This window comes from Capricornis sumatraensis, chromosome X (genome assembly GCF_032405125.1).
Source record: "Capricornis sumatraensis isolate serow.1 chromosome X, serow.2, whole genome shotgun sequence".
NCBI classification, from domain to species: Eukaryota; Metazoa; Chordata; class Mammalia; order Artiodactyla; family Bovidae; genus Capricornis; species Capricornis sumatraensis.
In genome coordinates this window covers 84,564,474-84,706,287 of record NC_091092.1, presented here as the reverse complement: position 1 = coordinate 84,706,287, position 141,814 = coordinate 84,564,474, and the positions used below count along the sequence as shown (strand labels likewise).

General features: G+C 46.8%; 5 protein-coding genes and 1 pseudogene across 17 annotated transcripts; 2 read left to right on the top strand and 4 right to left on the bottom strand.

Annotated features, from left to right (window-relative positions):
• Window positions 1-28,264: 28,264 nt before the first annotated feature.
• On the top strand, window positions 28,265-28,798 carry LOC138071495 (glutathione peroxidase 7-like; annotated as a pseudogene).
• A 5,748-nt stretch (window positions 28,799-34,546) lies between these two features.
• On the bottom strand, window positions 34,547-49,439 carry USP11 (ubiquitin specific peptidase 11). Of its 2 annotated transcripts, none has more exons than XM_068962248.1 (21): window positions 49,291-49,439; window positions 42,737-42,846; window positions 42,432-42,562; window positions 41,993-42,110; window positions 41,708-41,853; window positions 41,523-41,584; window positions 41,303-41,402; window positions 40,760-40,933; window positions 40,512-40,670; window positions 39,896-40,120; window positions 39,670-39,753; window positions 39,457-39,551; window positions 38,367-38,573; window positions 37,658-37,710; window positions 37,197-37,439; window positions 37,037-37,107; window positions 36,587-36,699; window positions 35,497-35,646; window positions 35,276-35,391; window positions 35,019-35,107; window positions 34,547-34,939 (listed from the first exon to the last, which is right to left on the bottom strand). In XM_068962248.1, exons 1-21 carry the CDS (start codon window positions 49,437-49,439, stop codon window positions 34,802-34,804), a joined length of 2,733 nt encoding a protein of 910 aa, XP_068818349.1. In that variant the 3' UTR covers window positions 34,547-34,801. The 2 variants fall into 2 exon arrangements, with proteins under 2 accessions (XP_068818349.1, XP_068818350.1); XM_068962249.1 differs by lacking the exon at window positions 49,291-49,439 and adding an exon at window positions 48,632-48,714 and having other exon boundaries at window positions 37,182-37,442; window positions 42,432-42,643.
• Window positions 49,440-52,509: 3,070 nt separating this feature from the next.
• CDK16 (cyclin dependent kinase 16) lies at window positions 52,510-63,846 on the bottom strand. 3 transcript variants are annotated; one of them, XM_068962251.1, is made up of 16 exons: window positions 63,806-63,846; window positions 58,319-58,526; window positions 57,578-57,711; window positions 57,350-57,475; window positions 57,208-57,264; window positions 56,995-57,109; window positions 56,239-56,333; window positions 56,079-56,141; window positions 55,702-55,825; window positions 55,380-55,500; window positions 55,173-55,270; window positions 54,983-55,088; window positions 54,859-54,901; window positions 54,623-54,713; window positions 53,764-53,841; window positions 52,510-53,663 (listed from the first exon to the last, which is right to left on the bottom strand). In XM_068962251.1, exons 2-16 carry the CDS (start codon window positions 58,518-58,520, stop codon window positions 53,626-53,628), a joined length of 1,491 nt encoding a protein of 496 aa, XP_068818352.1. In that variant the 5' UTR covers window positions 58,521-58,526; window positions 63,806-63,846; the 3' UTR covers window positions 52,510-53,625. The 3 variants fall into 3 exon arrangements, with proteins under 3 accessions (XP_068818352.1, XP_068818351.1, XP_068818353.1); XM_068962250.1 differs by lacking the exon at window positions 63,806-63,846 and adding an exon at window positions 63,362-63,440; XM_068962252.1 differs by lacking the exons at window positions 58,319-58,526; window positions 63,806-63,846 and adding an exon at window positions 57,814-58,227.
• A 3,471-nt stretch (window positions 63,847-67,317) lies between these two features.
• On the bottom strand, window positions 67,318-89,228 carry UBA1 (ubiquitin like modifier activating enzyme 1). Of its 2 annotated transcripts, none has more exons than XM_068962418.1 (26): window positions 89,153-89,228; window positions 81,293-81,409; window positions 81,105-81,163; window positions 80,836-81,004; window positions 80,613-80,747; window positions 79,570-79,676; window positions 79,218-79,308; window positions 78,978-79,110; window positions 78,388-78,485; window positions 78,133-78,279; window positions 77,825-78,001; window positions 77,594-77,698; window positions 77,426-77,506; window positions 76,917-77,072; window positions 75,115-75,280; window positions 74,763-74,959; window positions 72,449-72,513; window positions 72,010-72,205; window positions 71,212-71,286; window positions 70,903-71,092; window positions 69,673-69,761; window positions 69,292-69,384; window positions 68,972-69,163; window positions 67,954-68,055; window positions 67,751-67,851; window positions 67,318-67,637 (listed from the first exon to the last, which is right to left on the bottom strand). In XM_068962418.1, exons 2-26 carry the CDS (start codon window positions 81,407-81,409, stop codon window positions 67,502-67,504), a joined length of 3,177 nt encoding a protein of 1,058 aa, XP_068818519.1. In that variant the 5' UTR covers window positions 89,153-89,228; the 3' UTR covers window positions 67,318-67,501. The 2 variants fall into 2 exon arrangements, with proteins under 2 accessions (XP_068818519.1, XP_068818518.1); XM_068962417.1 differs by lacking the exon at window positions 89,153-89,228 and adding an exon at window positions 85,927-86,012.
• Window positions 89,229-96,244: 7,016 nt separating this feature from the next.
• Window positions 96,245-122,075, bottom strand: RBM10 (RNA binding motif protein 10). 8 transcript variants are annotated; one of them, XM_068962670.1, is made up of 24 exons: window positions 121,800-122,075; window positions 119,810-119,951; window positions 111,174-111,357; window positions 109,462-109,692; window positions 107,601-107,670; window positions 105,703-105,776; window positions 104,262-104,348; window positions 102,121-102,181; window positions 101,801-101,977; window positions 101,278-101,438; window positions 101,016-101,113; window positions 100,842-100,929; window positions 100,054-100,240; window positions 99,814-99,953; window positions 99,594-99,711; window positions 99,409-99,500; window positions 99,128-99,292; window positions 98,063-98,212; window positions 97,688-97,753; window positions 97,422-97,610; window positions 97,268-97,342; window positions 96,853-96,959; window positions 96,647-96,776; window positions 96,245-96,560 (listed from the first exon to the last, which is right to left on the bottom strand). In XM_068962670.1, exons 1-24 carry the CDS (start codon window positions 121,867-121,869, stop codon window positions 96,435-96,437), a joined length of 2,988 nt encoding a protein of 995 aa, XP_068818771.1. In that variant the 5' UTR covers window positions 121,870-122,075; the 3' UTR covers window positions 96,245-96,434. The 8 variants fall into 8 exon arrangements, with proteins under 8 accessions (XP_068818771.1, XP_068818772.1, XP_068818773.1 ...); XM_068962671.1 differs by having other exon boundaries at window positions 101,281-101,438; XM_068962672.1 differs by having other exon boundaries at window positions 121,831-122,075.
• Window positions 122,076-122,397: 322 nt separating this feature from the next.
• On the top strand, window positions 122,398-124,810 carry NDUFB11 (NADH:ubiquinone oxidoreductase subunit B11). Of its 2 annotated transcripts, none has more exons than XM_068962720.1 (3): window positions 122,398-122,836; window positions 124,316-124,446; window positions 124,601-124,810. In XM_068962720.1, exons 1-3 carry the CDS (start codon window positions 122,630-122,632, stop codon window positions 124,725-124,727), a joined length of 465 nt encoding a protein of 154 aa, XP_068818821.1. In that variant the 5' UTR covers window positions 122,398-122,629; the 3' UTR covers window positions 124,728-124,810. The 2 variants fall into 2 exon arrangements, with proteins under 2 accessions (XP_068818821.1, XP_068818819.1); XM_068962718.1 differs by having other exon boundaries at window positions 124,316-124,476.
• Window positions 124,811-141,814: the final 17,004 nt, after the last annotated feature.

Sequence of the window (141,814 nt, the reverse complement as noted above, 5' to 3'; positions counted from 1 at the left end):
GCTCCTAGACTCCTCAAGGAGGGAGGGCTAAGTTCTTGAGGCATGAGACTACTGTGTTCCCCTCTCCGCTGGCTGAGAATAAAAGCCACCTTTCTATTTCCTCTAAACTCTGTCTCTGTATTTTTCATTCAACCTTGGTGGGCAGAGAACACCAAGATTTTGGCTGCCAACAGGCATGACACTTTAATGACACTGGGTTATTGTAAAAGCAAAAAGTAAAAATCGTGACCTTACCCAAATCACTCTAATTCTGCAGGTTTAGATGGGCTCGGTTTTCCTTACAGGATTTCCTCAGTAATAGGGTTCATTATATTTATAATTATCATAGATTCCTGTACCTAAGGCTGGTTCCAGGAGTAGGGACCCCTCCTTATATTTTGGATTTTATATCATAGTATGAGACATTTTCATGCATTAATTTGTATACATTATATGCATTCACATGCATTTAAAGGATATGACTCTCCTATCCCCTCCTTAACTGAAATTTTCATTTACATGGTTCTGTAAAACACTGGGTTTCTTAGGTGGCGCTCATGGTAAAGAACCTGGCTGTCAGTGTAGGTGACATAAGAGACTTGGGTTCGATTCCTGGGTTGGGAAGATCCCCTGGACAAGGGAATGGCAACCCACTCCAGTATTCTTGCCTGGAGAATCCTGTGGACAGAGGAGCCTGGTGGGCTATAGTCCATGGGGTCGCAAAGAGTCAGACAAAACTGAAGCAACTTAGCAAGCCAGCTAAAACACTATTTGGCTGAAATTATCTTACTCTTAAGATTTTGACTGCTTTGGTCCCAAACATCACTATGAATATCTGATGGTCATTCAAACACAAATAGTATCCTGGCTGACAGCATCAGGGAAGGGCTTTCAACAACCATCTTCCTGGAGCAAGAGAAGAAAGTATTACCGAGTCCAAGCTTGCTTGCCACATGAGAAACCAATGAGAGAAGCCAATGAACCCAAGAGACAAGGGGTTGAGGCAAGGAGGAGACTTTAATCAGGGAGCCAGCTGACTGAGAAAACGGCAGGCTAACGCCTGAAAATAACCACCTTACCGGGGTCTGGATGTCAGGTTCTTTTATAGATCAGAGATGGGGGCAGGTGAGGAAGCAAAGTAAAAATGCCATTAATCTTGCAAACATCTAGAATGGCAAGTCTTGGGCAGGGGATGTGTTAATGTCTTCCTTCCTGCCATCCACACGTGGACAGGGTTCTGAACAAAGGCACTGTAGTTTAACAGTCAGGCCAAGGGGCAGGATTCTCTGAGGCAGGTCATTATGTATGATTATAATCACAGCAACAAAAAGCAAGTCAAAGAAATAGTTCCAACATAGAGTCAAAATTGGCTTCTCTGCAACAGAAGCACATGGGTTCTGTGCTAAGAGTGTTCCAGCTTCTCTGGAACAGCAGTGAGAGCTGAGGCTGTGTAATGCCAGGGCCTACAGCTGGTGGAATGTAGCATTGCCTTTTGCCTCTGAGTTGGACCACAACCCAAATAAGTGCCCACTCTCATCTGCCTCTCACTATTTCCTTTAGTTTTTGAAACATGGTTGACATTGTGTCCCCTATAGTATTATACACCAAGTTTAAACTTAAGTAAGTATTGTTATTGCTTCTTTTTTTTTTTTGCTCTAATTGAAGTATAGTTGATTTACAATGTTGTGTTAATTTCTGCTTATACTGCGAAGTGATTCAGTTAAATATATGTATACATTCCTTTCCATTATGGTTTAATCACAGGATATTAAATATAGTCCCCTGGGCTATACAATAGGACCTTGCTGTTTATTCATTCTGTATATAATAGTTTGCATCTACAGTATTATTTCTTTATATAATTTTTATAACTCCATTGCATGCACAAGGTGCATTTAAAACATTTAAAAAATGTTTTGGAATGCTATATTAATAGCATCTAAGAGCCAAAAGAAAAATGTCTATAGTGAATGCACATCAAGCATATTATCTCTTGAAAGGTCTCCAGTGTTTTATAAGGTTTTTTAATAAGAAACTCTATTAGCTGGGAATGAAAATTTCAATAAAGAAGTATAATTTTCCTTCATGAATCTTGTACTTTTTAAAGGTGATTTCAATTACTGGCCGTTGCAAAGGTTAAGATTCTTAGAGATTATTCTAACAATTTTCAGAAATAGTAAAGCCTAAAAAATTGGCATATTCCCCCCTACTATATAAAAAAATGAAACATCTTTCCTCTTCCTTTTTTTTCCTTTTACCTTTTTTCTTCTTTTATACTTCCAGTTACTCCCTTATCTTTTATCTTTCCTCTACTTTTCAATGTATCCTTATAAGAAAATTTTACTTTATGAAAATATTACCAGCTGCACAAAGGTTTTTTTTTTTAATTCAGTTTAATCTAAAGCCTGAGGGGACACAGAATTTACCCAACATAGAATATGAGAAATAAACAGGTAACCATGTGTTAGAAGAAATGTAGATGTTTGATAGTAATATTGATTTAAATATATCTCTGGAAACAGAAAGCTGTTTTATTTACACTACTCAAGGGTTTACAAAAAGTGACTATGAATGTGCAGCAACTGTACAAAAGACAAATGTCAAAGGACCTTTACATTTTTTTTTATTTTATTTTTTGCAAAACAATGATCTTTACTTTATTGTCATCTCTTCAAGTTTTATCTGTCAGAAAGCCTCCAGATTATGAAACCCAGAAAGAAAAAAAATAATCAACCAAAAGCAGAATCATCAACTTGATAATCCAAACATGCAAACCAAACAGGAGTTACAAGATCATAGCATTCCTCTATGACCTGGTTCCTGTAATTCAGGTAGAGATAGGAACACCGTGCACTATGGAATCTGGGGTGTGCTTTGAAGGTCTAGTTTCTCATGTACAAATCTCTGTGATATTGGGCTACTCAGTTTACCTTGAGAAGCCTTGGTAGTCTCACCTTTTTCTTTCCTTTGTTTTACTTTTTTTTAATTGGAGGTTAATTACAATATTGTAGTGGTTTTTGCCATACATTGACATGAATCAGCCATGGGTGTGTATGTGTTCCCCATCCTGAACCCCTCTCCCTCCTCCCTCCCCATCCCATCCCTCAGAGTCATCCCAGTGCATCAGCCCCGAGCATCCTGTCTCATGCATCGAACCTGGACTGGCGATCTGTTTCACATATGATAATATACATGTTTCAATGTTATTCTCTCAAATCATCCCACCCTCGCCTTCTCCCACAGAGTCCAAAAGACTGTTCTATACATCTGTGTCTCTTTTGCTGTCTCGCATATAGGGTCATTGTTACTATCTTTCTAAATTCCATATATATGCATTAGTATACTGTATTGGTGTTTTTCTTTCTGGCATACTTCACTCTGTATAATCGGCTCCAGTTTCATCCACCTCATTAGAACTGACTCAAATGTATTCTTTTTAATGGCTGAGAGATATTCCATTGTGTATATGTACCACAGCTTTCTTATCCATTTGTCTACTGATGGACATCTAGGTTGCTTCCATGTCCTGGCTATTATAAACAGTGCTGCAATGAACATTGGGGTACATGTGTCTCTTTCAATTCTGGTTTCCTCGGTGTGTATGCCCAGCAGTGGGATTGCTGGGTCATATGGCAGTTCTATTTCCAGTTTTTTAAGGAATCTCCACACTGTTCTCCATAGTGGCTGTACTAGTTTGCATTCCCACCAACAGTGTAAGAGGGTTCCCTTTTCTCCACACCCTGTCCAGCATTTATTGCTTGTAGACTTTTTGATAGCAGCCATTCTGACTGGCGTGAGATGGTACCTCATTGTGGTTTTGATTTGCATTTCTCTGAGAATGAGTGATGTTGAGCATCTTTTCATGTGTTTGTTAGCCATCTGTATGTCTTCTTTGGAGAAATGTGTCTAGTTCTTTGGTCCATTTTTTGATTGGGTTGTTTATTTTTCTGGAATTGAGCTGCAGGAGCTGGTTGTATATTTTTGAGATTAATTCTTTGCCAGTTGCTTCATTTGCTATTATTTTCTCCCATTCTGAAGGCTGTCTTTTCACCTTGCTTACATTTAAATGTATAAAATAATTCTACCCCAAAGCATAAAGACTTTACCTTACACTTATCGTTTTATCATAATACTAAAGTCCTTAGCTTTAATTCTTCTGTTTTCAGTTGCCCGGCGTCTTCCTTGCTGCACAAGGGCTTTCTCTAGTTGCGGTGAGCAGGGGTTACTCTTTGTTGTAACGTGCAGGCTTCTCACTGTGGTGGCTTCTCTTGTTGCAGAGAACAGGCTCTAGGTACATGGGCTTCAGTGGTTCTGGCGCACAGGCTCAGCTTTGGCAGCTCAACGAATCTAGAGTGTGGGCTCAGTAGTTGTGGCTCAAAAGCTTAGATGCTCCACGGCATGTGGAATCTTCCCAGACCAGGGAAAACACCTGTGTTCCCTGCATTGGCAGGCCGATTCTTATCCATTGCACCACCAGGGAAGTCCTAGCTTTTAATTCTTATTTTACCTATTTGCCTCTATGTTTTTATTAGGGGAATTCCAAAGTCATAATAATGAACGGCACATGAATAATAAGAAAACATTCATTTTCTTTTCTTTTTTAAATATTTATTTTCTTGGCCACACTGGGTCTTAGTTGTGGCATGTGGGATCTAGTTCCCTGACAGGGATCGGACCTGGGCCCCCTGCATTGGGAGCATGAAGTGGATTTACAACACTCGTTCCCTCTGGAAGCCAAGTTTAGAAACCTACTATCTTTTACAAAACAGGGAATGGTTGTCAGACTTGTAACTTCTGGTAAAGTTCTGTGATTAAAGAGCCTCCATTACACTGGGCATTGGCCCACCTGCTCCTAATAGATTAACATCATACCTGTGACACTCTTTCTGGTTATCAGTGGTGCCTCATCACAGTTGATGTTTGTTCAAATTGTGTTATATTTTACTTGATGGACATACACCCAAATGGTTCTAATGGATGCTGCTAAAAGTACTGGAATAATAGATGTTTTAACTATGCATAATGGTTCTCTTGATTGCATGGAATGTTTCCAGTGGAGAAATGCCACAACTAAAAGAGTAGCAGTAGAATAAGACACAATCAGGAGCCCACCTGGCTTCCACACCCATATGGTATCACTGAAACAATACAAGATGGGGAAAGGGGAACTGATCATGGTATTAAAACAAAAACCTAATAGAGATGGATGTGCTTTTTAAAAAAATTCAACAGATGTAAGAAAAAAAATTCTATAGTATGCTCATGTACCCAAAGCAAAGCGAGAGGAGAGAAGCAGAAGAATAAGAATCAGAGGAAACAAATAATAAAATGGCAGGAATAAGCCCAGATATATCTCACTAATTACTTTAAGTTTAAATGGTCCAACTATACCAACTAAAAACAGAGATGGGCAGAGTGGATAGAAAATACAAACCAAATATATACTGCCTACAAGAAACTCAACTTCAGGGACTTCCCTGGTGGTTCAGTGGTTAAGACTCTGTGCTTACACTGCAGGAGGCATGTTGGGGAACTAACAATCCACATGCTTTGTGGAGTAGCCACAATAAAAAAGGAAAAAGATAAGCAATGCAAACATATATTTTTAAAAAGTAGACTTGAGGGCTACCTTGGTGGTCTAGTGGTTTAAGTCCACCCGCCAGTGCAGGGGACACAGGTTTGATTCCTGGTCCAAGAGGATCTCACATGCTGCAGACCAACTGGGCCCATGCACCACAACTACTGAAGCCCATGCGCCTAGAGCCTGTGCTCTGCAGAAGAAGCCACCACAGTGAGAAATCCGGGCACCACAACTAGAGAAAGCCTGCGTGCAACAACGAAGACTCAGCAGCGTTAAAAATTAATAAGCCAATCAATCTCTTTTTAAAAAAAAAAGTAGACTTGGGAGCAAATAAATTTATAGGGACAAAGAGAAACATTGTATAATGATAAAAGAATCAATTCACCAAAAAGACATAGCAATCCTAAATGTGTGTGCACTAAACAAAATAGCTTCAGGATATATGAACAGCAAAAACTGATGGGGCTGAAAGGAGAAATAGATACATCCACAATTATAATCGAGGACATTAGCAATTAATAGAACTAGTGGAGAGAAATTCCAGCAGTGATAAAGAAGAACTGAATGCTACCACTGATTAACAGGATCTAACTTATATTTATAAAACATGCTACCCAACAGTAACAGAAAACACATTCTTTTCAAGTACCCATGGAACAGATTCACCAAGATGGACCATTACCTGAGCCATAAACCAAATCTCAACAAATTTTAAAAAGCGCCCACAGTTCAGTACTTGGTCAGGAAATTAAGATCCCACAAGCTTCACAGCCAAAAAAAAAAAAGGTGGAATCAAACTAGAAGTCAATAACAAAGACAACAGGAAAACATCTAAAACGCTTATTTAAAAGCATGCTTCTTGGGACTTCCTTGGTGGTCCAGTGGCTAAGACTCCATGCTCCCAACACAAGGAGCCCAGGTTCAATCCCTAGTCAGGGAACTAGATCCCACATGCCATGACAACAACAACCAAAAAGTTCCTGCATGCCACAACTAAAGAACTAATGTGCCACAGAGATCGAAACTGCTGTGTGCCACAACTAAGACCAAGTGCAGCCAAATAAATAAACATAAAAAAAAAGATTCTTAATCATCTATCGGTCAAAATGGAAGTCAAAAGGAAACTTTTACAAATACACAGAACTGAAAGAAAAGAGAAAATAAAACATATCAATATTTGTGCAATGCACTAAAGCAGTGCTGAGAGGGATATCCACAGCACTAGATGCTTACATTAAAAAGGAGGAAAGTTCTCAAATCAATAATCAAACTTCCTACCCCAAGAAACTAGAAAAAGAAGAGCAAAATAGATCCAAAGCAAGCAGCAGGAAGGAAATAATAAAAATAAGAGCAAAAATCTGGGACTTCCCTGGTGGTCTGGCAGTTAAGAATCCACCTTATAATGCAGGGGATGCAGGTTTGAACCCTGATCAGGGAACCAAGATCCCACATGCTGCAGGGTAACTGAACCCATGCCTGTGTGACACAACTAGAGAACCTGTGTGCCACAATTAAGACCCAATGCAGCCAAGAAAATAAATAAATAGATATTTGTTAAAATCAAGAAAATTGAAAACAGAAAAACTGTAAAAGTCAATGAAACAGAAATTTAGATCTTTGAAAAGATCAATAAAATTGAAAAACCTCTAGAAAGATTGAGAAAGATAAAAAAAAAAGAGAGAGAAGATACACATCACCAGTATCAGGAATAAAAAATAGGATAGCTCTACAGATACTGCAACAGTTAAAAGGATTATAAGATATAATAAAACTATGAATGACTTTAGGCTCATAAATTCAACAACCCAGAGGAAATAGACTGAATACTGCAAAACCACAAACTACCAAACTCATCTAAATAGTCCTATAGCCATCAAAGAGATCAAATTTTTTATTGATATTTAGCCCTCGAAAAGGAACTCTCTAGGCCCAGATGTTTTCACTGAAGAATTCTACCAGACATTTAAAGAGAAATTAGCACCAATTTTATAGACTCTCTTCCAGGTAAGAAAACACTTCCCAACTCATTTTATAAGGCCAATTTTACTTTGCTATCAAAACCAGGAAAAAAAGAAGAAAATTACACATTGTTATCGCTCTTGAACTTTTCCACAGAAATTCAACAAAATGTTAGCAAATCAAAAACATTAAAACAAAAACAAATCAAAACATTACCAAGGTTTAAAAAGAGTTATACACCACAACCAAGTGAAATGTATCCCAGGTATGAAAGGCTGGTTCAACATACAAATTATACACCACAAATAAGTGAAATATAGTCCAGGTATAAAAGGCTGGTTCAATATACAAAAATCAGCCAATGTCAGCCACTATACCAAGAAAAATCAGATGATCAAATTGATGAAAAAAAAAAACAAACCACCAAAACCCCATTTGACAAACTCTAACAGCCAGATTTCTGGTTTCTGGAGATGATGGAGTAGACATACTTTTCCTTATTTCTACCTCTAAGTACACTTAAAAACCTAGATATTGTATATAAACAAGACTCTAGAAGACTCTGAAAGGTGGAGAAAAGACAGCAGACTGGCTAGAGACTCAAGGAGGGAATGACATGGCAGTTAGTTCCCTGGGTTTTATTTCTGCATGATAGATCCAAGACGAGGTACTGGAAAAACCAGCAACTTCAAAACACGAAGTAGTGCAGACAAGAAAAGATCCAAGAAACCCTTTTCTCCCTAGCCAAAGAAGCAGGCAACAGGCAGCCTTGCACGAGAAAGAAGGCGAATGTTGCAACATGAAGATTATACATGGAAAAGGCTTGGAAACAAACTTGCTATGTGCAACTGCATTAAGAAAAATCTCAATTCTCCTCCTACCTTTCTCCTTTACTTTCACATAGAACACCACTTCTGATTTTTTTTTTTGGCTGTGCCAAAAAAAACAGTTACTGTTACTGTTACTGTTAAGTCACTTCAGTCGTGTCCGTCTCTGTGTGACCCCACAGATGGCAGCCCACCAGGCTCCCCCGTCCCTGGGATTCTCCAGGCAAGAACACTGGAGTGGGTTGCCATTTCCTTCTCCAGTACATAAAAGTGAAAAGTGAAAGTGAAGTCTCTCAGTCATGTCCGACTCTTCGAGACCCCACACGGCTTGCAGGATCTTAATTCTCAGACCAAGGATTGAAACTGGACCCTCAGCAGTGAAAGCACAGAGTCCTAACCAGTGGACTGTCAGGGAATTCCCACTTCTGATAATTCTGGTCATTAAATGTGTGGAGGTTTGTCCCCTACCAAGCAATTCCCCGTGACACCAGTTGCATGTCCTACTACTCAGCTCTGACACACTTATCTCCCTGGAGATTGCATGGGATCTGTCAGGTTAAGGGCTCAGTCCCACGAGACTCCTCCCACAACTTTGGATGCCAATCGAACGTAGTAGGTCCCCAGGTTACCCACAACTTCTGTCTGACTCAGCTACACACTGGAGATTCCCATGACCTCTTCTCCCTTGGATTCACTGAAAAAAGCTCACAGAACTCAGGGAAACATCCACATTTATCAGTTTATTAAAGGATATGATAAAAGATACAGATGAACAGTCAGCTGAAGAGACACACAGGGTGAGATCTGAGAGAGTCCTGAGCACAGGCGTTTCATCCCCATGGAGTTGGGGTACATCACCTCCTGGCATGTGGACAGTTCACCCACACAGAAGTTCCTGGAACTCCATGCTATTGCGATTTTATGGAGGCTTCCTCATGTAGGCACAGTCAATTATTAACTCCACTTCCAGCCCTCGTCCCTTTCTGGAGGGTGAGGAAGTAGGGCTGAAAATTCCAAGTTTCAATCACTGCTTAGTCTTATTGGTGACCAGCCCCCATCCAGGAGCCTATGCAGAGTCACCTCATTAGAAATTCCAAAGGATTTAGGAGCTCAGTATCAGGAAACAGGGTGAAAGACCAAATATTAGAAGAAAAGATTCTCCTGTGCTCTTATCATTTAAGAAATTACAGGAGTTTTGGGAGCTCTGTGCCAGAAAGAGGGGGTAAAGATCAAATATATATTTTTTATTATAAATCACTACATCACAGTAACAAAGACAGAGAAGCTACTTACATTTCTGGGCATACATGATCTGTCTAAATATTTCATCCAAGGAAAATAAATCAAAGAGATTTTCTCACTTGATTAGGAGATATTAATATATAAAAGGGATTCAAAAGAAGAAATTCAAAATGTATGTGGCTTAGCCATGGAGATATGTGCCTGTGGCCTAAAAATAACCATAATATTACTAGTGAGAATTAAACATTAGAAAGCTTTTTAAGTGTAAATGACAACTGATTGTATTTTTTTGGTTTGTTTGTTTAGTAATAATGGAAATCTGCCTTTGAGAAGGAACTTGAATATATCTTAAGAGTGTTAGTCTGACTCTCTGTGACCCAGTGGATTATAGCCCACCAGGCTCCTCTGTCCATGGAATTTTCCAAGCAAGAATACTGGAGTGGGTTACCATTTCCTTCTCCAGGGGATCTTCCCGACCCAGGGATCGAACCCGGGTCTCCTGCATTGTAGGTGGATTCTTAACCACTGAGCCACCAAGGAAGCCTATGGCCCATGATCAAATACAGGCCACTGTCTCTTTTGGTAAATAAGTTTTATTGAAATACACACACATGCACACACAAATGGCATTTCTGTATACTATTTATATTAATATAGATAAAAACACAATGCCATTTATAATTGCTCCAAAGAAAATGAAATACTTAGGTATATAGTTAACAAACATGTATGCTAAAAATTACAAAATACTGATGATGGAAACCAGAGGAGCTCTAAATAACTGAAGAGATTTCTTGTGTTATGGATTGGAAGACTCAATGGGGTAAGAAATGTCAGTTCTTACCAAACAGATCTATAAGTTAATGCAATTACTATGAAGATGTCATAGATATATACAAAGATTTTCTAAGATTTATATGGAAAAGCAAAGGCTAAAATAGCTTAAACAATCTTGGGGGGAAAAAAAGGAGGAACCATTCCACATGGTATTAAGGTTTACTATAGAGCTATAGGAATTAAGACAGTGTGGTGTCTGCAGAGGCATATGGATTAAAGGAAAAGAATGGAGAGTCTGACATAGACCCACACAAAGACACCCAACTAATTTTTGTCAAGGGAGTGAAAGCAAGCCAATGGGAGAAGGACAGGCTATTCAACAAATGGTGCTAGAGCAAATGGACATCAAAGGGAAAAAAACCTGGAATCTGGAACCTCACATCTTACACAAAATTAACTCAAAATGGATCACGGACTTAAATATAAAATGTACAACTTTAAAAAGTTTGAAAAGAAAATATAAGAGAAAATCTTCAGATATCAGGCTAGACAAAGAATTCTTATACATGATGCCAAAAACACAATCCATAAAAGGGAAATATGACTAACCAGGTGTCAGCAAAATTAAAAGTTTTTGCTCTGGGAGGAACTCTGTTAAGAAAATGAAAAGACAAGCTACAGACTGGGAGAAAATAATTGCAAAATGTATACCCGACAAAAGACTTGTATCTAAAATATGTAAAAACTCTCAAAATTCAACAGTGAAAACCAAAAAATCTAATTAGAAAATGGGCAGAAGTCATGAAGAGACATTTTACCAGAGAGGATATACAGATGGCAAATAATGATATTAGGCATCATTAACCATCAGGGAAATAAATGAAAACTATAGTCAGATATCCTTATGCAACTATCAAAATGGCTAAAATGAAAAACTGTAACAACACTAAATACTGGAGAGGATGCAGAGATCACCTACACATTGCTAGAGAGAGTTTTAAATGGTAAAGCTACTTTGGAAAATAATTTGAGTTTGGCTGTTTCTTAAACAAGCAACTAGTATATGACCCACCGTTGCATTCCTCAGTATTTATCCCAAAGAAATGAAAACTTATGTTCACCCAAAAATCTGTATAACAAAACAGTCTTAACAGTTTTATTCATAATACCTGAAACTGGAATTAGCCAAGATATCAAGTTGTGATAAAGCTTAGTTGCCGCGCAGTATGTGGGATCTTAGTTCCCTGACCAGAGATCAAACCTGCGCCCCCTCTGCATTGGAAGGTGGATTCTCAACCACTGAAACACCAGGGAAGTCCCAATTTCCTCATTTGATATTGTACTATAGTTATGAGAAAGCCCCTTTGTACATTTTTCTTTGCAGGAAACCCTTTGTATCTTTTTTTTTTTTTTGCAAGTTCATGTGAATTTATTATTTCAGAATTAAAGAAGAAAAACTGTGCATGGAGAAGGGACTCGTACTCAATAGGCAGAGCTGCAGACTGTGGAGCTTGCCCTGGATATATGTAGCCTGGCATCAAGGTGACTGGATCATCAGCCTCCATGGGGACAACAGTATGGCAGCAGATCGTTTTAGACTCACAGTTCTGTTTGTGACCCATGCAGTGGATGCCTAAGGAACAGGACCCTTTCGGGATTTGCATCAATAAATCAACAAGATGGTAAGCACCATGCTACCCAGATAAGGACTGTGGGCTCCTACTGCTACAGTTCAGGACTGGGCCCCAGAACAAGACCTGGAGATTGCAGTACATGAAGGCTTTTTCATGAAAGAATCTCCCATTTGGAGAAAATGTTTTAATTATGAAGTTGAGGGGTAAGAGAAGAGGCTCAAACTGACTGTAAGAGACCCAAATCACCCAAGTAGTCTTTTTCACTCTGCCTCTTCCCTTCCACTCTGACCTGCACAAAGCCAGGACTTGGGAACTAGGTGAGAAGAGATGGGAGGCTGGCATCACTAACTTGGTGTTTCTCTTTCCTCCAGGTTAATGATAATCATAGGTATGAAGTGACGACTTCTAAGTTGGTCCTGGAGGGGTGCACACATCTGGGGGTGGGAGACAGTCTAGAAGGGCACAAGGTATACAAAGAAGAAACCACTGAGCCATCTTAGGATGAGTGTAGACAAAAGGTATGAGAAACACATGGGGAGCTTAGAAGATGGGAGTGCTTTTGGAGACTGGGCATACCCATCACATGACCACAAAATGAGACTGAAAACCTGGGCTGATAGGGAAAAAAACACCTTAGACCCAGGGATTGGCACATATGGGGGAACATTAGGCTCTCTTGGCTCTTGCCTGCAGGACCCCTGACCTGTCCTGTCATCTCAGAAAGCTGTGGTAACCTTGTCCCAAGGCAACAAAACATTGTTGCTGAGGTTGCAATAAACCTATTAGCAGAATCTGGTTACCCCAGATGGGGCTTCCCAGGTGGCTCAGGGGTAAAGAATCTGCCTGCAATGCAGGTGACTCAGGTTTGATCCTTGGGTCAGGAAGATCCCCTGAAGGAGGCCATGGCAACCCACTCTAGTACTCTTGCCTAGAGAATCCCATGGACAGAGGAGCCTGGCAAGCGGCAGTCCATAGGGTTGCACAGAGTCAGAAATGACTGAAGCAACTAAGCAGCAGTTACGCCAGATTAGGCTATGGCAGGGGGCTGAGTTGACTGGGGTTGCCTAATCATTCTCTTCAGAAACACTTCTGCTTGCTTTTACAGAAAGATCTAAGATTCCCTGATGGCTCAGATGGTAAAGAGTCTGCCTGCAATGTGGGAGAAACATGTTCAATCCTTGGGTCAGGAAGATCCCCTGGAGAAGGAAATGGCAACCCATTCCAGTATTCTTGCCTGGAAAATCCCATGGATGGAGGAGCCTTGCAGGTTACAGTCCACAGGATTGCAAAGAGTTGGACATGACTGAGCAACTTCACTTTCACTTTTCACAGGAGCTATTTAATTCAGCTGAGTTTGTTTACCATAAGGCACAGAAAACTGGTTTATTCCTGTCATAAGAAATGATACACTTCTGCAACAGTTTATGCCCCAGTAGGGTTCCACTTCTGACATGGACATCAAGCCTATACTTGTCTGCCACACATGAACCAGTCTAAGCAGTGAAGCAAGACAAACTACCAGCATACAGAAAGGCTGCCCCAAACACAGTAATCTAAACAAGATGAAAAGGCAGAGAAATAAAGGAACGTGATAAATGCCCACCAAACCAAACAAAAGAGGAAGAGATAGGAAGTCTACCTGAAAAAAATTCAGAATAATGATAATAAAAATGATCCAAAATCTTGAAATGGGAGTTACAGATAAATAGTCTGGAGACAAGGATTGAGAAGATGCAAGAAATATTTAACAAGTACCTAGAAGAAATAAAAAAGAGTCAATAGATAATGAATCATGCAATAAATGAGATTAAAAAAAAAACACTCTGGAGGGAACCAACAGTAGAATAACTGAGGCAGAAGAGAGGATAAGTGAGGCAGAAGATAGAATGGTGGAAATAAATGAAGCAGAGAAGAAAAAAAAAGATTTAAAAGAAATGAGGACAACCTCAGAGACCTCTGGGACAATGTCAAATGCTCCAACATTCGAATTATAGGAGTCCCAGAAGAAGAAGACAAAAAGAAAGGCCATGAGAAAATACTTGAGGAGATAATAGTTGAAAACTTCCCTAAAATGGGAAAGGAAATAGCCACCCAAGTCCAAGAAACCCAGAGAGTCCCAAACAGGATAAACCCAAGGCAAAACACCCCAAGACACATATTAATCAAATTAACAAAGATCAAACACAAAGAACAAATATTAAAAGTAGCAAGGGAAAAACAACAAATAACACATAAGGGGATTCCCATAAGGATAACAGCTGATCTTTCAATAGCAACTCTTCAGGCCAGGAGGGAATGGCAGGAGATATTTAAAGTGATGAAAGAGAAAAACCTACATCCCAGATGACTGTACCCAGCAAGGATCTCATTCAAATATGAAGGAGAAATCAAAAGCTTTACAGACAAGCAAAAGCTGAGAGAATTCAGCACCACCAAACCAGCTCTTCAACAAATGCTGAAGGATCTTCTCTAGACAGGAAACACAGAAAAGGTTTATAAACTTGAACCCAAAACAACAAAGTAAATAGCAACAGGATCATACTTATCAATAATTACCTTAAATGTAAATGGATTGAATGCCCCAACCAAAAGACAAAGACTGGCTGAATGGATACAAAAACAAGACCCATATATATGCTGTCTACAAGAGACCCACCTCAAAACAAGGGACACATACAGACTGAAAGTGAAGGGCTAGAAAATATATTTCACACAAATGGAGACCAAAAGAAAGCAGGAGTAGCAATACTCATATCAGATAAAATAGACTTTGAAATAAAGGCTGTGAAAAGAGACAAAGAAGGACACTACATAATGATCAAAGGATCAATCCAGGAAGAAGATATAACAATTATAAATATATATTCACCCAACATCGGAGAAGGTGATGGCACCCCACTCCAGTACTCTTGCCTGGAAAATCCCATGGACAGAGGAGCCTGGTAGGCTACAGTCCATGGGGTCGTGAAGAGTTGGACATGACTGAGCGACTTCCCTTTCACTTTTCACTTTCTTGCATTGGAGAAGGAAATGGCAACCCACTCCAGGGTTCTTGCCTGGAGAATCCCAAGGATGGGGGAGCCTGGTGGGCTGCCATCTATGGGGTCACACAGAGTTGGACACGACTGAAGTGACTTAGCAGCAGCAGCAGCATTCACCCAACATTAGGAGCACCGCAATATGTAAGGCAAATGCTAACAAGTATGACAGGGGAAATTAACAGTAACACAATAAGAGTGGGAGACATTAACACCCCACTCACATCTATGGATAGGTCAACTAAACAGAAAATTAGCCAGGAAACACAAACTTTAAATGATATAATAGACCAGTTAGACCTAATTGATAGCTATAGGACATTTCACCCCTAAACAATGAATTTCACCTTTTTCTCAAGTGCACACAGAACCTTCTCCAGGATAGACCACATCCTGGGCCATAAATCTAGCCTTGGTAAATTCAAAAAATTGAAATCATTCCAAGCGTCTTTTCTGATCACAATGCAGTAAGATTAGATGTCAACTACAGGAAAAAAACTATTAAAAATACAAACATATGGAGGCTAAACAATACACTGCTGAATAACCAACAAATCACAGAAGAAATCAAAAAAGAAATCAAAACATGCACAAAAATGAATGAAAATGAAAACATAACAACCCCAAAGCTATGGGATTCAGTAAAATCAGTGCTAAGGGGAAGGTTCATAGCAATACAAGCTTACCTCAAGAAACGGGAGAGAAATCATATAAATAGCCTAACTCTACACCTAAAGCAATTCCAAAAAGAAGAAATGAAGAACCCCAGGGTTAATAGAAGGAAAGAAATCATAAAAATCAGGGCAGAAATAAACTAAAAAGAAACAAAGGATCATCCCAGTGCACCAGCCCCAAGCATCCTGGGAGGGAGGTTGGGAGCGGGGTTCAAGATGGGGAACACATGTATGCCCGTGGTGGATTCATGTTGATGTGTGGCAGAACCAATACAATATTGTAAAGTAATTAGCCTCCAATTAAAATAAATAAATTTAAATTAAAAAAAAAGAAACAAAGGAGACCATAGCAAAAATCAACAAAGGTAAAAGATGGTTCTTTGAGAAGACAAATAAAATAGACAAACCATTAGCCAGACTCATCAAGAAAAAAAGGGAGAAGAATCAAATCAACAAAATTAGAAATGAAAATGGAGAAATCACAACAGACAACACAGAAATACAAAGGATCATAAGAGACAACTATCAGCAATTATATGCCAATAAAATGGACAACTTGGAAGAAATAGACAAATTCTTAGAAAAGTATAACTTTCCAAAACTGAACCAGAAAGAAATAGAAAACCTTAACAGACCCATCACAAGCACAGAAATCGAAACTGTAATCAGAAATCTTCCAGCAAACAAAAGCCCAGAACCAGATGGCTTCACAGCTGAATTCTACCAAAAATTTAGAGAAGAGCCAACACCTATCCTACTCAAACACTTCAGAAAATTTCAGAGGAAGGTAAACTTCCAAACTCATTCTATGAGGCCACCATCACCCTAATACCAAAACCTGACAAAGATGCCACGAATAAAGAAAACTACAGGCCAATATCACTGATGAACATAGATGCAAAAATCCTTAACAGAATTCTAGCAAACAGAATGCAACAACATAATAAAAAGATCATACATCATGACCAAGTGCACTTTATCCCAGGGATGCAACGATTCTTCAACATTCACAAGTCAATCAATGTGATACACCATATTAACAAATTGAAAGATAAAAACCATATGATTATCTCAATAGATGCAGAGAAAGCCTTTGACAAAATTCAACATCCATTTATGATAAAAAAAAAATAATCCTCCAGAAAGCAGGCATAGAAGGAACCCTCAATATAATAAAAGCCATATATGATAAACCCACAGCAAACATTATCCTCAATGGTGAAAAACTGAAATCATTTCCCCTAAAGCTAGGAGCAAGACAAGGGTGCCCACTCTTACCACTACTATTCAACATAGTTTTGGAAGTTTTAGCCACAGCAATCAGAGAAGAAAAAGAAATAAAAGGAATCCAGATTGGAAAAGAAGAAGCAAAACTCTCAGTGTTTGCAGATGACATGATCCTCTACATAGAAAATCCTAAAGACTCCACCAGAAAATTGCTAGAGCTAATCAATGAATATAGGAAAGTTGCAGGATATAAAATTAACACACAGAAATCCCTTGCATTCATATACACTAACAATGAGAGAACAGAAAGAAAAATTAAGGAAACAATTCCTTTCACCATTGCAACGAAAATAATAAAATACTTAGGAATAAATCTACCTAAAGAAACAAAAGACCTATATGTAGAAAACTATAAAAGACTAATGAAAGAAATCAAAGATGACACAAATAGATGGAGAAATATACCATGTTCATGGATCGGAAGAATCAATATAGTGAGAATGAGTATACTACCCAAAAGAATTTATAGATTTAATGCAATCCCTATCAAGCTATCAATGGTATTTTTCAGAGAACTAGAACAGATCATTTCACAGTTTGTATGGAAATACAGAAAACCTCAAATAGCCAAAGCAATCTTGAGAAAGAAGAATGGAACTGGAGGAATCAACCTGCTTGACTTCAGGCTCTACTACAAAGCTACAGTCATCAAGACAGTATGGTACTGGCACAAAGACAGAAATATAGATCAATGGAACAAAACAGAAAGCCCAGAGATAAATCCACACACCTATGGACACCTTATCTTTGACAAAGGAGGAAAGAATATACAATGGCAAAAAGACAATCTCTTTAACAAGTGGTGCTGGGAAAACTGGTCAACCACATGTAAAAGAATGAAACTAGAACACTTTCTAACACCATACACAAAAATAAACTCAACATGGATTAAAGATCTAAATGTAAGACCAGAAACTATAAAACTCCTAGAGGAAAACATAGCCAAAACACTCTAACATAAATCACAGCAGGATCCTCTATGACCCACCTCCCAGAGTAATGGAAATAAACGCAAAATAAACAAATGGGACCTAATTAAGCTTAAAAGCTTTTGCACAACAAAGGAAACTATAAGCATGGTGAAAAGACAGCCTTCAGAATGGGAGAAAATAATAGCAAATGAAGCAACTGGCAAATAATTAATCTCAAAAATATACATCCAGCTCCTGCAGCTCAATTCCAGAAAAATAAATAACCCAATCAAAAAATGGGCCAAAGAACTAAACAGACATTTCTCCAAAGAAGACATACAGATGGCTAACAAACACATGAAAAGATGCTCAACATCACTCATTCTCAGAGAAATGCAAATCAAAACCACAATGAAGTACCATCTCAAGCCGGTCAAAATGGCTGCTATCCAAAAGTTGACAAACAGTAAATGATGGAGAGGGTATGGAGCAAAGGGAACCCTCTTACAGTGTTGGTGGGAATGCAAATTAGTACAGCCACTATGGAGAACAGTGTGGAGATTCCTTAAAAAACTGGAAATAGAACTGCCATATGACCCAGCAATCCCACTGCTGGGCATACACACTGAGGAAACCAGAATTGAAAGAGACACATGTACCCCAGTGTTCATCACAGCACTGTTTACAATAGTCAGGACATGGAAGCAACCTAGATGTCCATCAGCAGATGAATGGATAAGAAAGCTGTGGTACATATACACAATGGAATATTACTCAGCTATTAAAAAGAATGCATTTGAGTCAGTTCTAATGAGGTAGATGAAACTGGAACCTATTATACAGCGTGAAGTAAGTCAGAAGGAAAAACACCAATACAGTATACTAACGCATATATATGGAATTTAGAAAGATGGTAATGATAACCCTATATGTGAGACAGCAAAAGAGACAGATGTCAAGAACAGACTTTTGGACTCTGTGGAAGAAGGCGAGGGTGGGATGATTTGAGAGAATAACATTGAATCATGTATATTATCATATGTGAAACAGATCACCAGTCCAGGTTCGATGCATGAGACAGGGTGCTCAGGGCTGGTGCACTGGGATGACCCTGAGGGATGGGATGGAGAGGGAGGTGGGAGGGGGTTCAGGATGGGGAACACATGTACACTCATGGCTGATTCATGTCCATGTATGGCAAAAACACTACAATATTGTAAAGTGATTAGCCTCCAATTAAAATAAATAAATTTTTTTTAAAAAAAAGAAAAATAATATTAGATAACAGTATTCATTTAGTATGTGGATATGGCCAAAGTAGTGATTGTACTAAAATTACTAAATTCTTTACAGCACTGTTTTGTTATATGAACATGTTTTCTATGTATGTACATCACATATGTATATGTATCATATGGAATAGATATAATAGAAAATCCATATATGTGTATACACACACACACGTACACACACAAATATATAATACACTCTACATATTAAAACTCTGGAAATTATAAGGAAAGTATCACAGCCTCTGGATTTCTTTTTTCATTTTTAGCTGTAGCTAGAATTTTTTGTGATGCAGTGAATTGAGGAGAAGTCAACAGGAGAATTAAGCTCAAATGAATACATCATACACCAACTTCAAAGAATGGACTTCATCAGCCCTTTGCCCATGGCTGTGTTTTGAGCACCACCTTGTTAGTAAGCTGAAACTTAAAGCAGTTCTCTTGACTCCAGTGCTTGAGTGGTTTACATTATGCTATGTGAGTTAGTAACTGGGGGAACCACATGTGATAAGAAAAACCTATGGTGATGACAAGAGAAATTGATTTTTTCCATAGTTTTCACACAACATAAAAACATAAAAGGAAGGGTTTATTCTGAACAGTTTTCCACTGTTACATAACTATACAATGTTCTGAGTAAAAAGAAAGACCACTCTGAGACTTCTGAATTCAAAATATCTCCATTTGCTGTACAGCAGAAACTAACACAATACTGTAAAGCAACTATACCTCCAATTTTAAAAAATGTGGGAAAGGTGGAGGCAGGAAAATCCAAGCTGCTAGGTGGAAGAGAGTCCTTTCAAATAGTGCTTTGTATGATTGTCTGTAGCTAAATCAATAAGAAAGTCAGGTAAGTAACTTAGAATTTATCATAGGATATATGTAATATAAGGAACTAAAAAAATAGTCTTCATGAGTACCACCATTTGATGCTTATCTAAATAAAATTTGCATCATTTGCAAAAAAAATCTCCCTATAGTGTCAAAAATGGAGCGGGAGAGGAGTAGATATTTACTCCATAGAGTATTACATTAAACTATTTTAATATATTATATGAAATCTAAATGTTCTAAAGGCCAACCTTAAAATGTAGAAAAAAATGTTGCAACTGTACTAACACTCATTACACATATTTAGACAACTTTATCACTATTGCTCAGGAAAGGCCTGTCCTGGTCTGGTAGAATTCTACAGAAAAGTCTTGTGTTTGGTGTAGTAAGGGATACTGGGCTCTGGCAGCCCACTAATGTAATTAATAAAATGGTACCCTTTGTACCAGGAAATGTCAACCCACTCCAATCTTCTTGCCTGGGAAATCCCATGGACAGAGGAGACTGGTGGGCTACATACAGTCTATGGGGTCGCAAAGAGTCAGACATGACTTAGCAACTAAACAACAACAATCACTTTTCATATCACACTTGAATTATTAATTTTTCAGAGAATTTGAATGCAAAAAGTAACAATCAATATAATTTAAATGTCATCTCACAATTAAGAAAGTATCTCACAAGTCTGTTCAGTTGCAAGTTTTTATGTTTTATTACATTGCTAAGAAACAGATACCTGGCGCTTCCCTGGTGGTCCAGTGGTTGAGATTCAGAACTCCCAATGTGGGGGGCCTGGGTTCGATCCCTGGTCAGAGAACTAGATTCCACATGCAGCAACTAAAAAATCCCATGTGCTGCAACTAATACCAGGAGCAGCCAAATAAAGAAAAATAAATTTCTTTCTTAAAAAAAAAAAAACAACAGATACTCTTTCTGAATCATCCTTGTGATTCAGGGAATCACAGACTATTCCCTGGCCATTTCACAAACTTTGTTGGATGCGTTAGAATTTTCTAGGTGGTAAAAAGAAAGTTTTGAATTTTTTAAATTACTATGGACTTAAATGAGTAGCAAGTTTCTGCCCTGTATTTCTGAAAAAAATATCTGGGAATAACTATAACAATAACAAAAGCTGAAAATTATTTTCAAGGACTAAAGAAAATAAATGCATTGTCGTGCATGCTACATGTTATCAGTTAAAATAGCCAACTGTGATGAAATATCTGAGGGAAAAAGTAGAGCCTTTTACAAATGTAGAAGAAAATGTTACTTCTCTGGGTCTAAGTACAGAGTACCAAGGACAAGGAGAAATACGTCAGAACAAGCAGAAAAATTGGGTCATATACCTCGAGAATCAAAACTTCTTATTTATTCTCACTGAGAGAATTACTGTGAATAACTAGGTGAGTTTGATACCAGCATAAGGAACAGAAAGGGAAGGAGAAAAGCAGGAAGCAAATTCGAATAGCCAGAAGAGTGGCTTTGACTATGAGCATGGTGTCAGAATTTCAAGAATGACAGAAAAAGCAAGTAGACAGATGGCAGAGACACTTGCTGAAACCATAGGGAAGAGAGTTTCAAATATGTTATCATTGCTTTTGAACATTCAGTGCCCATAACTCTCTGTGAGGAATCTGCTAGCCTTTAAGACCTTTTGCATTGGGAAATATGGGAGGTTTAAACTGAAAAAGCCTAAGGTTTCTTGAGGAAAACAAATCTATGATGGGGCATTCAAACCCAAAGCAGCATTTTAAAAAATCGAAGTATTGATGATTTGCAATATTGAGTTAGTCTCACGTGTACAGCAAAGTGATTCAGTTATGTATTTTTTCAGGTTATTTTCCATTACAGGTTATTACAAGATATTGACTGTAGTTCCCTGTGCGTGTGCGTGCTAAGTCACTTCAGTTGTTTCCGAGTCTTTGCAACCTTATGGACTGTAACCCGCCACGCTCCTCCGTCCATGGGATTCTCCAGCAAGAATACTGGAGTAGGTTGCCATTTCCTCTTCCAGGGGATCTTCCCAACCCAAGGATTGAACCTGGGTCTCTTATGTCTCCTGCATTCACAGGCAGGTTCTTTACCACTAGTGCCACCTGGGAAGCCCTGTAGTTCCCTATTAGTGAAGTCACGCAGTCATGTCCGACTCTTTGCGACCCCATGGACTATAGCCTACCAGGCTCCTCCATCTTAACCTATCCCTCCTCTCCCTCCCTTTCTCTTTGGTAACCATAAGTTTATTTTCTATGTCTGTGAGTCTGTTTCTGTTTTGTAAATAAATTTATATGTATCATTTTGGGGGTGCTTCCCTGGTGGCTCAATGGTAAAGAATCCACCTGTCAATGCAGGAGACATGGGTTCGATCCCTGGTCTGGGAAGATTCCACATGCAGAGAAGCAACTTAGGCCCAGTGCCACAACTACTGAGGTTGTGCCCTAGAGCCCACGCTCTGCAGCAAGAGAAGCCACCACAGTGAGAAGCCCAAGCACCACAACTAGAGAGTAGCCCCCGCTTGCCACAACTAGAGAAAGGCTCTTGGGCAGCAATAAAGACCCAGCACAGCCAATAAATAAACCAACAAATAAAACTATTAAAAAAAAAAAAAACAAGGTCAATGCAGAAAGGCATCACTGAGAAAGGTGTTTGGGGTGAGGGAGAGGGGAAGTAAATACAAAAATCATCGATGTAATCACCTGTTTTTTCCAGAAAAAGCTTAAAATGAGTCATCTCTCTCCCTGTGTCTCCTCTACCCACCTCCTCCACCACTCTTATGATTCCAGAGAGGAAATAATAGCCAATAATCACTGTGGTCACAAGTAACTGATGGTCACAAATGCATGATCATGTACATAAAATTATTTCTACTTTAAAATACAAATTACCAAAATGAGGAAATATATGCATACACTCAGTTAATGAAGGTTAGCATAGAGACAGCCAGCCGTACTGTTCCCAGTTACTGCTCTTCATTGCTCAGAATGCATCTACTATAATTATATTCTTCCTAGAACACTCGGATACACATGTTCATGTGCACACACACACACACATGCAGGCTAAACACAGTCAAGCAACATATTCCCACAAAAGTTAGCTTCTGTTGTTATTTCATCTGTGCTCTTGGAACCATGGAAATTCAGAGCAACAAGAGGCTCTGTGTCCAGAGTCTTATCCAACATACTACGGTTGCAGCTGTAGAAAATTAGGTCAAAGCCTGAGATGGGAGTTAGGAGCAGGCTTCTGACTAGATTCTGAGTGTGCTCCTTGTCCCAAGATTAAGATGGCATGAAAGAGACTCCCAGAAAATGCTAACTTCCCATCAAAGAGGCCCCCTTTGACATTGGAGAGTGACAACATCTATCATACATAAAGCACTATTGTGAGGACATTACTGAGCTCTGGAGTGTGAATTATTCTTTTATCTTTAATTTTATCATCTAATAATGCTTTGAAAATACAAATATCATTTTTTGATGCTATGCCTTCAGGGAAATTAAGAAGTGATCACTGCAGTTTTAAACACTGTACTTCCAAAATAGACATATAACCTGTGATTTGGGAGGAATGTTGTCACCTAAGGGGCTGGATTATAAAATTCCAACTTAAAAACAGGATAGGTGTGAAAGGTGTTAGCTGCTCAGTCGTGTCCGACTCTTTATGACCCCATGGACGATGGCCCACAAGGCTCCTCTGTTCATGGAATTCTCCAGGCAAGAATACTAGAGTGGGTTTCCCGACCCAGGGATCAAACCCAGGTCTCCCAAATTCTACTTTAGGAAAGTGTTGGAGGAAAAGTGGGGGAGGGGATGTTAGAAGGATACCATAGGGAAATTAAGAAATATCACAGCATTCCAAAAAAAGTTAAAGAGGAATCCTCATCCCCTCCCCCACTTTTCCCATAACACTTTCTTAAAGTAGAATTTGTGGAAAACCTATTTTGTTTTTAAGTTGGAATTTGATAAGCCAGCCCCTTAAGTGATTGCATTCCCCCAAAATCAGGAGTTATGTGTCTATTTTGGAAGTACAGTCCTTCCTTCAGGGGCTTCCTAGGTGGCTCAGTGGTAAAGAAATCTGCCTGCCAATGCAGGAGATGCAGGTTTGATCCTTGGATGGGGACGATGCCCTGGAGAAGGAAATGGCAACCCACTCCAGTACTCTTGCCTGGGAAATCCCACGGACAGAGGAGCCTGGCGGGCTATAGTCCATGGGGTCGCAAAGAGTTGGACACGTCTGGGCACAAACATCCTTCTTTCAAAAAGATCTCAGAACAAACTGGAGGCTGCCAGAGAGAAAGGGTTGGGGGTGCTGATGAAATAAGTGAAGAGGATTAAGAAGCACAAACTTCCAGCTATAAGATAAATAACTCCCATATATATAATGTACACATCAGGAATATAGTCAACAATATTGTAGCATATTTGTCTGGTCACGGATGGTGACTAGACTTACCATGATGATCATGTCACAGTATATTCTACTGTTCTGTTCTACTGTTCAGGGCATGTGCATATACACATGCTAAGTCACTTCCATCAAGTCCAACTCTTTGCGACCCCATGCACTTTAGTCCACTAGGCTTCTCTGTCCGTGGGATTCTCTAGGCAAGGACACTGGAGTGGGTTGCCATTTCCTTCTCCAGAGCATCTTCCCAACCCAGTGATCGAACCTGCATCTCTTACATCTCCTGCATTGGCAAGCAGGTTCTTTACCACAAGTGCCACCTGGGAAGCCCAATATATATCACAATATATACATATGTCTAATCATCACGTTGTACATCTAAAACTAATACAATGTTCTTTGTCAATTATATCCTAATAAAACCGGGAAAAGCAAAAAAAAAAAAAAAAAACTTTTTAAAAAAGACCTCAGAACACATACCACCACATACATGCCAACTTGTATTCAGCACTCACTTTCCCTGAATGCTCAGATCTCTTTGCTAAGAGATTTAGGGCTTAGATGTAGTCAGGTAATACATATACACTTAATACATTTTCTTGTCATTTATTTCAATATATTTAGTAAAAGTAGCCTGCTGCATATGTCTGACTCTCTTGGGCAGTTCCCAGTTCTATCTTCTACAAAACAATTTCATTTGGAGTTTTCCTCTGAGTTTTAACATCAGAAAAGATGAAAGCTTTGGACTATTGTTGTTGTTTAGTTCCTAAGTCATGTCCAACTATTTCGCAATCCCATGGACTGTAGCCCACAAGGTACCTCTGCCCATGGGATTTCCCAGGCAAGAATACCGGAGTGGAAAAAAAAAAAAAAAGAATACTAGAGTGGGTTGCCATTTGTTTCTCCAGGGGATCGTCCCAACTCAGGGATCGAACCCACATCTCCTGCATTGGCAGGTGGCTTCTTTACCACTGAGCCACCGGGGAAGCCCAAGCTTTGGACTATAGTTATTATAAACTCTCTTCATTCTCCAAAAGCACAAAATTAACTTGTTTTCTTATAAATAAAATTACTCCACTGACTACAACAGCACAATCTGAAGCTTCCAGTATTTCTGCATCCTGTGACAATGGAGAAGCAGCCCTGTGTGGTTCCATGATGGGAGTCCTCAAAACATGCCAAAGATAGAGATGGAGATACGGATGAATTACACTGTAGCAGTCAAAGCAGGCAATTTTCAGTCTCTGCTTGGGCAACACAATAACCAATCTCTTCATTTTTTGATTCTAGGTTAAAACAAAGAGCTACCACAAATAGCTGAAATTTGGTGGTAGGGGATTCCTAGAGAAAGTCAGCTTCATTAAAGTGCTATCTATCAAACCTCATGCCAGAACCACTAAGAAAGTAAGAAATCCCCTGAACTTGAGACATTACGTCCTTGCCCACCCTGTGATGATGGAAACTCCTTTAGTAACCAGGAGGCATTAATCTCACCATGGCAGGGTGCAAAGAGATAAAACTAGGGAACAGGATGGTCTAAAATAATTAACAGCTCTCTAAAGAGTTGGCCCTACTAACATGGCTCATTCTTTCCAATTATAGGAATACATTTCCTTGGGGTTTTTTTTTTTTTTTTTGGCCCTGCCATGCAGCATGTGGGATCTTAGCTCCCCAAACAGAGACTGAACCCATGCCCCCCTGCAGTGGAAGCTCACAGTCCTAACCACTGGGCCACTGGGGAATTCCCAATACATTTCCATTTTTTTAAAAGCTTACACATGATTAAATTCATTAGGAGGACTGAAAGTACTATCTTTTTCTTCAAACAAACAAAATTGCTTTTCAGCACATGTTAGAAGGAATATAGCAGTAGAAAGAGTGGGGCTGTAAAAACAAGACCTAGCTAAAAGATACCACTTATTTGCTATATGACCTTGGGCAAGGGCAAAATGCATACCTGCCTCAGCAGCAGCTCCATCACAACTATAACACCATATTCCATAGTCTCATGCAGAGAGCAAGTGAGAATGTATCTTGAAACTTTTTGGTAATTCCTGAAGTCTCATATACATTGTTTTTATGACATTAGAATAGTACATAGTTTATAATAATTATTAAAGTATTTTTGTCTGCAGGATAGATTAAAAAACAAATTTTATGTGAAAACACATATTTTACCTTCACTGAAACTCATACCCCTATTCGTACATGACAAAAAGAAAGGGTCAGCTGAAAGCTAGAGACAGGGACAAGAGCTGAGGAAAAGGCAGCAGTGTTACCAAATAGACACAAAGTCTGCTGCTTTCAGTACAGCGTCCTTTTGGAAAGAGGAAAGGTCCTCCCCAACCTGCCCCATCTCCAACTGGGCACAGGAAACCTATTAACTGAGGGAAGGAGAAAGAGAAAAGCACTTTAGTGACTGCAACTGCTAGCACACACCAAACCTAAGAATTTGTTAGGTTCTAATATGGAAACAAAAAGATTTTAGAGGGGCTCAGAGAATAGGACAGGAATCTTACACAGAAATAGAAAAGAAAGGAAGATCCCTTGGAATCCTGATTTTAGACATTGTTCATTCTTAAAAATACAGAAAGCTATATTCTCAATTAAGTTTTCTTCTATAACATATTTACATACTGGTGTTTTTAAATTTTATTTTATTTTACCATTTTATAGAGTAGCTAACACAGGCAGTGGTCAGCTCATTGGGGTGGCTGGTGAATGCACATGGACCATGACCAGTCATGCGTCACATTCTATGGAAACTATAACTGAAGATATAGAAACCATAAGGGTTATATGCCATTTCTATAAACCTCATCCATGTGCTACTTTTTTCTAATTTTCTGTTCCCTCTTCTCCTTGCTTTCTTCTGCCGTCCATGTTTCTTTTGTAACTTACAAATTGCTCTCTCTTCTATCTCCTTTCCACACAGAAAGAGTGTACAAGTTTTTAAAAATACGATAAGTTTTCAAAATACAGAGATATCCATATTTATATACATTTTGTCCAGTTGTTAAGGAAACTTTTTTCAAGATTGAGTCTATGATAGCACCAAAAAAACTGTAAGTGTTTCACAAATGTGTTACTTTTTATTTAAAGAATTCAACAGTGTCAAAAGTAATCTATTTACATGGGGTTTTCACAATCCATGCTTCTCTGTCTTTTATTATCTAGGATTATAAACATAACAGGGCTTCCTTGGTGGCTCAGACAGTCTGTCCACAATGCAGGAGACCCAGGTTCGACCCTGGGTCAGGAAGATCCCTTAGAGAAGGAAATGGCAACCCACTACAGTATTCTTGCCTGGAAAATCCCATGGATGGAGGAGTCTGGCAGGCTACTGTCCATGGGGTCACAAAGAGTTGGACATGACTGAGCGACTTCACTTTCTTTCTTTTCTATAAACATATCAAGGCAAAAAGTTATAATAATTAATGAACTAAGTCTTCATCTCAAGAAGTGAGAAAAAGAACACTGAAACAGTAAATTTTATACAGTTGAAGGACAGCAGTTCTGCTTCCAGCCACATGGACAAGACTCACCCTCCAAGCAATGCAACTAGAGTAGCCCCCGATCACCCGCAAGGAGGGAGACCCCGCATGCAGCAACGAAGATCTGGCACAGCCAAAAAATAATGTGCACTATAAACCATAAAGCAATCAGTGAATAAAACCAAGAGTTAGAGCTAGTAAGCCAAAAAAGAGATGAAATGAAATCATTTTAAAAAACCTAATTCAAAATAAAGCAATAAAAAAGGGAAAATGACAAGAGGGAAGGGGACAAACAGAATCAGATAGCTGCCTCACCATGCCACCTGCTCTAGAGCGAGTCATGGTGGTGGCACTGGTGGCCTGGTTGCTCCTGGCATCCATGGCTGGCATGCAGCAGCAGCAGGACACCAGTAACCTCAAGGCTGTCAACATTCGGGGCAAGTTGGTGTTGCTGAAGAAGTACGACGGCTAGGTGTCCCAGGTGGTGAATGCAGCTAGCAAATGCGGCTTCATAGACCAGCACAGCAGGACCTGAGGCCCCAGCACTTCAATGTGCTTGCCTTCCCCTGCAACCAGTGTGGCCAGCAGGAGCCCGACAGCAGCAAGATTTAGAGCTTTGCCCCGCCTCACCTACAGTGTCACTTTCCCCATGTTTCGCAAGATTGCAGTTGCCAGCACTGGTGTCCACCCTGCCTTCAAGTACCTGATGGAGACTTCTGGAAAGGAGCCCAGCTGGAACTTCTGGAAGTACCTAGTGGCCCCAGATGGAAAGGTGGTAGGAGCTTGGGACCCAAGCATGACGGTGGAGAAGATCAGGCTCCAGGTTACAGCACTGGTGATGAAGCTCCTCCCGAAGAAGCAAGAAGACTTATAACCACTTTCCTTCCTCTCCCCCATCCCCTCCCCCCACCATGCATGAGTGACCAGAGCAAACTCAAATGGTGCTAGAAAGAGACCACAGACTCTCCTCCACTCTTATCCTGATACCTAACCCATCACTCCTGTCAGGGGAAAATTCTAGTAGTTTGTTATTTGAATCTTAGAGCAGCCTCTAGGAACCAGTGAGAGTTCTTGACCAATGACTTACCAGCTGGTAAGAACCTCTAGCCCATGAAAACATGTGGCAAATAGAAGCATTTCAAGCAATAATCTCCTATCTATAAAGTGGGATCAATTGCTACCTCACAGGGCTATTGTGAGGATGAGGATGAAAAGCCTATGGAAGTGCCAAGGGCAGTGCCAGCTAACCAGGAGGCATTCAAGAAATGGTTTTTGCATGTGAACCAAAAAATAAGTTGTGATCAACAAAAACTTGAACCCAACATGAATTTCTAGCCCTAAGAATCCAGGCCAAATATTTGCTGTTGTTACTGTTTTCCTATGTATTTTTTTCAATTACTAAAGTAATACATTTCATTGTAAAATAATACATGATACAAAATAAAAAATGAAAGCATCTCCCTCAAAAAAATAATCAGATAGCTAGATGAAATACTAAAACTTAAACATATCGATAATAACATTAACTAAGTGATCTAAGCATCTCAATTAAAACTCAGACAATGTAAGATTATGTAAAAAGATCCCAATTGCATTGCTTCCTAAGTGTGTTAAGAAACACACTTATAATACACAAGGGGAGTGACATTAGCAACATGGCAGACTAGGAAGCTCCAAGCTTATGTTCCTCAACAAAAACCTAAAACTAAATTTGAAAAGAAAAAAGCAAGCAAGCCAAATTGTCAGAACTAACTGTCAGCACTTCTGGAAAAGTCACAGGTTTACAGCAACAGAACAAGTGTCCAATCAAGAAAAAGTCATTTTCAAAATCATGGGAAAGTTTTGCAGCATTCTTACTGAACCTCATCCCAGCTTCTACCTAGGACGGTGGTAGCTGTGGTCTGAAAGCACCTGCCTGATTCCCAGTCCCCTCCCTTGAACTGGAGGAAACACAGCAGATTATTTGCAAGTGGTTGCCTATGTGCTTTCTACCCATCCACCATGTTCCATGTTCCTTTCTTCTTGCCTTCTTTTGGATTATTCATCTATTTCCCTCCCTCTTGTTTGAAATGTGTCAGTTCAGTTCAGTTCAGTTGCTCAGTCGTGTCCAGTTCTTTGCGACCCCATGAATCGCAGCACACCAGGCCTCCCTGTCCATCACCAACTCCCAGAGTTCACTCAGATTCACGTTCATTGAGTCAGTGATGCCATCCAGCCATCTCATCCTTGGTCGTCCCCTTCTCCTCCTGCCCCCAATCCCTCCCAGCATCACAGTCTTTTCTAATGAGTCAACTCTTCGCATGAGGTGGCCAAAGTACTGGAGTTTCAGCTTTAGCATCATTCCTTCCAAAGAAATCCCAGGGTTGATCTCCTTCAGAATGGACTGGTTGGATCTCCTTGCAGTCCAAGGGACTCTCAAGAGTCTTCTTCAACACCACAGTTCAAAAGCATCAATTCTTCAGCGCTCAGCTTTCTTCACAGTCCAACTCTCACATCCATACATGACCACTGGAAAAACCATAGCCTTGACTAGACGGACCTTAGTCGGCAAAGTAATATCTCTGCTTTTTGATATGCTACCTAGGTTGGTCATAACTTTTCTTCCAAGGAGTAAGCATCTTTTAATTTCATGGCTGCAGTCACCATCTGCAGTGATTTTGGAGCCCCCAAAATAAAGTCTGACACTGTTTCCACTGTTCCCCCATCTATTTCCCATGAAGTGATGGGACCAGATGCCATGATCTTCGTTTTCTGAATGTTGAGCTTTAAGCCAACTTTTTCACTCTCCTCTTTCACTTTCATCAAGAGGCTTTTTAGTTCCTCTTCACTTTCTGCCATAAGAGTGGTGTCATTTGCATATCTGAGGTTATTGATATTTCTCCTGGCAATCTTGATTCCAGCTTGTGTTTCTTCCAGTCCAGTGTTTCTCATGATGTACTCTGCATAGAAGTTAAATAAGCAGGGGGACAATATACAGCCTTGACATACTCCTTTTCCTATTTGGAACCAGTCTGTTGTTCCATGTCCAGTTCTAACTGTTGCTTCCTGACCTGCATAAAGATTTCTCAACAGGCAGGTCAGGTGGTCTGGTATCCCCATCTCTCTCAGAATTTTCCAGTTTATTGTGATCCACACAGTCAGAGGCTTTGGCATAGTCAATAAAGCAGAAATAGATGTTTTTCTGGAACTCTCTTGCTTTTTCCATGATCCAGCGGATGTTGGCAATTTGATCTCTGGTTCCTCTGCCTTTTCTAAAACCAGCTTGAACATCAGGAAGTTCACGGTTCACGTATTGCTGAAGCCTGGCTTGGAGAATTTCGAGCATTACTTTACTAGCATGTGAGATGAGTGCAATTGTGTGGTAGTTTAAGCATTCTTTGGCATTGCCTTTCTTTGGGATTGGAATGAAAACTGACCTTTTCCAGTCCTGTGGCCACTGCTGAGTTTTCCAAATGTGCTGGCATATTGAGTGCAGCACTTTCACAGCATCATCCTTCAGGATTTGAAATAGCTCAACTGGAATTCCATCACCTCCACTAGCTTTGTTTGTAGTGATGCTTTCTAAGGCCCACCTGACTTCACATTCCAGGACGTCTGGCTCGAGATGGGTGATCACACCATGATTATCTGGGTCGTGAAGATCTTTTTTGTACAGTTCTTCTGTGTATTCTTGCCACCTCTTCTTAATATCTTCTGCTTGTTAGGTCCATATCATTTCTGTCCTTTATCGAGCCCATCTTTGCATGAAATGTTCCCTTTGTATTTCTAATTTTCCTGAAGAGATCTCTAGTCTTTCCCATTCTGTTGTTTTCCTCTATTTCTTTGCACTGATCGCTGAAGAAGGCTTTCTTATCTCTCCTTTCTATTCTTTGGAACTCTGCATTCAGATCCTTATATCTTTCCTTTCCTCCTTTGCTTTTCGCCTCTCTTCTTTTCACAGCTATTTGTAAGGCCTCCCCAGACAGCCATTTTGCTGTTTTGCATTTCTTTTCCATGGGGATGGTCTTGATCCCTATCTCCTGTATAATGTCACAAACCTCATTCCATAGTTCATCACGCACTCTATCTATCAGATGTAGGCCCTTAAATCTATCTATTTCTCACTTTTACTGTATAGTCATAAGGGATTTGATTTAGGTCATACCTGAATGGTCTAGCGGTCTTCCCTACTTTCTTCAATTTAAGTCTGAATTTGGTAATAAGGAATTCATGATCTGAGCCACAGTCAGCTCCTGGTCTTGTTTTTGTTGACTGTATAGAGCGTCTCCATCTTTGGCTACAAAGAATATAATCAATCTGATTTCGGTGTTGACCATCTGGTGATGTCCATGTGTAGAGTCTTCTCTTGTGTTGTTGGAAGAGGGTGTTTGCTATGACCATTTTTTTAGTTTTTATACCCTTATTAAAATATAGTATTAGTCTAACTTAAAATCTTCTAGAAGATGCATTTCTTAGTATGCCCTAAACTGTATTCAATTCACAAAATCCTTCCTTGGCTAGGTCTGATTTGCTGCTAAACTCATCCATTGACTTTTTCCTACTAAATGCTAGTTTTAGTGATATAGAATTCTATTATTTTCTGTTGACCAACCATAATACAATGGTATTAAGCAAACATTAGTTACATAATCACAACAGTAAAAGATGTTTATCAGTTTCACAGTAAGTAGCCAGACAAAAAATAAAAGATAATTCTTAAGTTTTGCTATTATCTAGCTCATATCTATCACTTGTTTGGTTCTTTCTCAACTTATTTTTACTTGTTTTCATTTTCACTTTTAAAGGTTTTGAATTTCTTTTTCACATGTTATCTCTATTTCCATGACCAGAATAAGCATGTTTTACACTGATGTCTGAGGATTCTATTGTGTCTCTGTGTTACTGTGTTGTATTTTATTTCTCCTGATTCTTAGGCATGTTGTCTTTTCAAGGTGTTTTTGGTTAAACCAGGGAAGTTATTTTGAGTTAATTCCTTTTAGGTGGATATTTGTCCAGGAATGATTATTCATAGCTAATGAGGACTTATTTTGAACCAGCTCTTCACGCCTGCTTCATCTGCAAAATGGGGTAATAGTGCTTAAACCATATAGTCTTGAGGACTTCAGTTCAGTCAGTTCACTCAGTCGTGTCCGACTCTTTGTGACCTCATGGACTGCAGCACACCAGCCCTCCCTGTCCATCACCAACTCCCGGAGTTTACTCAAACTCATGTCCATTGCATCAGTGATGCCATCCAAGCATCTCATCCTCTCTCATCCCCTTCTCCTCCCGCCTTCAATCTTTCCCAGCATCAGGGTCTTTTCAAGTGAGTCAGTTCTTCACATCAGGTGAAGTATTGGAGTTTCAGTTGTGAGGACTAAATGACAGCTTATGAGCCCCTGGATCCAGTATTTTTATTTTTTGCTTAAGTTAGTTTGAGCTGAGTTCCTCACAGCAACTATCTTGATTTCGCCTGTATCTACAGCACGACTGACTGGAGGTTTGTGGGTGATAAGGCTGGGCTGAGTGCCCCTCAGAGGGGGCTTCACAGGCCCAGTGCAAAGGCAGCAGGCTTGGCAGGGGAATGATCTCTCAGCCGCCCTGATCAGGATTCCCTTCTTCAGTGTGAAGTCTATGTCCAGATACTGCACACTGGTCCACTCTATTCTGCCCCCCAGTTGTCCCCACTGGAGCTCTGTTTCTCTGAGGTGAGAGCTGGCACCCGCAGGAAGGCTCAGGCCGGTGGGGGGGCGCTGTACAGTGCTTAGGTGGCATTTTCTGCTCACACAATGCTGCACCCATTCTATAGGAGGTGTTCCATCTCGCTCTTCTGTGGGATGAGGCTGGAGGGACCCTGCCTGGTGGGGAAGCTGCAGTCATGGTGGGAGGCTAAGCATAGAGGCAACACAGACACAGCCCATCTGTCCTGTCACTGTGGGTGGCTTGGGCCAGATGTACCCCCTCCTCAGATGACACTACTGGTGGCCTGTGAGATGGTCTGGTTAGTATCTTTATATCCAGAACCCAGTCACTTGCCCCGACACATGCCTGTCTGTTCCAGGCACACCTTTCCCACAGTAGCTGAACACAAGTCATGTCCACTACCACTTCCATCCTGGGTCCACAGAGGTCAAATATCCCCTTTGGGGACTACTACCTCCAGTGTAAGTGATGAGGTGCCTGGACCTCTGGACATAACCAGAGCAATTACTTGACCTCTGCATCTGTTTCCCCATCTGAAATTGGCAATGACAACTCCTGCGTGAGACTGTTGTGAGGACTGAGTCAATATTTGCAAAATGCTTTGGAAAACACTGGGCATGCAGTAGGTGCTGAGAATTGTGTCTGGCACACAGATGGTGCTTCATAAGCACTTAGAATAGGACCTGGCACACAGATGGTGCTCAATGAGCACTCAAGAGCAGCAGCCATCACACACCTGGCATTCACTATGCACACAGGCACAATATTGGTGCTTGGTTAAGGATGTAGAAAAATAAAACCCACAATGCCAAGGAACACACTGGCACTTTTATATATACACAAGCGCAAGGTACAGGGTCTCAATAAGAAAATACACTCTGTTCAGGTGCACCCCACCCCCACCCCCTGAGAACACCCCAGATTGAGGACAAGAAGGAAGGGGAGAACCATAAATAGAGAGTAGAAGGGAAGGTTAATGCTCTAAAGGGCAAACACGGGCAGGGAACACACTGCTGGAAGGAGACATGACCTCTTCTTCCTTCGGAGAGCGCAACATAGCAGCAAGGAGAACAGTAGCCACAACTAAGCCTGTGACGTCTGGCGTGGGGCACCTAACTCAGGTTAAGAGAATGGGGGTGACTTCAGGAAGGAAGAGAGCCAGGACAGTTTCCTTCCCGGGCAGGGACAGGGCCCCTCAGTTTACATCCATGGACTCCGATTTGGGTGGGGCACCACAGGCAGACGATGCGGGGGGCTTTGACGAGCTGGCCTGGGTTTGCAGACGGCGTGCCACGTCCTGGCGTTGGTAGAAGAGGACATAGGCTGCCTTGGACTGTGAGGAGAAGTCAGGAGTCAGTGTGGGTTGGGGAAGAAGGTGTCGGGAGAAGGGGAGGAAGGAAGATAGGAATCACCTCAATCTGATTCTCCGTCACAGGTGAGACGCTGCTGTCATCAAAGTAGTGCCACTGACCGCTGTCCTTGTTGCAGGCAAATGTCGTGTCTATAAGAGAGGGCAGGCTGTCCTCACCCACCCTCCTGCCCCTAAGAGGGGTCCACATTAGCTCTCTCCTCCGACACCAATGACCTCGCCACCGGTTCACACATCTATTTACCCACTGGGGCATCCCAACCCATCCCCCCCGCTCTGAGCATGCCCCTGGGTACATACAGTGTCCATCCCGCAGGCCCCCATAATGGTTGGAAACTGCGATCAGATCGTATTTGTACAGCTCCCGGGCTGAGTCGTTCTGCGGCTTGATGACAAACTCAGAGAAGTCCAGGTCCCTGTGGGTGTGGCAAGGGTTACTATCAGTGGCACCCCCTTCCCCCAGTCCCTGCCTTCCTCCCCACCCCACTCCTGCCCCCAGCCAGCCTCCCCAGGCCCCAGACCGGATAGGAAACTCCACAAGGGTGTCCAGCTTTTCTCTGGAGAACTTGGTGTAGGAAAAGCGCTTCAGGTGGATGATGAGTGTCTCTGGCAGCATCCACAGGTCCAGCTTCTTGGTGGCCAGCTGGTGCTGCTTGCAAGTGGGGCAGTACCTAGTGATGGAGCCCAGGTCAGGAAACAGACACTTTCTGAGCTCTTGTTGCCATACAGCTTTGATGGGCCACATCTGGTCCAGAGATGCTACTCCTACTCCTATGTTACTTTAGCATGCTTGTTAAAACATTGCCACGTACTTATCAATTGCCCAGCATATGCACTTTTGTACTGACATGAGTTTTTGTTTGGATTCTGGTCTGGCAGACCCTAGTCATCTTTTTGAGCCTGCCTCTGTCCCTCTGGTTTTCTCTCTTCTGTTTTACTCACTCACTTGCCAGGTATTTGCTGATGGCCTACCGTTGATATCTTTGGCACTACTTCATTATTTGTTCCCTTTCTGCTTCGTGGAGATGCTCCTCTAATTTTCAAGATTGGCTTTATCTTTTCAGTTCTTTCTGTTTTGCTTATTCTCCGACAACTTAATGAGCATCTACTGCACAGCCCACACCATTATAACCAATGAGAAGAGACACACAGTGAACTTAAAAATGTTTTCACTCTCAAGGGGCTCACTCTAACAGCAAAGACAAAAAACGACTTAAGAGAAGAATCTAAGATGTGACATCAAGGGGTGTTATGGAGCAAGAAAGAAATGCTTGCACATGGAAGGAATAGAGGGAGCTGATGGCTGGGGGAGGAGCAGTTTTTAACAGAAGAATAAGAGAAGGTCTCTCTGATAAGGTGATATTTGAAGAGAGACTTGAGCAAAACGAAGGAGGTCAAGTCCTATAGATAACTGGAGAAAGGATGATTTTGGGAGAAGGAACAGCTAGGGCAAAGGCTCTGAGGTGCAAACAGGCTTGGGGTGTTGGTGGCCAGAGTGGCAGGAGGCGATCAAATAAGCAGGTGGGGCAAGGTGTATACAGTGGTAACAGAGGCTGGGCGGAGGTGGTCCTACCTAATAGCACCCCTAGAGGCCCCGTTCTGGTCCCTTACCAGGGGTTTTCCTTCTCCAGGGTCTCAACGGTGGTAAAGAGCTCAATGCATTCCTGCAGCTGCACTGGTGCCTTCTTCAGCACGTACCCAACGCAGTCATGCTTCACGTAGCCCTAGGTTGGGGGAGTGGATGGCCAGGTATGAGGATGAAAAATGAAAGTCACTCAGTTGTGTTGGATTCTTTGTGACCCCATGGACTGTAGCCTGCCAGGCTCCTCTGTTCATGGAATTCTCCAGGCAAGAATACTGGAGTGAGTAGCCATTCCCTTGGGGGATAAAAAGGAGTGGGGTGGAAGATGCACACCAAGTGGTTAAGGGCATAGACTTTGAAGTTAAGAATCTGAGGCCCCAGGAGCTCTGTGATTACGGCTCAGCTGAGGTAGGAGAGGGCGTGTGTGGCGCCAACTGAAAGTGCAGCCCCCTCCCTGCCATCCCCGAGATCTCCTTTACCTCAGCCTCCACCTCGTCATAGTAACGCTTCTTCATCTCTGGTTCCCAGTCGATGGCAATGTACGGCTGGGCTAGGGGCGAGGGGAGGTGGTCATGGGCCCTGCTGCCAAGGAATACCCCCTCCCGCCTCCCAATCCTGGCTCACAGCTGAAGGAGACACCATGGGTATCCTCGTTGAAGGTCGAGCGGTCACTGGTCCCATTGGAATTCACTGTGTGCAGGGTGAAGAGGTGCTTGCGCCGTGCCCTCTGGGGCCAGTGAGATGGCCCAGGAGAGTTGTCCACAGGAGCCCGACTTCCGCTCACGACTCTGGAGCTGGGCCCAGCCTGCTCCAGCCCAGGGTCTTGGGAGCTGCCCTCAGTCACATGTCCAGGCTTAGGGAGGCTATCCTTATCCTCCAGGTCTGCTAGGATTGGGGGAGGATGTCAGAGGTGGGAATGTGTGAACCCCAGCGGGCTGAGCAGCAATGCACATCCAGATGGACCCTGTGTGCGTGTCAGACCCACCCCAGACCCACCGCTGACCCACTGACCCTCCCTCAGGGCATGGGAGACCCTCATCCTTGTGGATCCATGTACAGACCCTCATCCTTGTGGATTCTCTCTCCTTCCTCTTCCTCACCTTTCTCATCCCCATCATCCTCATCATCTGAGCTGGGTCTGGTCACATAGCGTCTGCCAACAGAACAGAGGAGACTCTCAAGGAGGGGGCCCGAGGGCGGGGAGGACAGAGCCCGGAAGTCTACTTTGCTTATGATGGGAAGCCATGGGTCAACCCCCACACACACAGTTGTGGAGGAGGAGCCAGAAGGTCTCAGGAGATGCTACAGGAACGTGGGAAGAGATGGCCTGACAATGGAGGATCTTGTGGGCCACAGTTAAGGAGTGTGGATCTTAAGCATGATAAGCCACTGTTATACAGATACATGATCAGCTGCACATTTCCATCAGGGAAGGCCTCCGAGGAGCATGCATAAGTGCCACGTGAGGGAGAGGTGAAGCCAGATAGTGTACTGCTGTTTGCCTGGTGGGGACTTTGGGTTTTAAGCACAATAAAAATCGATTGAAATACAAATACCCAAGACTCTCCTAGGAAGACAATTAAGTACAAGATGACGTCTGCCATGTTCACTCCTATATTCCTGGCACCTAGGTGAGGTGGTGGCGAAGTCAGAAATTTAGAGGAAGAAAAAAACCTACAAGTTACTCTCTGGCCATGTTAAGTTTGAACTGTCTTCGGGAGCTGGACGGGAGGTGGCAACCAAGCGGTTAGACACTTGGCTCTGAGTTCTGACCCCACCTCCCCACCTGACCCAGAAGCGCAGACTCACGAGAGGCGGTACAGCAGGATGTGATACAGGGCGTCCCACGAGAGCCGGTCCCGGGGCACCGACACCAGGAGCGGGTGCCCAAAGAGCATCAAGCCATAATAGGAACTGTTATAGTCCCGGGCTGGGGTGCGCTCCCGCAGGTAGATAGGAAGCACAACATCCTCTCTGGAGTTCTCACCAATAGCAGCCCTGCCAGACACCTCGTATCTGTGGGAGATGAACATCAGGTCCCATCTGATAAATATACCCAAGAGGGATTCAAGGATTCTGCCCAGTTGCTCCAGCCACTCACCACTCACAGCCTGAAAGTATTTTTATTTTTAGTATTTGTACTTTTTTATTTTATTTTTATTTTTACTTTATTTTACTTTACAATACTGTATTGGTTTTTAAAAGGGTCCAAAGAGTCACCCAGGGTTTTGGATCATTTACACAGCACCTTGTTTATGTGATATTAGATAAAGTCTTCTGGTGTTATTAGAGCACTGAGGGAGCTGACAAAAATTTTTCATGACACAAGGATCTAGAACAATTTTTTGTTTTTGAAAACTGCTTGGTTACAAAGAACTTTTCTACTCATAAAGCACCTTCTATTTCAGTTACCCAAACATTTCAAACATCTTTTTTCTTTTTGGCCACAGCACATGGCATGTGGGACCTTAGTTCCCTGATCAGGGATAGAACCCATGCTCCCTGCAGTGGAAGCACAAGAGTCCTAACTGCCAGGGAAGTCCCAAACTTGTTCTGAATGCTTGTATGTTCAGAAAGCAGCTTAGCATTCCCTATCTTAAAAATCATTTGGGTTTTGTGGCCTGCAAAGTAAATAAGGAGTACAGATCAGCATCTGATATATACGAGGTACTAGTTAAGTGCTGAATAAAATAAAAAGGAGCCTCCCTCACATAATAAGGAAGAAAACACCCAAGGACACCCTGCATAAGGATTTCACCCCACTCACTGACAGCCCCTAGAAGCCTGCCCTGCTAAGGTACATGGCCGAAGCCCTGAGCAAGCTGAGGAAGGGAGAGGGAAGGTGGTTAACAAAGGAGGTTCCTAAGAAACCCCCATCTCCCCTGGTCTTCTTACTCACATGAAGATATCATCTCGGTCTAAGATGCTGCTCAGGGACTCCTCCAGCTGGTAGATCTTGTAGAAGCGGTGACTGAAGACATCAGCCACCATCATCTGCGAATGGGTTACGGAGAGGGGACCAATCAGTCTGCAAGATCTCCCACAGGCCTTTCTGCCTTCCTTCGACTCCTTGCCCCTGTATCCCACCTTCCTTCCGTCTGCAGAGCCTCACCCTTTCTGGCGAGATGCCAGTGTGTTTGGCCAGAGCCACACACAGATCCGAGATCTTGCCTTTCTTGGGGACCACGAGCCGGTGCTGAGGGAGAAACAGTAACCACAGAAGAGCAGAAGGATGTGTGGTGAGTTAGTACAGGAAACCCTGAGGTATGGCTGAGTAATCAAACCAACTCTATGAGTGCAGGTCCCTCATTGCACCCCAGTCCTCGTTCCCCTCATACCTGCTCCGGCTTGCGGCGGGGGTCCATGGAGACAAAGAAGACCTCCATGACCCTCTTATGGCTCACAGGCAGTGGGACACTGAGGTAGCAGAAGGGGTCGAAGGTCACAGACACATTGCCACAATCAGGGCACACCAGTGTGGACTTGAAGAGGCCATGGAAAGTGTCCACGATTACAGAATCATTCCGCCGTTTGTGGTTCTGCCAGGCTTCCTGAGCAACCTCCTGTTGACAGTGTTGTGCTGAGTGGTGAGGGATGCTGGGGGCTGGGGAAAACCATGGTTTGCAGGTGGGGTGCACATGGGAGTAAAGGTTAAGGCCACTGGTAAAGTCCAGAGACAGAGTTATAGTGAGGGCCACCTGGAGACTGTGTTGTTCACTGTCAGGGCTAGGGGTTACTTGGGGAAGGAGAATGGGTGGGAGTTAACTCTCACTGGGTGTAGGAGCAGATGTAGAGATATGGTGAAGACGAGGATGAGACTGAGGTCAGGGAAGATGAGCTTAACCAAAAATGGGGAGTGGTGAGGGTACCCCAGGGGGCCAGAAAATCCCTGTGGCAGAGGTCCTAGTGGCTTTAACAAGGCTCTCATGATGAGGGTCTTCTGGAAACACCCACCTGATCCGGCCTCCCAGCAGCATCACACAGCTCCACATATTCCTTCTTCTTGACGCGATTGAGGTCCTCGTGTAGCCCATCCAGGAGGAACGACAGCAGCTCCTGTGAGTCATGCTGCTGGTAGCCCAGAAACTGGGACGCAAAGTGGCCGACCTTGGTCTGAGGAGATGGGCGGGGCGTCAAGGCATGAGGGAGGCGATGGGTGGAGGTTGGGGGGCAGATAGGGGCTAGCCAGGGCTGAGCCACACCTTGAACACCTGGGGCACAATGGAGCGGTGGTGGCCAGACCACGCCTGTTTCACCAGGTCTGCATAGGCCTGTGCAATCTCCCCCTTCATGCCCAGTGGGTTGCAGAAGTTGAGCTCCTCCAGGTATCGGTTTTTCAGGAAGTACTCGGTGAGCTGTGGCACGTTACTGAGGCACTGCAGGAGGCAGGGGCCAGGTGAGTGAAGGGGAGAAAAAGGTAACCAAGGTGGGGATGGATGAAAGGAAGGGGGAGGAAGACGAAGGGGAAAGAAAGGAACGGGCAGAGGAGTAGGGGAGAGGAGAGATCAGCACTTCAGGAGAAAGAAGAATGTGGTGACGAAGCAGAGGAGACTAGGCAAAGCAGGGAGCAAGTGGAGAGGTAAGGCACGGATATTTCAGAAAGAAACATGGGCACATCAAGCCAGACTGTGGGGACCTAGCTTCCAACCTGACACCTTGCCCTGCAGTGCCCCCAACTCTGTCCTCCATTTCCAATTCGTGAATCCACCCCCATGCTGCACCAGACCTAGATCTCATGGTCCAACCTGCAGGGCCGAGTTCATGAAGCACGTGTTGCCCAGATTGGTAAGACCACAGATGCCTGGCTGGCCCTGGAAGTCCTCTTCCTCCTCCAATGTGCTGCTCCTGAAACAGATGAGAAATTTTTATCAGCTGAGGAACTACCATGCACAGAGAGAACGTGCTCATGGGCTCAGTGTGCCGACTGTGAGATCCCACTCTGGACCGGAAACCCCGAAGGCTCACATGTCATGCCGCTGCGCACTGGGCCAAGTGCCATCTTTGTTTCGGGTCTCCATGACAACCACCTGGGTTGGAGGAAGAGGAGTAAAAAACAGGGAAGGCATTCACGGAGGGCCCATGGGTACCGAGCTCTCATTTCTCTGAATCTAAGCACGGCCTGTGGGCAAACAAGTCCTCCCCTCCCTCACCTGCCCAGTCTTGAGAGCGGCGTCAAGCACTGTGACACGGGTGTTGCACAACCTCTCAAAAGAGCCCTCCGCGTTCTTGATCCACAGCCGGGACTCGTCCTGGGGGCTCACCAGAAACTGCTCTCGAGCGGTGTGTAAAACTAGGTCTGTGGAGGGGGATGGTGCATGTTCAAGGTCTTACTGGCACCCTGAAGGATCCCCTCCTTCTTGACTTCAGACTCCTTAGGTCCCTGAACCATGACTGTTGCCGGGAATGCCAATCCATTCCATGACCCATGGGCTCACCAACAGAATCTGTCTGGCTGAATTGAGCCGTGTGAGGTGTGTCCATATCACTGTGCTGGACAAGCAACAGTTCTACTGAGTACACGTCAACCTTGTGGATGCTAGCCAGTTCCACAACCTGCAAGGAGGGAAGGGTACACACACTGGCGTACCCACCATGTGCACACTGACACAGGGTGACGACCTCTGCAATCAGAGGAGCATCCGCAGAGACAAACACACATGGCACAGACACAAGTACAAGGCTGTGTGAGGTGAGCACACACAGGCAAGCAAACACAGGGAACACAGCAAGATACCGTCTAATGACCTAAGAAGAGCAGAGCCAGGTGTATGGATACAGCGGACATGAGCACACAGGTCTGGACCCGTCCTGGACCTCTAAGGCCTTCTTCCTACGCTTCCCCCCACCCTGCAGCATCCGCGCCACCCACTATACCTTGCGTTCAATGGGAGGCTGGCCATGCTCTAGACCATACCAGTTGACCAGGTAATGCCAAGCAGCCGCTGGGAGCAGCACATAGTCCTCACCTTCCACCAATCCCTTCTTGAGGCGCCAGTTTACCTGGTCTGCAGGAGGGCAGGGGGAGGTGGCAGAGGAACAATCAGGGAAGGAAAGTGATGAGTCAGTCTGGCCATCTCACCAATGACCTAGCACAGAGAAGGGGCTCATGGTCGTTTGTTGGGACAGAGATGACAAGAAGTCCAGGGCTCAGCTGACATGGGGAGGCAGAAGCCTGGTACCTTCAAAGAGTTCAGCATTGTTGATGCAGCCAGGGAAGGTGCTGGAGTCCTGATCTCCTCCCTGCACGTACACCTCCCACTGCTTGTACCAGTGTTGCCCCACGAGGAACCTGGACCAGACAAGTGACAGGGGTGTCGCAGAGTTACTGGTGGTGTGTAGTACTGCCAGATACACACACACCACATCCCATGGTTACTGAACTAAACGTATCCACACGTTACCAAGAGGATAAGTTTCATGAACATCTGAAACTAATACAGAGCTAAAAAATAAAACAACAACCAAAACCAAACTCATACCATGATGCCAGAAAACATGAGATTTTATAATAGAATAAATGATAATTTACTTGTATTAGTCTGTGGGGTAACAATCAAATTAGATTCAAAATAATTGTTATTTGCAGCTAATGTTATAAGACTTCAGCCATTTTTTGAATGTGTAATGTTTGTACAGGATACATAACTCTTCAGCTAAGAAATGGAATGTTAAATACGGAAAATCCAATCAGAAATTTTAAAAAATTTCAACTGCTAAAAGAATCACAAAGTTCTCCTTCAAAAACTGCACACTGTGACCTTTAAAATAATTTTTTTGTCTTTAGGATTTATTTTGATGTTATAATTTCTAATCGTATGGTGACTAGCTCACTCTGTGTAAAAAAAAACTGAAAAACATGTAACATAAAATTTACCATCTGAACCATCTTTAAGTACAGTTTGACCTGCTCTCTTTTAAAGGAGACACTTTTATAGGCACTACTAGGATAAACATTTAGGACTGCTGAAATCTGCCTTTGTAGAATGCCATGAGAAATTCTCAAGTCTGCAGAATATCTGATATATAGAAAGTGGTAAATAAACATTAGCTGTTATCATTCCAATCCTAGGGCTTAGACAAAAAAGGTCACGTACACATTATCCTCATGCTGGCCCCACCCCCACCCCCACCTCATCGCTCTGCAACAGAAACCTGCTCTGCACCGGACTTTTTTTTGAGGGGGGGGCATGCCCCACAGCATGATCCTCGTACCCCATCCAGGGATTAAATCATGCCCCCCTGCAGTGGAAGCTGACAGTCTTAACCACTAGATTGCCAGGGAAGTTCCTGCTATGCAATTTTTGATACACAGAAGGCTATCCAAAGTATTTAACAGCCTCAAATAAAAACTTTTAAAAAAGCTCAAAATGGATGAAAAATATGTAACCGTTTTCTAGCTATTTAACTCTATACATTGGATTCTTTAAAATGGCACTTTTCTTTGTTAACCTGAAATGTTGCCCAAAATAGGCAAACTTTTCTGTGGGCTGTTTTATTTATTTGGGGGGGGCGGTTTGCAGTGACCCCCACAGATCCCGCACTTCACTCAGGCCGGGGACACACACACACCCTCCCCAGCCTGGTCGTTCATGCCACAGACACTCATCTAGAAGATTCTATCACGGACTTTACCCTCTACCACTTGCACCTTCAAGGTTTTAACTGGTTCCATGGATGGTCCATGAGGTAAATTTACTCAGTAAAGCTAGTTTCTTGTTAATGGGAACTTTGACACAAAAGGAGGCACAGCTTAACAGGTTTTTTTAAAGCAAATTTTAAAGGAAAATTAACATTAAAATAACTTTTTATTTAGAGTGGTAAACAAAACCTCCACACCTGGCTACAACATGAATTTCTGAAGCCTTCATAGAAGACTGAAGCTTTACATAAATTTTCACAAAATATTACTACCATGTTTTTTTCAACTCAAAGACACTGAATTTTTTTTTAACATTTCTGAATTGGGATTGGTCATAATCTGTCAGCTCAGGTGACAGGCATGACATATAGAGTTGTCACTGTCTAATGGAAAAGCACACACATCATTACATTTACTCCTACATGCTCATGGTTTTTTGTTTTTTTTTTGGTTGCTACTGTAAATGTATCTCTAAAATTTTAACTTTCTAATTTCTTATTGCTAATATCCAGAAATAAGATGGATCTTGTTAAAGTCACTTATGTTTCTGTTTCCTCCAATTTGTTCAAGTGATATGAAACTTGTACTTATGGAAAGAAATTACTAAACAATATTGTCTGTCCTCTAGATTTCTTGTGTCTGGAGAAAATATCTGTTATTTTGGTTAATCATTACATTACTAGGTATAATAATTATGGAGAAACAGAAATATGGATATAAACTAAGATATGATTTCCTACTCATTTTATTAAAAGGTTGTTAGCTTATTCGGATATAAATTACACTGTCCTAAATTACTTATATATCTGTATAAGCCTAAATACATAAACAAAAATGGATATAAATAAGTCCTCTCTGTAAATTGTTACATGAATAATGTACCAAAGGAGGAAAATTAGAATTGGGTTTTTTTTTTTTTCCCCCTAGAAAATGACTACGTTAACTTATGCCCAGACTGGAAGCTCCTTTTTTGTCACCAAATTAGTTTAACTCTTGGTGCCTTGACCTCTCTTAACTCACTTTTAAAAAAGAATTCTTGCTTTTAAGAAAAGTTAAGCTCCTAATAATCATTGCTATTTATCACTGTATGTTTTACAAGGTTGACTATAAATATTTGATTTATATCTTGTTTTAAAAAAAGCAACAACAACTATTCTTGGGATTCCCTTGCTGGTTGAGACCTGCCTTACCATGCAGGGGATGGGGGTTCGAACCCTGTAAGATCCCACATGCCGAAGGGCTACTAACACGCTGCAACTAAGACCTGACGCAGCCAAAAATACAGAAATAAATAAAAAACAACGAACTATTCATTCTTGCTTTGTCTTTCCAAAATTCAGGCCAAAGTAAGAATAGTAACATTGTTCAAATGTTATTTTTTGCCTAAACTATCTCTGGGAGATACCACAAAGATCTACTCCTTCACACTACAAAAGGAATGCATTAGGTTTACCTAAAATTCCCCCAATTTTAATTAACTTAAATATTTTAGAAAAGCTCTTTCATTTTTCAAACTTTTTTAAATTTTTAAAAATGACAAACCAAAAAGAAAGTTTATCTTTCTAGGTTAGTTATGATTAATTACATTTATATTAGATATACTAATATAAAAACCTTTCAATAACTGCATACTTTTGAAGCTAAACAGCACACTCGTGTTCAAGCAACAAAGACTAGTACTACAATAACTTTCTACCAAAAGATCCCCCCCCTCTAGAATTCTAGACTCACAACCCCCTTTCCCTTTTTGGTTCATAAAAAATCTGAGCAGATACTAGGGGTGCTGACTCAATTACAGGGGAATTGTTGGAGGCCTAATATTTATGTCACTCTTTCATTAGATCCAGTGGCCAAGGCATAATTATCCTGTGTAACAGCTTTAGGAGAAGTCTGCACAGCACTAACCTTTAATGAAGACCCTAGAACTAAACCGACTGAAATTTTCACACTTTTGGTTGGCAATTGCTGCTATAGCTGTTACACAGGATAAATATGCCTTGGCCACTGGCTAGTCTCTTAAGTTCTGGTGAGAAATTGTTTTCCCTTCACACATCACAATCGATTCTGCAACACTACACCCAGGCACCCACCTTCTTTGATCTGAACAAAGACAGGCTCATGCTTATTTACCTCTTGTTAGGAAACTATCTACACCCTGCAAACAACCAGAGGTTCCTTCAGCTATCCCAGATTTAACTTCAGATGGTTCACTTTCGAAAATTTGCCAAGGAGGCTATACTATCATTGATTTGAATTTTCTCTTAAAATTTAAGCTTCTCCCAGAAATTAATCAGTTTAGATAGCCAAATAAATTAAATGTCCTCACCCAGATCTGCCAGTTGACAAAAGCTAGAAAGTGCAAATATTAACATATATATTTAGGTATATGATTTGGGGTAGGTCCGAGACTTTGAAATGCTTTATGAACACAAAAGTCCTCATCACTCCAGTGACCCCTTATAAAACAGACAGCAAATTAAACTGGCTTCAATGCTTAACCAACATTGATGGGATAACTTTTTATTGACACATCATCATTTTATTATTCATATAACATAAAATTAACCATTTAAAAGTCAACGATTTAGTGGCATTTAGTACATTCAGTGTTGTGCAACCACAAACTCTATCTACTTCCAAAACATTTTCAACACACCAAGAGGAAACCTGGTATGGGTGGGATACTTTTAAAAGCTATTGTCACAAGGCTGTAAAGGTAAGTAAGATGGGGCAGGAACCAAAGCCTGCAAGCCCTTCTGAACACCTCCAAATGGGCTATATATATAGCAATATTTCTGTTATTGTTTACTCTCAAGATGGACTGAGGCTTTACCTTGCTGGAGAGCTATAGTGTAATAGTAAAACTGCTTGGTTTCATATTTCCGATTTGGGGAATCTCAACTTGTCTCTCCAGTAACAGGAATATGTATTTCGCTAGTACTGTGATTAAAGAACTCTAAAAGGAGCAAACCTCACTCCTATCCTAAAGGCTTTCAGGTGAGAGCTTGCTTGCGGCGATGGAGGAACGCCAAGAGTCCAATATAGCCAGATGGAGAAAATGAGGGGGGAGGATAATCTGAAGAGAGATGGGAGAAACGATCACAGCCAGACACCAGCCTGGAAACTGTAAAGCCCTGCAAGTCACTGTAAGAATTTTAGCATTTACACTGCATGAAACAGTAAGACTGTTGAAACGTTCTGAGGAAAGGATGGACATAAAGAATCACTGTGTATAGAGACAGGAAAATAGTACTAGCACAGTGGAGAAACCCAGCAAATACCTTCACCAAGTGATCAAGGCTAACGTCACCAGTGACGTCATGTAGATACTGAGTACCACATGATACGATGCAAAGGGTACTCGATATGCAGCCAGTCTGATTTCACACATAGCCTCCCATAAAATGAAAGCTTAGACCACAAATACTATTCAGGGATGCATACAATGGTGGGAAACTGATAACGAAATCAAAAATTCAGGGTAATAATTTCCTGTGGCAGGGAGGGGAATTTTCATCAGGGAGCGGCACAGAATTTCTTAAGGTAACGGTTTGAATCTTAACCTAGGTGGTTAATTCACAAATTTTGTATTATTCTTTAAATTATTAACTTAGAAATAGACTCAGAAAAGTCGTAAAAATAATACAAAGAATTTCTGCGAGCCCTTCATTCAAGATTCTCCAAATTTAAATTTTTACTCACTTACTCGGTCATTATTTCTTTAAATACGTCTTTATATATGCTATTCTTTCAACCATTTCAGAGTAAGCTTGCTTACACAATGGTTCTTTAACCTTAAATACTTCGGTTCTTTAACCCTAAATGAATGTCCTAAAAACAAAGATATTATCTTTCACAATCACAATACAATGATCAAAACCAAGAAATTAGGAGTACTAACATCTAGTCTACAGACTTTGGTAAACATTTTATCAATTTCCCCATTCATATCTTTTACAGTAAAAGAGAGAAAGTTCACTTTATGAGGTGAAAAAAAATATTTTTAAATAATTTATTTTTTCTGCTCCGGGATCCAATCTAGGATCACACATTGCGTTTAGTTATGCATTCGTTAAATCCCGTTAATTTCTTCAATTTGGGACAGTTCTTCCCGACCTTGAAATTTTTGAAAAGTACAGATCGTCTATTTTTATAAAATGTCCATCAACCTGGCCTACGTAAACGTTTCATATAATCTTTGCAGGTCTTACGTATTTCACAACTTAAAAAACGAGATGCAACTCGGCGAGATATAAAATGAACCCAGAAACAGTACATTTCGAGCAGAGGTTAGCAAAGAAAGCAATTAAACAAGTCGATTTATCAAGATACGCATTGATATTTTTAAAATAGCTGTTTTTTCTTGATTACAAAACAAAGCACTACTAAAACAGAAAACAAACGCAACATCGAAGGCCCCTCCCGTGCCAATCACCTGCACTTTCTCCCGTCCTGGGAAAATGAGCTTGGTCAGAGGCAAAAACCTCGCCGTTTCACAAGCTTTGCTCACTCGCAGGCGCCATTTTCTGCTTCACGGGCACCACCTCCCCTCTGCAGTCTCTCCACGGCCTCAGGACACGCCCCTCGGCCTCGTCACAAGCCTCGTTCCCAGGCTCCAGCTCTCTCCACTACGCAGGGTCTGACTCCCTCCCTCTTCCTCCACCCGCTCAGCCCCCGGCTCCCAATCCGCTCCTCAGCCAGACGTCACCGGCACTGACTTCGTTCTCAGGCGCTGTGCAGTAGTCACGGTCCGCCCCCAGATGCTTTGTAACGCCCCGCAGACTACGCTCCCCAGCTCTGTTGTTGAGATCCCCTCCTTCCCAAGTTCCAAGGTCCACCTCGCTGGCCTGGCCCTGCCGCCGCAGCCCTCCCTTCTCATGACCCGCCCCCTGCCTCTCCACGCCAAATCGCGCCGCGCTATCAGGCTGCACCGCACAGGCCCCACCTCTTTCTCAGACTAGGCACTTCCCCGCCCCTCTCGTTCCCAGTCCCATAGGCCATTCCTCCTCCCCAGGGCGGCTCTCACAAGGACCTCCGCCGCCTCGTTCCCCACAGTCCCCTCAAGCCGAGGCTCCGCTTTCAGCTCTGCCTTACCAGCTTTCGCCGACCTGCAGCGGACGCCCTCGCCCATTCTCGATCTGGCGCCGCTGGCTCTCCAGGCTTGGCACCGCTTCCCGCTGTGGCTCTCGGTCGTCGACCGCAGTCGCAGCCGTATCCGCGGGATTCGGTGCGACCGCCGCCATAGCTGTTTGCCCTCCTCTAGCGGCCACCGCAGCTGGGACTAGGAAGGGCCCCTCAAGCGCCACTTCCGGATTTTGGACCCGGAAACGGAAGCAGAGCCCCCCATACAGCCAGGGGGCTACTGCGGTCTTGAAAAGGGACCCCCGCGCTCGGACTCTTCGAAGGGCTGGGTGGGCATAGGCCCGTGGGCGGTGATTTCCGCCACCGGTAGGCGGGGTAAATCCTCCAGTTGGGAACTAAGGACCAGGGTGTCTTGTGGGATTCTAACGCCATGTTGAGTCAGGACAAACGACTGTGTGGAAAGTAGAGGTAGTGGTCCCCAAGGGGGACATATTGGCGCGTGCTCAGGGGAAGCTTCCAGGACCTTTCGGTCCCATTCTCTGCTGAGGACCGCGCGCCTGTATCCTGGGAGCGGCCTTTTTGCAAGCCTGACCAGGATGCCCTTCCTTCATTGCACTACCCTTCTCTGTCAGAAACTAATGCAAAAGAGGGCATCACTTCCAGGGCGCTACCCAGGCCTGCGGGCCTCTTCTTTGCGTGAACTAGATTTGTCCTCTTGACAAACGTGTTGAAGGCAAGTCAGCCCCAGGCCAGGTATATTTTTATTGGAGTTACAGCACTGATAATAATAGTTGGCCCTGTTTAGGTGTTTTATTGCACATAAATAGTAGTCTTAGGCAGCAGGTTGCCTATGGGAAACAATGGGGATACTGAGGACCAGAAACGTTAGTTCACTTTGCCCCACTAGTAAGTAGTGGAGTTGTGGTTGGAACTCAGGAATTCCAGTTCCAGACGTGCCACCTTTAAATTCCAGGCCAGAGATTTTCAAACTAGGGTCCTTTTTGGCTTTCTGCCCGTTCAGGAGACCCTTTCAGGTTCACGAAGTCAAAACTATCCACGACAAGACTTTTTCATGGTCATTTTCTATTGCGTGTGCCATGGAATTTTCCAGAGACTGCATGACATAAGCAAAAGCTCTTTGGATATCCTTAAGAATATGAAGGAATTCTGAGACCAAAAGTTTGAGAACCAGTCCACTGCACCAGGGTTTTTTTCAGCTTGGGCACTATTGACATTTCTGTTGTAGGATGTTTAGCTGCATTGGTGCCACTACCTGCTAGATTCCAGTAGCATCCCCCAATTGCAAAACTTCCTCTGCGGGTTGGGGAGATTATCTCCTGCCGAGAACCGCTACTCTAGGCTATGTCTACATTTTCTCTGCTGGGGCTCCCCGCCCTCTGTGTTGGTGATAACTAAAATTTCCCTCTTTGACTCCCTATTGGCCTGCCTATTGGCTGTCCCCACCTAACCATCGCACAAACTCCCTAAGACAGGATCATGATTCTGGGTCTGTTTCAGTGTATTTCCCTCACAATCACTACCCATTCCCACACGCAAACACACACCTTGCCTTTTCACCTTTAGGCCCATGCACACACAGGTGTCCAAAATATCCTTTCTTTGCACAATTTCAAACCCCACTGCCACCAATACACATGATCTCACAATTTACTTCTATTTTCAGTTAACTTTGGTAGGGCAGGAGTTGTGAATTACTGATGCCAGCCTCCAGCTCAGACCTGGCACAGATGAGGGGGTCACAACTCAGTTGTGTAATCTTTGAGGAAAGGGAACAGCCATTTCACCGCAGGATCTGTAAAGTGGCATTCGAGTTGGATCTGGCACATGGTAGATACATACCCTTCAGGCCTACCTGAAGCTTGTCAGGTTCTCTGAACTGACTCTCGTTGCCCATCTGCAGATACCTCCTCCCAATTTAATTTGAAGCCTGTCCGTCCTACAATCCAACAAGAGGCCTCCCTCCCTAGGTTTGATTTCTCCACTTTCCAGAGACCAATCTCTGCCCACACTGATGACCCTACCAGTTCTGAGAGCAGTTGGGTGAATTCTAGTCCTAAGTCCCGCCTGGCAATCTTGTCCCCTTTTGCAAGGTCTTCATTTCCCCCACCTCCCTTGCTATCAGAAGTGGCCATGTCAACTGATTCTAGCCAAAGAATGGCACAAAAAGTCTGCTGAGCTTAACAGTTTTAGCCGTTATAAGGAAACAGGGAGGGTGGTTTTCCTTGCTTTATTTCCCATCTTTGGGGACTTAACAGTCATTGTGGAACCATAAGGCTGTAGACTATCACCAGAGTGCTTACAGGGACACAGTAGAAGTCCACTGGCACCGCTGGACTTCAGCAACCAGCCACTTAGGCTTGCATTTCCTATAGCATCTGGCAGGCCCTGCCCACCCCACATCTTCTGCCTGGAAATCTATCCTAGGCTTTGCTCAAGATGGTGGACAGGAGCTAGAACTCCCAGGACAGAGGAAATCAAAGCCTCAACTTGAGTCCCAGGCTATCTATAGACTTCTGGCCTCACAAACCTTTGCATTCTTTCCACAGTCATCTCATACATGTCCATGGTTTCCATTACTTCCTAGATACCAATAACCTAAACTTCCATCAATGGCCCTAGTCCTAAATTTGACCCATGTATTAAAAATATTCCCCTATCTTCTCCATGGTTTAAAATCTACCCTATCATATTCCCAACTGGCCTGCCTCATGGTCCCAGCTAGACATGTCTTAGTCATACTGGGTTTCTCTGTCTTATCTCCCCCAAATCCTGGTTTTATTGGGCCTTTCAAGTGTCTTTCAAAGAAACAGCCTCTCCATAGCTAACAGTCTATCCTCTATCTGGTTTCATATTCTGGGGTAAATCTAATTCCTCTCTGCTCAATCCTTAGCCCATCCTCTATACAGCCTGCTCTACCTGCTATTATGTTCCACCATGGTATGTGCAACCCCTCAGATGCTTTTTCATAGTCCTGACACATCCCTGGCCCACTCGCAGTGCTCTTCTAGACAATAGGCACCCAGTGTGAATTCTCCAAGGTCCCAGTACTCACCCTGGGTTGAGCGCACCCCCACAGGGATTTGCAATCAGGTTTTTCACTTTAGACTTTTTAATATTTCATACAGCGGTTACGGTGCATTCAGGAACCCACCCCTCCCAACTCCCCTAGGAGGGCCCCTGCCCCTGCCCTCCCACCCCATCTGAGGGCCCCAGGGTTTAGAGTGGAGGAAGGGAAGGTAACCACCCATCTGGGAATTGACCCCAGAGACTGTCCCTGCCCTGTCTCACTTTTCCCAGAGGTTATGGGGTAATGCCTGGGCACAACCTCCCATGCGCCCCTCTGTCCCTGCTTGTGCGCATATATACACTATGGCTCCATTGCTGAGTTGGTCAGTTCCTGGCAGGGCCCCTACTCAACAGCACCGTGCGGGATGGGGGCAGGAGGGCTGGGGTAGGGAGACCCTGAGAAGGAAGCCCCAGCTATGGGACTGCAGGAGGGAAAGAGTGGGGGCCCCCCACCTCATCCATCTCCCAGAGAGTCTCCAGTAGTCCCCAAGTCCCCCTGTGGCTGGGGATGGCAGGTGGGGGTTGGAAGGCGAGTTGTCAAGGCATGCTTTCCCTTAGCTGACCCCAGGGTCTGGTGATGATCAGGGTTCTGAATAGGGGCTATGTCCCTGCCATGAAAAGGCTGGGAGCAGGGCTTCATTGCACAAAATACTGTGGGAGGGCCACACACAGTGAGTGGGGCCCAGCAGTCTGTATACAGAGATATTGCATTTAAAAAATGAAAACCTCATTTAAAATAATTAAAAAAACAACAATGAATGAAACAAACAAACAAGGCCCACACAACATGAGGCAGGAAAGCAGGAAGGGGAGCCTCAGACCCAAGGCATCACCATGTCTTGTCTGAGTCGAGATCCCCAGCCTGGGCTAGCTCCAGACCCCTGGATGGCCATGGGGTAGTGGTCCTGGGGGAGGGTATGATGGGGAGAGGTCTAGGCCTGGCTTCAGTGTGGGAGGCTGGCACGGCCACGCTGTCCACCAGCAACTACCAAGACAGAGAGAGAAAGAGACACAGACAGACAGACAGACAGACCAGGCGAAGGAGCGATGAGAGCTTTGTTAGCACCCAGCAGACAGGCCAATGGGTGGGCCAACAGGCCAATGGTCGGATGTTCAGACAGGCAGCAGGGGACATGTGGGCATGGGAGCATGAGTCAGGCAGGTAGGCAGGCAGCAAGCAGGGAGGATGCAGTTGGGGGCTGCCCTGTGAGGGGTGTGGCATCCCTCCAGCTGCTGCCTGCTGGGGCCTCGGTCTGTGGCTTAGAATTCGGTGTCCACCACTCGATAAGCTGGCCTGCCTGCAGGGGAAAGCAGAGCGGATGGCTGTTGGTGAGCAAGCAGGTAAGTGGACGGGGGCCAGGGGGCAGGGAAGAGGGCAAGGGTCACACCTACACTTACCTGAGTCAGGCAAGGACGAAGATCGAATGCTGGCCTCCTTTTGTAGCTGGATCTCCTTTAGTGCAAATATGGAAGTAGCTGTGGGTGGAGGAGAGACAGAAGTGGGGCATGACCCATGAGGCAATCCAGGACCACCTCCCGTGTGACCCCATCAGGGCAATTAGAAAAATTTCTAATTTTCTTTGAGTCTTGACTTTCATTGGCCAAATAATCCCACACACAAACCAGCTTCTAGGGAAAATGGAATGTAGACTATTACATGACACTGAGAAATTAGTAATTTTGTCAAGTGTGACAGTGGTATTGCAATTACCACCTGTTAAGTCTAGATAATGGATGATGTTTGGGTTGTTACTGAGGTTAATCCGATGTGTGTGTGTTTTTTTTAGTGTGACCATTGTATTATTGTTGTGCTTAAGAAAATATTTTAGAGGTACATGCTAAAATTGTATAGATGAATGATGGATCTGAGACTTGATGTAAAATAATCAGAGTGAATATAGATAAAACCACTCTGGCCATGAGTTGATCATTTGTTGGAGTACTGGGGACTTATTATTTGGTTCAATATATAATAGACCGTATTACTTGGTTTAATATATAAATATATGGGATTTTAAGGTAAAGTGATGGATGTTCTGTCAGGTTTTATGTTTGAAAATTTACATGAAATGTAAAAGAAACTGAAAGCTAAAAAACTTTTTTGTAAAAAACAACATATCACATATGTGAACAAGGGCATATGCCTCACCCCATCAGAGGTGGCACAGCTAGAACTCAACACAACTGCCCAGCTATCTGCAGAAATCCTGTTCCATAAAGGCCCCCATCAGCTAGTCCATTCCCCAGCCCCACTCACTGTCAGGAAGTTTGTGGATCCGATCCCCCAGACTGAGGAAGAATGGATGTTTCATGGCATCCTCTGCGGAGATCCGATTGCGACCTTCAAACTGAGTGTTTTGGGGTGGGGGAGTATTGACACTTTCAACAAGTAGGCTTCTCTTCCTCCCTGCCCCAGACCCTGCCCCTGTAGCTCTGTTTCCCCACACCTGGAATCCGCTAGCCCCCTAGGGTGGCCCAGGAAGGTGGTCTCACCTGCAGCAGCTTGGTGAGGAGGTCAGCCCCGTCGCTGTCAACTCTACCTCAAGGACAAGGGGACCTGTTTTAAACTGAGTCTGGGTACTCTGGCCCCTAACAGCCACCCACCCACCAGCCTCACCGGGGTGCATGGCTCAAAAGGGCCTCGGCTCGGTACTTGGGGTAGTTGTATGTCCTGAACTCTTCATTGGACAGGATGCCTGGCCATGTATCTTCATTTGGGGTTCCTGGTGGGGAAACGGAGTTATCCTAAGCATCTCACAGGGCCTCCCTGCATGTCCCCACAGTTCCTAGGGTTCATGCCTCCTTACCCAAGATGCGGAAGATGAAGTGCAGCTGCTCCTCCACTGTGGAGCCTGGGAAGAGGGGCCGGCCTGTGGCCATCTCATAGAAGATGCAGCCCACACCCCTGAGCAGGGAGAGCACAGTGAATAGGCAGGTAGTTGGCTGGTTGGCTGTTGTGACCAAGCCACTCCCCTTTACTGCGTGGCCCCTGCCACACTTCAGCCTGTCCTTACCACATGTCAATCTGAGTGGAGTAGTCCGTGGACCCGAGCAGGATGTCAGGGGGCCGGTACCACAGTGTTACCACCTCGTTGGAGTAGGTCTTCGTTGGAATTGACTTGGCCCGGGCCAGGCCTGATAGGTGGAGATAATGAGCAGCTGGAATTGAGGAGGTCATGGGCCGTCTGGGGGAGAATGTAGTTGGGACTGAGGGTTTCCCAAGTGAAGCTTAGAGAGGCTGAAGGGGAGGGACTGAGACGAGGTGGTCAGGGGGAAGGAGGGGCTGGGAGAGTAAGGTTGGGGGATCACTGGGATGAAGGGGGAGGCCAGGGGTACCGAAGTCAGCCAGCTTGAGCTCTCCTCGCTCATTGATGAGTAGGTTCTGTGGCTTGAGGTCTCGGTGTAGCACCTTCTGCCGGTGGCAGTAGGCCAGGCCACGGAGCAGCTGGAACAGGAACAGCTGGGGACCCAGGAACGGCAGGCAGAGGTCAAAGAGTAGCCAGCAGCCTGACCCCAAGCAGGCACTGCTCCCCCTCCCAAACACAAGCACTGAGCCCAGAGCCTTGTCTCACAAATAGAGGATAGGGTCCCAACGCCCTTCAAGGGCTCCCAGCAAAAAAGCCAAACGGAAAACGTCTGTTTCTGGGAGATTTGTGGGGTGGAGTGGCTGAGTGGGGGCCCCCTTGTGCCCCTGCTTCCTGCCCCACACCCACTTTCACGTTGTGCATGTTGATGATGTTCCCACAGTCATCCAGGTACTGCTTCAGGTCCTTGTCCTGAGGAGAGAAGAGCAGGTAAAGGAAAGAGGGTCACATCCTGTGGCTCCTGGCCATCTCCCCACCTCCCCCAGGACCCATGGCCACCCAACCTTACCAGGTACTCAAAGACAAGGGTGAGGGACTTCTCCGTGTGAATAATGTCATGTAGCGTGACGATGTTGGCGTGTTTGAGGTCCTTGAGCAGGGACACTGCAGGAAGCAGGGAGTTGGGACGGGGGACAAGTCAAGGCCCATACTCAGGACAGAGGCGAGGAGGAGGACTAGACAGGGTCAAGCCCAGGGTTTCCTCCTTTCCCTGTGTGGTTTGGGATGGTGGCTCACAGTCCACTCCAACCCAGCTCCAACCCACCTGCTATCAGGAAGAAGATGTGTTCCCAAGTTCCAGACATGCAGAGCCAGAACCTGGGATCGCAGCCTTAAGCTTACGTGACACTAGATCTTTACAACCAGTTTTTGGTTTTGGAAAGGGCCCTTGTTCCAACCCTCAGTATACAGACCTGCAGCTTCATGTAAAAATGAGTTTGTACACTCAATTTCTATACAATTCAGACTCATTCCATGTGATTTTTCTGACTAGAAACTATTGTGTCAAGTAAACTGGTGAGCACTTCAGGGATATTCCCAGAACCAAAGCAAACAATTTACCTGACTCTTCTCAACACAGAAGACTCCTGGTTACCCTGATTTATTATCTGGATATGTGGATGATGAGCATTTTTTCATGAAGCCCAGAGCACCACGAGAGAAGTCCCAGAACCCCCAGTCCTGTCCTCACTATGGGTGTGTATGTGCACATACACACCATGGGGAGAGCCTGGGAAGCCTGGAACAGATGGGGTGGGACCTGTACCTTCCCGGATGGCGGTGCAGGGTGCCCCCTCTTCGTGTTCCAGTCTGATCTCCTTGAGTGCCACAAGGTTGTCTGTGAGCTTGCTTTTGCCTTTGTAGACAGTGGCATAGGTACCCTGGGATGTGAGGAACAGTGACAGGAGAGAAGCTATGAGGCTACATGGAGTTCCCACTGATCCCCAGCCTTACCATGGGTCTCCTGGCTGTCTCTCACCTCTCCCAGCTTGTCCAGCTTGATGTAGGTCTCCAGTTTCCCAAAGCCGATCTCAGACTGTTGGGTAAAGGAGGGAGACTGAAGTAGGCTCAGCGGAAGGGACTGGGAGGAGGAAAAGAGGACAGGAATAGAAGATGCTCACCAAGCTGACACGGCGGAGACGGCGGCTGAGGGGCTTGTCAAAGATGGGGCTGTTGAGGGTCAGCTTCTCAAGGTAGCCCTCAGGCAGCCGGATGTCGGCTGGTAGTGATAGGCGCTTGTTGATGTCCTAGCAGGCAAGATGGGGGAGAAACAGGACCATCAACTACAAATCTCCATCTCTAACCCTTTTTTTCCAGCCCCACCACTGCCCGGACAGGGAGTTAAGCACCTCAGTGGAGATCTTGCGTGGGGGATGGTTGCGCATGCGCACCCTCACTGGTGACTGCACCTCATCGGAGGACGTGGCTGAAGCCTGGTCACTTTCCCCGTCAGACCCCATCTTCAAGTCCTCATGCACAATCTCTGGTAGTGGGGACAGGGGGAGGGCACACCAGGTGGGCTCAGGAGCCCCAGGACAAATCCCTCCACCCCCATAACACATTCCCTCATCACACATTTACGCACATGGACTCCAGAGCAGCCTGGAGTTCCTCAGGGAAGAGGGTGGGAAGACCCTGGGAGGTTCACACAGGTCAAGACAGGTTGAATTGGGCAGGGGGGGCAATAGTCACCTAGTGGAGCACCCCGTGTCAGCGGCGAGCTGAGACTGTGGCTTGCCCAGGGCCAGTGGGCAGGCAGCGGCAGAAGTAGCCGAATGCCCTGGGAAGGCAGGCCTGGGGCAGGCAGGTGCCAGGAGGCCTGAAGGGGCTGTCACAGAGCGCAGAAGGGCAGAGGGAGGCTTGGGGCAGCTGTGGCAGGCGGGGTACCCTTCCTCCCCCTGAGACCTGGGCACAAAGCCAAGGAAAGGGGCACAGATGGACAAGAGAGAGAGGGTGTTGAGCAAGGATGGCAGAGGTGGGGGAGAAAATGGAGAAAGGAAAGTGAAAATAATACAAGTCTAAGAAGAAATCAGTTGGCAGGCAGCACCCCTGGGGACCAGGCTAGGAGCGGGAATGGTCAGTGGACCCACCTGGTGCAGAGCTGAGTGGGCCCCGTACAGAGCGAGGTTCCCCAGGGGCAGCACGTGTGGGGGCCTCTCCAAGGTCACTGCCGCCGCCCCCGCCACTCTCATCCAGGCCTATCTGTTCAGGGGCACCATTGGTCTTATCTATACCTCGGCCCCCTCGGAGTGTCATTGACAGCTGCCGTTTGATCTTCTTCATCCGATCCATGGCGACCTGAGCAGGGCGTAGGGATGGGAATGGGTCCCACCCTAGCAGTCGCCTGACCCTCATGGGCCCCCAAAAACCCAGTGAGGTGCACTGACAGGAACCTGCAGCAGTGCCCACCCAACCACTGTGGAACCCTGGAATCACGCAGGATTCCTGGAAACCTGGCACGGATGGAGACCTCAGTCAGTGCCTGCCACCTACACCAACCAGACCCAGCAGACCCTGCTCCTAAGAGCCCACCTGGGTACTAAGGCTTGGGTGGCTGGCTGAGGGAAAGGGCACAACTGGTGAAGTGTTGGCCCCTTTGGGGGCAGCCTCACTGTGGGAGCAGAGGGCTCTACAAGCAGGCATTCTCAGGTGCAGCGGCACTGATGGACCCAGCCATTGGTGAGGTGGGGGACTCTCTCAGGACCCTGAGACCACTGACACGGCCCCAGGGATGTCCATACAATGGCATGTTCCGCTGGCATCAGCCCCACATCACCCCCAACTGCCAAGGCAAAACGCTCCCCATGGCCACAAGGTCCCTCCCGCCTCCCCCAGCAACCATCATCAAGGTGACTAGTGGACTACCCCACTGGGCTACCCAGATGAGGGGTACAGGGAGAGGGAGAGGTTTCCTGCCCAGACCCAACCACTGGGTGGGGTTGTGGGGGGATCTCAAAGTACACCAGCTGTCCTGAGAGTTGCTGGAAAGGTTCCATCAGGTTTGGACCACAGGGTCCCACCGAGATTTTTACAAGCCAGGTCACATTTCTTGTCTAGCTGAGAATGTACGTGTCCCTTATCACCCCAAATAAACATCTCAGTCCTTCATGTGGCCCACAAGGTCTTACCCCACTCACACTACTACCCTTCTGGCCTCACCTCACTGCTCATTGCTGTTCTGCAACTAGAAGTCCCTCCTCAGGGCCTTTGCAGTGGCTGTTTCCGGTACTTAGAATACTCTTCCACTAGATTTCAAAGTAGCTCACCCCCTCACCCCCTTTAGGCCACTGCTCAAATATCACTTTTTTTCATAGATAACCATGAATAACCCTATTTAAAATCTGAACCATCCTGAGCTCCCTCACCTTGTCAATTGTCCCCTCAGCACTTATCATCTCCTCAGAAATCACACCATCTACTTATTGGTTTCTTTATTCTTTACTGTCTCCTCACCACCATAACTAGATCAGCTCTGCCAGGATAGATGGATGTCTGTTTAGGTCACAGCTATATCCTGAGGACCTGGAACAGTGACTGATAACAGAGCAGGTGCTCAAAAAGTGCTCATGGCAGAAATTAATGAATCAAGAGCTAAGGACCTAGGACCAACATTTGTCAGGGTGAGTCCCTGCTACTCATTAACAACCCCAGACAAGGTGGCCCAGGGACACTGGCATTGGCAAGATGATGACCTAGATGGGGCTGCTGGCAGGAACGGGGCCACCAAAAGGCTTAGGCTGGCCTTCTTCTGCTTCCTCCTGGCTCTGGGCCAGCAAGGAGGGGGAAAGACCTGGCCCAGGGACCATCTGGACTCACAGCATGGCCTAAGATGGCCCTGGGCCCAAGGGAAGCTAGATAGGAGGCTGGGCTGGGGCTGGATTTGAGTAGAGAAGTGAATCATCTGTTACCATGAAATCAGGTGCTTACCCCAGTGGTCCCCACACCCCACTTCTGCCTGCCTGAATTCATCACCCCCAAAAGGGTAGAGGGGCCAGCCTAGCAGAAAAGACCCCAATAAAGAGGATGAAGTCCAACCTGGGATAACAAGAGCAAAAAGACCCAGGAGAGTGAACACTGGACCTGAGGCTGAGGAAGATGAAGCATGGCTAATCCCCAAAGACTCTTGTGTCTGTCCATATGGCATGGATACCCAGTTGTTTTGCCTGTTGTGGAAGGGAATAGGGGATCTGAGGGGGGTGGGGGGAGTGTATTGTAAGTAGGGCTGGATGGAGGAAGGAGCCAGAAGGAGCCATGGGTCCATGACCTCTAAGTGGAAATTCCAAGGGCTGGACATGTTCCAGGGCTTAGTTTTGGGGAGATTTTAGGAAGATGGGGGTACAAAACCTGTGTTTCATGCAATGCTCCCAGCAGGGGGACCCTGCACCAGGTCCTGTGAGCAGAGACACTTGAACATTAACATGCAGTAAAACTTTTAAATATCATCTCAGTTTTCTCAGATTTTTAGATTTTAGAATAGTGAATGAGGAAGCAAGAAACTGGATACACAACCACACTCAAAAAAGGGCACATGTTCTTTTTGACTCTCCAAGGGGATGTTTCCATCCTCAAAATATTTTCATACCCAAGGATACTCACCACCTCACATCACACCAGCCACTGAGGACACAACGATCACATTCTAGTAACTCCCATAGGAACATACCATCCTCATTCTGTTCAGGCACATCATCCCATAAGCACACACTGGACTCTCAGTGTCCTGCTTCCTTCAGTACACACTGGACCCTCAGGAAGGCTTCTCTGCATTTTAACTGCCAACAGCACCGCAATGTCCCTATTTATCTTTGACCCTATTAGCATACAAAGCATCAACAGAACACTGAACTCTGTTAGCACCCAGCCGGCTCCTCTAAGTTAACTCTTAGCACCACATGCTGCCTGTTAGCTTCTCCACAGCACTCACTGTTCCCCAGCAAGATTCTGATCCCTATTTACATGCACTTGGGACCCTCTACAGCTGTAGAGAGTAACCTACATTAGCACTCACTGGACCTTCGCACTGCCCTGAATCCCATTAACACAAAATGAATCTTGCAGATCCCTGAACCTGTTTTTGCCCATACTCAGACCCCTCCACAGCTGTGATCATTATTAACATGTCTTCTGGTCCTCCCACTACCCTGTCTCCCCACTTCCCATCAGCACAGGCTGGACCTTCACTTCACCCTGACCCCTATTACCATGCACCGGGCCTCACAGTGCCTCCCCATTAGCACACCCTGAACCTGTACTCAGCCCCATTCTCCAGGGACACACAAACACGCTGTTCTATAATGGCCTGACCCTCATTAGCACACACAGATCTTCATCCAGCCCGGAGTCCCAGTAGCGCACTTCAGCCCTCCATGGCTCTAATCCACTTTAGCACACCTAGACCATCACATATTCTTTTCTTTTATTTCTCTTTGCTTCAACTCTTCCTCAGCTATAACCCCTGTTGGTTGACAACTGGATCCCTTCACAGCCCTCATCTTCTTTATTGCACACAAGATCTTCTCCATATCTATCCTCCATTAGCATTCCCTGCTGCTGCTGCTAAGTCACTTCAGTCGTGTCCGACTCTGTGTGACCCCATAGACCAGGCTCCCCCGTCCCTGGGATTCTCCAGGCAAGAACACTAAAGTGGGTTGCCATTTCCTTCTCCAATGCATGAAAGTGAAAAGTGAAAGTGAAGTCACTCAGTCGTGTCCGACTCTTCGAGACCCCTTTGACTGCAGCCCACCAGGCTCCTCCATCCATGTGATTTTCCAGGCAAGAGTACTGGAGTGGGGTGCCATTGCCTGGAACCTCAACAAATCTCAGGCACTCAGGAACACACTATCTTTACAATATTCTGACACTCACTAGCATATTCCAGAGCTCATACTGCTCTGATTCTCCCCACACTGCCACACATTTACATACTTCTGTCACTAAACCCACATGAGCAGTCACTAGAACTTCATACATTACCCTGCCTCTTCTTTATAGGGCGTCCTGGTGGCTCAGACAGTAAAGAATCTGCCTTCTACGTGGGAGACCCAGGTTCGATTCCTGGGGTGGGAAGATCCCCTGAAAAAAGGTATGGCAGCCCACCCCAGTATTCTTGCCTTGAGAATCCCCACAGAGGAGCCTGGCAGGCTACAATCCAAGGGGTCGCAAAGAGTCGGCCTCGACTGAGTGTCTAACACACACATACACACAATTTCACATCCCCTGACCTCATAGATACAAACTCATCTCACACCATTTTGATCCTTAATACAATGAACCTCTTACAATGCTAAGATTCTTCCCTGACCACCAATCCCCACTCCCCACACACACATATCCACAATTCTGATACCTATTAGCACAGGGCTCAGGTCTTCCACCGGTTTGCCCTCATTAATATACTGGGCCTTATACTGCCCAGATCTTTATTACCATATGCACATACCCTTGAGAGCTACCACCCCACTGGCACCCTCTCAACACTGGACCCTGCCCTCTATGAGCACACTGTATCCTCAAACCCTGCAGTCCCTCATAGACAAATACACATGTTAACACCATCGTGACTCCCTTACCACACATAGGACCTCAGAGCTCCGATCCCACCAGCGAACCTTCCGGCACCTCTACCACCTATCCACCAGCAACACCCACAGGGCCTTTCTACAGCTATAACTCCATTTGCATATCTCAGCACTCCTCTGACGTCCTCTTCCTTGTTATTCATCCTCGGGTCCAGCACCGCCCCTCTGCTAGCACACACTGAGCCTCAAAACCTTACACAGCGGTTAAGACTTATTACCACATGCTCTGACCCCTTCACAGCTGAGGCCCCCGTTAGCAAACCTCTAGTCTTTCACCACTCTGCCACCCATTTACACACCCCCTGGTCCTTCGATCACCCTACTCCCCACTAGCACCCATAGTACTTCCCATCCCTAGCTCCCAGACCAGGCCCAGGGCGGGGCCAAGGTCAGTGAGGCCCTGAATGACCCCCCCACCCCGGTGCATTCTGGGAAACTCGCTGGGGGAGGGGGCACAGGCCAGCGGTGCAGCCCAGACCCCTGGGCACCGCCCGGGGTCTGGGTTGGTTCTGCAGGAAGAGCAGCCCCCACCCCATGCCTCGTGAACGCGCTCACCGGCGGGGGCGCGCGAGCAACCTCAGTGCCGCGGGGCCGGCGCGGTGGCGCCTGGGGCGGCGGCCCGGGCTGAGGCCGCGCGACCTCCTTCTCCTCCAGTTCGCCGCAGGCGCCCGTCCCAGTAGTCTTCGGCCATGGCTGCTGGGCCCGGGCCGCCGCCGGCTGAGGAGGAGGAGGCGGCGGCGGCGGCGGCGGCGGCTGAGGCGGAGGCGGCGTCCCGCTCAGCCGGCCATGAGCTTGGCCGCTGCGGGCGATGCCCCCGGGCTCGCTGGCGCCGGCTGGAATCCGAGAGCTCACGGCGGCTCGCGGTTCAGAGCCTACTGCTCACGGAGACGCGGCGAATCCCAGGGCCGAACAGCCAACCGCCAAACCGCTGCGCGCGCCGCGCTCCGCGCATGCGCACGCACGCGCTGGAAAGGGTGAAGTGGGAAGGAGGGGACTCACCTCGGACTGCAGGTACCAAAAGACCCGTCCGCAGCGGGAGGGGGCGCGGCCATTGCGCGCCCACTGGGGAATGTGGCGCTGGCCCTGGAACGGCGCCAGCGGGGAAATGTAGAGGTTATTTAGTACTGACTTCCGATCTTGCTAGAAGTTTGCTAACGCCGAAGTGGGCAGCAGCCAGTGACCAGCGTGCTGGTCACCACTCGCTCACCCTACTCGGTCTCACTTGGTACATCCCCATAATAGAAAACGGGACTTTTGCAAGGAGGAAAAAGACAGATGAGGCAGTCAGTCCTAGTCCCCCGAGGTGCCTCGGGAGGCAGGGATTTTAAAGGTTCGCGAGATGACTTTTCTCGGAGAGGCGGCCTGGAGAATCATTGGCCTTTTCCACCTTAGATAGGACAGTGTCTAGCCCCGCCCAGCAGCTCCCCCGCCTTCCTCCCGGACCGCGAGCTCTTTCCAACTGTGAACGTTTGCAGCCCCGCCCTTTGAGGTGTCGCCCTGGCAATCGGATTTGCTCCCTGGGGTGAGGCTGAGCAAGAATGAAGGGCGTGGCCTGCCTTGAGAGGCGTGATTTCACCGCCCTGACCACGCCTCCGCCAGGTTTTCATTGGTTTCGCCGTGGAGGGGGCGGGTCTCCTTTTTCTGAGCTCCCCTTACCATAGGTCGAATGTCTCGCAAGGTGATTGGTCAAAAGATCGCTCAATCGAATTTCATCCCGCCTCTAGCCACTCCCATCTCCTTCAACGAAGCTCACAGGGTGGAGCCTAGGCTCATGGGAAAGACGGACCTTTAAAGGGGCGAGTGCATTACTTGGCATGGCTGGGGCTTTGACTTGGAAGGGGACGTCTTTTTCCCTTCGCCCGAGGACTTGCACCCTAAATTGGGTTTTACTGCCACCTTTCACCGACTCGATGGACAGGAGTTTGAGCAAGCTCCAGGAGTTGGTGATGGACAGGGAAGCCTGACGTGCTGCAGTCCATGGGGTCGCAAATAGACATGACTGAGTGACTGAACTGAACTGCCACCTCTCAACTACCTCTTCTGAGCCTCCAGAGCCCCGCCCATGACTCCCTCCTGCGTTCTCCAAGTTTTCCATTTTATTTATTGGGGGCCTGTTGTGTGTCAAGCATTGCCAAGCCAACCTAATCCCTTACCCCTCTCTGCCTGGAAAACTCCTACACTATCACCAAGCCCAGTTCAAATGGAGGTAGACTCCATTGCACATCTTTACACAGTCTAAAGCCATATCCCCCACCTCTTCTGGGCTTCCCTTTATGATACCCTTGGCCATACCAGTTCATGCAAACAAGGATTTACCAGAGCATGTTGAGATTGGAAAAACTTGACAAAAGTCCACCTCAGGATAGATCTTCAGGTCCATTACTTCCCAGGCCTCATCTGTTACCCTTCTCACTCCACTCCAGCCATACTATTATCCTAGCTGTTCCTGAATAAAGCAGGCACAATCCAGTCTCAGGGACTTTGGACTTGCTGTTCCCTTTGCCTGGAATGCTCTTCCCTCAGATATTCACATGCCTCATTCTCTTGAAGTCCTTGTTTTAATGTCTCCTTCTTCATAAAGCCTTCTCTGACTCCCCTATTTAAAACTGCCTACCTGCACCCCATCATTCCAGACCTCACCTGGCTCTACAGACCTTTTGAATTGCACTGATCAACTTCTAACATGCAATTTACTTACTGTGTTTACTGTCTATTCTAGGTCTCACCAGTATGTGCATGCACACACACCTCCCACCCCAGGATAGGGATTTTTAAAAATCTGTTGCTGTCTCCAATGCCTGCAATACTGCCTGGCTCACAGTAAGCAGCTGACAAATGTTTGTTGTGACTGATGATAAATAGTATTAGGCAGCGACAAGAGACCACCTTATCCCTACCCTGTCCTTTGTGCCTGCTGGATGCAGAGGGCTCAGTGCAGTGACTAGAAACTGCCCACTGAGCCCTGGTCTCCCATCTTGCTGGTGTTATAATGGTAGACAAAAATGACAGAGAAGTAAAATGGCATGTGTGGGCAACAAAGATGCAACCAGAAATCATGGGTTCTTGATGAAAAAGCTGTTCTCATACCTTGTGTGAATTCGGTAGCAAGGGGATCCAGGAGCTGTGCTGAGGGGGATACAGTGAACAAGGCCTAAAGTACCCAAAGGTACCAGGATAGTAGAAGCAGAAAATCAAGTTCGTGTGCAAGCCTCAGATGCTGCAACAGTAAAAACAGTGGACAGAGGTAGAGTGTTTGGGGTACTCTAGAGCAGCAATAATGGACAAAGTAGTTGTAGTGGGAAAACCTCTCCACTTGACCTAGCCAGCCAGCATGACCAGTAAATGGATCCCAGAGGTAAAGCACTTCTATCCCTAATGTCCTGGTGGAGAATGAAGGGAAGTATGGAAGGATGAGGTCACCCAAGCAGCAAAGGCCAAGAAAAGTAACCAGAGAGAGGTAGGCAAGGGCATACATTGTGCTTGGGGCCTGGAGCTGGCCCAGGAGGCAAAAGTTGTGCAGACAGGCTGTGATGGGTGTCAGGTCAAGTTCAGGCCAGGCTGTGCAATTCCCAATACTCAGGTTTGAGTGAAGGAATTTCTAAATGGAAAAGGAAAAAGCTGGAAGTCTGGCTAGGTGAAAGACAGTGGTTATGAATGGCAACCTCTGGCACCATGTGGCCAGTCAGACTGGTGCTTTCAACTGTCTGGTGTGCTCAGCCAAGACCTAAGACAGAGTGTGGGAAGTTCTGCAGTCCTGGTAGGGTTTGTGGTGGGCCTCCTACTGCCTGCTCTAACCAATCAACAACCCACAGCCGGCTCTCACAGGTGGGAAGCCTCATGACAAGAAGCCCAGACCTGAGGGACAGGAAGAAGCTTTTCCTCCACAGATGTTCTCAGCCGAATATTTTCATCACAACTTCAAAGTATGCACAAACACTGGCATTCCTCAGTCCAGCAGAGCTGTTGAGCCCTCCCTTCAGCAGGGAAGTTGAACAAAGGGCACCACAGGCATTCCTGGCGCTGGGAACCGTGATGCTGAAGGCTTGTCCAGGGTCTGAGTGCTTCGATCCAGGTGGGAAGGGATCTTCCCCAAGGACATAAGCCACAGTGATCAAGCCCTGGCTGACTGGTTGCCATACGTTTTCCTTCACAGAGGATGAACAAGGTTAGAGAAGTTAAAGGACTTGTTCAAACACTACTTTTTACTACCTCTCAAAATCAATAAGGCAGGGAGTTAGGAGCTAAAGACAGAGAAGGCTCATTTGAACCCAGCTCCAATGAAGTCACAGAGACCAAGATACCTGCTCTCTATGGCCTCACCCATGCTGCCACTTCTTCCTAAGCAGAAGGACAGGGGGGAAGACATGGCAATTCCCACATTTTCTCTGCCTGGGATGCTGGCAGCTGGGATGAGGCTGAGCCCTTTGGGTTACCACATGAACTACACAGCTCCAGGAAGTCCCTTCTTTCCCTGGAACCAACAGGGTATGCCACATCTGGGTTAACAATTCTTTATTAGGAGTCAGGTTCCGAACAAGGTAGAAAGCAGTGGCAAGAGGAGTTTCAGGTAGGGGGATGAGGAGGGGAACACCAAGCCTGGCTAGCTGGGCCACTGCCAGAGGTCAAACGGGAGCCCTGGGATGGAAGGGATCTGGAGAGGGGGTGCTGGGGTCAGTCTACAGGAGAGGACACAGATCAGCGGATGGTGTATCGTACATAGGGGACCTCAACGTCCTCGCCGCTCTCATCGTTACAGCACAACTCAAGCACCAGTGCTCGTACATGGCGCCCAAGCTTTCGTTTCGACACACGGCTTACAATCTCGGTCATCCTGGGGACGAGGGAGCAGAGGGTCAGGAAGGCAAAAGGTGAGAAGGGGCAGCTGGGGGCAGTGAGCAGCAGTCGGACAGCTGCAAGTTGAGGCCCCCCCACCACCCAACTCACGGCTGATCCAATCGTTCCTTGAGCTTGGCAGCTGGCATGAAGAAAGAGTAGAGCATAGACACGCCCTGGGACAACATAGTGATCTCCAACTTATGTTCTGTCTGGAAGAGGGGGAGGACATCAGTGTCACAGGGGTGGACAGGCCAGTCAGTCACCTGCACACGCCACCCCCAGGTCGGGTGAGAGTCAGAAAGGGCTCTCACCTTGAAGTAGTCGAGGAACTGTTTGAGGGTCATCTCCTCACCGTTAGGCTGCAAACCCTGTACCTCAAAGCGATCCCACAACGTCCACTCTTGGTTATAGTACTGTGGGGAAAGTAGCAGTCTATGGGATGGGGGACATCAGGGCACCAAACCCCATCAGTCTCCCCCTCATTCATGCAGACATGCTAAGTCAGACCACAAGCCTCTTTTGTCCAAAATGTTCTTGTGGCTTTTGTCTGGCCTTGAGTAAGCAGTGAAACCCTTATGATAATTGAGACAAGGCTTTACATCATGGAATCATATTCTCTTCTGCTCATTTCCTATCCCCTCATCTCTCCCACATTCTGCTCTAATGACTTCTTCTTCAAACAGGCCAGGCACACTTACCTCAGTACCCTTGCAGACACTGGTCCCTCTCTCTGGAATGCCTTTCTGGCAAGGCCTGGCCTGTCTTCTCACCTCCTCCAAGTCTGGACTCATATGTCACCTTCTCCTTAAGGCCATTCCTGACTATCCCACATTTAAAATTCTAAATCCATCCCCTTGCCCCCTGGTATTCCCAAGTTCTCCTTATCTTATTCTTTTTTGGAGGTTCTAAAATCGTTTACTGTATTACTCTATTTCAGGAATATAACCTTAGCACCTGTAAGAGTACCTAGCCCACAGTAGGTGCTCAATAAATATTTGAGTGCATAAATGAATGAAGCAAGTAAAAGCACTGAGCATAGTAAGCACTCAATAAATGTTGGGTGCTACTTTTGTGCAGTTATTAATCATAATCTAATATTCAAATATCTTTTCTGAGGGCTCCCACAGTCAGAATCAGACACCTACTTAACACATAGAAGGTACTTAAAAAAAAACATGGTGAGTGAATAAATGAACAAGGGTATACACGAAGGAAAGAGGTACACATTGACAGAAACCCTCTCCTGGTGACAGGCTATGAAGCAAACTACAGCCAGCTCTACAGACAAACATCCCACCCACAAACCCACTTCCTAATGTAGATCCTCACCTGGTGACGAGGTGCTGCAAGGGGCTCGGAGAAGCCAAAAAAGGGCAGCGCCAAGTTAAGGAAACCATTCTTGTAGGAGTTGAGCTGTCGGTGCCCCTGCACCACCTTGTACAGCTCTAAACACACAAGGCCAACCACGGCTGCTGTGGTTGTGGCAATGGCTGGGATGATCTTTCCTGCAATCAGCTTGCTCTGTGAGACAGCAAAGGATCAAGGAAGGTGGAAGTTAAGAGTAGAAGAGGCTGAGTCTAAAGAAGGGATGAAATGTGGGCAAATCCAGCCCGGGAGAGGGTGGAACATTGGGTCTGGGTTTGCCCCACCTTGTGCCGGTCTGCAGGAGGAATGTCATAGTTCTCTGCTCGGAGGTTGGATGCGGCCACAATGAAATCCATATGGAAGTTGGTGTCATCATCCTTTTAGGAGTGAGAGGTTAAGGGAGGAGGGTGGGGAGACAATAGGAGAAAATCAGAGGAAGAGGATTCCTGGCCTCTAGGGGCACAAGTATCCACTGCAATTACCTGCTGGGCTCTCAGATCACAAAGGCATGGCTGGGAACATCTATTCATTCAGGGCCGCGTAGCAGGCCCATGATCCAATCCCACAAAGGCCTGGGGCTGCCTCCCGATCCTTAGAAGCCTGTTCTGTCCAGCCCACCTATGCTTATCCCATCCCCACTGCCTGCTGGGGCCCCCACCCAGCACCTTCTCAAAGTCGATAGGGTACATCTTGAACCCAGGGAGCTTTTCGGGACTGGGCAGTGTGGCCTTGAGTTCTTCCAGACGGCTGTCATCTGCAGGGAGAGAGGGACACCATCAACGCTTTAGACCCAAGGCCAGGGTCTGAGGTAGAAACAAGGGGGGTGAAAGGTGTTTAGGGAGACAAAGAATTTGAAAAGGAAAGACATCCTGGGAGAGACGAGGGACAATGGCAAGAAACAGTGCAGGACAACAGAGTACAAACCTGAAGAAGATTGGGGCGGGAAGGGTGCAGTGTGGAATATCAAGAGAGGCAAGAGAGACTAAAGAACCGAAACAAAGACATTAGGAGAAAGTGGGGATGGACAGATAAGGATGGGAGAGCAGTAGATCTCAGGGAGAATGATGCAGAGAGGTGGGGAGACATGGAGGATACAGGGGAAAAGGGCAGGGAACTACAGAGAGGTAGTTGGGAGAAGTGTGCAGATGTGGTTAAGATGGGAGGACAGAAGATACAAAAAAGTAAAGAATGGGGCATATATAGAGGGTGAGATAGGTGAGAAGCCTGTATACACCCTATATATACTCTACATACACTCTGCGTGTATATTACACACACACACACACACACACACGTTTATACACATTTTACATGTACCTGTGTATGTTTTATCCATATACAAATACATGTACATGTATATGAGGAAAAAGATGAAGGAAATATGGGTGAAATGCAGAAGTAGAAAAAATATACAGAGAGGAACATGAGGGGGTAGATATCTGGGAAGAAGATGGGAGACATGGGAGAAAATAAAAACAGCCACATTCATTCATCGTGTATGGCTGCTTTTGGGCTTCAACTGCAGAGATCATTAGCTGCAGACACTATATGGGCTAAAAGAGTCAACTGCTTGGCCCTTCACCCGACAGAGCATGAGCTGGGGGAGAGAGATGGGCAACTGGGGTGGAAATATGAAGAAGGGGATGAGGAAAACTATGTGGAGGGTAACATCACGGAGAAGACACACACGGAGGAACATGGGGTGAGAAGATGGGAGCAGATACCAAAGGAGCAAGACCACTGGTGGAAATCACACCTTCCAGATAAACAGATCAAGAAGAAGTCTCAGGACAGGGTTGCACAGTAGTGCCGGGGCAGAGAACTGGTGAGAAGGCTGCACTGGGCAGAGGACCAGTGGGGCAGTAACTCCTGGCAGAGGGGCCAAACATCCTCACCCACAGAGGCATTGGCGCTCTGCAGCTCCTGGTCAGAGACATGGATCTTGACTCCAGACTTGGGGGTGAACTCGGGGACCTGCACGGACTGTAGGAGCGTGGCCACAGCAGCTCGGTCCTGAGAGCCTGTCAGCCCGTAGGTCTGGGCGAACAGGTTGGCAGCAGCTATCACGTAGTCCAGATGAAGGGGCTGGGAGAAGGCAGGGCCCAGAAGGGTGAGCACGTCTGCCCTCACCTGGGGAGTCTCGGCCTCCTTCCCTCCCACCCACTCTCCACCTGACCCTAGGAGACCCCAAGGAGGAGACTTACGTTGCTGACATCAAAGGTGAGTGGGTGTGGACAGCGTTTGGGCCCAGACCAGAACGGAGCTCCTGAGCTTGTGAGCTAAAGAAGCGGAGAGATTTTTGAGGAGTAGGATCTAAAACTGGAGCCTCTCCAGCAATCCTAACTTCTCACCTGGCCCTTGGGTGTGCCCTATTCACTAGCCCTGGCTGGGCACGCATGGCAGGGGATGGAGTCAATCATGAACAACCCAGACAGTAAGGGTCCTGTGAATGGAAGTTCTGATGCCAGGGTGAACTAGGGGTGTTGCTGAAAGAACTCCTGGCACTCACTCTGTGCAAGACACAGCTTAACAAACTCTTTGAACTGCCAGGTACTGTACTGAGTTAATATTAACAAATACTAAGAAATCCTCACAAGAACCCTCATGAGGTAATTATTACCACCTCTACTTTACTGACAAGGAAACTGAAGTATATAGAGAAGCTATGTGACTTGCCCAAGTGCAAATGGTGCTTGGAGTTGAACCCCCACTGATTTCCTGAGCTCTTAACTCCAAGATTTCTCCTCTATGATCGCTACAGTCCTAGGAGGTGGATGAGTCAGCCCACCCCACAGGTAAGGGAAACAAAAATGAAAGTCTCTTGCTGCAAAGAAAGGGGATGGCAAAAATAGGTCAAGTTTAATAATTTTTCTGAGACTCCCCACACCTTGGGGCATATGCCACAGCTGGACTAATCTCCAGGAGGAGCCAGAGAACTCATAGCAGGCTCCCCTTATGGAAAAAACACATTCTGCCAAATGGACCTGGCAAGTGGGCATTACCTGATCAGGAGGGAAGTTGTGTAGCAGCTGCCGGATGTTGTTAGAGTACTGCGTGTGCCAGTGGTGGCAGGCCCAGGTCACACAGTCAGCCCAGGTCTGTGGCCGCTGCAGCACAAGACTGCGCTGCACAGCCTCCAGCACCTCCAGGGGTTGGGTGCCCGCCAGTCGCAAAGTCCGCTCCACAAACTTGGAGTCTCTATCAGGAATTGGGGGGGTCAAAGGGGTAGGATTACACAGCGGCCTCAAGAGTGGGCTCCAGGGCAACCTCACTTTCTCCAGAGAAAGCTAATCCTGGCCGCCAATGGAATGAGGCCCAAGCCTCATTCACAGATTCATTTGAGAAGTGTGCCTGTGCTGAGTGTCATAGCAATGAGGAAAGCAACCAGGATGCCTTGACTGTCGGGCAGGGGGTGGGCTGAGTGGACATTTGGTTACTTACGTGAGGTATTGGTTGACGTTTTCTGCTGGTTGCTTGAAGAGGCCTTCAAACTCATCTCTAGCCCACTACAGACAAACAGATTACAGGGGACAATGGTGGACAAAACAGACTTCTGGAAGCGTTAGAAACACCATCAGTGAATAAATCCAATGGGAAGAACATAGCTGCTCTGGGAGAAGGTAAGCCCCCCAAACTTCCCCACTCCTCGGCCCCCTAACACCTCAACTGAAAAACCAATGAACTTGACCTGGACAGTGGTTACACTAGTGAATGTGTGAAAAAAAAATTAAGATCTGTATACTTTACTTGAAATATGTCATGCCTCAATAAAAAAAAAAAAGTTCAGTTATGTATATATTAAAATTTACAAATAAAAAAAAAAGAAAATTCAGACCAAACCGAAAAATAATTTCTATACAGGCCCTGAAGATTCAGCAGCAAACTGGACAGAGGCTCTGCCCTCTGAGTGGGTTTGGAGAACACAGATGTGAGATCTAGGTTCAAATCCAGCTGTTACATAGTATCTAACTTTGTGACTTCAGGAATACACTTAACCCTGTGGTGGTGCTGCTGCTAAGTCACTTCAGTCGTGTCCAACTCTGTGCGACCCCATAGACTGCAGCCCACCAGGCTTCTCCGTCCCTGGGATTCTCCAGGCAAGGACACTGGAGTGGGTTGCCATTTCCTTCTCCAATGCATGAAAAGTGAAAAGTGAAAGTAAAGTCACTCAGTTGTGTCCCACTCTTAGTGATCCCATGGACTGCAGCCTACCAGGCTCCTCCATACATGGGATTTTCCAGGCAAGAATACTGGAGTGGGTTGCCATTGCCTTCTTTCCCAAATAGATACTATAACAGTCCTAAGTATGTATACATTTACAGTTTATTTAAAATAGCACCAGATACATACAATGCTAAGTGCTTTACAGCAACCCTGTGAGGTATACACCACTGTCAACTCCATTTCATGAGACAAAGAAGCTAAGTCCAAGGTTACTTACTAGTGACCTAGTGACACTGTGGCAGGTGCACAAATATAAACACACTCAGCCTGGAACTAGAGAGGGGGAAGGGAAAATGATGGAGGAAACTTTTTTTTCCTCTCCCTATTTTGTTCGCATATCCCATACTTCAACTAAACATTCTGAATGGTCTGCTTTCAAAGACTGCAGTAAGAATCATCTGATAGCACAAAATCCTCAGGTTCTGACTGGAGGCATAGGTGCTGGATAACCTAGATATATTCATTTTGTAAAAACCTCCAGGCAGATAATATGTGCACTGCTGTGTATTATATATGTATATGCATCATACCAACAAAATCATCCTGGAAAACCAGCTGTTAAACCCATTTGGAGCAATAGCAGGGGACACATGAATATGAACTGTTAGAGACAAATAAGTAACCAGGAGAGACAGTAAGAATTACCACTAATGTTGTTCAACATGAAGGTGGTGTTTTGGCTAGATGCAGCAGTTCTCACCTGGGAGGGATTCTGCCCCCAGGGGACACCTGGCAATGTCTGAAGACATTTTTAGTTGTCACAAACAGAAGAGGGTGCCATTGGCATCTCGTGGAGCCAGGAATTGTGCTAAACATCCTATGGTGCTTAGGATGCCCCCATGACAAAGAAATATCGGGCCCCAACTGTCACCAGTGCTGAGGTTGAGACCCTGTTGTGTGGGAATATAGCCTCCCTTTGAAGAAGTATAGGGAGTGAAGCATTGTGATGTCCGCAGTATACATGAATCTAAGAAAATGTGGCAAAACATTAACAAATGTTAAATCTAAGAGTATTTGAGTGTTCCTTGTACTATTCTTTGTATTTTGTCTAAATGTTGAAAATTTTCCCAAAAGAGAGAAATAAATGGATCATTCTAACAATATAGGCTGCAATTTACACATTCCATGCAATTCTCCAGGCCAGAATACTGGAGTGGGTAGCCTTTCCCTTCTCCAGGGGATCTTCCCAAACCCAGGGATAGAACCCAGGTCTCCTGCATTGCAGGCAGATTCTTTACCAGCTGAGCCACAAGGGAAGCCCAAGAATACTGGAGAGGGTAGCCTATCCCTTTTCCAGCGGATCTTCTTGACCCAGGATCTCCTGCGTTGCAGGTGAATTCTTTACCAACTGATCTATCAGGGAAGCCCTAAATGTTGAAAATTTTCCCAAAAAAGAAAGAAGTGGATCATCCTAGCAATCTAGGCTACAAGATGGGAAGTAAGAGAGACAGGTTTAGAGAAAAAGCAGAGGGGCTGGTAGCCATGAGGCCAGAGTGCCTGCTCCCTGCTCTCTCCCACCAATGCTGATCACCTGCAGGGTGTGCTCGATGGCATTGGGGAAGTTCTTCAGTGTGCAGATGGGGATGGACTTTTCAGGCGGGTCCTGGCTGGAGCTGTAAGATTCTGTTAGGAAGGGGATCACCACCTGCACGTTGCCCTTGGTGCCCAGTGTGCCCGACTCCAGCAGTGGCTTACGGTAGTACACGCAGCGGCGGTCCATGTACATGCCTGGGGGTGGGGTCACAACATAATGTGAGTGGCAACATGGAACATTAGGAGGCAGGAAGACAGACACCTCCAAAACATACACACACACACGTGCGCACGCATACATGTAACTTGGCAACTTGGCCCCTGACCTCCTCACCCGCCTCCAAACTCACGGGCATCCACATTATCCAGGGCATTGGTTACACCATCCAGGTTTTGGAAGAAATCATCGTCATAGATGCGCTCAGTGTCAGGACCTACACGGTTCTGGTGGCTTGTCACTCGGATATGAGGATTCATCTGGCGCACAGCTGCAGCAGCTGTGTCAGACTTTAATTTCTAGGGGGAGTGAGAGTGGGAATGGGGGAACAAAACTCAAGTTATTCATGTGTGCAACCAGAGAACCTCTACAGAGCTGTCCTCCTGAAGGCTGACATATTTAATGCTGCGAAGAACTAGGCCCTAAGTTCAGGAAGCTCTCTGGTTTGGCAGGAGACAGTTCATGACAGTACCACAGGGCTAGGGCAGGGACTGATATGCCAGGGGTTCAGTGGAAAGGGAAGCAGTAGACAGGCATAGATTGGAGACAACAGGCCAGCCTTCTGTCCTTCTGCCTACCCAACATCCACTGTTCTTTCAGGTAATGGCACCTAGGCTGGGGAACATTCCCCCCAAACAAAACAATCTTAGCATACAGACAAGAAGTTCGAATCAGGCCATATCCTTCCTCTGCTGAAAACCCTCCCTTGCTCCCACCTCCACCAAAGGTAAGATGACTTGGTCCCCATTTCCTCCAGCTTATCTCCTACTCCCCTCCCACCTCAGGATCTTTGCCTGAGTGGTTGAGGAACTCTACTTCCTCACGCCCTCCAAGTTGGCAGAGATGAGCCCTTCCACATATCAAAATTGCAAACTGATCTCCCTGGCCTGCCCACTTCCCTCATCGTGCTGTTGCTCTTTCCTCTGCACAGCACTTACCAAGAACGCTGAGTATAAACTTTATTACTGTACTGTGTTTATTCTTTACTCTCTGTCCCCACTCCACCAAATCTTTGTTTCCTTGGTGTACTCCAAGTACCTACAAGAGCACCTACGTGGATAACTACTTGGTGAATAAATGAATGAACAAAAGGGGAATCGATCCTGGCCAGGCAATGATGCTGTTCCCCACAGAAGGCCTACTAGCTAGATTCCTGTATAACCTAGCTTCTATCTGTGCAGAGAACAGTGAACCTAGCACAAGGCTCTCCTAGGAAAGAGGCCTCCTGGCCAGGTTGGGCCTTGGCTGCAGTCTGGAAACCTGGATTTCAAGAGTTCTTACCATTCCCCACCTGGTAAAGGCTGCTCACTGTGCCTAGGCTGCTTATGAAAACCCTACGGTTTAGGCCAAACTCCTGCTCTCCTTTTGGAGTCTGCAATTTGGGGATGTTCCCAGAAGAGGGAGCCTACATGACCAGCCCACAGTAAAATCCTTGGGTACTAGGTTTCTTACAAGCTTCCCTGACTGGCACCATTTCACATGTGTTGTTGCAACTTGCTACTAGGGGAATTACAGGTGTCCTGTGCAACTCCACTGGGAGAGAGTCTTGGAAACTTGTGCATGGTCTCCCCCAGACTTCACCCCAACTTCTCTTTGCTGATTTTGTTATGCATTCTTTCACTGGAATAAATCATAGCCCTGAGTATGACTATATGCTGAGTCCTGTGAGTCCCCCTAGTGAATCACTACACTTGGGACCCCCAACACACTGTCCCAACCAGCATTCATAAGAGGTCAAGGAAAAAGAAAACAGGACATGAAAAACGGTGGATTCAATGGAAGGGTACTCAGCATTCATTGAACGAGTGACAGAAATCGAGGGAGAGCTGAAGGAAAGAAAAAGGCAGTAAAGCCCCCTTTCTAGGAAGAATGGGAACAAAAGACAAGATGAAAACAAGATGACAAAGTACCGCCTCCACCCCTCATCACACTCACAGTGACATCCCAGGGCCGGAACAGAAACTGTCTGTTCAAATTTGACTTCTCAATGGTGTCCATGTCTGTGACAACAATTTCTCCATCTTCTGCACAGCCCAGCCCAATCATGGCAAAGTTCTTGAGCAGTTCACAGCCAATGGCCCCTGCGCCCACCTAGAAGACAACCAAGAAAAGACACAGAGTGTCTGGGTCAGGGTGATGCAGGTCAGCGTGAAGTCATTCATCACTCTGTACTCTCACTCCCCAGAAGACAGCAAGAGAGGGGTGTCTAGTGCCACATCCTTAAGTGCCACAGCTATGAAAATAACCTAGTCATCTGAGGGTGGAGGCACAGATGGGGGAAACAGGACATACTAAGCTTTCCCAAGATTAAAAAAGAAAGGCAAAAGTCATGTGATACAGATACAATAACCAAAAGACACTCCCTCAGGTGGCAAGAGACACCGTAACAGGTAGCCAGAGGCCAGGGGATATGAAGAAAGCACGTGTCCCAGCGGATCACTCACCAGGAAGTACTTCTGCTTGCCCAACCTCTCCTGCAGGTCGGAGCCAAATACAGCCACCTGCCCATCATAACGGTTCTGGCGCTGAGGAATGCAAAGGGAGAAAGGTCAGAAAGCAGCCTCACCAGAAATGCCCCCTATGTCACCTACCCCAGGGCCCTACTCACATACCGGGAGGCACTTGTCCTCCGTGAGGGCCTCTTTGTCCTCAGGGAGACACTCGAGGGCATCAAAGTACAGCCACTGCATGATGGGCATAAACTTCCCAGAGCAAGCCTGGAGAATAAGCAGGAGAGAGGAAGTAGTCAGTGCTTACCTGGGGCCTCATGCAGATGGGACAAGTGACAGAGGCAGGGAGGCGCCTGGCCTATGCCAACCCTGGCCTTTTCCACCTATACTGACCTTCATGACCTCCTGGGCAGCAAGGCCCCCAATGAAGGCATTTATGGGAGCCAGGTCCCCAGCAGCCACATATGCTAGCTTCCGGATGAGGTCCTCATCCAGGCTGCCCTGCTGCACTGCAGGCAGGGATCGAGTGTTCACAGCCTGGGCTATGGTCACCAACTCTGCTGCATCCTCCTAGTGGGGCCAAAGGAACCAAGAGCATGCCTGTTAGGTCACTGTGTTGGGGGCGAGAGGTGTAGGGAGAGGGGCAGAATGGGCCTGCAGTGCCAAGGTCATCTACCCTGGCTTGGCTCACCCACACCCACCTCATTGTGGGGCCGAGGGGACCGACCATGCTGAGCACAGAAATGGTGCAAGGCCTGGAAGCCAATGTGTAGCTGGGCAGGGCGGGAATACTTGGCGAAGTCTGTCATCACAAAGTTAGGCTCTGCTAGGGAGGCTGGCAAGGATTTCTGTGGGAAGCAAGGCATCAGAGAAAAAAAAAAAAAGAATCAGAAGAGAATTGAGAACCATGAGATGCCCAGCCCCAGCTCCTACAGCCCACTGCCCCTCACACTCACAAAGCTGATCTTCTTGGGTACTTTGACCTGGCTGACGATGCCTCCGCGGATATAGTCAGAGAAGCTGGACGTGTCACAGATGCTAAAGGTGTAAGGACCTAGAGCAGACAAAACAGTCAGGACACCCACTCTCCCTAAAACCTACAACCACCTACAAGATGAGGGAAAATCCATTCCTGACCCAGCTCAGATATCAGGAGTAATCTCCTCTCCATCCCGAGTTCTACTCGAACTTCAGAAACCATCTCCCCTCTACCCCAAACCCAGCGCCCACGGGACCCCACGTCTCTGACCCTAAGTCTACAACGGAAGACGTTCTCTGCTCCCTGTCTGAATTAGCTCAGACACAAGTGGATCCTCTGATCTTTGTTCAAACACCAGAGACCTTGCCTCCCCTCAGTGCAGCTATCAGGGGCCTATTCTACGAACAGCTCAAACACAAGACAGCATTTCTCCCCCACACCCTGCTGGGCAGACCTTAGGAGACTCTACCTCTGGTTCATCCCAGATACCCAGGATATGTCTCCCCTCACGCAGAGCCCAGGGAAACGCCTCCTGTCTCCCCTGGTTCCCCCCTGGCCCTAGCTCACCCAGGACTTTGATTTCCATGGGCTGACTTCCATTGAGTTCAATCATGCCCTGTACTTCCGAAAAGGAGACGAAGTCGCCACTCTCAAAGCCATGTCGGGCCTCATCCAGACAGGTAACCACACCGGGGTTGTCCTGGTTGAAGGAGGAGTACCTCAGAGGCAGGTTCAGGGTACTGGGAGCAGACAGGAAGGCCTGTGACTGCCCATCCGCCTGCCAGGACCCAAGGCTGGCCTCCTCACCTTGGTGACCATAGAAACCATAGCACTGAGCGGCTGCTCCCCATTGGAATCAGTGAGGATCATTTCCTCTCCAAAATCACAGAAGAGCTGCCTGTAGAGGGAGGCAACAGGGCTGATGCCCGAGTCCCACGCACACTGAGACTGCACGTGTCCCTCAAGATGCAGCGAGTATTTGCTGAGCAAATTCAACCCATCACTGCTAGGAATCAGACTGTGCTCATGCTACGTGGGGCAAGGTAAACACACAGCATCCCAAACCCAAAGGCCTAAGGGGGGCTGAGGGCAGTCAGAGCTTGGGGGTCTTTTCTTGGGCAAGGCAGGGGTCGGGGTGGAAAAGAGCAGGGGCACTCACCCGAACAGGCCCCGGGTATCTGCCACCACCAGCTTGATGCCATGGTTGTGACAGAACTCACCCACCCGCAGCTGGTCCTCCAGGGGGCTGTTAGTGAGGACCACCACCTGTGGAGAGGTGGAAGCTCAGGCGAGGGCCCAGCACCAGGGTGAAGGGTAAAGGGAGCGATCATGGAGGAAGGCTGGTAGGAGGGCTCACGGGGTCCTTAAGGCTTTGCTGGTTCAGCTCTCTATCACAAATAGAAAGTATCTACCACGTATCAGATTCTGCCCAAGCAAAACTCAATGAAAGGAAATGTGAATCCCTAGACTATGGCAGGCAAGGTAAAGAGACAATTGGGAGGACAGTCTGGGTAACAGCTGACTCCTTCATTTGCCAACACCCACTGCTGCCTGTTTACAGCCCTGCCATGCCCTGGGAGAGACAGAAGTAAAACTTTGTCCTCAGCCAAAGTCTGAGCTCACTCCTACCACACCCACTTGCTCCCAATTCTTAAAACACCTGCTCAGCCATGGGTCTCTGCTGAAAGCCTACCCATTCCCATCAGGGTAAGCTCCCATGGCTACAGCAGGGTTCAGCAGCAGTGTCCTGGCTCGCAGGGACACCCTGGGGGAGAATTTCAGCTCCCACAACTCCTCTTTCTGGCCCAGAGTTTTTATTTAACCAACAACCAGCTGCTAGTCCATAGCCCTCACAAAACCTTTATCAAGTCAGCATTACTACCATTCCCATGTCTGCAGACAGACAAAGGCAGAAGAGGAGACTCCATGACCGGCCTGACGTATGCAAGTACAATGAGAGACTCATGCCAAGGCAGTTTGGCTCCAGTCTGTGCAAATAACCACTATGCCTTCCCGTCTGCTGGCTCACATATTCCTCCTAAAGAGGCAGGCCCAGGGTCTAAAGCCTGCTCATATTCCCTCGCTGCAGCCTTAGCGTGAAACCTGACACACAGGCTAGCCCATTAAATGTTTATCAAAAGAATAAACCAGAGCTGGGCTCTGAGAGAACTGAGCAGGAGGCCAGATGATGGCCCATGGTACCTGGAAGTCACTGAGAAAGTCCTCCACAAGGGGCCCGGTGTAGGCGCTGACAGGCACGTAGCTGTTGAGCTCAGCGAGGCGGGGCTGGGAGACCTCAGCTCGGTTTTTCCCTATGTCTTCTTCCCGCAGGTAGAACTGCAAAGGAGAGTGTAGGAAGAAATGAACTGGCTGTATAGCCCAGAGGGCTGGGGCCTTGGCAAAGAAGGGGGATGGTAAGAGGAACCTGGGAGGAGAGGTCGGCCCACTGGGCAGTGCCCTGGTCATGCAGGGTGACAGCCTTGACGCCACCAAGGATGATGTTCTTGGCAATCTCCACGCCCAGGCCCCGAAGGCCTGATACCAGTACGCTGGAGGTCTGGAGCCGCTTCATTGCCTCATGGCCCAACACATACCTGCCAGGTTAGAGGGTGTCACAGGTCAGGGTCACACCCTCCTGACTCTATCCACTCAGAGCCCCCTCCCACCTCACAGTCCAACTTTGGCCCCACTCACAGCTGCCGGGAGTAAAGGCCTTCATCTATGTCTGCGTCACTGCCATTTTTCGCCATTCCCTAGAAATGGAGGGGAAGACTAGGTTCAGGGAGATGTGCAGGAGGAGGGACGGGACAGACAGGACAGGCACACAGAAAACGTTCCCACCCACCACCCCGCCTGCCAGTCTCTAGGAAGAACACACTCACGTTAGCTGGCACCGAGGGCACTTCGGACAATACGGAGTGGGCAGGGGAACAGTTAGAACCCGGCTTTGGATCAGGCCCGGACACGCGACGTTTCTTGGACAGCGGCGAGCTGGACATCTGGAGAGCATAAAAGTAATCAGAAGTGAGCCTGGGGCATGGGGGTGTTCCTGCTGGTTAGTGATGATGGGGGGAGGGGGGAAAGGAAGATGTAAGGGCTAATATCCGCATTTTACAGAAGAGGAGACAGGTACAGAGAGGTGAGGTGACTTTCCCAGGGTCACATAACTGTCAGAGCTAAGATCTGAACCCAGGTGATCTGGCTTGCAATCCATGCTGCTGACCACCAGGCCATTCGCTTTTCTCCCCCGCCCAGCATAATGAGGGAGAGACTCCAATCCTGTGGGAGGAAAGGAGTGACAAGAATGTACTTGTTGGGGAGTCAGAGGAAGGATGTAGCTTCAGGTCAGACCTTGCCACTCCTCAACAGATATCATTTAACCCTTATGGGCTTGGTTCCCTTGCCTGGAAAACACAGGTGAGAATACCACTTACCTACCCCATGGAGTTGTTGAAGTAATGAGATATAACACAGACCAGAGAGCCTGACATGGAGCAGGGAGGGAGGCAATAGCAAAGAGCCATTCTCCTCCCCCTTAATCCCAACGACAGGGGTTAGAGAGGGACACGTGGCTTGGACATCCACCAGGGTGGCATGATGGCAGGAGATATTATGCTGAGAACTCAGCTCCCAGAGGGGTTCAGAGAAAAGAGTTTCACAAAGTCCAACCCCCTCCCCACCACCTCCAGCTCCAGGAGGGGAAAACAACCAGAGCCAATAAAAGAAGTTGCAGAGAGAAAGAGAGAGGAAATACACACTTCCCAAGCCTTGTCCCTGTGTGGAGTCCTTTAAACAGATCAACAATGATACATGAATATTTATTAGGAGTCCTCCCTGTGCCAGATATCAAACTAAGCACTTTATGAGCTATGCCTCACTTTGTCCTCAGGGCACCTCTGTGGGGTTTGGACTACTATCAGTAAGACCGCCCCTCAACTCACACTGGAAGGAAAAAAATCCACTCAGGGACTTTGGAGACTTGACCGAGGTCCCCACAAAGAGAGTGGCCAAGCTGGAATCATACTAGGACCTGCTGACCCTGGAAGCCCAGGCTGCCTCCTAACCTTATGGTGTTTCATCCACTCAATGGTCCTGACCCTGCGAGGCAGGGCTGAGTGTCCTTGCCAGACAAATGGAAAAACCTGAGCTCATGAGGACTAGGTCCCAGAGACAGAATAATGCAGCCTGCTGTGAAAGTGAGATCTTGGAGTGAGGGGGTGACTGGACCCAGAGGCTGGAGATGACAGGACTCTGAATCATTTCCCCTTACCCCCAATGCACCTCTAGGCCTCTGTTCTCCTACACTGAGCCTTTTCTGACACCAATCACACCAAGTACCCCCACTGTACCTAAGAGGCCACTTTGGCACTTGTCACACGCTAGCACTAAGCAAGATAACAAGAGCACCCTAACATCTACTAGGAGCTTACTGCCAATCAATCTCTGGGTAAGGGGCTTTGTCTAGTTCTAACAATGCTTGCTCACAAACCAAATAACCTTATACCTATGCCACAAATTAGAAAACAAGGGCTCAGAAAACTCCAGTCACTCCAGTCTAGCTGCTGCTAGACTGTTTACCAAACACCTCCTGGGGGAACAGAGTTAGGACCCAGCTTGGGGCACAATCCACACGGCTGACAGATGAGAGGTGAGGGAGGGGTACCCAGGAGGCTGGCTACGGTCCAAGGCACCCAGCTGAACTGCTGGGAATGCCAAGAACCAACCTAGGTAGAAGAAGCTTGGTGAGTTAGTTGGGAGACCAAGGCAAATTCCATTTTCCATGACTGACTTCCTGAGACAGAGTAGGGAGCTCATTTCCTTTGAGCCCCATTTTCTCCGCCCTCTCCCCACCCGCCGGCAAAGCAGGGACTTAGCTGCTGCTGCTGCTAAGTCACTTCAGTCATGACAGACTCTGTGCGACCCCATAGATGGCAGCCCACCAGGCTCCTCCTACGGAGGTTAAAAAAGTCAAAGTCTGTGGTCAGAACTCAGCGACTTAAGCTCCTCCCCAGACACCTCCAGAGAAGCCTGCATTATTTAGTCATCTCCTTGCCAAGCCTCTGATTTGGTTGTTGAGCACACACCATCTCCCTGCACCTGAAATTAGAAATGGTCCAGGGCCAGAGAGATCTCTGCTCTCTAGACTGACATCTGGATCCCTAGGGCTGGCAGTGAGGGTCTAAGCAGGTTTCACCAGATGGTCTGAGAGAGGACTTCAGTTGCAGAGATTGGGAACAGGCCAGTCTCAGGGCAAGCAGAAAGGGGTTTGGGGCAGAAACCCCAGAGCAGATCTAAAGATCCTCCACCCCAAGTATAAAATCAATACCTTTTCTCTCTCAACACATGCTCAGGCTCCAATGAGGACACACGTACTACCAAATGTTCAGCAAACCTGAACGAGGACTCAGAGAGCTTCAGAGCTTGCCTGAGATCTCCAAACTGCTGATTTTGAAGCCTGAGCATTCTCTACCACCCAAATCAGAGACGGTTTGAGGTAGGAGCCCTGGAGCAGGCTTGAGAGCAGGCAGCCACAGGTCAAGACATCAGGACGGGGAGAAGGTAGAACACAGGATGCTGGGGCCTGTCAAGCCTCCTAAGAGGGATTAACTGAGAAATCCCTAGGAATATAAAAGAGAAGCATCAGGAAGCGGTTGCCTGAGCCTCTGGAGGGTCAGAGGGAGACAGGAAAGGGGATGTTAGAAGTCCAGGGTGTGGGGGGGGGCGGGGGTGGTATGTTGTGGACAGCCAGGGTGTGACTAGGCAAGGTTGTTAAGACTCAAATCTGGGTCTTTAGAAAAGGAGCTTTCAGGAAAGGGCGGGGAAATTGCATTTGAGGCCCCAGTGGCTACACAGGGAATGGATGGGGGATTCTGGGGCCCAAGGAGGTTTCAGGAAGATGATGGGGTCTCGGTGTAGGGATGCTCTCCATCAGGAGGATGCTGGGGCCCTGGGGATCTACACTGGTGGCAGAGGGAAATCTTTGACCAAAATTAACAGGGACTTGCAGGGGAAAAGGTGTCTCTGACCTTGATATCAGAGATCCAGGAGGCTACAAGGGTGGATGCTGAGGGTGGGGCTGTGGAGGCATTTCTAATAGAGCAACAAGGCCTCGTGTTGATCTCTGATTGGTACATGCTAGGTACTGTAACTGCTCTGAGGAGTGGAAAGAGGTTGAGCCCAGACAGTTCTGGCCCTAAAGATTTCAGTAAGCAGGGTTTCTCTGACCAATTATGTGGAAGCCCATGGAGGCTCTGAGAGTCGGTGCTGAGGAGGGGTTTTCTACTCTGATGGAGAACAAATGGACCTGTTGTGGGAAGGGACAACTGACCATGATGTTGGGGTCCAACAAAGCTGAAACCCTGAATGAAGATGCTGGGATCCTGGAAGGCTTTGAGGGCAGATTCTGAGGCCTGATGCAACGTTAAGGGATCTGTGAGAGAAGCTAGAACCCTGGTTGGCTTTTGAAGGCAGAGGTTGAGTGAAGGGTGGGATTTGAGAGGCAAGTCTCTGATGCAAGGGGCTAAGAGCCAATAGGGTCTGCAAGGGCAGAAGCTGGCAGAGAGATCTCTGATGGAAGATTATATGTCCAAGAAATGCCTCCCTCCTGTCTGGTCCCCTGGGAAACTGAGGGAAGATACTGGGGGTTAGGAGTGTCTGATGGGGGAGATGTTGAGGCCCTCAAAGGATAGTCTCTAAAGAGAATACTGGGACCACAAGAAAATAGGAGGCACTCAAAATAAAGGAAGTCTTTAAGGACAGATTCTAGGAATGAAAGCAGTCTCTAAAGGTGAATGCTGAAGCGGACCTCTGAATAGAAATGCTGGCCCAGAAGGGTTTCAGAGGTAAGATGCTAGAGCCAAGGTAGGTTGGGAGACCTCTGGTATGTGGAGGAGTGGTCTCTGACATGGAGGCCAAGCACAAATTGCCTTTTACAGGGTCTAGACTCCTTGAAAGCTCTAAGGGCAGACTGTGTGTGTGTGCCTATGCATGTGGAGGGTGGTTCTGAAGGAAGATGCTAGAGAAGGTTAAATGAAACCAAATGGACCCTTCCTGAGGTTTGGCCCCTCTTGGAACCTGCGAGGACAAATTCTGAGGAACGAAGGGTGAATGAAGAAAGATTCTGGGGGTACGTCTTTAATGACATACACCGATAGGAGGCTTTGACCAGGAATGTCGATCCCGTTTAAGTCTCCATTGCTGACTGGGGTAAGTTCCGATCTGCCATGCAAGAGGCAGGACAGGACCAGGTCCCTGATTAGGAATGCTGACTGAGTCTCTAATAGCAGATTCTGGAGGTCTGAGCCTAAGGTCAGATTCTGGAGCCGGAGGGACAGGGCTGGTCCCAGATGGGGAATATCGGCCCCGCCCAAAATGGACCCCCTACTTCTCTTCAACGATCCCTCCGTCCAAGTCATCACCACCTGCCCCGACATCAGCTTGGCCCAGCACCGGCCCAACACCATCCAATCCCGAAACCCCTGCCCCGGCCAAGGCGCTGAGAAAGGCCGTTTGTTACCAATGCCGGTTCCCCGGGTCGCGCCGCCGCCAACTCCTCTAGGAGCCGAAGCCAAGCCCGGCCGCCACCCTCCTCCTCCTTCTCCTCCTCCTCCTCCTCCCCGCCGCCTGGGCCGCCTAGAATCACCGCCGCCGACTTCTCCCGCGTCGTAGTGGTTCTGCTCGTTCCTGCCACCTCCTTCACCTCCGCCGCCGCCGACACAAGATGGCCGCCGCGGAGCCCGAGGCCGGAACAAAACCTTGGGCCCCACCCCCCAGAAACCCGGATGTACGCAGGCCGCGCCCATTCATGAATCATGTATGATGGTCCCCGTTTGTAACTCATTCGAAGGGGAACACCACCATCTGGTGGCTACTCTGGCAGTAACTAGGCAAACAGGTAAAACGACAGAAGGCACACCCGCCAAACGTGAATAATGAATACACTGTTACAGCCAGGCTACCATGGAAACCAAGAAAGGCCACCAAAGACACATTTCCTGATCGTGAATTATGCATGAGGCCGGGTGACTGGTTGACGAACACCCCGCAACCAGAAAGCCAATGTTAAAACATGGAAGCCACACCCCGATGCTCATGAATAATGAATAATCTTGCTGCAGCCTGGAAGCCAAGGAGACTGAGGCGACATCTCATGAATAATGCATAAGGTGGGCAAGGACAAAAGAGACAGGTCCGCCCACTGCTGCATCTGATACCCTGTAAACAGAGAAATAGGGCTAACACAAGACAACACTCTCACCTGGCTCATGAATAATGAATAGTGATACTGCTGCAGCCCAACCTGGAAACTCAAGAGAGGTCAAGAAAGGTCCCACCCAGTTACTGATGAATTATGCATGAGGCTGGATGGACAGAAATACTCCAGCCAGCCCTGCCCAGCAAGTAAGGATTATTGTATTCCAGCCAAGGCAACGTGGTCACCGCTTCCTGTTCATGAATAATGAAAGATGCTGCAGAGCCGCAGGGGAAACCCACGGGGAAGTGGAGCTGCCTCCTCCCCACCGTTAACTAAAAGCACGTGAACCAGAGCTGCTTTGGTCCACCCAAATCCAGGTTTACTACCTGCGTTTGGCAGTTGCCTGTTTCTACAACCGTAAAATGGGGGTAGTAGTAGAATTCACCTACATCATAAAGGCAAAATGTGTCACTATGAAAACCAGAGAGTATAAACTATGAAATGAACTCAGAGCAGTGCTGGCACAGAGCACTGTTACATTTTTAAAGCATTATATATTAATGTAAAGGTAACATGTAAAAATAATATTTTGTATTGATATAAAATTAGTTATGGGTGAAGGTATACCCAGACACCAGAGAAACCCCCAACTTGGGGCATTATATAAAAAATAATGCCTTGAAACACCCTTCCAGATTTACACTGTAAAACAGAGCACTAAGGCCACCAATGTTCATTAAATAGGTAGCACAGACTACCAGGTCACCAGAGACACAACTGTATACCAAAGCCCCAGGCACACGATAAACACCCACTACATTTCTATTTAATAATAATAGATCACATTAACCAATCGCCTGCTATGTGGTGGTTCCTTTGGTGAGTCCTTTCCATGCGTTGTGCCACTAGTCTCAGGAATGCAGAGCAGGGAATCACTTCCTTCAGGTCTCAGGTCAAAGGAGACCTCCTGAGTTCTCAAATCCTCACAAAAAATCACTTCCACCCATCGATGACTAGCTTTGTGACCTGGGACCAGACAGTTCTCTGGGCCACTGTATCCCCACCCATAAAATGAGAACAATAGTAACCTACCTTGTGATGAAGTTTAAATGAATAAACAGGTAGAAAGGGCTCAGAACAGTGCCTGGCCACCTGGTGCTATATGACTAACAGTAGTAGTAGTAGTAGAAGTACCAGTGAATTGGGTGGGTGGGAGAGAGACATTATGGTATTTAAGACCACAGGACTCTCGAACTAGACTAACTGGATTTCAATCCTGGCTCAGCCACTCACTAACTGTGAGTAACCTTAGGCAAATTACTTAGCCTCCTGGTGTCCCAGTTTCCTCATCTATAAAGTGGGACGATAATAACCTACCTCCCAGGGTTGTTGTGGGGATTAAATGGTCTAATAAGGCTGCTAAATGAGTGCAAACTAACCTGATCACCATTATGCTCAGACTCATTTTTTCAAGTTCACAGATCTGCCAAAGATCACACAGCTGGCAAGGATAGATGTGACTTGAATCTAGAGTCTTTGTTGATAATCTGGGATTATCGGGCCGCAAAGAATGAACAGTGCGCCAGGCCTCATCCCTTCGTGAGACGCAAAACTTTTAAATCCTGAAACCTCTTAAGGAAAAGCCAACAGCGGATCGTGCCGATGAAGCCCTAAAAGCTACGCCCCTCATGAATTATGCACAATGCCCCTAGACAAGCCACAGAAAACTCGGGCCGCTACTCACCTTCTTACGCTTTATCAGTGTGATCTAAATTTATCCGGCAGACTGCAAGGCGCCCCTTTCAGCACGCCCCTCCCTTGTGAATAATTCACAAGCTGATACCTCCAACGAACCAGGTGCGAAAAGGGCCAAAATGGTCTTCCTCAACAGCTCATCTCCTCATGCATAGCGAATAAAGCCATGGCAAAGGAAAGCCGGTGACACTCTGTCCCCTCGGAAGAGCCTAGCACGCTAGGCTCCAGCGTCCCTTCCACAGCCTGGGCTGGGGGCTCCTCTTCCTAAAACAACATGTGGGCCTCACTGTGTCCGGTCTCTCAGCCTTTTATACCCAAGCGCGGTGAGACGTCATAATAGAAGCAGAGGTCACAAAGGCCATTAGATATCTCCACATGCCACGTCGGTCCCGCCTGTTCCCACCGTCACCAGGACCCTTCCTGAATCAAGCCCTTCCCAAATTCCGCCTTGAGTTCAGGAACCTCAAACTTTGCCTCTCCCCTTGGGAAGCACACCAAATCCTACCTCATGGACAAGAGTATTCATACACGGATCCTAAGGGTCTCCCCAAACATCCCCCTAAACCCAGTCTCTAAGGGGTATAAACCCTGCCTCCGAGGGACGCTCGGAAAACAGACTTCAAAGTCCCACCCCGGAGTCCCTAACGCCACTTGCGTCCCCTCAAAAACAGCCACCTCTAAATGCCACACGGGGCTCAGAGCTCCCAAATATGCCCCTTAGAGGATCCCAGAAATTGAGCCACCTCCTTCGAATGCTGTTCGGGGGACTGGGGGGAACCTTCATCCAGCTCACCCCCTGTGCCGGGCGGAAGCCTCGCCTTCCTGCTGGAGATGAGCTGAAGCCACGGGGCAACGGAAGAGCAAATCACCTCAGGCGTAGAAGAACCAGAGTTTGCGCTGAGCTCAGAAGCGCGGGGCCTTGAGGGGGCGGGGGGGCGGTTTGGGACGTACCACAGATGCTAAGCTAGAGGGGAGCCCTCCCCTGATCCTGCTCTCTTGGAGCCTGTGTCAGACCCAGACACCCCTATGAGTTGTGGTACTTCCCAAACGCGCGAGGCATGCTGGGGGTCGTAGTCCAGTTGGGCCGGTGCCTGGTGCACGTGGTGGGCAGGAGCGCCCAGGGTACTGGAAAATGTGAACCTGGGCTGTGGAATTCTGGGAGCTGTACTCTGGGGGGTGGGGTGGGTAGGAAAAGGAATCAGAACACGGAAATAACTCCAAATGGAAAGGCACATTCATCCTACAGATGGAAAAGCTGAGGCTCAGGTGACCAAAGGAGTTCATTCATTTGACACTTACAGAGCTCAAACTGTGGGCCAGGTGCTAGGCATCTTCCTTGCTCTCAGGGAGCTGACAGACTAGAGAGACAGCCCATAAATGTAAAAATTTTATCTAATAAAATGCATCAATATTTGTAAATGTTACATGATAACTAGTATCAATATGTAAATAATTTACATCTGTAGGGAATTCCCTGACAGTTAGGACTCTGTGCTCTCACTGCCTAAGGCTCAGGGCAATCACTGATGGGTCAGCTAAGATCCTACAAGAGAGCAGTATTGCCCCCCCAAAAAACCCCTACATATATAATAAATATATACACACTGTGTATAGTCTATATTCATATGTGAATATACAATTAAATAGACATGTAAATATGTGTTGTGTATATGTGATAACTACTGCGGAGAAAAATAGAACAAGGTAAGGGGAAATTAGGCTTCCCAGGTGTCGCTAGGGGTTAAGAACCCACCTACCAATGAAGGTAGACATAAGAGACACAGGTTTGATCCCTGGGTCTAGAAGATCCCTTGGAGTAGGAAATGGCAACCCACTCCAGTATTCTTGCCTGGAGAATTCCATGGGCAGAGGAGCCTGGCGGGCTACAGTCCATGGGGCCTCAAAGAGTCTGACATGGCTTAAGTGACTCAGCATGCACAAGGGGAAATCTGTGGGGGAAGTTTGCATTTTTAGGTAGTCTGGTTACAGAAGGCCCTCCAGAGAAGGTGTTGCTCCAGCCAAGGTAATTAACACAAAATGCCTTTATCGCCTTATCCCAAATTCTGTATCACATATCCTGTCCTCAAATCCTCCAAATTTGCTCATCTGAAAAAGATTCCTTGAGTGCCTACTAAGTGCAGGGCTCCGGGAACATAGCAAAGAACACAGCAAGGAGACTCAGTTCAGTTCAGTCACTCAGTCATGTCTGATTCTCTGTGACCCCATGGACTACAGCATGCCAACCTTCCCTGTCCTTCTCCATCTCCCGGGGCTTGCTGAAATACATATTCATTGAGTTGGTGGTGCCATCCAACCATCTCGTCCTCTGTCATCCCCTTCTCCTTCTGCCTTCAATCTTTCTCAGCATCAGGGTCTTTTTCAATGAGTGAGTTTTTCACATCAGGTTGCCAAAGTATTGGAGCTTCAGCTTCAGCATCAGTCCTTCCAATGAATATTCAGGACTGATTTCCTTTAGGATTGACTGGTTTGATCTCCTACCCCCCTTGCAATGGTCAAGAGCACTTTTCCATCACATCTTTTCCTTCTATCATTTGCCTCTCTCTGAGAGATCTTCTCTGATGCCCCATGTAGAGTAGTCAGGGAATAACCCTCTGAGGAGGTGGCCTGTGAAAAGTGAGGAAGCAAACCACGTATATTTAACATGGGGGGAAGCATCAGATAGAGGGAATGTCAGGTGCAAAGCCTTGAGGTTGGAAATTCTTGGAATGTGTGTAGCTGGAGAAGAGTGAGGAAGGGAGAGCACTGGGAGATGAGATCCAAGGCCATCTCAAGCAAAGCCTTGTACACCAGGCTGTGTGTTTGGTTAGGTTTTTATTCTAAGACCCATGGGGAGCCATAAAAGGATTCCACATAGGGAAGTTGCATTATATGAATTATATTTTAGAATAAACAATCTGGCTGCTCTGTGTGGAAGGAGAAAAAACTGTTGGGGGAGGGGGGTGGGCAGAGAGAGGAAGCAGAAAAGCCAGCGAGAAAGCTACTAGAGTCCAGGAAGAGATGAGATAGTGTCAGGTCAAGGGGGATGTGGGGGTGGGGATTAGATTTTTCAATTTATTTTGAAGGTAAAGACACCAGGATTTGCTGAGAAATCAGATACAGGGCATGAAAACTAGAGAGGAGCCCTGGCTGACCCCTGGGTTTTTAGCCTTAGCTGTTGGAAGGATGGTGTTGTCCTTAACTGTCAGGGGAAATACTCCATTAGGAGCAGTCATGGGGCAAAATCAGGAGTTGGTTTTCAAATGTGTTACATTTTCAGTGCCTGTTAGATATCCAAGGTCTGGTATATGTCAGTTGAGTGAAAACTTTGGGGACTAGATCTGAGATGCAGGGGTTGGATTTGGGGGCCATCAGAGGTGGCAACTGAAGCCATGGGTGTGGCCAACTTCTCTGAGGAATTGACTGCCTTCGAGTGGATCAGTAAGAGTAATTGAGACAGGATTTGGCCTTTCCCAAGTGAGAGGGAAGGGCACTATAGTCAGAGGGAACAGCTTCAACAAAAGCCTGTGGAAGTAAGAAAGCAGGGAGAAAGAGAAGTGGGGGTGAGCAGTGTATCATTCACATTGCCCACAGCCACGTATGATAGTGCAGCTGGTTTATTGCTTCACTGACAAGATCGTCAAACCTTTGGATGTTTGCCAATCTGGTGTAATTATAATATGTGTTTCTCTTACTAGGCATGAACTTGGGCATCTTTTCATAGATTTAAAGGTATTTGTCATTTTTCTGAGAGTTTTCTGTTTGAATCCTTTATCCATTTTCTATGGGGTTGTTGTACTTCTTATGGATTTTTTGGGACTCTCTATATATTAGCCTCTTGAAAAATGGAGTCTTGAGGATGAGAGAGATTTGAACAGTTGTGGTGTGTATATTTATTCGTGCTTCCAAGGTCCAGTATGTGCCAAGCCCTGTTCAAGGCATTACAGGCACAGTGGTGAGCAAGACAGACCAAAGTCCCTTTCCTCATGAAAGCTTTCATTCTAGTGAAGGAAACAAATAATGTAGGAAAAAAACATATATTAGAAATTGAGAAATGTTATGGAGAAAAAGAATACAAAGAATAGGGCATAGGAAATATTGACAGGGCAGAGTTTGGAACCTTAAATGGGGTAGCCAGGAGGCGACATTTGAAAATTCAAATGGGATATCTCCTTCAGTCTGGAACAGTTCTTCAGTCTTTCCTTGACCTTCATGACACTGACACTTTTGAAGATTATAAGCCAGGAGTTTTGTAGACTGTCCCTTAGTTGGACTTCCTCTGACATTTCCTGTGGTTAGATTCAGGTTCTGCATATTGTCTAGGAGTATCACAGAAGCGAAGCTGTCTCCTCCTTTCATCCTATTGGCTCAGGATTTTAATACTGCTTTATTGACTACGCCAAAGTCTGACTGCATGGATCATAACAAACTGTGGAAAATTCTTAAAGAATGGGAATACCAGACCACTTTACCTGCCTCCTGAGAAATCTGTATGCAGGTCAAGAAGCAACATACTGGACATGGGACAATGAACTGGTTTAAAATTGGGAAAGGAGTACAACAGGGCTGTATATTGTCACCCTGTTTATTTCACTTATATGCAGGGTACATCATGTGAAGTGCCGGCCTGGATGAAGCACAGGCTGGAATCAAGATTGCCAGAAATATCAATAATCTCAGATATGCAGATGACACCACCCTTATGGCAGAAAACAAAAAAGAACTAAAGAGCCTCTTGATGAAAGTGAAAGAGGAGACTGAAAAAGCTGGCTTAAAACTCAACATTCAAAAAACAAAGGTCATGGCATCCGGTCCCATCACTTCATGGCAAACAGATGGAAAAACAGTGGAAACAATGACAAATTTTATTTTCTTGGGCGCCAAAATCATTGTAGACGGTGACTGCAGTCATGAAATTAAGACACTTGCTCCTTGGAAGAAAAGCTGTGAGAAACCTAGACAGCATATTAAAAAGCAGAGACATTACTTTACCGACAAAGGTCCATATAGTCAAAGCTATGGTTTTTCCAGGAATCATGTATGGATGTGAGAGTTGGACCATAAAGTAAGCTGAGTGCTGAGGAACAGATGCTTTTGAACTGTGGTGTTGGAGAAGACTCTTGAGCATCCCTTGGACTGCAAGGAGATTAAGCCAGTCAATCCTAAAGGAAATCAGTCCTAAATATTCATTGGAAGGACTGATGCTGAAGCTGAAACTCCAATACTTTGGCCACCTGATGTGAAGAAATGACTCATTGGAAAAGACCCTGATGCTGGGAAAGATTGAAGGCAGGAGGAGAAGGGAATGACAGAGGATGAGATGGTTGGATGGCATCACCGACTGGATGGACATGAATTTGAGCAAGCTCCAGGAGTTGGTGATGGACAGGGAAGCCTGGTATGCTGCAGTCCATGGAGTTGCAGAGTTGGACACGACTGAGCGACTGAACTGAATTTCACTTTTCCCCGTTCATTAAGATGGTATCTGCCAAGTTTCTCTACTGTAGAGATACCATGTTCTGCCTTGAAACTTTGGAACTATGTAAATATCCTGTTTACATCAAAGTGTCACCACTGGCTTTAGCACCCAGAGATTTAATCACAGCTGAACATCATTACTGTACTGATTGTTAGTTGACATTCTACTGTAAAGGAGATATTTCTCTTCTCCATTTATCTTTAATTTCTGTAAGTATGGATTGATGGATTCTTGAACTGTATCAAATGCTATTTCTGTGGTTGCTGTTTTAGTCTGTTTATGTAGTGCTATATATATATATTCTCTATTGTTGACCCAATTTTGCATTCCTGAGATAAAGTATTTGATTAAAACATATTTGCTAAATATACTATTGGACTCTTTTAGCTAGGATTTTATTAAGGATTTTTACATCTACAGGTTCAAGTGGCTTGAAATGTTTTCTTGTATTATCTCATCTGTTTTGGGGATCAAGATGACACCAGTCTCATAAAATAGACAGCTTTCATTCTTTTTTCTTATATCTAGAACAACTTTGTATGAGATAGTGATTAACTGTTCCTTGGGAGTTTGGTAGAGTGCACCTATAAAAACCATCTGGGTTCTTATTTTGGTGAGGAGAGGGAAGATTTCAACTTATTTAGTACTTTGCTCTATTCGAGTAATCTGTTTCTTCACAGAAGTTTTGGCATTTTATATCCCTCTACTAATATATTCATTTCATCTGTATTTTCAGATACACTTTCTCTGTTGCATCTGTAGTGAATTCCCCCCTCTGGTTTGTATTTTGTATTTGGTTTGTTTGCTTCTTTTTAAATTGATCAGTCTTGCCAGAGGTCTGCTTTTCCTCTTAATTTTTGTTTCAAAGATTCCACTCTTGATTTTATTTTGTTGTTTCCCTCCCTACTTCATCTATTTCTGCTCTTCTATTATTTCCTGTTCCTGAGGTTTGCTCTGGTGGTCTTGCATCTTTTTTTACTCAACGTTTGTAGTTCATTTGTGTTGATTTTTGTATCAGTGATTTTGTCACTTTTTATTGCCAGTTTGTATTCTGTTATATGAATATACCACAATTTATCCATTTCCCTCTTGGTGGATGTTTGGGTTGTTCCCATTTTGTGGTTATTATGAACACAGCTGCTGTGAATACATATAACAATTCCTTTTGTTGACATGTTTCCATTTATTTGGGATAAACATCTAAGAATGAAATTTCTTATTTACAGGGTAACCTTATGTGTACCTTTTTATGAAACAGCCATATTCCAGAGCGGCTGTACCACTGACTATTGCCAGCCATGTATGAGGCTTCCTTGACATGGGATTCCTGGGGGCTACACTCTAGGGAACCGCAACAGGGAAGGGAACATGGGGGTGTCTCCAGACTGAAAGCCACCCTTTCAGGTGGCCTCTTTCTGTTCCTATTTCCTCTCCCTTTCCCACTGGGCCAACACCCCCACCCCAGATCAGCACCATCCCACTTCTAGGGGTCCCCATCTTTCTCACCTGTCCCTGCCACTGGTGTACATTGATGTCTCAATGCAGACTATTAAGTGGGGGAGGGGCTTTGAGCCAATTGCTCTTCCTACACCACCTCCCTTCCTGTCTCATAAGCTTGTATGTTTGGGGGAGGGGCGGTTCCCGGCCCTGTTGCACAGCCCAGCCCCCTAAAGCCCAGAGAGGGCAGGCCCAGCTTTGTGTTCTGCTGTATTCAGACCTGTGCTGAGAGCACACACATGTATTTGTGAACCACAGGGTGCAGAATGGTTAGCATGACCGGAGCAGTAGGGCACTGTGGTAAAACCCATGGAGAAGACTGGGATGTGGGAGGGCCCAAATGGTGGGGCATCCCTGGGACCTGGGTTTGACAGGTTGACTTCTCTATCTCCACGCCTCTGGGGTCATCAGCTCGTTGAGAGCACAGGGCCCACTGGGGCCAGAGTGCCCATCATCATTCACTTAGAAATGCCCTCAAGCACGGTCCCCAGACCTAGGGAGGGCCAAGTACAGTTTAGCCTCGTGACTGTACAGCAAGTGTAGCTGTGGGGTGGTGAGGCCAGGGGGTGGGGGTTCCTCGTCCTATTTCTGATCTGGAGGGACAAGCCCAACAGTACCCTGGTGGTGCTTGACTTCCTGGTACAGTCTAACCTGCTGGACCTGAAATGGTGAGGCGCTGTGACCAGGATCTTGCATGCTGGGGCACAAGCCAGAGCACCATGTCTTGCTACCAACCCTCACCAAGCTGGGAGCCACCATGAAAATCACTGTGAATGCCACCACTGCCAACCACCTCAGCCTGACAAACCCCTGTCTATCCGTGTTTATGTCCCCATGTCTGCATGGGCCACAGACCACTCTGGGACATGAGAAAGAGACACAAGCTGCGGACTTTTCAGCTTTTATTACAAAAACAAGGGTGATTCCAGCCCAGTTTTCCAATAAAAGTCTGCAACTCAAAGTTTGACTTGGTCACAGCTTCTCTGGCTGGGGAGTAGGGCTGGTAGACAGGTGCAAGGCTTCGCTTTAACCACCCAATATTTCATTTTCCCCCGCCCCACGCTGGACACCTGATGCAAGTATAAGTAGGTCTTGCAGCTGCTCACTGGGCCTCGTTGAAGCGGGTCACCATTGTCTTGTGCAGCGTCTCCTTGTAGGACTCAGTTGACGTGACCCCATAGGAGCTGCCTCGGGCACCCAAGCCAGAGCCCCGCACCCGTGTCTGGGCCTGTGTGAAGGAGGCAGACTCTGTTAGTCAATCAAGGCTACAGTGGAGAGCACTGGAGGATGGGCAAGGGATCCCAGCAGGCTCACCTCAATGGGAGTCACAATGCCCTGCTTCTTGCGGCCCAGGCCACTGCCCTCTTTCCAGCCCATGGCTTGGAGCATGCGACTGCCAATATTGTCACTGCCCAGCCCATCCCGTGTGGGCTGCTCAAAGTCCCTGCAGGGGACAGGGGCACAGTGTGAGCGGCAGACCTGCTGGCCCCACGCCCCCCCACCTGGCCCTGGACACTCACACGGAGGCCGCAGACATGCTGCTGTACTTTCTCCTCTTGGGCTCCGGTGGCTCAGGGATGCCGTACTTCTCTCTGCGTTCAGCTGCGCGGTCCCGGTACTTCATTTGCTGAAACAGTGTATATGTGTGAGAATGAACGGGCTGACAGCTCTTTGCAGGAAACATGGGCACAGCTGGGGTCGGGGGGCCCACAGGGAATCGGATCTGGCCAACAGGTCTGAGGTCCTGCAGCTACCAGCTGCCCGCCAACACAAGGTAGTTGGGAAGAAGCTCATGCATGAGGACAGATGTGAGGTGGCTGATGGCAGCCAGGCTGTGTCTAGCTGAGGAACTTGCCCGCACCAGTTGCCTGCATGACAGACGGGGTGCTTGGCAAGGGACCGACGGATGGAGCCGAGGAGTGGGTCACACCTCACCTCCATGTCATTCTTCTCAAGTGCCTCCAGCTCGTTTTCTGACAGGTGGGCTCGCCGGTGAATCTCAAGGTTTTGCTGTAAAGGAGGACAGGAGGAGAGTGAAGTGGTTGGGCCAGGCCAGGCTGGGGTTCCCTGCCAGGCCTCCCTCAGTCACCTTGTGGAGCCCGGAGAGCTGCTGGTGCCGGATGAGCGCCTCCTTGCTGGGGAACTGGCGCCGGCAAAGCAGACAGGCCAGCTTCTGCCAGTCGGTGAGCTTCTCCTCCCGCTCTGGGCCCCCACGTTCCTGTTCCTCCTCACTGTCACTCTCCCCACTGTAGGCTGCCACCAGCCCCCTAGGTGGGCTCTGGAAAAGGGGAAGGCAAGAGGTCAGGCTTGGCTAGTTCACAGCCCCCCACCCTTCTTTCTGCCCCAGGCACTCACTGGGCGGTCATCGCTGGCCAGTTTGGGGAGGTCCATGCTGGTGTGCTGTCTCTCAGCTAGTGCTCCCTGGGGTGGAAAAATGGAAGTGTTAGTTGCTCTGTCATGTCCGATTCTTTGCAACGCCATGGACTATAGCCCGCCAGGCTCCTCTGTCCATGGGATTCTCCAGGGAAGAATACTGGAGTGGATTGCCATGCCTTCCTTTAGGAGATCTTCCCGACCCAGCGATGGAACCCATGTCTCCTGCATTGGAGGCAGATTCTTTACCATCTGAAGCACCAGGGGTGGAGGGACAGCGAAATTCAGGGACTCCACAGAAGGACCAAAGGGATGACAAGCCTGGGGACAGAGCACAGATGGATGGCCACAACACACCTTCTTCTCGAGGATGGCGTAGCCTGCATCGGCAGTGGCTGACTCCCGCCTTTCATCATCTCGCAAGTTGCTGATGGGCTGGAAGCTGTTTTTGAAGTTTTCTTTTTGTTTGTTGAGGCTGCGGGCCCAGCGTTCCATGTCCTTCGCAATCTAGGGATGAGGGTGGTGGTAGGGTGAGGCTCCTAGGAATCTACCAACTGCTGGGGTCACCAACTCCAACCACTGCCCTTGTAGCAGCCCGCCCCTTCCTGCCCTGCAGCCTCAAGTGGAAGGACAGAGAGGCAGAGGTTAAAGTCCCCATTTCTCTGTCATCCTGTCATTAGTGCTCCTCAGCAAGCCCCCCCCCCTTGCTGTGTCCCTATTCTCCTCACAGGTGTCCATGCTATTAGGGTCGCTGTGAGTTTTCATCATTCTGAAATGCATAGAATGGCTTGCTCTGCATACAATTTTAATTAACAGGTGTGATTCTATGCCACACTTCGTATTGATGCCCAATCCCTACCCAGGCACACCATCAGTTTTAGAATTTACCAGGCTATCAAGGGAACACGAAGTTCTTGCTTCTAAGTGTTGCACCCAGACTGTCACACTCTTCCTCCTCAGAGAAGACATGGAGGTTCCCTCCAACTGCCCACCACCACAGAACACTGCAATGGCTGTTTTCCTGCCCACCCCCTGATGGGCCTAGAAGAAGTTCTCTGGCATGTGTATACACAGACAGATGAATACACACCATCAGGTGGGGTTCTGGGCCCACAGGACCAGACTTGTGCATCTGTTTCCCTAGGCAGGGTTAGCCTGGCTTCAGGTGTGCCCAGACCAGCCCACACTGTCACCAACAGCACAAAGGTTCCCACCAGGGGACAGGATAGTGGATAGGCTGCACTTGGATGGCAGTGGCCACCTCAGGAAGGTGGGCAGCCTGACTGTGTACCGAGGAGACGGCCCTGGCTCAAGATCACACAGCGCAGAGCAGAGCCGGACCAGGAGCCAGCTCTCTCTCAAGCACAGATACTACCCAGAAGACACCTAACGGACAGTGACTGCTGGGCTCCCAGTGTTCACCTGTTGGGCTGTCTTAGTCTTGTGCTTTTCCTTCTTCTCTTTGCCCTCCTTGGAGGGCGCTCCTGTCTCCTTATGCCCGTCAGCTGACTGCTCCAGGGCAGGGACGTAGGTCCGCCTCTCCCCATCCCAGTACAGGTACTGCTGGCTCTGGGCATTGTAGTAGTACTGGGGTGACGGGAGAAGGGACGTGAGGGAGGACTGAGATGCCGCGGAGCAGACGCCACCCCCTCCCCTCCCGGGCTGCAGACGCCACCCCCTCCCCTCCCGGGCTGCCCCATCACCTGAGAGTTGGGATCATAGTAGAGGCCAGTCTGGGGGTCGTAGTAGTAACCAGATGTCTCATCGTACTGGTAGGTGGAGACGTCAGGAACAGCTGGGGAGTGACAAGTGTGTGGGAGGGGTGTCACACACCTCGCTGCTTTGTGAAGGAGCCCCCTGCCCCTCGCTGCAGGCTGTGGCTACTCACGGTACTGGCTGTAGGACTCCTGGGCAGAGGGACTCGTGGCCGGTGGCAGGGTAGAGCTGGGATGGGTGGGACTCTGGAGCTCTGACTTGAGCACAGCAGGTGATATGATGGTGTATGACTGGTCATGGGGGCAAGAACAGGGAACAAGGCTCAGTGTCTGCCAGTGACCCCATGTCACCCAGGAGCCCCCCAAGGACCCTTCCCCCTTGATTTCCCTCACCTGGCTGTTGGCAGCGCCCTGGCTCCCGCTTGCTTCAGCTGCTGACTGCTGGTAGACACCAGGAGTGGCACCAGGCTGGGCACGGGAGAAAGCCTGTAGGGACACAGAGTCCACCCCAGGCTCCAGGGAGGTCTCGGGACCTGGGAAGGGCAACAGAGAAGAGAGAATGTGAATGGCAGGACCCAGGACCCTAGGCCTGCCAGTCCCCACCGTGGGTTTGGGGGAGACGCTGAGGCTCACCTGCTCCAGCCGGGTCCCCTTTGGTTCCAGTGATGCCAGGGCCCTTTGCGCCCTTGAGGTAGCCATGGGCATAGAGAGAGGACTCTGTGCCCTGGCTGCCGCCATAGCCCTCATCCTGTTGGTAGTAGCTGTAGTCGACCGTTGGCTCCTCGGGGGTGGCCCAGGCACCCTCCCCACCCTGGGAGGCCTGAGGGGCAGGTGGGAGGGGCTCATTAGCAGAGGAGGTGGTGTAGAGGGGAGGGGAACCGGCTAAGAGGCATGTGCCCACAAGGGAAGCTAGTGTCTGTCTGCTGACAGAAACCATGCAGCCTTCAGACAAGAACACCGGGCCACAGCGGAGCGGGGTGGTGACAAAAACAAGACTGGAACAAAGACACGTGCCAAAACACTCCCAGAGCTGACATTGCTAGATGTGCTGGGTGTTATATAGGTTGGGGGGGTCAGACCAGGGAAGATACCATCCTCCCCGCCTATATTTTCCTCTCCCAATTTTCTTACAGCCACTTCTAAGTTCCCTTTTATCAAAAAAAGTTGAAACAATTCACATGAGCACCAAACAGAAGAGAAAAGCGGCTGCGTGGCCCTGGAAAGGGAAGCCTGGGAGGAGGGGCTGGGGAATGGAGCTGCCATGAGGCCCCTGCAGCCCACACCGGCAACCATCGGGAGAGGGTTTCTGGTCCACGGGAAGCCGCTACAGCAAGGCAGCCCTCCTGTTTGCAGAGAGGGAGCGGGAGGGTGGAGGTGGCCCAGGTATGGGGGAGCTGGGGTGGAGGGGAGTCTCTGAGTACCTGTGAGATGGCCCACTGGGCCGCGGCAATGGCAGTGCTGGCCACAGAGGCAGCATTGATGCGACTGCCTTCGTTGGAGGCCATATCCCTGGGGAGGATGTCAGAGACTGGAAGTGAGACAGGAGGCCCCAGGCTGGGGGGCAGGCTGAGAAGGGACACAGGTGGGGCCCTGACCTCTTAGAACCCTTGGCAAACTCGACATTGATGGTCTTGCCGTCGATGGTAAGTGGTGGGTGTAAGGCCTGCAGGATCTGTAGCAGCTGGGCTGCCTCCTGGGGGTGGGCAGGGCAGAAGGGTCAGGCCCGGGGAGGCCCCCGGCTCCATTGCCCCATTTCCAGGTTTGGGGCCGCGGTTGGGGAGCTAGGGTCAGTGTCCCTCCTCCCTGCCCTGGGGGCCGGGACTCTGGCTGCCCGGCCCCCCCCTGTGCCGCCCTCACCACGATGGTGGAGAGCTGGATAAAGGCGAAGCCACGGTTCAGTTGGGTCTGCTTGTCCTTGATGACGCGTACATTGGAGGAGGACAGCACTGCGTAGGGTGCCAGGGCCCCCAGGATGGAGTCCATGGTGCTATGTGGGTTCAGGTTGCGCAAAATGATGGCTGTGGGAAGGGACTCAACATTAGGGAGCACTGATAACCCCCTCCAGCCCTGCCCTCTGCTGGCTCCCCACTGCTTCCTCTCCCTGGCCTCCATGTTCTTGTACCTGTTGCTTCCTCCCACCTCTTCCTCTCTGCTTGTCGGCCCAAGTCCCAGCTCAGCCACGTGCCTGGTGAGAATCGTCTCAACACACCCTTCAAGTAGAGTTTGGTAATGCTCTTCTTCTGCTCTCCCTACATTATGTGTCTGACTCCAAACCCGGTGGACCCCCGGGAAGACTAAGTCCTGGTCACCACCGTCTCTCTGGCCTCAGGGAGCCCAGCCTAGACACCCTAAGGCAGAGCGGAAGGAGCAATGGACTCACTGTCATTGGCATTCTCCGAGCTTGGCTCCGAGCCCTGTGACAGGGCCTGGGAGGCCAGCACTCCCTGGGCCTGGTAGGGCTGTGGCAGGGGCAGCAGGCCCTGGCTTAGCTCCCGACCCCCCAGCGGCAACGTCTGCTGATCCAACCTCGCGCCCAGGGGCAGCTTCTGCTCCGCCTCTGCTAGGGGCATCAGGAGAGAGGCTGGTGACAAACTGGAAGCAGCTCCCAGGCAGGTCACCCTCCTTCCAGAGCTGTGACCTGTCACCCTTCGCCCCTCTCCCCACAATGTCCCAAGGAAGAGGGAGGTAGGAAGGCCATACCTGACTTGGGCACCCCACATTTGAAGCACTTCTCGCGGCGTTTGAAGTTCTGGACGCCACACTGTGAGGCACAGGCCAGGCTGTCAGAGGCAGCAGGGGGTGGGGGGTGGGGGCTTTCCGTTGCACCCTCCAAACGTGGATCCAGAAATCTTCCAGGGATCCCGCCATGCCCCAGGAAGGTCCCAGGGTCGGGGGAGGGGGGAGCAAAGGGCTTTGGGGAATGGCTGTCATTCTCAGACACACAACTCTTTACATGGTTTCAAATTTCTCCTCAGCGCCCACCCCTCAACTCAGGAGTCCGTAACCCACCCCCTACCTCTGTTACCAACTGCTGTCTCCTCCAAGGGACCAGCTCAGAGACGTTTCCGCCTCCAAAGTCCTTTTAGTAGGTTCCTCTTCCCAGAACGTACTTTCCTTCTCAGAAACCTTCATCACTTTTCTATCCTTAAAAAGTCAGTAGCCCCTCTCCTGCCAGGCCTCACCCCTTCATCTCGAGGTTGGATCTTGCCACTCTTGAGAAATAAATCTGCCTTGGGCATTGCAGCCTCTGGAGACCCCCAGTTTTCACCACATTTCGGTCTCTGATCCGCGGTCAAGTCCTGAGCACTGTTCCCATGCCAGGCTCTCCGCAGCATGCGGCCTAACAGTAGGGAGCGGATGTAGCACAGAGGTGCAGCAGGTCAGTCTGGAAATGGTCACCACCAGGGACTCCAGGAGAGGAGTGGGCCTTGAGGCCCAGCTTACTCAGCTGGGTATAGTCCGCATGGCTGTTTCACCTGGGAGGCCCAGAGGTTTGGTTTTGCTGGGAAGCACTTGCTAGCAGAGGACACAAGACATTTTGTGTAGCTGGTGTAGGAGGGTGGAGAGAAAGGCAAAAGCCAAGGCTAGAGAAGTAAGGTGACATTAGATTCCAGAGGAGCGTCACACTCACGTTCAGATATGTGCAGGTTTTTGGCAGAGTTGGAGGGACATGGTCAGAAGTGGGTGTGAGGAATGCCAAAGGTGAGGGAGTGGGAGACAGGCAAAAGAGGCCAGAAAACCAGAGAGGGGCCCATGGTGACTGTCTGGAGGAGGGGTGAGGACCAGCCTGCACAGTGAGAATGGCAATGGAAGGTGTTTGTGTGATGGACGTGACAAGACCAGAGAGCAATAGGATGTGGTAGATAAAGGAGAAGAAAGAACAGACTGCCCTAGTTTTAAGGAGTATCTGAAAATACAGGAGAGATGGAGTGAGTCCTCCTGTCACTCTCTTCAGAGAGGTTGGACATCTGCCTTCTGGTATTACTCTTTTCATTTTCAAACAAAAAGCCCCCCCCCCCCGCACTTTACTGGGCAGAGTTCTTCTTGGGAAGAGGCTTGGGGGCCCCTGCAAGCTCTCAGGACTTAGGTCTCAGGGCTGCCAGCCGGCTGCAGAAGGTGAGGTTGGCCTAAGGGGAGACCTGAACCCACGGTGGCACCCACAGTCTATGATTAGGAATAAGACGCAGCTCGAGGTTCCATCTCTCTGAGCTTCAGCCTCCTCCCAGGGAACATGACCGCAAAGACCTACAGCTTGTACAGTCAGTCTCTGTGGACGTGGCTCTGTCAGGGGTTGGGTCATCTGACACAAGCTCTCAGAACACCCTACACGTTATTTAGGACAGCAGCTGACAGGTGCTGTTCCAAGTGCTACCCTCTCATCACTGCATTTCAATCCTTCTGACCACCTCTGGGTATTTAGTATTTGCCTTTTCGAGATGGGGAGAGTGAGGCAAAGAGAGGTTAATACTCTGACCTCAAGGGAGATTTTGAGGGAGTCTAATTTCAGCCAGTCTGGCCCTGATGCCCACTTTTCATACACCATGTTATGCTTCACTGTCACTAGTCACTCACATAAACGTCTGTGTGACATCTACTGGGGCCTCAGGCAATATCGTGCTGCATGAGGGCAGAGCCTGGCACTGAGTGAAAGCTCAGTATGAACTGGCAGCTGGCTGGGTGGACGAGGAGGGGAGTCATGGGGGAGGCAATGAGCGGTGCTGCTGGAGCTGAGCCAGTTCCTCCATGCCCACACCACTCAGAGGCCCCAGGGAGACAGACATGTTGCCACCCCTGCCGCGGCTGTCTCAATCCATGGTACCTGCTGCCCACCGCCCCTGTACCTTATTACACAGCCAGTCCTCATTGATCTTGGGCTTGGGGTCGCTGTAGTGCATGGATACCTTCTGGCCCAGGATGTTGAGGGAGTGCTGCGGGGAAAAGCAGAGCACAGTGAGGCCTGGGCAGCAGTGCCCCACGCACCGTTTCAGCACAGGAGAAGAGAGTGAGCGAGCCCTTCAGCTGGATGGATGAGGGACAGGGAACGGAGGGAGGTCGGAGAACTGACAAGGGAAGAAGGAAGGGAAGGAGGGAGGGAAAGAGCCACAGCCCTCGGGCGCAGCTGTTTGCTGCCTTTCCGGGCACGCACACGTGAACACACTCCACCAGGCATACAGTGCTCGGCTGCCCAAAGCTTGCCGGACAGTGCGGCAAACCCCCACTCAGCCCTAACACTGCCAGGCCACACCCAGGGCCAGCACTACACAGGCTACACTTGGGATGAAGGGGACAGGGAGGGGAGGGAGAGGAGGGGAGAGAAAGAGAGAGAGAGCGCACGCGCGCTAGTGCTGGAGAAGGGGAGAAAGAAAGAGCCATATTTAAAAGATGGACGGTCCTGCAGTGAAGCTGTCTTCCCGTGGCCAGCTGGGTCCTTGGGCCCACTAGCCTGTGGACCAGCAGAGATGGCCCCAGGGCCGCCATATTGCCCCATCGCCCCATTCCCCTTCCCGAGGCACAGTGCCCCATAGCAGTCAGCTGGGCTCTGGGTGGGTGAGCAGAAGCTTTGGGTCTCTGAAGGTCCCAAAGCTGTTGGGTTAGGAGCCCATGCCAGGCTGGGGGAGTGAGCTCCCCTCCCTTCTGGACAGCAAGACTCCTTGCTGGGAGGGCAGGCCTGTCCCCAGTGGAGACTCCTGGGCAGGCAAGGTGCAGTGGGAGGGGTGGGGCACCAAAGTGAGTCCTGGTGAATGAAACTATGACCCCTGACTGGTACTTTAGGTCAATAGAACCCTGCTGGCCTGTCCTATGGAAATCACAGGGCCAAGCTCACAGGGAGAGAGCTGGCAAAACAGGACTATGCCAACAACTAAGTTTCCCCAGCGGCTGGACTTGCAGTGGTGCCTGAGTGAAACAAAGTCCTGGCTCTGCCTCACCCCAGGGCAGGGTGGTCCCCCGGGGAGTGGGCACCTGGGTGGAAGAACCCCCCTACCACCCCCAAGGCAGCCCTTCCTCTTAAAACTCAGCTGGGAGAGGAGGAGAGGCAGAGCTAGCGCCTGACCAGCGGGAAGGGCCAGTGGCAAGTGTGGGCTCTTAATGGGAAGCCCAGTGGGTAGCGAGAGACAGGAAGAGGAGATAGTGAGGGTCAGGAAGGGGTAGAGAGAGGGGTTGGGGGGGATGAGACACAGGACCACAGGGCAGGGAACTGTGTCCGTAAGAATCAGGCGATGGGGAGCGCTCGATTACAAAGTAGTATTTGTTTGGGGGGGGGTTCAAGTGCGGCAAAGCAACCTGATTGGCTTCCATCCATCGTGTAGCGTCCTGCAAGTGACTAAACTCGACGAAGGCGAAGCCCCGGCTCTGACCTGGAGACAGCATTCAGATACAGACGCAGTGGGTTAGTCAACAGCTTTGGACACACGGCGTTCCCGGGGGCGGGACCCGAGGGGAGAGGACTGGGGGTGGGGGGCAGAGAGGGAAGTGGAGAGAGGAAAAAGGAAGAAAGGGAGAGAGAAAAGCAAAGAGAGAAAGACCAGGATGTGGGAGGCCAGGGAGATGGTCGGTAGGGGCAGGAAGGAGGGAAGAAGGGAGGCAGGAAAACACAGCCGGAGAGGAGTTGGGGGCGGGGGATACACACACGGTAGCTGGGAAGAAAGACAGAGATGGGGGCTCAGGCACACCTGCCCAGACAGCCTGGGGTGACAGAGACGGAGAGAAGGAGCTGGGAGGGAAAAAGTACAAGGAGAGGTCTGTCTCCAGAAAAGGAAGGAGGGCAGAGGGGCAGGCTGATGGTTTCACCTGGGCCAGAATCACCAACTGGAATGGTGAGGCCCAGCACAAGGCCAGGGTAGTCCAGGAGGGGTCCCACAACAGGTGTGTAATGGAAGGAGCAAAAGAGAAGCGGGGCTAGGCTGCTTGGTGAGGCTGGAGAGGCTTCAGGACCATCAGGAACCAGGGGAAGTCAGGGACACAATGTTCCCCTCAGCCTCACCACCATGCAGGGAAGGTGGGACTCCCCAGGGAGCCACCTCAGGGCCAAGCTGGGAAGACTATAGCCACCCCAGTCCAGGTCCTCCAAGATGGCAGGAGAATGGGGGCCAGGTAGTCCAAGGAGACCTTCAAGAATCTGTAGGGCCATGGTAGGAGCACCCGGGGCCACAGAGGGGGCCTGGGACACCACCCCGGGGAGACCAGAATCCTGCCAGCCTGGCTAGGGTGCAGCAGAGCAAGACCAACATGCTACCAAGAGAGACTCCAGGCCTGGCTAGGGCTGGGAGAAGGATCCAGGGCTTGAGGCCGCCGGAAAGCAGCTCCTCCTTTGGAGGTGCACACACTGGGAGGGCTTAGACACGGCGGGGCATGCTTGATCTCCAAAAGAATAACCGTTAGGATGCACAGGAGGATGAAATGGTATAATTACAGAGAGAGTGAGAGGTAGGGACAGAGAGATAGATACATACACACACACACACACACACACACACACACACACACACACATACACACACACACACAGAGATGGAAGAGTGGGGAGGAGACTGAAGATAGAAGAGAAGCCCAGGCAGAGCAAGGCCTCACTGGGCCTGACTTGGGTAGCCTGGGCCGGAGATCCTGCAGAGACACCCCACCCCGCCCACTAACCTCAGGCCAGCTCCAAGCAGCCTGCAAGAGGGAGGGAGGGAACGAGCGAGGCCAGCGACCTGGGCTGTTCCTTGGGATGCACTCTTGGACAAGAGCCATCCCCTGCCTCCCCTCCTGGGACACATGGGTGGGACCTACTTTCTGGTCAGAGGCTGTTACCAGAACAGTGTCAGGGAGAGCAAGGAGCAGGGAAAGGAGAAGAAGAGGGAAGGAAGGGAGTCTACGAGGGGGACGGGGTACCGTCTCAGATTCTCAGAGTCCCACAGAGGACGATCCTGGAGCCTGGCCCTGGCCCTGCCCCCGGGGAGCACTCAGCGCAGCTCACAGCTGCACCCCCTCCCCGACAGGCCCGCATCAGAGGCTCCTGGCCAGAGCTGTGAGGAGGGTGGGAGGAGGGGTGAGAGAAGAGAGGGTACCCCCAAGTGGCCCATTCCCAGCTGTGGCAGGAAGGCAGGGTGGGGAGGGTTGGGGAGAAGGCAGAGGCAGGAGGGAGACTCGGAGGCTGAGGCTGGCCAGCAGAAGGGGAGGGTACTGGAACAAAAGCTCACCTGAGGATTTGTTCCGCATCAGCCGGACCTCCCGCGCTTGGATGCCATGGGATTGCAGCTGGCCACGGATCTGTATGGGGTGATATGGATTGAGGCAGGCTCAGCACAAGGGGGCTGTCTGTGGGTACCAGGGGCTGGATGGAGGTCTCTGGGACCCCAAGGGGGTCACAGGGGTTGTACACACACTGTATCCACTTCCTCTCTCAGGGATTCTCCCCCAGTGATCACAGCTCCGGCCCCCTACCAGTACCCAGTCTCAGCTTTCAGCCCCAGATTTGCAGAGGGAACCAAAGGAAGGAAGGGGTGGGCTGCAAGGTGAAGCATGGCAGTGTAAGGACCTTCAGAGGCAGAGAATGTCAAGAGCAAGTGAGCCAGCAGCTCAAGAATGGTGGGCATGGGTGGTCTGACAACGGGCTTGTTGCAGCCACAAAGCAAGGAAAGCTGGGGCGCAAACCTGGCCCTTCATGAATGGACTGCCCTCCAGCTTGCATCAAGAGAGACCCGTGACACAAGCCCCAAACTGGGAAGGACTGGGGTCTGAGCAAAGCCCAGCCATGGGCACTAGATCACGAACAGAGTGGGAACTTGAGGTTGAGACCAAAAGGCACAGCTGTGGGGTATGGAAAGCTTCCTGGATGACCTACGCTAGGCGAAGCTGCAGATGCAACTTGGGATTTGGACCAGGTGAGGCAGGGTCCTGAGGCCAGTGGCGCCTCTCACCAACAACTGGATGCCTGTGCTGGGCACTCTGGGCCAGTGGCTATAATGCCTCTGGGCCTCAGTGCCCTCACCAGGGTCAGCAACAGATTGGAGGTTCAACAGGCACACATGAGAATGGAGAAGAGAGATACACAGGAGATCAGGATCACAATACTCAGGGAGGGCTCAGGAAACGGCTGGAACATGGGCTCTGGGGCTCAGCTGCCCAGGTTCAGACCCCAACTCTGCTCTGTCACTTGCTGGCTATGGGAACTGGGGCCAGCTGCCAGGGGCCTGGCCTCCTCATCCGTAGGATGAAAAACACAGAGGACCTTCCCTGAAAGGCGGCTGTGCATGTGGCCCACCATGTGACAGATCCTCCACAAATGGAAACATGCAGCTACTGCCTGACCCTTAACAGGGCAGGTGGGCCAGACCTGAGAGCTCTCAGACACACAGGTGGGGTTTTCTCTGCGACAGCACAGGCAGCCAGCAGGTTTCAGGGGAGAGCTGAGTGGAGCCTTCACAGGCCGTGAGGAGGAGGAGGAGAACTGGGTAGGGTAGTGAGGAGGCTATTCTAGTGGCCCACATGGGGTTTTCCTGCTCATGAAGGGAAGTTGGTACGGACAGGGAGGGAATGTCACACAGGCAGACAGGGTGGGAGGGCTGCAACAGCAGTGAAGGAAGGAGGACTCAAGGCTCTGTGGTTGTGCCAGTGAGGAGATCTGGGGCTGCTGGCAAAAGAGAGCAGGTGGTAGGGAATGAGAATAAAACCTCAGAAAATCCCATGGAGAGCCTCCCCAGCCTGCAGGGTCTCCACATCACAGCAATATCTGGCAGCGGGCCTGGTGAGCATTTGGCCTTTGATCAGCATATGCAGAAGGGATGATCACCAGCAGAATGCGTGGAAGGAATGCTCTATTCCCTCCCACAGCCACCGCTGCAGCTCCCTGGCCAAACCAGCCTGTGCCACACTCCTCCCTTCCAGACTAGATGACGGGGCCTGCCCCGGGGGCAGAGCAGCGCTGGGGGACAGGGCTGGGGGGAGAAGGGCTGAAAGGTGCCGAGGAAGTGGGGGGTAAGGGAGGGGCTGAGGGCCCTGGAGGGGACCCAGCCTGGCCTCCTGCTCTGCCGCCTGCCCGGGGACATGGGGAGCACGTACGTCATCCTCAGTGGCTGCCTGTGGCAGCATCCTCAGCATGACGATGTTACTGGCCTTCTCCTCCTCCTCCTCCTCCTCCTCCTCCTCCTCCTCCTCCCCTTGCTCGGTCCGATAGTCCTGGTCCCGATAGTCGCCGTCTCGGGGGAAGCCTGGCGGGCCGGTAGGGCTGTGCCTGTGCCGCCGCCGCCGCCTACGCTGAGTCTCGGAGCCCGGGGAGGCCTCGTAGGAATCCTGGCCAACAGAATGAGACGAGAGACACCAGGCGGGCAGTCAGTCTGAGGGTGGGCCTAGGGGCTGGCCGCTGGCTCTCCGAGGCAGGCAGGCTCTGAAAGCCAGGGGTGGGCGGGCTCCGGCTAAAGGCTCGGGGCAGGCAAGGTGGGCAGGCCCTAAACTGCAATCTTCCTGGGAGTTGAAATTCTCCCTCAGATGCTTTGTGGGGGCTGCTTTGATGGGGAGTTGGGGAGAAGCAGGGGGCAGTGTTGGTGTCGGGGAGGAACTCCCACAGACAGGTGAGCAGACGTCCCTGAGACGAGACTGTTGGAGGTTGGCACACTAAACCCTACACTCTTTCTGCCCCCTCCTCCCTCGCCAGCTCAGCTAGTACAAGCACAATTGTTCCCTGTGCCACAGAAGGCCACACGTCACTTAAGACTCCCAGCCTGGGCCCTGTCACCAAGTTGTGGGTTTAGGAATCGCTTAAGACCTCGGCCAGAGTCAGCCAGCAAGGGCTGGCAAAGATTGCGAGGACTACAGCACTGCCCCTCGGTCCCTGATCCTCTGCCTGGCCAGTCCTCCGTCACCACCATGCTCCTTCCTAACAGGGTGTGGTCACTGGATTCCTGGGCATTGCCCAAACCCTTTGCTCAGCACTAAGCAAGGCAGGCCTGGGTCCATGCCCATTCTGCCCTCACAGGGGCCAGAAAACTCAACTCTCCACTCTTGCTGGTCCACCCAGGGCCCACCCAGTGCTCTGGACATATCCAGGCACAGCTCACAGTTGCCACCAAGGAAGCCTGACTGCCCACCACAGGGGTCTTTGTGCTGGACCCCCAGAGGGTGGCTGGCTGCCCATATTCTACTTCCCGGGGCTGGGGTTGCAAGGGTACCCTTCCCACTCCTCTGTACCTGTGGGGACCAGGGCCCTGAGTACCCCCTCAACCTGGGGTTTGCATAAGGCAAGGCTGCTTCATCCCCTCAGATGGGGGCTCCCTGATGGTGGGCATCATGCCTTCCCCTCAGGCCAGGGCTAACTATCCAATATGGAAGTGGCTAGCTGGAGCTCAGAGGAGAGTCCTGAGGGGGCTTTCCTTTCTGTCTAAGGGCTCTGCCACCACTGGGAATGCCCACACTTAGCCTCCCAGAGCCACTCCGCTTGTTGATACCCACGTGACATCCAGGTACCCTCCTGACCCTAGATGCTGGGTCCCCAAACTGGCTGGCAGCAGGCAGTAGAGGGCTTGCAGTGAACCCTGAAGAACAGGGAAGAAGGGAGAGAGGTGGTGGCCAGGGGACCTCAGAAGTACAGAGCCAAGCACGTGGAGGTCAGGGAGACCCAACCTGGGAGAGGAGCCCTCAGAGAGGGGAGTGGGGACAGACCCTTCAGGTGAGGCAAAGCCCTTGAGCACAGTCTGAAGGCATGGGAATGGAGAGCTACTGCACGCGGGGCTGCAGCCAGATCAAGGCCCTGCAGGAGCCGGCCCCCCAGCCCTCACCTCTGCACTCTGCTCCTCGGACGAGTCATCATAGTCATGCTTGCCCTCCTGGCTGCCATACTCGCGGGGATATGAGCGGTAGTCCATGTCTCTGTAGTCATGATCCCGGCTACGGTTTTCCCCGCTGTCATCCTGTGAACGATCGGTGGCTCCGTAACGGCCAGTCCTGTCTCCACGTCCCCCTCTGGGGAAAGAAGGATGGGAAGGGATGAAAGGACAGTCCTTTCCGAAAGAGGTCCTCAGCTTCACCTCCACAGGGATCCCTAAGGCCAACCCCTAATTCCCAGGCTGCCACCACCTCTCCCTCAAAGCCAGCCCACTTCTCTCCTTCCCTTCCCCACCTCTCCATTCCCTCACTGGGCCTTCAGGTGTAGCCCCCTCCCTGGTCTCCTCAGCCCCCACCCAGGCCTCCTCCAGTTCATTCTCTCCACCCTCAAAGCAAGTGAGTGTTTCATAAGGCAAAGCCAATCAAGCCCAACCACAATGCTCCTCCGATGGCTTCCTCTTATTCTCAAGACACCAAAATGCTCACCAAGATCCTACAAGGCCTGCAGGGTCCTGTGGGCTGAGGTGCCTGCCGACCTCTTTCCCTTCAGCTCCCTGGGCACTGCACCACTCTGCCCCTCTGTTTCATGGTAACCTTGCTAGCGCTGGCAGCTGTTTTGTTAAAATTTCTCCTACTGAAATAACTGTAAAATAATTAGCTCAACAGTGATTTAATGTGCATTTTTTTTGGTGATTGAGTCTGGGGAAGGGACCACGCCTGTTTGGTTCACTGCTGTATTCCCCAAAGCTTAGCTTGGTGCCTAATACTCAGCAGGTGCCCAATAATTCTCTTTTGATAAAACAATGACTCTAAAGAGCACTAAGTCCTAACCACTGGACCAGCAGGGAACTCCCAGTATTCTAAATGCAACCAATACGTATCTACTTAAAACAAGAAAAACTGGACACCAACGTAGACTACTACTAGCAGGATCGTAATCCTGGTTAGAAATGACACTAGAATGCCCATTATCAACACCATGATTATTATTCTAAGAAACTAGCTAGTAAACAATTAAACAAAGGAAAAAAGAGATTAAAAGCTGGAAAGGAGATGGTAAAATTACTATTACTTGTAGATGATATGAGGATGTATCTGCCTCTGCCTAAGAGAATCAATGGAAAAAATCATTACAAATAAATCAGTCAAGATGCTGTGTTCAGAAATTAATATTCAGGAATAAATACCTTGCTGGTATTCAGAGAGCCACTGTTCAGAAATCAGAAGATTCCAAGCGTAATTGCATCAAAAGATTAAATACCTAGACATATGCAAGATCTTATGACTATACGTCACACATATGAGCCAGAATTCATCTGAAATTGGTCAAAGATTTAAATGGAAGAAATGAAACCATAGAAGAAAAGAAGAAAACACGAGATAGTTTTTTTTAATAATCTCGAAATGGAGAAAACTGTGACCCAAATCAAGAAGCCATACAAGAAAAGGCTATCAGATCTGACCATATAAAAATAAAACCTATCTGTTTGGGAAAAAAAACAAAATCAGAAAAACAAAAACCATCACAAGCCAAGTCAAGACAGACAATAAACAAGGAAAAGGTATGGGGAAAAAAAAAAAAGAACTGGATTTACAGAAAATAATACAGTTGACCCTTGAACAAGCACTGACCCTCTGCTCTGTTGAAAATCCGAGTATAATTCATAGCCAACCCTCTGCATTTGTGGTTCCTCTACATGCTCAGATTCAACCATGGATTGTAGCACATTGTAGTATTTATTCCAGGTTCGGTGCATGATACTGGAAGCTTGGGGCTGGTGCACTGAGACGGGGGTTCAGGATGGGGAACACGTGTATACCTGTGGCGGATTCATGTTGATGTATGGCAAAACCAATACAATATTGTAAAGTAGTTAGCCTCCAATTAAAATAAATAAATTTATATCAAAAAAAAAAAGAATCTGTATATCAACAGACCCGTGCAGTTCAAACCTGTGTTGTTCAAGGGTCAACTGTACAGATGGTTTATATTTGAAAAGATTCTCTATCTCACTCAACAAAAGATGAAAATTAAAACTATACCAGACAGTTCATTTTTGTAACACTTAAAATTTATTTTTGTGTATTTTCCCAAATCTTTTTCTGTGATAAATCATATACATAATTAACAAAAATGTTACCATTTTAAAGGGTACAATTCAGTGAGTGGCACAATGTACACTCACAATGTTGAGTAATCATCACTACTACCTGTTCCAGAAGCTTTTCATCACCCCAAACAGAAACTCCATACTTTAATTAAATAATCATTCCCCACCCCACCTAGCAACCTCTATTCTCCCCTGTAAGTTTGCCTTTTCTACGCACCTCATATAAGTGGAACCATATAATATTTATGCCTTTGTGTCTGGCACGTTATCTCGGCAGAATGCTGTCAAGGTTCATGTTGCAGAATGTATTAGAATTTCATTTCTTTTTATGGCTACCACATCTGTTGACAGACAACTGGGTTATTTTCACCTACTGGTTATTTTGGATAGTATGTATAATGCTGCTATGAACAATGGTATACAAGTATCTGTTTGAGTCTATTTTCAGTTCTTTAGGGTACATACCCAGGAGTGGAACTGCTGAATCCTATGGGTTTCCCAGGTGGCTCAGTGATACAGAATCCGCCTGCCCAATGCAGGAGACACAAGTGATACCAGTTCGATCCCAGGGGTGGAAAGATCCCCTGAAGTAGGAAATGGCAACCCATTCCTGTATTCTTGCCTACTCCATGGACAGAGGAGCCTGGTGGGCTACAGTCCATGAGGCTGCAAAGAGTAGGACATGGTAACTCTAATTTTTTGACGAATTGCCAGTGTTCCATAGCATCTGTACAATTTTACATTCCTACCAGTGATGCAGTTGCCAGTTTATCCACATTGTCATCAACACTTGTTACTTTGCCTTTTTTTCATGTGCTTATTGGTCATTTATACCTCTTCTTTGAAGAAATGTCTATTTGAATCTTTTGCCCATTTTTGAATTAGGTTTTTCTGTTATTGTTGTAGTTTTTGATATATTCTGGTGTTAATCCCTTATAAGATATGATTTGCAAACACATCCTCCCACTCTTTAGAATGTCTTTTCATCCTTTTGAATAGTGTTCTATGATGTACAAAAGTTTCTAATCTTTAAAAAAAATTTTATTTAATTTTTTGGCTGTGCTTGCTCTCAGTTGTTGCAGTACGCAGGCTTATCCCTAGTTGTGGCATGTGGGGTCTCTAGTGGAGGTGTGCGAGTTAGTTGCCTTGAGGCATGTGGGATCTTAAGTTTCCTGACCAGGGATCAAGCTCATATTCCCTGCACTGGAAGTGTGGAGTCTTAACCACTGGACTACCAGAGAAGTCCCAAAGTTTCTAATCATGATAAAGTTTATTTTAAAAAACGATAATTTTAGATTTATAGAAAAGTTCAAAGATAATAGAATTCTCATATACACTTCACACAGTTTTTCCTCATGTTAAGAGAACCATGGTACATTTGTCAGAACTAAAAAGTTAACTGATCTATAGATTTTATTAGCATTTCACTATTTTTCCACTACTATCCTCTTTCTGTTCCAGGATTGAATCCAAGATACCATATTGCATTCAGTTATGATGCCCCTAGTTTCCTCTGGCCTGTGAAAGTTTCTCAGTCTTGCCTCTTTTTTTTTTTTTTAATGACCTTGATAGTTTTGAAGCATGCTGGTCAGGTAATTTGTGGAATGTATCTCAACTTGGGTATATCTGATATGTTCTTGTTATTAGATGAGGTTAACAGAGCTGACGGAGAAGGCGATGGCACCCCACTCCAGTACTCTTGCCTGGAAAATCCCATGGACAGAGGAGGCTGGTAGACTGCAGTCCATGGGGTCTCGAAGAGTCGGACACGACTGAGCGACTTCACTTTCACTTTTCACTTTCATGCACTGGAGAAGGAAATGGCAACCCACTCCAATGTTCTTGCCTGAGAATCCCAGGGACAGGCGAGCCTGGTGGGCTGCCGTCTCTGGGGTCGCACAGAGTCGGACACGACAGAAGCGACTTAGCAGCAGCAGCAGCAACAGAGCTGAGCTACCCATTTGATCACACTACATCTCAGGTGCATGCTATCAACATGACTTACTACTGGTGACGCTGAACTCGATCATCTGGTTATGGTGGGGTCTGCTGTAAAGTTTCTTTTTCCCTTATACTCCATTCTGTAGAAGCAAGTCACTAAATCAGCCCACACTCAAGAGGAGGAAAAATTAATCTCTACCTCCTAGAGTGGGGAGTATCTACATATATTATTTGAAATTCTTCCCTAAGGAAGATCTTGTGATCAAATGTTTTTAACTCAACAAATCTTCAAAAGTCCAAATGTTTAACAACAAACTGTTGGCAGGGCTGTATGGGAAATAGGCACTCTCATATTGGTGGTACGAGTGAAAATGGAATGATCCCCATGGAGGGGAACTTGGCAATAGCTGGCAAAACTAAAAGTCTATATGCTTTCTGACCCCCAATTTTTCTTCTGGGAATTTAATGTGCTGAAGCAGTATGTATACAGAAATAGTATTCAATGTGACACTGTTTATAATAGCAAAGGACAAGAAACAACTTAGAAGAGTCAGGAAAATTCTGTTTAAAAAAAAGACTAATGATGGGGAGAGGAACCCCATCAACTATTAAAATGTATTATAAACATCCTAAAAGGACGTTTTTGGAACAACTGATGACATCTGAAAACAGACTTAAAAGACAAAAGTACTGAATCAATGTTAAATTTTTTGATATTGATAAGTATCTTGTGATTATGTAAGAGAAAGTAGAAGAACTGTAATATTTTCTATAGTATTTACTGCTCATCCACTAACTCAAAAGATTCTGAAAGAAAAAGGTGTTACGTATAGAAAAGGAGAGGGAGAGGGGAAGGGAGAGGGGAGGAGGAAAAAAGAGAGGGGGAAGGAGGAGGGAAAGAGTAGGCTTGTAGGTAGGCAAAGCAAATGTGGCAAAATATTTACAGTTAGTGCTCTGGGTAGAGGATTAAGGGAGTTCACTGTACTTGCAATTTTTTTTTTTTTGGTAAATCTGAAGTTTTTTCAAAGTAAGAAGTTATAAACATACATATACATACCATGATCAAGGAGGGTATACCTTAAGAATATCAAGGATGCAATTTAATGCAATTATGAAGTTGATAGGCAAAAGGAGAAAAAAGCATGTAATTATGAAGTTCAATACTCATTTATGATCGGTTTTAGCAAACCAAAATTAGAGAATTTTCTTGACTTATTAAAGACTACATTTTAAGAGCCTACAGTACACATCACACTTGATGCCGAAGCAAAGGAGGTTGCCTATCAGGCCCGGACTGATTTAGAAAGACAATAAAAATCAACAATGATTGAGTAGAAATAACAAGAGAACACAGCAGAGATAAGGTAATTTACAAAAATCAGCAGCGTTCATTTACCCCAGCAAATATCAGCTTGAGAAAAAAAAAAGATGCCAATAAAAACTACTGAAGCACCTCTGAATTACTTTAACAAACAGTACACAACCAGATTAAATTTAAAACCTTTTGCACAGCAAAGAAAACCATCAATAAAACAGAGACAACTGACTGAACGGGAGAAAATATTCGCAACCGGTACGACCAATGAGGGATCAATATCCAAAATATATAAACAGCTCATAAACTCAATATCAAAACAAACAAAAACAAACTTGATTTAAAAACATACAAGACCTGAATAGACATTTTTTCGAAAGATGACATACAGATGGCCAAGAGGCACATGAAAAGATGCTCAACATCGTTAATCATCAGAGAAATGCAAATTAAAACCACAGTGAGATACCACCTCACACCTGTCAGAATGACTATCATCAAAAAAAACACAGACAACAAATGCTGGTTGAGAATGTGGAGAAAAAGAGGACCTTCATACACTGTTGGTGGGAATGTAAACTGGTGCAGCCACTGTGCAAAACAGTATGAAGGCTTCTCAAAAAACTAAAAACAGTCCACTCCTGGGTATATATCTGAAAAAAAAAAGATCAAACACTAATTCAAAAAGATACATGCACCCCAATGTTCACAACAGCTTTATTTACAATTGCCAAGATATGGAAGCAACCTAAGTGTCCAGCAATAAATTGAATGGATAAAGAAGATGTGTTATACACATACACACGAATTAATCAGCCATAAAAAAAAAAGAATGGGATTTTTCCATTTGCAACAACATGCATGGACTTAGAGGGTATTAATGCTAAGTGAAATAAGTCAGACAGAGAAAGATAAAGTCTGTATGATATCACTTATATGTGAATCTAAAAATTAAAACCAGTGAACATAACAAAACAGAAATAAATTCACAGATATAGAGAACTAGTGGTTACTAGTGGAAAAAAGGAAAGGGACAGGGACAAGATAGGTGAGAGCATTAAGAGGTACAAACAACTATGTATAAAATATATAAGCTACAAAGATATATTGGACAGCAGGGGGAATACAGCCAGTATTTTGTAATAATTATAAATCAAATGTAACCTCTCAAAATATATCACTATGCTGTTCACATGAAATAATGTACATCAACCATACATCAATGGAGAAAAAAAGGAGTATCCAAGACTTGTATTTTGGTTTATTCAGATTTTTATGTCCTTTAAATGAACCTTATAGGTCTTTATGACCTGTTTAAGAGGATGAGATGACTACTTACAAAGATGACAATTTTCCTGAAGTATATAAATTTAATGCAATCTCAAAGTTCTTGAAATCAGACCACTCAAGACAGATCCATGTACATGAGGGAACTTGAGATGAGATGAGGTACCACAAATCAATAAAGAAAGAATGACCTATTTTGGGGGTGATACTAGGAACACTGCCTACTATATGGAGGAAAATAAAACCAGAACCTACATTATAACATATTTAAAAGTGGACTCTAGATGGATTTAAAGACCTGAATGCAAAAGGTAAATAAAGTTAGGGATCCAGAGACAATAGAGAAGATTTTTCAAAGGACAGATTTTAAGAAAAAAAGTGATGAGTTTTAGCACACCAAATTTAAGAACAGATATCCACCCTTGAGAGAATTATTAAATAAGAGGCAGCAGACACACCCCATGGTGTCCTTGGGACCAATTAGAAGCAAAGCACTAACATACAGGTAGCAATACAGACAGATCTTTAAAATGCAGTGCTGAATAATATAAAGCTCAGGAAACAGAATGAAAACTGTAACATTCTGCCATTTGTGTAAATTGAAAACACTCCAAACAAAATCACATATTTTAGAAGGATACATTTCAAAGACAACAGAGCAGCTGCCTACAGCTATGGGAATTGCAAATAAAACAGGAAAAAATAAATATGGCAAGAGGCGGTCTTGTACCAACCTGTGACAGAAACATACCTTGAACTGGAAAAGTATGATTAACTCAAACCCTTGCACTTGAGGTTCTTTAAAAGCCCAAAGAAAGCCAGTGGCTTTACCTTGTAATGAAGTCTGAGGCAAGTAAGCTACCTACTCAAAGTTAGAAATTGCCACACAGCACTACTATTGAATACCATCCAAAATCGAATGCCTTTCACAAGACATTTTGAAAGGTCAAGGCTGAATAACACCTGATGATAACCACATCTCAAATTCGGGCTCATCACTTTTCAGAAACCAAAATGTTGTAATTCTACATTTTTCAAAAGGGGGTGGTAGCGGAAACACTTTGTAAGGCAATAAAAAAATTATTTCCTCCATGACTTTTTCATAAATCTACTGACTTTTGGGACAGTTAGGTCTACTTTTCTATACAATCTTTAAATATCAGGAATGAATCATCTACATTAGAATCAAGTAAGGTGATCCACCAGTATGGTAAGGGTATGATCTAGGATCTCTGTATTTTACCAAGTGTCCCATCTGTTTCTGGTTAGTCCCAGAGTTTAAAAATAACTGGATAAGAGTGTCCACACCAACTTCACCCCATCCTGTCCCTGAATCCAAGATCTTAAAAAGACCGTGGCTGAGTAATACTATCTGACCTGGTTTGCCCCATACATTTTCTGGGCAAATTTCTGACTCTGAAGGCAACCCCTCCCCCATCCATCCCTCAAACCCAAAGCTACAGCCCACACCTCTCCCCTGAGAATCCACAGGCACTTACAACCCAACAACTACCCACCTGTCACCCACCTTTGTCTGTCCTGTGGTGGCTGTCCATACCTTCCATACCTACCTGGGTCATCCAAAGTGGAAACCTGGGCATCAGTCTCCATGCCTCCCTTTCTCTTGATCCCTTCCCGCCCTTCAACTGCACGTGGTGCCTATCAACCAGAAACTGTGTGGCCTCCCTTGTGAGACCCTAAGTGAGGAGAAGGCTGCAATCTTATTTGTCTCGTTTATCAATGCACTCCCAGAGCCCAGTACATGTCCTGGCTCTTGAGTGCCAAGTACATGTTTGCTGAAAAGAAACCAATCATCTGCGGCACTGTTTGGTTTTTCTTGCCCAGATGCCCCCTCCAAGCACTTTCCTGGATTGATTCTCACACAGGAACAAACCTAAGCTGCTTGGGAGAGGGTGGGGGTTAGAGGGGAACTCACCGTCTTTCATACTCCATGTCCTGACAGGGCCTGCGAGGGCTGCTGGGGCCCCTCCTCAGCCGCTGGCTCCGTTTCACTTCCCAGCCACCCCCAGTGCTGCCACCATGATCTGCCAGCCTGGGTGATGCCTCCTGCAGGGACTCTGGGAAGAGCAGAAGGAAGAAAGAGGTCAGGGCAGTTGTGGCAGAGAGGGTCTCCTTGAGAAATGCTTGGTGCCGAAGCTCTCTGCTGTCCCCAAGCCCAGCAACGCTGTATCCCAACTCCTAGGGCTCCTGAGGATTGGAGCAGGAAGGCAGCCCTTATTTGGCCTACTGCTTCCCTTCCCTACAAACGCGAGGCTAGAGCCGGCCACCCTGGAAATAGCACAGCCCTCGGCAGGCACGGAGCATCTTGCAGAGAGACCTGGTGGTGCCACCCATCCTGGGATCACGGCTTTGCCATCTGAGACTGGCAGACCAAGCCTGGAGCTACTTGCCCGGGGGTGGGGGTGGGCTCTCAGTGCTGGACGACTTGTCTGAGATTGGGCACACTAGGCATGGAGGCAAGTTTTCATGACAGGAGTCCCAGGCACCCACCAGGCTCCTTCCATGAGCTGCCAGGTGCCATTTCATCCTCCCAAGAAGATGCTGGCTGCCCACTATGAGACGGCAGGAGACCATGAACGGCTCCGGGGGTAAAGGGGCGAACTTGGCAATGAGACAGCTGCCGCCTCCCTAGGCTCTGGGCCAACACAGTTTTGGCCCTCACTCGGCAACTGGCTCGGCCCTGAGCCTGTCTCTTATGCACAGCCAGGTTCCCCAAGACGGCTCCCTACCCAGGGCTCTGGGCCCAAGTTATTCAGAGGTTAAAAGCAGCCCTTTTGGAGCCTGTTTTGAAGCATTGTGTTATTCTGCTGGAATGGGAGAGCAGTCACTTCACGGCAACCCTCAGTGCTGCGGTGAGAACGAAGGAGGGCCGAGAGCCATGTGACCGGGCCAGGGGTCACCACAAAGTATCCCTGAATCTTCAGGCCCCACCCTCTGAACAACAATCAAGCAAAAGCCAGGCGTTAACAGCACCTGCCCAACACTAGGTTGCCACCACACCTTTTCTTCATGTATACACTCCTACCAATTTTCTCTTCCTCCTAAAGTCTCAGGGAATGAGACTTACCTGCTCCCAGATGGGTAAGACTTAGAATCACAACCAGGGAACCCAGTGGATGAGAGCCAGAGACAAAACCCTCAGTATATCTGGCAAAGGCATCCATAACAGATAGGGACCCAAGTCACAGGCTCGAGCCCCGAAGAACTACAGGCCAAAACCACGGACAGGGACCCACAATAAATACGGGTCATAATCACACAGGCCCCCTTTTCACAGAATAAGCATTAGAGTAAAAAATGCGAACCTCCCCTCCCCCTCAAAAAAGGAGCAGTCAAGTCTTACACACCTTCCTTGCACTTTCCTCCCCCACCCAGTAAGTGGATTATGGCCAGTCCTAATAAGACTCTATGGGTAAGGACCCCCTCCCCATGGATAACCAGAGTTACAGACAGAGGTTCCGAGGATAGAGACCCGAGTCAGATCGACGATCTCCCTTCTCCTCCACCCAAGAATAAGGACCAGAGCCACAGAACACTTCCCCATGGGTTGGTTAGTACCAAAGTCACACACGAAAGCAGAGAGCACACTTTTTCGGCTAAAAAGAAAAGTCGCAGACAGCGGCCTCCCACGGAAAAAGTTCGGCGTCGCAGACACAGTGAGCCATAGGAGCCCACTCCCATCCGTCCCTCCCTTCCCCCAAGCCGCGTGCACCCATCCAGTGCCCCAATCGCGCACGCGCCTCTGCTCTCAAAAGGAGAAAAACAAAAAACAATAAAAAAAGACACCCTCTCCCAGGCTCACAATGTGCAAAGCATCGGTCGGTTCTGCGCGAAGCCCAGACCCATCGACCACAGTCCGCCCTCGTGGGTCCTCTATGCAACCCCCTCCACCCCCGGCCCCTTACCTCCGCCCCCACGACCAGCGTCGACTCTCACCTTCTGCGCCCGGGCTGTCAAGGGAGGGCTCCCGGACATCACCTCGGCCCGCCGCCACCTCCTCCAACTCTTCCAGCTCTGCCCGAGCCGGTCCGCGCAACTAGCAAGTCCGAGGCTGGAGGCAAAAGGGCGGAGGAGGGGAGGGGAAAAGCGCCAGGAGCGCTGCCCTCCCCGGGAAACCCACTGTCGCCTACTCCCAGCCGGCCGCGATCACCAACACAAAATGGCGACGATGAGAAAGGAGCCGGCGCTTCGACCACCATCCACCTACTAAGGGAGCGCGCTCTGGCCAACCCCGTCTATTGGTCGCTGTCAGCCCTCGGTCATCCCTGGCCTATTCTGATTGGCAAGCACATTGCCACCCCTTGCGAACGCCCGCAAGTCGAGAAAAGCGGCAGCTATTGGCCAATCCGGCCGGGCTGGCGTTTTAGCTTGGCTTCCTTCGAAGATGAAAGACCAACGGAAGCTCCGCCCCTTTCGCCGGAGGGCGAGGCAGTTCCGCGCGATTGGTTGGGAACATCCACGCAAGTGTCATTGCTTTCTTTTCGTCAAGTAAATTCCAGAGCCTAGCGGTCAGAAGTTCCATAGTCTGACTGAGAGGATAAGAGGGTGGTTTCGTCCCTGAAGTCATGACAGAGTGAGGCAAAAAGAACCTCTCACCCGTTCTAAAGCAAAGTCCTGATTCAGGACCTATTTCGTGCGGCGGGGGCGGAGCGACAACTCTGGCGCTTAGAACAACTGCAGCTGCGCGGAGTCACACTTCCGTCCCCGACCCCGAGAACTTGCAGAAAGATCTGTTATGGCGGCGGGGATGTTGGGTTTGTGCGGCCGCCGCCTTTTGGCAGTAGCGGCGACGCGAGGGCTCCCGGCTGCTCGTGTTCGCTGGGAATCTAGCTCCTCCAGGGCTGTGATCGCCCCGTCCACTCTGGCGGGAAAGCGGCCGTCAGAACCGACTTTACGCTGGCAGGAGGACCCAGAACCCGAGGACGAAAACCTCTATGAGAAGGTGAGAGGGAGGGGAAACGGGACGCCGGAAGGGTCAATCGGGGACCGGCGGATAGGGCGCCGTAGAGGACGGTCTTAGTCGGCTGGGAATTGCGCAGCTGGCGAAATCTTCGAAGATTTGGAAATTCTGCCTAGCTTGTTTCCTCCTTTGTATGGGTTCAGGGTCAGAGATTGGCCTTATTTTGCAGACAGACATCAAACCTGAAGTGGGCAATGTTCAAAGCACGTTTGAAGCAATATAGAATAATAATGTTACTAAACACTGGTGTGGTGCCTGCTCAGGTGTTTGAAGCACTTTACATACATTAACTCAGTTCTCATAATAACCGTATTTCGAGGTAGGTGGTTTTGGTGTACCCATTCTACAGATGAGGAAACTGAAGCATAAAGATGTTAAGTGACTTGCCTAAGCTCACATAACTGAATGTGTGGCAGAACTAGGTTTGCTGTGCTATCTGATAGTGGACTGAAATCAGAATGCCATAGTTGGAATACAGGCATTGACCTTGGGCAAGTAGCTTAAGCCCTTGATGCTTCAGTTTCTTTGTAAGATAGGGAAAGTATTAGGACATTTTCTAAAAGAATAAAATACTATATGTGCCTCCGGTATTTAAATGAGTCAAAATGCTCAAAACGGCAGCAGGCACTTAGTACAAATACTCACCATTAGAAGTTTTGTTTTTTTTTTTGCCACTTTCCACCTCAATGGGTTATTGTGCAATTTGTGCTTGTGAAAAGGCCTGGCATATAATAGATGCTTCATCCATACTGACCCCTTGTTGAGGGGCTTGGATATATAGAATACTCATTCATGCATTCTGTAGCTATGCATTGAGGGCCTGCTGTATGCCAGGCTAAGTTCAGGGTGCTATAAATTCAGCAATATAGAAATCAGATAAAGCCCTTGCTTTCATAGAGCTTATGTGGTACTGGAGAATACAGAAAATAAACATGTAAAATATTAGAAAACAGTAAGATAGGGTATGCAACCAATAATATAATGTGATCAGAGTATTTGAAGGATATGATACTTTGGTAAACAAATAAATGCTTGAAAGAAAGTTAAATAAGATAAGTGGATGGAGAGTTATGGGGATAGGAAGTTATGAGGTTGAAGAAATAGGAAATAGCCAATATCAATCATTTTTGACCTGTAAAAATGTCAATTTCCTATAGGTCAACTTAACAGATAAGGTGACTAGGGAGTGCCTCCTAAGGGGAATGAAGATGAAGTCGAAAGCTTGAATAAGGAGACAGATCCAGCCCCGACTAAATCTAGGGGAAAGGCTTTCCAGACAGAAGGAACAGCAAGTGCAAAGGCTCTGTGGTGGCAAGGAGCTTGACAAGTCCTAAGAACAGACAGGAATTTAGGGAGGGAGGAGAGATTGGTTCAGGGTGAAGTTGGAGACCAAGTTATACAGGACCAGCATCAGGCTCTGTGGAACAGCAGGAAGCCCTCATTGACTTCTCTCTGCCATAGAACCCAGATTCCCACGGTTATGACAAGGACCCTGCTGTGGACGTCTGGAACATGCGAGTTGTCTTCTTCTTCGGATTCTCCATCGTCTTGGTCCTTGGCAGCACCTTTGTGGCTTATCTGCCTGACTACAGGTGCATGGGGTGTCCAAGAGAGTGGGATGGGTGGGGACAGAGGCAGGGGTGGATACTGTAGGAGACTGCCAGGAGTCCATTCCCTGGGGAACTAAGATGGGGATTGATGTCCACTGAGGCTCCCTCACATCTTCCCCCATGCTGCTGCCTCCAGGATGCAGGAGTGGGCCCGCCGGGAAGCTGAGAGGCTTGTGAAATACCGAGAGGCCCATGGCCTCCCCATCATGGAATCCAACTGCTTCGACCCCAGCAAGATCCAGCTGCCAGAGGATGAGGACTAACTGGTTGCCAAAAGGGGCATAAGAAGCACCACCTTCTCTACCCTGCCTGCCATTCTGCCCTCTCCTCAGAGCCCCTAATTAAAGGGACTGAAAGTGTGACTGGCTGGTGTTGCTTCTGTTGTGAGAGGGATGTGGGAGTGGGGGCGTCAGAGTAGGGGTGCCTTTTCTGGGTATTCTGGTTATCTGTTGCCATGTGACAAACACCCTAAAACTTGGTGGCTTAAAACAATTTAGTATTATGTTTCATGGTCCTATGGTTGACTGGGCTCAACGAGGTAGTCCTTCTTGAAGATTTGGGTGGTTGCAGTCAAATAGTGGCTGGGGCTGGAATCATTGGAAGGCTCAACTGGATTGAACGTCCAAGATGGCCTCTTTATTTCCATGTTTGGTACTTGAGTCTTCTATGTGGCTTCTCTCTCCAGCAGAATAGCCTGGGTCTTTTGTACGGTGGCTCAGGCCTCTGCATAGAGGTGTAGCACATGGGAAGAAATGGACAGCAGCCATCTTTAGAAAAAAAGCTACCATACTGGGACTGCTTATGTTGGAAGAAGGGCCAGGGTGACCAGGGATTGAGGGTGGTGGCTCAGAGCTGGGCTTTTCTATTGCTGAGGATGAGTGTTTGTCTCCCTCCCTGCCTTCTCTGTTTTTCTCAGTGCTGGGGCTTTCGCCTCTGCCTTGTGTCTTGGTGAATCTGGATGCCTCTCTCTTCCCCTCTGTCCCAATCTGAGTGGTCTCTGACTCAGGATGCACATCTCTCTTGTCTGTGCATGTGTGTCTATTTCTCTCCCTGCCCCCTTATCTATCTCTGTGTTTCTCTGTCTCTCTTTTGAGCAGGAAGTCTCTCCCCACTGCCTTTCCCCCAAACATTCTTTTTTCTGGGAGTAGGCCATCTGCTTGCATCAGGGACTCATTCTCAGACTCTCTTTGTCTCTGGCTCTGGAAGATGGAGTTGGATACTTGCTCTGGCTCTTTGTTTCTTTCTGGGGAATATCTCCTAAGATCCCTGTTAACTCGCCATCTGGGCTCCTCTTCATGCCTCTGCCATCTCTGCCCTCTTCTCTGTGGCCCCCTTCCACAGCTCCAGCTTTCAGATTCCCACATCATGCACTCATTGCTCCCATCTCTGTGAGTGTCCCTGCCTGGGATATCGGAAAGTGCAAGAGCCTCCAGTCACTGGCTACCAGAAGAGCATCTGGCCTAATGAACCCTCCACTACAGGTGATGCATATCCCTAACTTCTGACTCGGGAGGAGTCCTAGTTCACTTGTATGTGGCTAAGGTGAGAGCAATGTCCATGTAAACCTTCCTGGAAGTGAGCAGTGTCATTCCCTGAGTGCTCTCCTGTGGGGCCAGTCTGCCAACTTGAGGGCAGCTCCAGAGCAGACAGTACTAGTGTGTCAAGGGAGCACTCCTACTACTGGGCATATACCCTGAGAAAACTACAGTTCCAAAAGACATACGTATCCCAGTGTTCATAGCAGCACTTTACAATAGCCAGGACATGGAAGCAACCTAGATGTCCACTGACAGATGAATTGATAAAGATAATATCTCACACACACACAGAAATATTATTCAGCCATAAAAAGGAACAAATTTAAGTCAGTTGTAGTGAGGTGGATGAACCTAGAGCCTGTTATACAGAATGAAGTAAGTCAGAAAGAGAAAAACAAATACCATATATTAACACATATATATGGAATCTAGAAAAATGGTACTGATGAACCTATTTGCAGGGAAGGAATGGAGCTGCAGAAGTAGAGGATGGTCTTGTGGGCACAGCAGGGGAAGGAGAGGGTAGGACAAATTGAGAAAGTGACATTGACATATATACATGATCATGTATAAAATAGATAACTAGTGGGAAGCTGCTACATAACACAGGGAGCCCAGTCTGGTGCCCTGTGATGACCTAAAGGGGTGAGATGAGGGCATATATATATATATATATATATATATATATATATATATATATAATTATGACTGATCCTCACTGGTGTACAGCAGAAACCAACACACCATTGTAAAGCAAAGATCCTCCAGTTAAAAATTATAAAAAAAAAGGAGGATGTGAAACAAATGCTAAAAGCTCCCTTCAGGTCCAATCTTCCACCCCAAGGGTAATCACTTTCTGAACTTCTAACGACTTTTGATCTTATGATGTTGGCACGATGGATCCACGTTGTTATGGAACTTGTGGTTTGCCCATGTTCACTGCTGTATTCTCTTCCATTGCTGTGAGTAGATCACACTTCATCTATTCCATTGTTGATGGGCATTTGGGTAATTTTCTATTTGGGGCTATTAAGAATAATTCTTCTGTGAACATTCTTGTATATATCTTTTGATGGATATATGCAGTCATTTCTCTTGGGCATATACCCAAGAATGCAATTGTTCAATCATGGGAGTAGACATATGATCAGCTGTATAAATCATGCCAGTTCTCCAATCTATGCTTCCCCAGTGGTGAATGCCACGTCCTCAGTGCCACATGGCACTCCCCGTCTGTTTCATCGTAGCCATTCTGATTACTGACTGACCTTTTACGGACCACATTGGGATGAAGGGCTGGGAGGTGAATGCCTACTGGTGCCAAGCCCTGACAGGGTGCCAGGAATGACAGATACCAGGATCCCTGTCCTCGGGAATTTCACAGGGTTGGGGTGGAGGCCAGTGTGAGTGGTCAGAGACTTACAGTCAATGTTTTCATCCTGCTGTTTGGCTCCAAGGATATTTGAACCTTGGTATTTGGGGTCAAGCTTTGCTCCAGCAACATAACAGGTAACAAGCACCTTCATCCTTCAATCTAGGGGAACATTTATTATGGGCAAGGCCCAGTGAACAGGATGGTCACAGTCCCTGTGGCAGACACTGTCAGTTCCCTGCCCATAACCCTGTGACCTCACTGCTTTACCGTGTGCTGGCCAACTGGCAACTGCCTGGGTTTGTATCTCTTGGCTAGAGGGCTTCCTCTCAAGCTGCAGAAGGCTGTTCTGCCTCCAGGTCTGGCAGGCTGGAAGGGGCTAGGAAATGAACACCTCCTGGCGGCAACCCTCAGTCAATGACTGACAAGAGCTGGTAGATAAATACCCCTTCCCCCTTGCCCCTCAGATGGGACATGCCTGAGGTCTATGTTCTCCATCGGTCCTTAGAACTCCACAGTGGGAACAAGCCCCAGTGCTAAGTCGCTTAGTAACACTCTTCATCGACTGCCCTCCCTTTGTCTCACTTCCTTACTTCCCACTGCCCGACAGGTGCTTCCTGGAATCACATTCTAGATAAGCTGTTTGACTTCAATCTTTGTCTCAGGGTCAGCTTCCAGAGGGACATAAATGAAGACAGTCTCTGTCCTCATGGACTTTACCTCAAGGTGGTGGGTAAGACTGAAGTAAACAGCATGGAAACCAACAGAGGAGATAAATTCCACCAGAAGGCCAGTGTGGCTGGAATATTGTGCTTACTAGAGTCACCGGAATCCTCCTGCAAAAGAATAGTTACAGATGAGATTATAGAGGTGGTCATGAGCCATGTCTGTAGGTCCCCATGGGCCATGGTTAAATGGAGTTTAGATTTTTTTAAATTGAAGTATAGTTGATTTACAATGTTGTATTAGTTTCAGCTGTACAGCAAAGTGATTCATACACACACACACATATAGGGGCTTCCTTGACAGCGGTAAAGAATCCACCTGCAGGAGACCCCGGTTCGATTCCTGGGTCAGGAAGATCTGCTGGGGAAGGGATAGGCTACCTACTCCAGTATTCTTGGGCTTCTCTTGTGGCTCAGCTGGTAAACAGTCCGTCTGCAATGTTGGAGACCTGGGTTCCATCCCTGGGTTGGGAAGATCTCCTAGAGAAGGGAAAGGCTACACACTCCAATATTCTGGGCTGGAGAATTCCATGGATGGTATAATCCATGGGGTTGCAAAGAGTCAGACACGACTGAGAGACTTTCACTTTCATATATATATATATATGTTTCAGATATATATTGCAGTTATATATCAGATACTTTTCTGTTATAGATTATGACAAGGTATTGAATATGGTTTTCTGTGCTCTACAGTAGGTCCTTGTTAGAAGGAGTTTAGGTTTTATACCCTATACAAAGTTGACCAGAACCTTACTGAAAAGCCAGCTTAGCAAAGCCCATTCCAGACAATTCCTGAGTGTCTAAGGGGACTGCTTACAATTTTTCTCCGGGATTACCTAGGAAATGAAAACAAACTATCTTACCAGTTTCACAGTGGCTATTACTGATAGACATAATCACTGCAGAATAAACTGACCACAGCTAAAACGGATAGATCCAGTGCTCTCAACCAAACATGAACTTGCAAATTTCAATCCTGAAATATTAGACTGGGTGAAAACTTGTCACAAATAAAGCTCAGAAGAACTAGAGCTGTTCATTCAACAAATATTTATTGAGTACCTACTGGTTGCCAGGCACTATTATAGGCAGGAGGGGATATAGCCAGGAACAAAAGATTCGAAACTTCCTGCCCTCGTGGAGCTTTTATTCTAGTAGAGGGAGATAGACAATAAAGAAGGCAATAAATTACATTATATTTGTATATTGGGGTGTGATAAGTATGAATTAAGTGAATAAAGGCAGAAGAGGGATAAATTAAGACTTTGGGATTAGCAGATATATAATATTATATATAAAATAGATAAACAACAAGGATCTACTGTATAGCACAGGGAACTATATTCAATATCTTGTAATAACCTATAAGTGGAAAAGAATCTGAGAAAGAATATATATATATACATATGTGTGTGTATGTATATATATATATATATACATATATATATATACATATATATATGTATCAGTTCAGTCACTCAGTGGTGTCCTACTCTTTGCAACCCCATGGACTGCAGCACGCCAGGCTTTTCTGTCCATCACCAACTCCTGGAGCTTGCTCAAACTCATGTTCATCGAGTTGATGATGCCATCCAACTATCTATCTATCCTCTGTCATCCCTCCAATATTTTGGCCACCTGATGCGAAGAACTGACACATCGGAAAAAACCCTGATGCTAGGAAAGATTGAAGGCAGGAGGAAAATGGGACAACAGAGGATAAGACATATGTATATGTATATGTATATGTATATGGCTGGGAAAGATTGAAGACAAAAGAAGTGGGCAGCAGAGGATGAGGTGGTTAGATGGCATCACCGACCCAATGGATATGAGTTTGAGGTAACTCCAGGAGATAGTGAAGGACAGGGAAGCCTGGCATGCTGCAGTCCATGGGGCGGCAAAGAGTCAGACACAACTTAGTGACTGAACAGCAGTGTGTGTATAATTGAATCACTTTATACTTGAAACGTTGCAAGTCAACTATATCACAATTAAAAAGATAAATAATTTTAAAATAAAGGCAGTAAGGGGGATTCGGAGTACAGGATGGGAGAAGATTGTATTTGAATAGGGTAGTCTGCTTAGGCCTTGTTGAAAGGTGATTTTTTTTTTGAGGAAAAAAACCATGAAGAAAGACTACAGATGCAAGAACATTTCTGGCAGATGGAACAACCGTACAGTTCCTGAAGCAAGAACGTGCCCGAGATGTTCAAGGAGCAGCCTGAGGTTAAGGAGATATCTGGGGCAAAGCTACTATTGCTGAAATATGACACAGATAAGAATGTGTGGATCTAATCATCACTGTAAAGATTAACCCGAAAATGAGTCATCCCAGTGAAAATAATTTCAGAAACTGAAAATGGCCAAAATTGGCTTTGGGTTAACTTCATCACTGTATGGCATTGAATGAGGAATTACATTGGCTCAAAATTCACTCCAGGGCAAACTTTCTCAATAGAAATTCATCCGAATTGGTATAATTCTGATTTTAAACATTAATATTTGTAAACAGAGCCAATATATCTGCGGTAAATAGCATGGGAGTTCGAAGGGTGAATCCAGGGCCAGCCAGGGTCCAGGCAAGGCAGCGTGGAATCAGTTGTCATTGGAAGGGTTCATTCACTCACTTATTCATTCATTCCACAAAGGAAGGGTTCATTCATTCATTACACAAATATTTGCCAAGTGCCTACTATGTGACAGGGGACACAGCAACAAATAAAACAGGTGAAAATTCTTGCCCTCTTGCAGCTGACTTCTAGTGCAGGAGACATATTAAATGTAAAGAACAAATAATAAGTTGTGATAATAATTGCAAGATAAATGAAATATATAATATAGTGATAAATGTTGAGAAACATTACTCAAGAAAGGACATAGTGAGGGAGCGTGTGTGTGTGTGTGTGTGTGTGTGTGTGTGTGCATAAATTTTAGCTAGAATGGCCATGGAAAAGGCCTCACTGAGAAGACATTTAAGAAAGACGTAAGGAAAGTGTCTATTTGAAGAAAGAACTTTGAAACAAGAGCCATGATTGCAAGATAGTCATAGGGGTTAAGGGTATGGATTCTAGAGTCAGACGGAGTTCAAATCACCAGCCCTCTCCATATCCAGTGTGTGACCTTATATTTCCATCTTCCTCATCTATCAGCTGGGGCTAACAACATTAATTACCTATGTGTGTGTAAAGTGGTAAAGAATCTGCCTACCAATGCAGGGGATGCAACTTCCATCCCTGGATCAGGAAGACCCACTGGAGAAGGAAATGGCAACCCACTCCAGTATTCTTGTTTGAAAAATTCCATGGACAGAGGAGCCTGGCAGGCTACGGTCCACGGAGTTGCAAAGTCAGACACAACTGAGCAACTGAGCACACAAGGATCTTGAGAGAATTAATCTGAGAAAACTTACAACACTGCCTGCCACAGATTGGGTATTTGTAAATGTTGGTTGAGTGAATGAATCATCATTAACATTAATGTAGTGGCCATGGACATGCCCTATAAAATGAACTTGTGGTAGTCATGGTTTTGGGGATGATCAGGTTGTGGAGTTGGTATGGACGGTGGTTTGGAACCCTAGCAGTCAATACTGAGAGGTTTAGGGTCTGGTATAGAAAGCTGTGGTTCCCGGAGACAAGGTTTGAAAAATTACTTAAGCCAGCCTGTTTAGTTACTCTAAGTAATAGCTATTGGAAAAGCTGCATGATTCTTGGAATCAGTTGTCTCAAAGGTATAGAGGGTCTGGCAAACTCTGCCAGGGTTGGAATGAGGATCTGGGGTCTCAGCTGTAGAGTAGGAAGAGAGCAGCCATCAGTGAATGCCACAAGGTGTCAGTTAGAGGTACACCTCTGGGGGCCCTGCAATGCTCTGGCCTTATCTTTTTATTCTTTTTCCAACTTCTCACCTCCTTCAATTCTTTGCTAAATATCAGCTTCTCAAAGAGGACTCCTCTTATTTAAAAGAATAATCCCCCTTACTATTTATTCTGGGTGTTTTTTTTTAGTTCTTTTTTTCCCTTCATAGCACACGCAAACTGCTTTATGTGTGTTGTCCTTATAATTGAGGTCATGTTACCAGTAATTAAACAAAAATAAACTAGATTGCTATTTTAATGAGGGGGAGAGAGAGAAAAGGAGAGAGAAAGGAGGAGGAGAAAGAAGAGAGAGGAAGGGGGAATGAATTTTCAAAAACCCTAAACCCATCAAGGTGAGGTAGGAATGGTGCTTTGGGGCCAGATCATACTGGACTCTGAATGTCACACTGATGTTTGGCATGTGTGTGTGTGTTTCAACAAATTCCATCTAAATGAAAAACATCCTCTGCACAGTTTCCAAACTCTGCTTCTGCCAAGATTCTAAGACATAACGACCTCTGGGCCACTGTCTTTTCTCACCAGGAATCCACTTTCTCCAGAGAATTTTTCAGAAAATTCCACTCACCCTACAAACCTGGCCTCTTTTGGGGGAAGAGCTCACTTTGAAAAAAAGCTCAGAGGGGTTGCTTGGGATCTGACCTTGAAAAAACTTTTGGTTAATGAAATTTACCATTTTAAATTTAAAGTCTACTTTATCTGATAATGTAACTACACATGTCTTTTTTTTTTTTTTAGCAATCATTTGGTTGAAATACATTTTTCCATCCCTTTGCTTCCAGTCTATATGTATCTTTAAGACTAAAATGAGTCTCTTGCAGGCAGCATATGGTTGGGACTTGTATTTTTTATCTGTTTTACCTACATCCTTTGATTAGAACATTTACTCTATTTACATTTAAGGTAATTATTGATAGGTAAGGATTTACCGTGAGTTTGAGCAAACTCTGGGAGATAGTGATGGACAGGGAAACCTGGCATGCTGCAGTCCATGGGGTCCCGGAGTTGGACATGACTTAGCAACTGAACAACAAGGATTTACTATTGCCATTTTGCCCATTATTCTCTGGCTGTCTTGGAAGTCCTTGTTCCTTATTTCTTATCCTGCTGTCTTTGTGTTTGTGTGTTTTTCTGTGTGTGTGTTTGTGTGTGTGTGTGAGATGTCTTTCCGTATCAGTATGTTTGGACTTTTTATTATGTTCTTTTGTGCAATTACTGCAGGTTTTCCCCTTATGGTTACCATGAGGCTCAAGTAAAGTATCTTAAAATTACAACACCCTATTATAAGGTGATAACTTCAATAAAATTTTACACTTTTCCTCGCAATTTAGGTTTTTGATGTTACAGTTAATATATATTTTTATATTACGTAATCAATGAGTATTGTAGTTATGGTTATTTTTTACTACGTTTGTTTTCCAGCTCGAGTTGTAAGTGAATTACGCACCGCCATTACCATATTACAGAATCTTAAGAAAACGCAATTACAGAAAGTTTAAATATATTTTGAAAAAATCAGACATGCACACATGCAGGTAAAATTTCCCACGCAATCTGAAGGAAAGCCAATACTTAAGCGCCAGGTGAGAACACCAAAGCAGCTCAGCAGCTCGCTGAGTTAAATCTTTAAAAGTGTTTTGGACCCACCCCCAGGATTTTGTTTTTCTAGAATGCGGCTGCGCGAAGACTCGGTCCCTCTGCTCTCTTTCAGTCTGGGAAGCCAACACTGCCCCAAAGTACCCCTTTCCTGGTCGAGACAGGCCTCCAAACTGGACATCTTAAAAGGACCAGCAGAAGAAAGCTGGGATGGACGCAGAGCCTGTTTGTGGGCTCGTGTCTTCGTGTCAATAGATGTCTGGAAAGAGGCAGAAGCCAATCGTGATAGATCTGTGCGCTAGTGACAGCCCTTGGGATAATCAGCAGTTTATCACAGCAGCTTTGCCTCCTTTGGCGGGGTGGGTTCTCCATTTGAAAGGGCAGCAGGCGGCCAATCAAAAGCTCTGGCTCCTGGGGGCTCTGGGTGTGCTGGGCCAGACGGTAGAAGACTGATTCAGCAGCCACCCTGTCTGTGAGTACAGGGTCTGGACCCACTCCTCTTCTGCGAGCAGGGGGCGGGAGAGGGACTTGATTGATAGCCTTTCAACCAGTGAGAACGTCTGAGTCACAGGGCATGTGTCTATTGGCAGTCGAGGGTAGGGTCTTGCTTTGACTGACACATTTATCATCCAGTAAGCATGTCTGCTTGAGTTGGGGGGCGGGATGGCTCGTGGCAGAAAAGGCAGGGTCTTGTCCTTGACTGACCCTTGTTTTGTTTAAAGAGGAAACTGAGATTTCACAAGAAGCCCCCGCCCTTTTCTGTTTTTGAAAAGGCCATGATACTTTACAAAATTGGCAAATTACAGCTTTAGAGCAATTTAGCTTTCTCATGCTGGACAGAAACGGCAGCCTCTGAACCTGTGAAAAAGAGCAGCCCCTAGGAAAGGTGATCTTAGGGGTGGAGACTGGAACTGGAAGTGGTTCTCAGAAGCAGCTGAACAGCAGTTGGCATAGAGTTAGGACTTGATTTGAATTTTAGGACTTGAGAGACTGTGTTGGAGGAGGCGGTCTAATACAGGGTCTCTGGTGAGAGTGATGGGGGTTTCTGAGGACAGTGGTGGGAAGTCTGTAATGGATGGTGAGTGGTTGAAGTCAGTCTGGGTGACCCGTGTTGACGCTGATAGTTCAGGTTTGTTCTTTGATGAGACCAACTGGAATCAAGCAATGGATGGAGCCTGCACTGTCCAGATCACTGCTGCTGCACCTTGGACATGGCATCATATCCACCACTGGAGACTGGGTACAAAGTAAAAATCTCTGTGTTGCTAATGCAGACTGTTTGCAATCTGACAGTGGTGCACCCAGGGATGCTTCCTACTATCAGTAGATATCTGATATTGTTGAACATTGTGTGTTGTGTTTACTCAATCATGTCTGACTCTTTGTGACCCCATGGACTGTAACCCACCAGGCTCTTCTGTCCTTGGTGATTCTCCAGGCAAGAATATTGGAGTGGGTAGCCACACCCTCCTCCAGGGGATCTTCCCAACCCAGGGATTGAACCCAGGTCTCCTGCATTGCAGGCAGATTCTTTACCATCTGAGCCACCAGGGAAGCCCTGAACATTGAACAGCCTCCTAAGAAATGAACTGAAGGATTTCAGATACTACCTCTCTCACCTCTTCCTGGTCCACACACTTAAATAAGTCAATTTGCTCACTGAATGTGACTGTCACCTGAAAGGGATCATTGCCTATTGGGTACCTTCTGGATAATGGTTAGAACAAAAGAGGTGACAACTCAGCCCAAAATGGGTCTAGGGGATTTGAACTTCATTCTGGTTCAGTCACCTGGATTTTCTTGTTGTATGGACATGGTTGTAGATCATAAAAGCATGATGACCACTTAACTGGAGACACTGTTCACTGAATTCCCCTCCAGTGGCCCACAGGGGCCAAGATAGATGACATTTAAATAATCTCTGTAAATTTTATAAAAATGCCTTTTATCCTCTTGCATCTGACCCAGCGTCTGGATGAAAGGTCTGTGTGCAAACAGGAGATGATTGAATAAAAATGAAGTTATAGGCGCTAGAATGGGACACACCAGTTTCATGGCTATGGAAGGAATGTACTTGGGGAAGGAAAATCTTAGACCCTGAGAGGTGTGAGATGGGAGCCAGTTAGTATTCTTTGTCTCCTACATTGAGCACTAAAACCTGGCCAAGCAATCGAATGTTTTCCCAGAGTCAGGCAGACAGCTAGCAATCTGACCTGCTACCAGGTGTGTCATCCCTTCCATGGGATGACAAAAACAGAAAATCTCACTTGAACATGGCTGGTCTTAAACTATTCTGCTGTGCCAGAGGCCATCAATGTCACCTCCTGAACACAGACTCCCTCATCACTGTACAAACACAGGGGCCAACATGACTTTATTTAGATCTGACTGATACAAATTCATCTTCTCCTGATACCTGAGAGGTCTCGGATTATGCCACATTAAGCGATTGATGTTACTAAGCATGAGACTTAACCAAATCCATGTTGTGGTGTTCCCAATCAGATCTAACAACAAATTCTGAACTGAGTTGAACCATGTCCCTTTGGGTTATGTGTATGTATATGGAGGAAAGACAGGGGTGCAGATCATCTCTCCACTGGGATTGGGGTTTGATTTTGGACTCTGTCATTATTGCCGGTGACACCAAATATGCAAAAGTCAGTCTAAACTCTTTTGTGTGGGTTGCAGTGTAATAGCCTGGCCTTAAACTACTTTGTGGTTGTCGAGGAGTGGGCTCTGACCATTTACTACCTTAGCCATTTCTCAGGGCTATGTTGACAGTGAGGAATCTTGAGGGATGAGGTAATGTCTCCCTCTGGGACAAAGAGCTGGCTGGATTCCCAAGTTCAGCTTTTCATGACTGTGATGTAAACCCACTGTGTGTGCTACATCCACCAGGGTCCCTCTGTGTCACCTCTGCGGGACTTAGAGGACATGGGGTGCTGATATGATGTGAGTGCTGCGCCCATGGTGAGTAGTAAACTTCCTTTGTCTCTGCCTCAGGAATCTCTTGTCTTCTGTCATCATCTCTAAAATTTGCTATCCTATAAGAGAGTAAAGTCTCAGACCCTTTACAGAAGAATCTTGACCCTGACTGGGTCAGTCCCTCCAGGACTGAGGGATGGTTCTGTATATTCTGATAGTCCCTGTGATTTGGCTATTGGCAGTTTTGGAAGGTCAGTGATCTGCTGCTGGTGGTGTCAGGAACGTGATTCCAAAATTTTGAGTCCTGAGGTAATTAGTGATTGGAGACCTGCAGGGCTGCTGGCATGTGACTGTCAATCACTGGGAGGGAGGCTGTGCTGATAGAATTTATGAGGCAGGGGGCAGACACTCTGATGGAGTTTTGTTGTCTCCTTCGTTGGATTCTTTGAGGGTCAGTGTTTGGGGCTGTGTCATGGGTGTTTGGGGATTTCGGAGGACCCTGTGGGAAATAGAGCTGTCTTCAGAAAGATATGGAATCTTCAGGGAGATATTGGATAGAATTTTTCTTAGATAATAGTTACCCTTTAGATTAAGACCCACCTGCATTTGATACTTAGCTCTTAAAAGTGAAAGAAAGTCAAAGTGAAAGCCGCTCAGTTGTGTCCGACTTTTTGCAACCCCATGGACTATACAGTCCATGGAATTCTCCAGGCCACTCTTTGCAACCCCATGGACTATAGTCCATGGAATTCTCCAGGCCAGAATACTGGAGTGTGTAGCCTTTCCCTTCTCCAGGGGATCTTCCCAACACAGGGATCGAACCCAGGTCTCCTGCATTGCAGGCAGATTCTTTACCAGCTGAGCCACAAGGGAAGCCCACTTAGCTCTTAACCACTTACCAACTGTGTAGAAAAATCATCCAGCCCTTTCGCTTCTGTATAGGAAAAATAAAATCCTACTCTCTCCCTTCCTTCTCTGTCCCTTGCTAACACTTTACTTCTGGCACTCTGGTCACCAAATATGTGCAGGTTTTTCCCACATCAAGCAAAATTCTCTGCAACACCAGCTGGTATCCTACAATTTAACTCAATTCTAACACTACCTGGAGAGTACATCAGATCCAAGAGGTTAAGGGCTCAATCCCACAAAATTTTCCCATACCCCACTACAGATGCTAATTACAAGTAGTAGGTCCCCAGGTTACCCACAAATTCTGTCTGATTTGGTTGCAAATTGGAGGTTCCCATGACCCCCTCTTCAAGTTAGATTAATTTGCTAGAGCAACTCACAGAACTCAAGGAAATACTTACGTTTACCAGTTTTTTAAAGGACATGATAAAGGATACAGATGAACAGTCAGATGAAGACATATATAGCGTGAGATCTGGGAGGGTACCAAGTGCAGGAGCTTCTCTGTCCCTGTGGTGTTGGGGTACATCACCCTCCTTTTATGTGGATGGTCTGCCCATCCTGAAGCTCTTGGGACTCCACACTATTGGGATTTTATGGAGGCTTCCTCACATAGGCATGATCAATTATTAACTTTATTTCCAGCCCTCTCCCCTCTCTGGAGGATGGGGAGATGGGTCTGAAAATTTCAAGCTTCTAACTATGGTGTGGTCTTTCTGGTGACCAGCCCGCATCCAGAAGCCATCCAGACCCACCTAGAGTCAGTTCAATGGAATAAAAGATGCTGCTGGTGCTCTTATCACATAAGAAATTGCAAGAGTTTTAAGAGCTCTGTGCCAGGAACCGGGGGCAGAGACCAATGCATTTATTTTATATTATCTCACACCAACACAGTTTTACCTTGGTCAAATTCCTTATTCCTTCTGAGCCTCAGTTTCCTGATCTGTAAAATGGAGATAATATATAGTACAAATAGTATGTAAAATGTATAATAGGTTATTGTGGAAAATGCTCAGCATGTCCATAGTATAAGACTATACACAATTTGGGGGGGAATGGGTACAGTAATACACCGGGATAACTCCTATGGATTCAGGACTTGCAGGATGGGGGGACATTGTGGATAGGGAGTGACTTACTTTACACTGTAAAATATATTTATTAGGATTTTGTTTTAAATTTTAGCAGTTACTTTTTAGACATCTATTAATTATTACCTGTTATTTTCTTGTTTAACTTGATTGTATAATAAAAAATTTCTGATGTTGATCCTTGGATTTATTTTAAATATATTTTATTATAGCATAGTTGATTTACAATGTTCTGCTCATTTCTGCTGTACCACAAACTGATTCAGTTACATATATATATACATTTTTTTCATATTCTTTTCCATTGTTGTTTATCATGCATATAGTTCCCTATGCTCTACAATAGAACCTTGTTTATTCATTCTATATATATAAATTTGCATCTGCTAACTGTAAACTCTCAATCCTTGCTCTTACTTCCCCATGGCAGCCACAAGTCCGTTCTCTATGTCTCTTGAGTTTGTTTCTGCTTTGTATATAAGTTCATTTGTGTCATATTTTAGATTTCACATATAAGCAGTATCATATGGCATTTGTCTTTGTCTGATTTACTTCACTTAGTATGATAATCTCTAAGTCCATCCATGTTGCTGCAAAAGGCATCATTTCATTCTTTTATATGGCTGAGTAGTATCCACTGTATATATATATTTATATGTATATATGTGTGTGTATGTAAGAGTCCCTGAAATCAACCCTTTTATTAATAGCAAATTTCTAGTATACAAAACCATATTATTAACTATAATCATGTAGCACATTAGATCGCTAGAACCTATCCTACAGAACTGCAACTTTCTCCACTTTGACCAGCATCTTCCTATTTCCCCAACCTCATGACCATTGTTAACCACTGTATTTTTCTTTTCTCAAGATTGTTTTTGACTATTCAAATTTTAGAATTGTTTTTTCTATTTCTGTGAAAAATGTCATTGGAATTTTGATAGGGATTGTATTGAATCTGAATCTGTATAGCACAGTATTGATTCTTCCAGTTGAAGAATACAGGATAGCTTTCCATTTATTTGTGGCTTCTTTAGTTTATTTCATCAATGTTTTATACTTTTCAGTGTACAACTCTTTTACCTCCTTGGTTAAACTTATTTCTAAGTATTCTATTCTTTTTGTTGCTATTATAGATGAGATTGTTTCCTTGATATCCTTTTCAAATAGATCATTGTTGGTATAAAGAAACACTACTGGTGTTTTTTGTTTGTTTGTTTTTCCATGCCGAGAGGCATGTGGGATACTAGTTCCCTGACCAGGGATTGAACCTAGGCCCCCTGCATTGGGAGCTCAGAGTCTTAGTCACTGGACCAGCAGGGAAGTCTTCCTCTTTCATTTCTGACTTTATTTGAGTCTTCTCTTTTCCGTAGTCAATCTAGTTAAGGGTTTGTTGATATCCCACTTCCACAACGCACTTAGTTTTTGGATTTTTCTACTGTGTTTCAAGAAAATTAGGGATACCAAGGGAACATTTCATGCAAAGATGGGCTTGATAAAGGACAGAAATGGTATGGACCTAACAGAAGCAGAAGATATTAAGAAGAGGTGGCAAGAATACACAGAACTGTGCAAAAAAGATCTTCATGACCAAGATAATCATGATGGTGTGATCACTCACCTAGAGCCAGACATCCTGGAATGTGAAGTCAAGAGGGCCTTAGAAAGCATCACTACAAACAAAGCTAGTGGAGATGATGGAATTCCAGATGAGCTATTTCAAATCCTCAAAGATGATGCTGTGAAAGTGCTGCACTCAATATGCCAGCACATTTGGAAAACTCAGCAGTGGCCACAGGACTGGAAAAGGTCAGTTTTCATTCCAATCCCAAAGGCAATACTAAAGAATGCTCAAACTACTGTGCAATTGCACTCATCTCACACGTTAGTAAAGTAATGCTCAAAATTCTCCAAGCCAAGCTTCAGCAATACGTGAGCCATGAACTTCCAGATGTTCAAGCTGGTTTTAGAAAAGGCAGAGGAACCAGAGATCAAATTGCCAACATCCTCTGGATCATGGAAAAAGCAAGAGAGTTCCAGAAAAACATCTATTTCTGCTTTATTGACTATGCCAAAGCTTTGTGTGGGTCACAATAAACTGTGGAAAATTCTGAAAGAGATAGGAATACCAGACCACCTGACCTACTTCTTGAAAAACCTATATGCAGGTCAGGAAGCAACAGTTTGAACTGGACATGGAACAACAGACTGGTTCCAAATAGGAAAAGGTGTACATCAAGGCTGCTTATTGTCACCCTGCTTGTTTAACTTCTATGCAGAGTACATCATGAGAAATGCTGGGCTGGAAGAAGCACAAGCTGGAATCAAGATTGCCGGGAGAAATATCAATAACCTCTGATATGCAATGACACCACCATTATGGCAGAAAGTGAAGAACTAAAGAGCCTCTTGATGAAAGTGAAAGAGGAGAGTGAAAAAGTTGGCTTAAAGCTCAACATTTAGAAAACGAAGATCATGGCATCTGGTCCCATCACTTCATGGGAAATAGATGGGGAAACAGTGGAAACAGTGTCAGACTTTATTTTGGGGGGGGGCTCCAAAATCATTGCAGATGGTGATTACAGCCATGAAATTAAAAGATGCTTACTCCTTGGAAGGAAAGTTATGACCAACCTAGATAGCATATTCAAAAGCAGAGACATTACTTTGCCAACAAAGATCCATCTAATCAAGGCTATGGTTTTTCCAGTGGTCATGTATGGATGTGAGAGTTGGACTGTGAAGAAAGCTGAGTGCTGAAGAACTGATGCTTTTGGACTGTGGTGTTGGAGAAGAATCTTGAGAGTCCCTTGGACTGCAAGGAGATCCAACCAGTCTGTTCTAAAGATCAGTCCTGGGTGTTCTTTGGAAGTACTGATGCTAAAGCTGATACTCCAGTACTTTGGCTACCTCATGTGAAGAGTTGACTCATTGGAAAAGACTCTGATGCTGGGAAGGATTGGGGACAGGAGGAGAAGGGTATGACAGAGGATGAGATGGCTGGATGGCATCACCGTCTCGATGGACATGAGTTTGAGTGAACTCTGGGAGTTGGTGATGGACAGGGAGGCCTGGCATGCTGCGATTCATGGGGTCACAAAGAGTCGGACACGACCGAGCGACTGAACTGAACTGACTGTGTTTCTATTGTCTATTTGATTTATTTCTACTCTGATCTTTATTATTGTCTTCCTCTGCTAACTTTGAGCTTAGTTTATTTTCCCTAGCTTCTTGAGATTTAAAGTTAGGTCATTTAGTTGAGATCTTGTTTTTAATGTAGGCATTTACACCATAAACGCCCCTCTTAGTCT

Coding starts and splice junctions, on each gene's coding strand:
- NDUFB11 (XM_068962718.1), top strand. CDS start 122,630: ATGGCGGCGGGGATGTTGGGTTTGTGCGGCCGCCGCCTTTTGGCAGTA. Junction 122,837..124,315: donor ACGAAAACCTCTATGAGAAG/GTGAGAGGGAGG, acceptor TCTCTGCCATAG/AACCCAGATTCCCACGGTTA. Junction 124,477..124,600: donor TGTCCAAGAGAGTGGGATGG/GTGGGGACAGAG, acceptor TGCTGCCTCCAG/GATGCAGGAGTGGGCCCGCC.
- RBM10 (XM_068962670.1), bottom strand. CDS start 121,869: ATGTCCGGGAGCCCTCCCTTGACAGCCCGGGCGCAGAAGGTGAGAGTC. Junction 119,952..121,799: donor CGCTGGTCGTGGGGGCGGAG/GTAAGGGGCCGG, acceptor TGCTCTTCCCAG/AGTCCCTGCAGGAGGCATCA. Junction 101,114..101,277: donor TCCAGCTCTCCACCATCGTG/GTGAGGGCGGCA, acceptor GCCCACCCCCAG/GAGGCAGCCCAGCTGCTACA.
- USP11 (XM_068962248.1), bottom strand. CDS start 49,439: ATGGCGGCGGTCGCACCGAATCCCGCGGATACGGCTGCGACTGCGGTC. Junction 41,854..41,992: donor CAGCCAGACAGATTCTGTTG/GTGAGCCCATGG, acceptor CCCCCTCCACAG/ACCTAGTTTTACACACCGCT. Junction 40,671..40,759: donor TTGTGCCCCAGGTGTTCAAG/GTGTGGCTCAGC, acceptor CCATCTCCTCAG/ACCAAGGTCGGCCACTTTGC.
- CDK16 (XM_068962251.1), bottom strand. CDS start 58,520: ATGGATCGGATGAAGAAGATCAAACGGCAGCTGTCAATGACACTCCGA. Junction 55,271..55,379: donor TCCACTCAGATTGACATGTG/GTAAGGACAGGC, acceptor CTCCCTGCTCAG/GGGTGTGGGCTGCATCTTCT. Junction 53,842..54,622: donor GATCCACAAACTTCCTGACA/GTGAGTGGGGCT, acceptor CTCCACCCACAG/CTACTTCCATATTTGCACTA.
- UBA1 (XM_068962418.1), bottom strand. CDS start 81,409: ATGTCCAGCTCGCCGCTGTCCAAGAAACGTCGCGTGTCCGGGCCTGAT. Junction 77,073..77,425: donor GCAAGCAGAAGTACTTCCTG/GTGAGTGATCCG, acceptor GTTGTCTTCTAG/GTGGGCGCAGGGGCCATTGG. Junction 72,206..72,448: donor AACGTCAACCAATACCTCAC/GTAAGTAACCAA, acceptor AATTCCTGATAG/AGACTCCAAGTTTGTGGAGC.